General features: G+C 38.1%; 4 protein-coding genes across 4 annotated transcripts; 3 read left to right on the top strand and 1 right to left on the bottom strand.

Annotated features, from left to right (window-relative positions):
• The first annotated feature begins 12003 nt into the window (after window positions 1–12003).
• LOC146739202 (uncharacterized) lies at window positions 12004–13413 on the top strand. Its single transcript, XM_085504099.1, has one exon. The coding sequence runs from the start codon at window positions 12004–12006 to the stop codon at window positions 13411–13413; it is 1410 nt and encodes a 469-aa protein (XP_085360225.1).
• A 328-nt stretch (window positions 13414–13741) lies between these two features.
• Window positions 13742–72120, top strand: LOC102805200 (ATP-dependent RNA helicase DHX58-like). Its single transcript, XM_085504098.1, has 16 exons — window positions 13742–13854; window positions 14236–14384; window positions 15451–15591; window positions 15951–16286; window positions 19511–19714; window positions 20174–20386; window positions 24262–24536; window positions 25395–25472; window positions 39776–39938; window positions 40693–40788; window positions 57728–57885; window positions 60253–60394; window positions 62074–62313; window positions 69418–69585; window positions 70322–70906; window positions 71996–72120. The coding sequence occupies exons 1-16, from the start codon at window positions 13742–13744 to the stop codon at window positions 72118–72120; spliced, it is 3186 nt and encodes a 1061-aa protein (XP_085360224.1).
• Window positions 72121–121982: 49862 nt separating this feature from the next.
• LOC144357027 (uncharacterized) lies at window positions 121983–122744 on the top strand. The gene has a single exon (XM_078011588.2). It carries the CDS (start codon window positions 121983–121985, stop codon window positions 122742–122744), a length of 762 nt encoding a protein of 253 aa, XP_077867714.2.
• Window positions 122745–130782: 8038 nt separating this feature from the next.
• LOC146739201 (uncharacterized) lies at window positions 130783–131130 on the bottom strand. Its single transcript, XM_085504097.1, has one exon. The coding sequence runs from the start codon at window positions 131128–131130 to the stop codon at window positions 130783–130785; it is 348 nt and encodes a 115-aa protein (XP_085360223.1).
• Window positions 131131–131397: the final 267 nt, after the last annotated feature.

Here is a 131397-nt window from a genome sequence, read left to right as displayed (position 1 = left end):
AACCCTAACCCTAACCCTAACCCTAACCCTAACCCTAACCCTAACCCTAACCCTAACCCCTAACCCTAACCCTAACCCCTAACCCTAACCCTAACCCTAACCCTAACCCTAACCCTAACCCCTAACCCTAACCCTAACCCCTAACCCCTAACCCTAACCCCTAACCCTAACCCTAACCCCTAACCCTAACCCTAACCCCTAACCCTAACCCTAACCCTAACCCTAACCCTAACCCTAACCCTAACCCTAACCCTAACCCTAACCCTAACCCTAACCCTGTGTATTTTTCGGTGGGGTACCGTTTAATTTCATTACCCTGGCTACGTGTTAAAATGGTTATGAATTCACTCTGGATAAGTACGTACATAACCGACCAATCTTGGACTTTATTTCAATATGTTGGTCAGGGTTCTGACCCTGTGTATTTTTCGGTGGGTACCGTTTAATTTCATTACCCTGGCTACGTGTTAAAATGGTTATGAATTCACTCTGGATAAGTACGTACATAACCGACCAATCTTGGACTTTATTTCAATGTGTTGGTCAGGGTTCTGACCCTGTGTATTTTTCGGTGGGTACCGTTTAATTTCATTACCCTGGCTACGTGTTAAAATGGTTATGAATTCATTTTGGATAAGTACGTACATAACCGACCAATCTTGGACTTTATTTCAATATGTTGGTCAGGGTTCTGACCCTGTGTATTTTTCGGTGGGTACCGTTTAATTTCATTACCCTGGCTACGTGTTAAAATGGTTATGAATTCACTCTGGATAAGTACGTACATAACCGACCAATCTTGGACTTTATTTCAATATGTTGGTCAGGGTTCAGACCCTGTGTATTTTTCGGTGGGTACCGTTTAATTTCATTACCCTGGCTACGTGTTAAAATGGTTATGAATTCATTTTGGATAAGTACGTACATAACCGACCAATCTTGGACTTTATTTCAATATGTTGGTCAGGGTTCTGACCCTGTGTATTTTTCGGTGGGTACCATTTAATTTCATTACCCTGGCTACGTGTTAAAATGGTTATGAATTCATTTTGGATAAGTACGTGCATAACCGACCAATCTTGGACTTTATTTCAATATGTTGGTCAGGGTTCTGACCCTGTGTATTTTTCGGTGGGTACCGTTTAATTTCATTACCCTGGCTACGTGTTAAAATGGTTATGAATTCACTCTGGATAAGTACGTACATAACCGACCAATCTTGGACTTTATTTCAATATGTTGGTCAGGGTTCAGACCCTGTGTATTTTTCGGTGGGTACCGTTTAATTTCATTACCCTGGCTACGTGTTAAAATGGTTATGAATTCATTTTGGATAAGTACGTACATAACCGACCAATCTTGGACTTTATTTCAATATGTTGGTCAGGGTTCTGACCCTGTGTATTTTTCGGTGGGTACCGTTTAATTTCATTACCCTGGCTACGTGTTAAAATGGTTATGAATTCATTTTGGATAAGTACGTACATAACCGACCAATCTTGGACTTTATTTCAATATGTTGGTCAGGGTTCTGACCCTGTGTATTTTTCGGTGGGTACCGTTTAATTTCATTACCCTGGCTACGTGTTAAAATGGTTATGAATTCACTCTGGATAAGTACGTACATAACCGACCAATCTTGGACTTTATTTCAATATGTTGGTCAGGGTTCTGACCCTGTGTATTTTTCGGTGGGTACCGTTTAATTTCATTACCCTGGCTACGTGTTAAAATGGTTATGAATTCACTCTGGATAAGTACGTACATAACCGACCAATCTTGGACTTTATTTCAATATGTTGGTCAGGGTTCTGACCCTGTGTATTTTTCGGTGGGTACCGTTTAATTTCATTACCCTGGCTACGTGTTAAAATGGTTATGAATTCATTTTGGATAAGTACGTACTTAACCGACCAATCTTGGACTTTATTTCAATATGTTGGTCAGGGTTCTGACCCTGTGTATTTTTCGGTGGGTACCGTTTAATTTCATTACCCTGGCTACGTGTTAAAATGGTTATGAATTCACTCTGGATAAGTACGTACATAACCGACCAATCTTGGACTTTATTTCAATATGTTGGTCAGGGTTCAGACCCTGTGTATTTTTCGGTGGGTACCGTTTAATTTCATTACCCTGGCTACGTGTTAAAATGGTTATGAATTCATTTTGGATAAGTACGTACATAACCGACCAATCTTGGACTTTATTTCAATATGTTGGTCAGGGTTCTGACCCTGTGTATTTTTCGGTGGGTACCGTTTAATTTCATTACCCTGGCTACGTGTTAAAATGGTTATGAATTCATTTTGGATAAGTACGTACATAACCGACCAATCTTGGACTTTATTTCAATATGTTGGTCAGGGTTCTGACCCTGTGTATTTTTCGGTGGGTACCGTTTAATTTCATTACCCTGGCTACGTGTTAAAATGGTTATGAATTCACTCTGGATAAGTACGTACATAACCGACCAATCTTGGACTTTATTTCAATATGTTGGTCAGGGTTCAGACCCTGTGTATTTTTCGGTGGGTACCGTTTAATTTCATTACCCTGGCTACGTGTTAAAATGGTTATGAATTCATTTTGGATAAGTACGTACATAACCGACCAATCTTGGACTTTATTTCAATATGTTGGTTAGGGTTCTGACCCTGTGTATTATTCGGTGAGTACCGTTTAATTTCATTACCCTGGCTACGTGTTAAAATGGTTATGAATTCATTTTGGATAAGTACGTACATAACCGACCAATCTTGGACTTTATTTCAATATGTTGGTCAGGGTTCTGACCCTGTGTATTTTTCGGTGGGTACCGTTTAATTTCATTACCCTGGCTACGTGTTAAAATGGTTATGAATTCACTCTGGATAAGTACGTACATAACCGACCAATCTTGGACTTTATTTCAATATGTTGGTCAGGGTTCTGACCCTGTGTATTTTTCGGTGGGTACCGTTTAATTTCATTACCCTGGCTACGTGTTAAAATGGTTATGAATTCACTCTGGATAAGTACGTACATAACCGACCAATCTTGGACTTTATTTCAATGTGTTGGTCAGGGTTCTGACCCTGTGTATTTTTCGGTGGGTACCGTTTAATTTCATTACCCTGGCTACGTGTTAAAATGGTTATGAATTCATTTTGGATAAGTACGTACATAACCGACCAATCTTGGACTTTATTTCAATATGTTGGTCAGGGTTCTGACCCTGTGTATTTTTCGGTGGGTACCGTTTAATTTCATTACCCTGGCTACGTGTTAAAATGGTTATGAATTCACTCTGGATAAGTACGTACATAACCGACCAATCTTGGACTTTATTTCAATATGTTGGTCAGGGTTCAGACCCTGTGTATTTTTCGGTGGGTACCGTTTAATTTCATTACCCTGGCTACGTGTTAAAATGGTTATGAATTCATTTTGGATAAGTACGTACATAACCGACCAATCTTGGACTTTATTTCAATATGTTGGTCAGGGTTCTGACCCTGTGTATTTTTCGGTGGGTACCGTTTAATTTCATTACCCTGGCTACGTGTTAAAATGGTTATGAATTCATTTTGGATAAGTACGTACATAACCGACCAATCTTGGACTTTATTTCAATATGTTGGTCAGGGTTCTGACCCTGTGTATTTTTCGGTGGGTACCGTTTAATTTCATTACCCTGGCTACGTGTTAAAATGGTTATGAATTCACTCTGGATAAGTACGTACATAACCGACCAATCTTGGACTTTATTTCAATATGTTGGTCAGGGTTCAGACCCTGTGTATTTTTCGGTGGGTACCGTTTAATTTCATTACCCTGGCTACGTGTTAAAATGGTTATGAATTCATTTTGGATAAGTACGTACATAACCGACCAATCTTGGACTTTATTTCAATATGTTGGTCAGGGTTCTGACCCTGTGTATTTTTCGGTGGGTACCGTTTAATTTCATTACCCTGGCTACGTGTTAAAATGGTTATGAATTCATTTTGGATAAGTACGTACATAACCGACCAATCTTGGACTTTATTTCAATATGTTGGTCAGGGTTCTGACCCTGTGTATTTTTCGGTGGGTACCGTTTAATTTCATTACCCTGGCTACGTGTTAAAATGGTTATGAATTCACTCTGGATAAGTACGTACATAACCGACCAATCTTGGACTTTATTTCAATATGTTGGTCAGGGTTCTGACCCTGTGTATTTTTCGGTGGGTACCGTTTAATTTCATTACCCTGGCTACGTGTTAAAATGGTTATGAATTCACTCTGGATAAGTACGTACATAACCGACCAATCTTGGACTTTATTTCAATGTGTTGGTCAGGGTTCTGACCCTGTGTATTTTTCGGTGGGTACCGTTTAATTTCATTACCCTGGCTACGTGTTAAAATGGTTATGAATTCATTTTGGATAAGTACGTACATAACCGACCAATCTTGGACTTTATTTCAATATGTTGGTCAGGGTTCTGACCCTGTGTATTTTTCGGTGGGTACCGTTTAATTTCATTACCCTGGCTACGTGTTAAAATGGTTATGAATTCACTCTGGATAAGTACGTACATAACCGACCAATCTTGGACTTTATTTCAATATGTTGGTCAGGGTTCAGACCCTGTGTATTTTTCGGTGGGTACCGTTTAATTTCATTACCCTGGCTACGTGTTAAAATGGTTATGAATTCATTTTGGATAAGTACGTACATAACCGACCAATCTTGGACTTTATTTCAATATGTTGGTCAGGGTTCTGACCCTGTGTATTTTTCGGTGGGTACCGTTTAATTTCATTACCCTGGCTACGTGTTAAAATGGTTATGAATTCATTTTGGATAAGTACGTACATAACCGACCAATCTTGGACTTTATTTCAATATGTTGGTCAGGGTTCTGACCCTGTGTATTTTTCGGTGGGTACCGTTTAATTTCATTACCCTGGCTACGTGTTAAAATGGTTATGAATTCACTCTGGATAAGTACGTACATAACCGACCAATCTTGGACTTTATTTCAATATGTTGGTCAGGGTTCAGACCCTGTGTATTTTTCGGTGGGTACCGTTTAATTTCATTACCCTGGCTACGTGTTAAAATGGTTATGAATTCATTTTGGATAAGTACGTACATAACCGACCAATCTTGGACTTTATTTCAATATGTTGGTCAGGGTTCTGACCCTGTGTATTTTTCGGTGGGTACCGTTTAATTTCATTACCCTGGCTACGTGTTAAAATGGTTATGAATTCATTTTGGATAAGTACGTACATAACCGACCAATCTTGGACTTTATTTCAATATGTTGGTCAGGGTTCAGACCCTGTGTATTTTTCGGTGGGTACCGTTTAATTTCATTACCCTGGCTACGTGTTAAAATGGTTATGAATTCATTTTGGATAAGTACGTACATAACCGACCAATCTTGGACTTTATTTCAATATGTTGGTCAGGGTTCTGACCCTGTGTATTTTTCGGTGGGTACCGTTTAATTTCATTACCCTGGCTACGTGTTAAAATGGTTATGAATTCATTTTGGATAAGTACGTACATAACCGACCAATCTTGGACTTTATTTCAATATGTTGGTCAGGGTTCTGACCCTGTGTATTTTTCGGTGGGTACCGTTTAATTTCATTACCCTGGCTACGTGTTAAAATGGTTATGAATTCACTCTGGATAAGTACGTACATAACCGACCAATCTTGGACTTTATTTCAATATGTTGGTCAGGGTTCAGACCCTGTGTATTTTTCGGTGGGTACCGTTTAATTTCATTACCCTGGCTACGTGTTAAAATGGTTATGAATTCATTTTGGATAAGTACGTACATAACCGACCAATCTTGGACTTTATTTCAATATGTTGGTCAGGGTTCTGACCCTGTGTATTTTTCGGTGGGTACCGTTTAATTTCATTACCCTGGCTACGTGTTAAAATGGTTATGAATTCATTTTGGATAAGTACGTACATAACCGACCAATCTTGGACTTTATTTCAATATGTTGGTCAGGGTTCTGACCCTGTGTATTTTTCGGTGGGTACCGTTTAATTTCATTACCCTGGCTACGTGTTAAAATGGTTATGAATTCACTCTGGATAAGTACGTACATAACCGACCAATCTTGGACTTTATTTTGCATGCAGGTAAGGTACACCTACAGACATAACTGTGGACATTCAGTTCTTTTTATTTAGATCATGGCAATTTTTTGGTCAGAGCGCCCTCTAGTTTTGTGGAGAATCATGTTCATTTGGAATGCTCTGATTGGATGGAAGTTCAAGCCTAGCAAGGTGTGATAGAATTGGCCTGTTATGTTCAGATTCAAATAAGCATGAACCACTAATTTGACAGGGAAGTGATACTTATAATGCAGCAAGCTGTTCTAATTGCTGTTGTGGTAGAGTTTTTCTATTTTCCTGTCAAATGCATTTATTGGTCCACTGAAAAATGAAAATAATGTTCCCTGTAACTTAGACTCTTATTGATCAAGGCATTTTAAAAATCATGGGTGTTATCTCCCCTCAAGTTATGACCCGTTGTCCCCTACAGAATAATGGTTGCATCTAATATTAAAATAAAGATGGCGGAGTATAGCGTTGATTCATCTCGTTCTACTCTGGATTACTTGGAGTCAATAAAGATCCTAGAAAGTTAGTATTTATATGCCTGTGTGTTTTTTGTTTGTTTGTTTTTTCACTGTCTTTGACTTTCCCAGTATGTTTGTTGCTGTTGACAACAATTCAGTCCTCTGCCAGGCTTCAGTCAATGTTTTTCTTCACTACCTACCCAACTCCTCGTCGGGCACTATGTAGCTGGTGTGGTATATTTATCACAGACAGTAGGGCAATTGTCACATTTAGTGCTCCAAGAAAATATTCTCTGTCCATGTGTATTTATATAAATAGATGCAGTTTCTTTGGCTTGAATAACGATCACTGGCTTCGTACATACAGGTATACTGGTTTACCTGTTTCTAGTTGAAATATAGCCAATCTTATTAACCAAGACAGTTGGACATTTGCCACATGTCACAACACTCATTTCCAAGTGCCATAGCTTGAAACAAGTAGTCAAATCTGATATTGGCTGGAGCTTTAGTTTATATGGACATGGTAAATGGCAAACTAGATGGTCAGAAAGTAATAAAAATAATCACAGCTTTACTCCACCCACCCCACTATGAAGTAAAAGGCTGTTTATAAGGCCATGTATGATGGTTTCATTTTTCTTATGGAAAACAATTTTAATTAAAAACTTCTATGCTCCTGTACCCAACCGTGGGGGTTCATCACACTAAACAACAGGTGTCACTATTACTAAGATAAATGTACTTTTTTTTCATTAAAATTACTGATATATATATCTTTATTTCATTGTTGAGATTGAGTTATATATATTTTTTGCGTACTATAATTTATCTATATGTTATGGGGATTATTAATTTTAATAAACAATATTCAGCTATCCTTTGCAACACCAATGAGATCATAATGATAATGTTTCTTGGTCTTTGAAACTATGGGTATTATCAGAGCATGGGTCTTATTTTGAAACTCCTGCCAGAGCAACTGCACAAATCATAAGGGCAAATTAATAGCTTCTAAGGATGGTATTCCCAGAATAGCGCAAGTTGTTAAAGAAACATAAAACTTTAATTCTCAACAACGATGAAAAAAAACAGTTACTGTGACAAAGCCCTACTCCCCGCGAGACCCACCCAATACGAAAGCCACTTACCGCGAAGCTACTAGTACTACTGTAAAATACTTTTAGCTGGAATTAATTTTTGATGAGTTGAATATAAAATATGGGGAAAATGGTATATTCGCTGGATTTTATTTTCACCGAATCATTGCTTTAGTGAAAATTAATACTTGTCTCCATGATTATTCAATTCTGGTGCAACACCAACCGACAAGACAAAGTTGTTGATCCAAACCTGCCATCACTGCAAACAAAAGGGTCACATTAAAAGAAATTGCCATGCAGCTAAAGATCCATTTTGCAAAACCATTAATAGTTGTATCATGCATTCAATGTAGCCCACCTAATCCATCTAAAATCACTGAAGGCCCTGCCCTAAACACAGTCAATAGGTGAAACAAAAATTCTACATCCAAGAATATTGAAAAAATAATGGCGAATATTAACTCTGCACTAAGTACCTACATGCCAGTGGTAAAAGCTCTATGGTAAAAAATCGTATGGTAACAGTGTTGAGAGATTCTGGATGTAGTGAGGTTGAACTCAGGGACAATTTGGTTCTTTTCAAACCATGTACTACTAAGTAGCACAAGTATGTTGTATTGGATGGTACATGTTTACCCGGTATATCAAAATGAAGCCATATTAACAATACAAAAAATGTAGATAACCCGTGCATCTGAGTCTGGGGAGATATCCTCTTGATGGGGAAACAGTGTGGTTACATGCGTTGGAGGCCCAACCCCGAAATACACATATGTACCTACACATGTACTAGATGTAGCATGGACAGCAATTACAACTGATAGTCTGGTTAAAACGAGTGTAGCTCTGTTACAGTGGGAAGTATGATATATACCACTAAACTCACTGATGACACTCAGATTAAAACTCGGTAACTGGATGTTTATTTAGTAGCAGTCATTACAAATCTGCTTGTCCTATTGCATCATGGGTGTTGAGGTCAAGGTCATCATCTCTATAAACTCATTTTACTACATAAAGAATACACCTAGCATCTGCTGTACACCAAATCTTCCTGAAAAAGGAAATAAGATTTCTGCAATCATCCACTGCCAAACGTGGTAGAGAAATAATGCAGCAAGTGGTTCCAACAGCTTTTTGTTTGGACGTCTTGCATAAACTAAATTTAATAGGATTATTGCAATGCATAGAAGTGGGAATTAATTGAGTCGAAGTACTGAATAATGTAAAATAATTGGGGTAGGATGTCATCATATATTACCTTATTAAAAGAATATGCAATTGGGATATTATAAGACTGCCAGATACCTTATCGAATTATTGGATATGAACTGGGTAATATAGTATGTATTAATTAAATCATTATTTTAATGGATTCCATCTCAGCAGGGGGTGTTTTAGTATCTCTGACATAGACTTTACAATGTGCAGTCTTAATGCATTTGGATGGTGAGTCACTGTATAAATTGAAACTATACATTGGGATTGACATTGGACAGATGTACAAAACATATATCACATTCATTGTTGAACCTAGTTGACACCAGAACAATGTTACAGTAATAATACAAGGTATATGGAAGATGTATGGGTGACCACCCACTCAGATATTCCCATTTGGGTATTAGGGTTAAGGTTAGATTAAATTAAAATGTTTCTTCATATGTGGTAAACTACGTCACCACCATTAACGCGTTATTGACGTCACATTCAAACACTTTTCTTTCTTTACACAGGACACAGAAGTGCTACATGTACATGTTTAGTGCACATTAGTAATAAAATCCCATCATGCACACAAACATTTGCACACACAACAGGTTTTTCTTGTTCTGCCATTTCATTGTCGCCCTAGAACTTGAATACCGTTGCCAGTATAATATAATAATAACTTCTCGAGCACATTAGAGACTATGTGAACTAGTGCGCCTAACTTTTAGAATTTTGATTTGTCTACTGGCGTTGCATCTATCTTGAGGACAACACTTGATTCACTGAACACCATGATCCAAAATTTGTTTTTTTTTAGCATCTACCTTGTACATGTACGTATAAAACTCCATGAAGTTTGGGAAGCTCTTTGTGATTGGTCATGTAATTTGGTTTGCCACCTTTGATTTCTTTTAAACAGGAAGTTGTTTTTTCTAATGCCACATTTATCAGATTATTTTGAAATTTTCCATGCTGTATCTTTATACTGAACTCCATCGGACAGCAAACACATAATTTAGTACATTTTTTATCAGTATTGTGAAAAATTCGGTTAATTTAGGATAACTCAGTTTTCTGGGTAGGGAGAGCGCCCCCTATGTTAGTAGTTTGGGTAATGTATTTCCCATCGTCATTTGCGGCCCGCCATCTTTGAGTTGGCTACTTTTTCGTATGTATTCACAATCACAATCCGCCTAATCTTCATGGATCAACGTCCACATCGGCATTGTTCTACTTGTCAAGTATCCTTACGCAATCATCGAGGACCATCAGGGCGACTTTTGCAGGAATAACACCAGCAACTCGTTCGATTTTCATAAGATGGCTACTTCAACTCCTACACAGCAGGACGACGAAACATGCATCACATCGCCACCACTACAAGATAAGTTAACTGAAACTCGCAAACTGATCCATATTTGGAGTTTAACAACTTCTCAGGACAAAAAAGATATGCTGGAGGCTCTTCGTCAAGAAAACGAACAACTGCAAATTGAATTACAAATCGAGGGAGAAATGGCCAAAAACGAAGCTCTCAAAAGCAAAGCCAAGAAAACAAACAGTTCTAAATCCAAAGTGAACATTGTTGACATAAAAAAGACAGTAGTGTAAAGAAAAAAGTGCATAAAGCGAAGAAAAAGTTGCAAATAGTAGAAACCCATAGCTCAACCGATTCTGAATCTGAGCAGTCGACAACATCATCCTCAGATTCCAATGGTGATACCTTAGCTTAAGATGTATTTCACCCTAAAATAAAGAAAAAGAAGCCAAAATCAGGTGCTGCAAGAAAGTCTACTGACCAAGTGTTGTACATAGTTCCATGGCCCCATGAGTTTACAAGTAAACTGGCTACACATGGTTCAAATACAGATGAGTTGCCATACAACCAACTGACCCTCCCAGCATTGACAAGGGGCGAAGTTTACGTCATCTTTCACCAAGAGCCTGAACAATACAAGCAGCTAAGAGCCAGTCACCTTACTGACTTACTGCACTTGTGTGAGTTGTATACTTGGAGCGAAGTCCGCAGTTACCATGCCGAAGTACTGAAGGAAATAGAGAGAGGTTTACAAGGATGGAACGGCGACTTTTCGCATATTAAGGCAAGATGTCTCTTTACTAGGCAGCATAAGAGATCAGACACGCTACTGTGGCAACTTCCAAAAGGGGCAGTGCAGGCATGGGAGTGATCGTCAAAACCAGGCTGGTGAGACAGAGTTCCATATTTGCCGCCCGTGTTTGTTCATACGCAAAGTCAAGGCCACACATTCAGCCAAGGACTGCCTACACAAACCAAAGGAATGACAACAACATACCAATATACAAAATAGTAGTGACAGTTACATTAATCACGATCCCAGCAGTACCATCACCGATACCTCAATTGTATTACCCCCTCATAAACATTTTGTTCCGCGTTGGACTTGGTTTCCCAGGACCACACAAATACATCACTTCACAATCGTGTCCCCGCATTGGACTCGGTCCCCCAGGACCACACAAATACATCACTTCACAATCGTGTCCCCGCATTGGACAGCACCACCGAAGAGCAAACCATAGTTACCTGGTATGGAACATGTATCCCCTCGATGGATACCAACACCGTTGTCTAAAATAGCAGTAGAACACCAGACCAATCTATTGGGCACTACAACCAAAATACCCACAAGGACACAGGTGATGATATTGTAGGGTCTAACAAGGTTACGCCAAATCGTTTTAACTACCCATTATACACTGTACAAAACATTAAGAAAAAACACCTTTATTTAACCAACACCAGCATTATCGAACCACCAACTATCAGCTGGCCACCAACATCCACATTGAATTTTGACTTCTTGTGCAAAGCACACACAGTTATCGTGCAATCAGGCAAGCCAAACTACCAGGATCAGCGAATTACCGTGTCATCAACATTCAATGTAGAACTGTGGCGTACATCGCTACACGATTATTTTGATAACATTATCGTAGACTTTCTGCAATTTGGTTGGCCAATCAACTACACAGATAGCGTGTTACCCCACACAGTCAAGCACAATCACAATTCTGCAGTCAATTTTGCATCTCATACTGATTCATATATTGCCAAGGAAACCATGCTTGGAGCGCTCGCCGGTCCATTTTCAGGCAATCCACTATCACTACCATTGGCATTCTCTCCACTATCATCTGTACCAAAAAAAGGGTTAACTGAAAGGCGAACTGTTATGGATCTATCTTTTCCAGCAGGAACATCAGTCAACGATGGCATACCAAATGACAATTTTCTTGGTGATCCATATAAACTTCGGTACCCATCAATTGACAACCTGATTCAAATTATAAATCATTATGGTCAAGGTTGCTTATTGTTCAAAGCTGACATACGGTGTTGCTACAGATGGATTCCAGTCGATCCCCATGACTATCATCTGTTAGGTTTGGCATGGAGGGGATTACAGTTCTTCGACACCAAGCTTCCATTTGGTCTTCGGTCAGCCGCCATGGCATGTCAAAGAACAACAAACAGGCTCATGCACATTTATCGTAAATTGGGATACCAGGCCACTAACTACATTGATGACTTTGTGGGAGGAGAGGCTCCAGCGCATGCACAGAAAGCCTACGACTCACTCAAAGACACAATTACTAAGTACGGATTTGAGCTGTCAATTGAAAAATGCTGCCCACCAACCACCTGTCTAACATTTTTGGGAAAACAATTCAACACAATAAAGATGCAAGTTAGTATCCCAGAGCAAAAACTCAGTGAAGCAGAAGAGCTATTATCAAAGTTTTCACTTAGGAAAAAATGCACCAAACGAGAGCTGCAATCACTCATTGGCAAGCTGGCATTTATAGCAGACTGTATACATCCTGCTCGACTATTCCTGTGTCGCATGTTGGCACTCCTTCATAAGACCAACAATAAACATCATCACATTAAACTCAGTGCCTACTTCCGTAGGGATGTATCATGGTGGATCGCATTCATGCGCTGTTACAATGGTGTCAGCACAATTCCAGAAACTCTGTTCTCAGCACCAGATATGCGACTAGCTACGGATGCATGCCTTACTGGTTATGGTGGCTGGCTCCAAAACCACACAAGTGTTATTGAGTACTTTCATACTGAATTTTCTACCACAATGCTTAACATGCCAATAGCCGCACTGGAGCTGACAGCCATTCTGGTTGCACTACGCCTATGGGCAATGCAGTTATCAGGAAAATCACTCATTATATACTGTGATAACCTAGTCTCTGTTTACATCATTAACTCTGGGTCTGGCAGAGAGGAGCAGTTACTTCAAATCGTGAGAAATATCTGGTTGATAACGGCAACGAACAATATACAGCTAAGGGCAACTCATCTGTCTGGGGTGGACAACAGAGCAGCCGATCTACTTTCACCGTGGCACCAGCACCAATCCCATGCAGTCAATTTCATCAGCTCTATGTCACAATTTAAACTGGTAGAACAACATGTGCAAGAACAAGATTTTATAATTAACCATAACATTTGATTTGTTTCAGGTAATACAATAGAGGAAATAAAAGCTGAAGTTAAAACTATTTCAAAAATCAGCATTCCGCCCAGGAACTTACAAACACTTGCACTGCCAGCTACATTCATACCTTGCTTGCTCCACCAATCTAGGACTTGAACCATTCCCAGCTGCAGAATTAACATTATGTATATATGCATGCATGCTTTCGCATTCATTCAAAAGCACTAAATCAATCAGAAACTATTTATCTGGTATCAATACCTGGCACAAGCTTTTAGGTTTTTGTAATGACTGTTTTCACAGCATCGACGTCAAACTTACCCTACGGGGACTGGAGAAAACTATGTCATCTATGCCGCATCAGAAACTTCCAATTTTACCAGAACATTTATTAGCTATGAGACAGTATTTGGACCTTAACAACGAATTTGATATAGCTGTATGGGCTTGTATTTTGTGAGCCTTTTTTTCATTTCTTCGAAAGTCAAACATGGTACCTACGTCACGCCACAAATTTGTACCGCAAGAGCAACTCCGTCGCATGGACATCTCATTTGCAGTGCAAGGTCTAATGTTACACACCCAGTGGTCATAAACACGTCAGAAACACGACGTTTGGCATGTTATTCCTGTAGCTAAAATACCTAACTCGGTCATTTGCCCTGTCACTGCATATTGTAACATGTTAATTCACATCCCTGCCTCAGCGGCCTCACCTGCCTTTGTATATTCTCATTCAGGATCTCTCACTCCTCTTACTAGTCATACACTCACCCGAAAATTTAGGTCTTTGGTCATTGACATTGGGCTTGACCCTTTAAACTATACTGTCCATAGCCTGCGTAGGGGAGGAGCTACTTTAGCAGCAGCTGCAGGCGTCTCAGATCACCTCATAAAGGCACATGGTGACTGGAAGTCTTTGGCCTACAGAGGCTACATAGCTCTTCCTCCCTCATTTCGTTTTTCGATCACCCAGGCTATGGCCAGTACTTTCAACTATTAGACAGTTACCTTAAATCTATTTGAGCTTTGATTAGCAATTTTAAGCTTGTATTTTCAATCCCTTGTTGCCTAGCTTTTAAAATTGTATTTTTTTTGTTCTGTACAGCACACACATACATCACACACCAATAACACACACATTCATACAACACATTATTTTACATCTTTTTGGCAGTTGCTTCGCCTTGGCCTGGGTGCTTTTGTGCTATTTTTGCTGTTCACTAATAAAGCACCACCTTTTCTGCCAAGATGTTGTAGTGTATTTTGTTTCAGTAATTTAGTAAATTTTTTTATCAGTATTGTGAAAAATTTGGTTAATTTAGGATAACTCAGTTTTCTGGGTAGGGAGAGCGCCCCCTATGTTAGTAGTTTGGGTAATGTATTTCCCATCGTCATTTGCGGCCCGCCATCTTTGAGTTGGCTACTTTTTCACCCATCCCTACCACAGACCCAATTTTTTATATTTATTTTATTTTTCTTTAACCTTTACTGTTCATTCCTAGTTTTATTGTTTTTCTCTTGCACCTTTATACTTGTATTTAGTTAAGCCTGGGTGCTTTTGTGCTATTTTTGCTGTTCAATAATAAAGCACCACCTTTTTTGCCAAGATGTTGTAGTGTATTTGGTTTCAGTAATTCAGATCAGTCACTTATTATGCTGCCATCTTGAATTTTCGCCAAAAATGTGAAAATCAACTAAATACTTGTGTAGCATATTGACTATAGCTTACCAGTAATTCTTACAAAAAATACAATATTTGTGATCAGTCACATGTTTTGGCCACAATCTTGGATTTTTGATAAAAATGTCAATTTTGAGCACTTGTTTCTCATGAATTCTTCAACTGATGAACTTGCTATTTTGCATGCTGGTAGCATTTACATTTTACATGTATGACCTAGGCATCTTCTGAGAAAATAAATACATACATGTATAAGTGGGTACATATTAAGGCACATACATGTATAAATATATATTCAGCATTCAAACTTTGGACTTGACAAATCTACTGTTCAGCTGAAAATAAAAACTTGTTATATTGTATTTCAGAGGGAATTACTGATATTTATAATATACAAAAGAACCGTACCAATTCTGATGCAGTTGCAGCTCTTCTCGAGAAACTGTTCAATTGTTCAGAAAGAAACCCTGGATGGTTCCGTATATTTATGGATTGTGTTCGTGAAACAGGTATTGTTCCTAACAGTTTTTATGTAAAAAAGCGTTCATGCTTTCATGAAATTCACTGTTATTATTTCAGCTATAAACATAAAAAAAATTTTAATGCCTGGTTACACTAATTTGTGTCACCTATCTCCATTCCATCATAATATTCCATGTTAACAGAACCAGCTTATATTCACAACCTTTAAAAAGTCGTATTTTTGGATCACAACAAGAGATGCATGGGCACTAATTTCTTTTTACTCATACATGATACATCAAGTCAAGATGTGTTTCAAAATGGCTGACAGTTTTGTTCAATATATTGTATGAATGGGACTGTGTCATATGTCATGACTTGTTTTTCATTTGTTGTTTTTTTGTAGATGTACATTTAGCAAATTACATTGAAGATATAGGCAGCACTGATAATCTGGATGACCTTAATCATTTTAAGCAACTTGTGATGGTTTATTCACATCAATTACAAGACATCAATCCAATGGAGATTCTACCAGAACTCGCCTCAGTCTTCAGTGATACTGACAAAGAGAATATTGAGGCTGAACAGAGGACTTGTGGTGCCCGACAAGCATCCATGGTTATGTGCTGTAGATTGGTGCAGAAAGGTGGTGATTGGTTTCATAAGTTTATTGATGCCTTGGATAAAGTTGGTCATGCTGAAATTGCCGAAGATCTTAGAAAGTCAATTATTCATAAAGGTTGGTACATGTATCAAGTCTTATTTATTTTAGATAAACAAAGTCAATACTGACTTAGATGTATTACCACATTTTTCTATGCTTCTCCTTATTCATGAAGGGCTTGAAATTAAATTATAAATTTCTGAACCCTGTGTCCCAAATCTGTTCATTCTTAGCATGTGCCTGGTAAGCTTAGTACATAGATGATCTGGGATAATGCGCAGTACTGTTTAGTTTTGATTGAAATCTTGTGCATACTAATTACCTAATTTGCATATTAATTACTCAAATTTAAGCATTTTCACCTTTTCTCAAGAACTATTGAACACATTTCATTAAACCTTGATACATACACATGTAAATGCTTAAGAATAAGCCATATACTTGTTCAGTTTAGGATTAAATTTTATGCTTACTAATTACCTAATTTGATCCACAGATTCGATTACTTCATGGTTGAAATCCATGCATATTATTTACCTGTTATTAGTTTCATATGTGTTTCTTAATATGCATGACTGTAATGAAATAAGTACTATTGCAGATAGGGACATGCCACCAGTGCTATAATTGTGTCCGACAAGATATGACCAAAATATCAAGTCATCATATATGGTCATTATTTCATTGAATATTTATAATTGTTAAACCATAGCTATTTGGAGGAGTCATTTAATACATCTAATTTCTGTTGACTAGACCAGCCATTTATTCACTCTCATTTATTAACAATGCTTTTGAACCGTAACTTTATTTTTGGCATGAATAACATTTCCCCTAACTGCAACAGGAACTATGTCATTAATAATGACTTATTACTTTTGGGTTTATGTACATCCATAATAATTACCTAATTTACATAATTTATCATCACATTATTATGAATCATACATATGTGCCTAGAAATTATACACAAACTAATTAGTTTTGGATTGAATTATATGCAAAATAATTGCCTTATTTGTATAATAATTTTCTACCTATCTCAAAAAACAATTATTGCATTTCAATAAGACTTGGTACATAAGTGCCTAGGAACAATGCTAAAGACTTGTTTTAGCTTGAAATTTGAGCATACTAATTGCATATTATGCGTAATCATCACATATCATTGAAGTTTGGTTTATAGATGCTCTTGGGTAATCCACAGACGTGATTAGTTTAATGTTGAAAAACATGCATATTTAAATTGAACTTGTGGTAGAGGTGCATGTTCTGGAAAAAATTAATTAGACTGAAAACCACAGATGTAAAATTATTATAAACTTCAATAATGGTGATCACATTGTTTTTACACCGTGCATCTAAAATATCAGACAAATATCAGTTGCCAAGCTTCTTGTTTGAAAGGCTAATTAATTTTTAGTGTCTCCAATATAGCACACAGGAGATATTTCTAAGCTTTCTTTGATTTGTTTTTAGAAGTAGGAACCAAACATGAATAACACACAGTATGGATAAATCCTGCTGTCAACTGCAAAATATTGTTTTGGACATGTATTTCTACATGGTTTTTGATATGTATGTACAACGTAATTATTAAGCAGATTCTCATAATTTTAAAATTCTGATCACATGCACATGCTTACCTCATAGTCTACACATGTTTATTTAATGCTTAATATTATTTATATTCTAAATAGTCTTCAGGCATGCCAGTTTGATAATGAATATAACATATTTATTTGTTTCCATACATGTAACTGATAGTAAGTGGTCATGATGATATTGTGTCACTTGCTACAGCAGTACATGTTTATAATATAAGTAAAGAGTATGAAACTCCACTCAGTTACGATCACATACTTTACTAAAAAGTAGTTTAGTACAATTCAACAAAAAATATGGGCTTTACAGTGGAAATCAGTGGTGAAGATGACATCATAGCGAATTGAATCAAAGTGTCACCAAATCAAGTAAATATTTGAATGATGCAATTGATGGTTTACATGTACTTCAATATATCCCTAGCTGCCTCTGCCTTCTCTACTTCACTGCCGAAAAATAGTCTCCAGAACATTTGATATACAATTTCTGTTCCGCCCACTATGAATTTGCATACCTCTGGCCTTTTAAAAAAACTTCTAATCATGTAAGACATGTCAGTACAAAAGGTCACCCACTTCAATACATAATAAATTTACATGCCCATATTTGTCAACTGGCGATAGGTGATTCAAACGCCATAGAATCATGTAGGTGTTTGACACTGCATTTCAGATATTTGATACTACATTGACATTGTACTCATACTTGATCAGTGCACTGTAAACCATTTTTTTTCATGTTATTTGACATACTCGGTATGTGCACTGTTTTGTTATTTCACCCCCTTCCTTTGTAAATACATTTCTTGAATATTGTAAAGACCAAGTTTGCTACATGAAGATTAGTTTGAACGGAAACTGTGTCACTTTCAATGACTTTCGTTTAAATCTAGTATACAGCTTTACAGTACTCAAAGCATGTAACTATGGCATTATATGCTTTTAGAAACCTACCGTAATATATAGGAGAATGTGATCTTATACTTTTATTATTTGCTTAAAATTAGGTTGTGGAAGTTACAGTGAACCTCCAAAAAAATTGTTTTGCAGGATTGGCCATTTCTTGCTGATCATTCATTGTATGTTTTTTTATGTTGGAATTTGTATTCCCTTCGTACATGTATTCCTGGAGATATAGTCCAGGGATTGCGTTAACCCCGTATTTTGCTCCCCTGGCTCCAATTATTGAAGAGGGACCCAGTTTTTCAGGATAACATTTCTATTTCTTAAAATTTTGTAAGTGGGACTCGTCTTTCCGAGACACTAGCGCAAACCCTGATAGTCGATCAAATCTTTTGAGACTCATTATCATGGATGCGTCCATTATCTTGTAGCCATGAATAAAAATCAGAGACGTTATTTTTTAGCCCATTTTGCGGTGAACGGATGTTGATTTTTGTTTGTCAATGGTCAGTATTTAGTTAAAAATTAGTTTCCGTAAAAAAACAATTGTGCCAAATTGTGCATTGATAACTAGTGAATGCTTCAATTAGTATGAAAATTAAATTAAATTAAATTCAAGTCTATCAAGGTACTGTCGAGTGTTTACCAACAAAAAGGTTTTTTAAAATAAATAGAAATTAAGCACCAAATGCATCACACGCTAGATTTGGACCACTTGATAAAAAAAATGCAATATAATGATATGTAATCAGATATTTTTTTTTTCTCCCCCTTGTCGTTATGTTAAATCAGGTGAAGATGGTGATGGACATTTAAAAGACAAGAAAGCAGAATCAGACACTGCAACTCATACCGTCAGCTTTAGTTCAGAAGGAGAAAACAAAGACTTGGAAAGTGAATATGTGAATGATGATGTATTGGATGGTAATGGTGATATACACAATAATGATGATGGTGATAATAATGTTATTGAGAAGTATGATAAAGAGGGCACAGGTATAGATTTTCTATGTTATAGTCATGATACTGTTACAACACTGTGTACAACCTTTAACATGATTAATTATCAAAGGCAATAGTGCAATCAGTTGGTTCTTTCAAAACCTACTGTCAATCCCAGGGATTGCACCAGGGAATCATGTGACATGTTTGTTATTTACACCATTAATCTGTCACTTGTTTGCCATTTTAATCCACAGTAAACTGTCGTTGTATACCGCATAGCTATAAAATTAAATAATTTGACTATAGTTTAACTTCACATGTGATTGATTTGAAATGTTATCTTCACCATACAAATATTTATCTCATTTTCTCAAGTATTCTGTTCTACAGTTTTACTAGAAAATATAACTCAAATTAAAAAAAAACATTTGTCATTGATATTAAAATGTGTGATCAAAAAAGTTTAAGCTGTGTAATCATTTGAATGATTCAACATGTAATTTGTTACAGAAAAATGTGGAGCTACAAAAAAAACTGGTAAAGATGGATTCAATAATGAAACATCCGCTGATGCAATGACTGTAAAACTGCGCAAATATCAACACGAATTGGTACAACCGGCCCTGGAAGGCAGAAACACAATCATTTGTGCACCTACAGGTTGTGGAAAAACAATCACAGCATTATACATTATGAAGCGCCATCTAGAGAAAAAATTCACAGGTACTTTTATTTTTACTGTAACCACTTTTCTGCAGTCATTGAAAATCAAAAGGAATGTTATGCAAAAGAATGAGCATAACACAACAGTCCATATGTACCTTACTGTTCCCTGTCACCTATCACAAAACAGACGCATATTTTTCAAAATACCTTTAATCATTACCTGTGGAAATGTCCAAAATTAACAAAGAATAATTAATGGGAATAATTCATTGCATTCAAAGACTTGATTTGTATTATATTCTCATCAGCTGTTCTATCAGGACGAGTACCGCAAAAACTAGAAATATTCAACCATCTAATTATTTACCAAATTTGCCTAATTTATTGTTTTCTAAAACTTCAACCAATCACAAAATTGTGCTATTTTTAGTTCTCTGATAATTTGGTTCATTTCATCTTTTTGAACTAAAGGTTTGACTTTGACTTGGAACACAAAAACAGTTGCTCTGATGTATTTAGTGTTAGGGACACTTGAAAAATCACAACATCACACAAACAATCTTCTACTACAGTGGCAGACCGGTACACACAAAACAACATTTCCAAAGTTCTAAAAGCATTGCTCATTTTTCAGTCAAGTTTTGATACAAAACATGTTATTTCTTTTATTTTCTATAAAATATATGCAAACTTTAAGTTAGTTTATTTGTGAAAGAAGGTTTTAGAAAACTTGATCGATTCCAACAAATGCTGAAATCTACCATGTTTTCTTGAACCTGAATTGACCTAGTTTTTTGACCAAATAGGTCATTAATGCCATTAAACAATCAGAAAACCGCATGATACTGTCATCAATTTCTGGAATCTGAGCACGCCTTTGGAATTTCAGAAGTAAATTTCAATATTATCAAAATTATTTTGCTGCATCTTTTAAAAAGGTGCACGTGATTAGCACTTTTTAAAAAGTAAAACGAATTTGTATTGCTCACTAATTACAAGCAGTTATATCAATATTGTAATGAATTCAATAGAAAAGTTTTATGTTAAGTGCACATTTCATTTTTACCTTGTCCGTATCATCAAAGATTACAACCTAGAAAATATGCCATATACGAGTGGTAAAAACGGCATATGCGAGTGGTAAAATGTATGATTTGCGAGTGGCAAAAAGGCCTATGCGAGGGGTCAAATGTGTTGTTTACGAGTGGTAAAACAAAGGCCAGGAAAACGGGTGTATGCGAGGGGTGAAATGAGTCATTTGTGAGTGGTAAACATTATCCGTTGGAATGCGTACGGGACCTCGGTACTACAGAAATGTCAGTTTGGATTCGTTTCTGTATAATAACGTACGTTCAAATGCGTTTTATCATGATGGTAAAATCAAATATTTACCATGATTAGGAAATGGTGTGTACATGGTTGGTTAAGATTGGCATTATGCTGTTAAAGCTTTTACTTTAGATGCGATTCATATATAAAAATATTGGTTGCAAATAGGTGTCAACGCGATCTAGTAGCCTAGATGTCAACCGGCGCACGCCACCCGGTACTCAACATTACAGTCGGCCAGTGTACGCGGATAACATTGTGAAGGTCGCAAAAAAATGAAGCTTGAACTACTATTTCCATGTAGTGCTTTTTATTCATTTGAGTGTTTATATCAAAACATAGAATCGATGTTTGCTTTTCACACTGCACAGGAAACATGACAGCACAATCATTTGATAAACGTCCATGAAGGTGTCTTCATGCATGAAACAGCCATCACACTCCACATTAACATGCGAAATGTTTTCTTTGTTTCGGTAAAATTAGTATGAACCCGTGGTCTGCGTTAAAGAATCATAGAATTATAATTGTAGTCAGTAAGAACGGGTGGTCACTGCTACAAAATGTATTTCAACAGAAGTACGATATGGTTGTCTGGGTTTCTTTTCCTGATTGCGCTGAGTCTTTGCGATTTGTATAATTATTGTTGTTTTCCCCCAAGGAGAAGACAAGCCGAAGGACCATGAAGCTAAATAGAAGTCCCACGCATGGACTGAGTGAAAGAAAATATTTCTAAGGCTAAAATAAAACCCAATATTACACTTCTTTGTGTATTTGTCAACTGTGCATATATTTGATATGACAGTATGTTCGTAAATATCTAGAAAAATCTCGTTTGTCTTAATAATTTCATTTGTTTGGAATGTCTACCGATCGTGTCCCAATAATTTGTTTGGAATATAGATCCCCGTTGGTTTCTCCAAACGGTCCCGACGTCCGTCATTCAACACAAGCAGCATTAATTTATCATAATTATCAAAACTACAACAGAGCTAGAGTTGTCACAGTGAAACAGCCTCCTTAAAATCGGTGCAACTTCAACTATCCATTTCTCATCTTGGAATAAAAAAACAATCTTACCAATCGCAAGCTTTATTATTGACACCTATTTGCTACCATTATTTTTATAAATGAATCGCCCCTAAAGTAAAAGCTTAAACTGCATCATGCCAATCTTACAACCATGTACACATCATTTCCTAACCATGGTAAATATTTGATTTTTACTATGATAAAACGCATTTGAACGTACGTTATTATACACAAGCAAATCCAGCCGTTGATCAAACTGACATTCCTGTAGTACCGAGGTCCCGTACGCATTCTAATGGATAATGTTTACCACTCACAAATGACTCATTTCACCCCTTCGCATACACCCGTTTTCCTGGTCTTTGTTTGCTCACTCTTTTCGAAACACCTGACATCACTTGGTTTGTGCCTTGAGGTCCATGTATCTCTCTCACCGATTTGACAGTGTGTTGTTTGTTTTGTTTGTGTGTCCCCTGTGTGTTCGGATTTGTAAATATTGCCTTTTGACATTGATTGTTTGGATTATAGTTGGGTAATGTTGCTTGGATTTTTACCACTCGCAAACAACACATTTGATCCCTCGCATAGGCCTTTCTCCACTCGCGAATGATACATTTTACCACTCGCATATGCCGTTTTTACCACTCGCATATGGTCTATTTTGCTACTTGCGACTCGCAAATTGGTACTCCCATATGGCATATTTTCTAGGTCGTACATAGCTCAAAGGAAAGGAAAAGGTATATTAAAGGGAAAATATCTGTCGTTGCTGTTGTTGTTGTTAATAATTGTCAACGTGTACCCAATAACTTTATTAATACTATTCGAAACTGTATCAAACTTGGTCACCTAATTCATCAGTATAAAATCATGTTCTGTGTGAAAATATCATGCACAAATTTAGAAAGTGAATTTTGACTGTTTCTACTTGACTGATTACTGGTGATACACATTCAAAGATCACTGGTCCCAGTGGGGATATGCATTGCTGTACTGTAAAGTGAATCATTTATCTTGTAGTCAGTATCTCTTGAATCCCATGGAAACACTAGACTGGATTTCAATGTCAACTCATGGAGAGAATTGTTGCAAACATACCAATAAAATACATAAACTATCTTAATAGAAAACAAGTTGTCAAATAATCGATATAAGCACTTCTTTGAATAACCCTTTGGGTGCCAAATTTGTTATCAAGATCTGAAGCCGATAGAAAATTATGTCTGTTATCAAAACAAAAATGAGGTTGCATCCACGTTTTGAAATGAAAATTGTACTCAAAAACATGTATTCTAGGTTAGAGTTAAAATTAATTAATTAATGTAGATTAATTACCATGTTTGTATAAATTGACAAGTTTTGTGTTATCTCAATAGCTACTTACCAGATTTAAATTAAACTTGATGCAAATGTAGAGATTGGTTAATTTTCCCTATTTCTAATTCATATGCTTTCAATACCCTTAACACAAGAAAATTCTTGCTAAGCTTCCTTTGATTCAATTATAATATTGGTGAATGAATTATTTGAGTTTCAATTTTATTTTATTTAAATTTTCATTTTCAAAACAGGTCAGAGACCAAATAAGATTGTGTTTCTAGTGAATCAACGTCCCTTGGTGGAACAGCAAGGAGGTGTGTTTCGAGACTACTTGGAACCATTGAAATACAATGTGATGCAGCTGACTGGAGATACTTTTACCATTCCCCTAGAAGAGGTAGTCAGAATGGATTACCATATAATTGTGTTGACGGCTCAAGTATTGGAAAATGCATTGAGGGATAAAGTATTATCCTCATTGTCTGTGTTTACTATGTTAGTATTTGATGAGTGCCACCACACACAGGTGAGAAATACAGAATAAATTACCACCAAACTGTGATGTACATTACATCGCCCATTGCAATTGCATCGCCTATGTCATATTTATTATCATTTGTTCCTGAGAAATTGATAAGATATTGATAGAGCCTGAGCATTGGGTTGACCTTTAACAGAGTTATTCATTTAGTGACACAATCTTCAATTCCCTATTTTTGGTGAATATTTTTTACTGAATGTTTTAGTAATATTTGGTAAAAATTGCTATTTTTGACTTCTTCTTGAAAACTATCATCTTTATTGCTTTGATACTTGACATGAAGGTTGTTTGGGTAGACCTCTGTCAAATTTGTCAAATTTTCTGGCAATATCTTTTGGCAAAAACAGTTGATCAACAGGCCAATTGTTGTAGTTTCTGTTTGTGATAGATACGAATTTTACAAAAACCTCTCACTCGAATCTGAATCTCAAGGAGATTCTTATCGGATAACTATATCAGTTTTAATTTTCTCTAATTTGCATACAAATATCTGATTATTCAGGATTCTCACAGTTTTCTCTCTAATTTGCATACAGATCTGATCAGAATCACAATGAGATTCTTGATGGAATTTACACCCTCTGTCCCTCACAAATATACTGACTACAAATTCTTCCTGGAGCAGAATCAAAAGCCATTATTTTGTAATACTGATAAACAGTAAGATACACAGATTCTTGCAATATACTGATCAGAGTTTCTCATGAGCAACAATCTGAGCAAAAAATGTTATGCTAGAAGCTAGCAAGAGAAAATCATACTTATGCTTGCTTCAGTCGCAATTAAAAAAGTAAATAAACAACAAAATTGTCATCATTTTTTTTTTAAATTTCATTGAAAAAGAAAAAAGAACCGTACAACAACATCATGGCAAGGTACAGAGATATGAAGTTGGACAAGCCTGAAGCTCCAAGACCCCAGGTAAGCTAACGTTGTCTGGTACTATAGTGGTATATAACTAACGAAAAAAACATTCTCCAATGGTCTATTGATATATCTTTTAGGGGAAGTCTCATACTTTCGAGGGCATTCAGTTTGTTAACAATTATGCACAGAGTTTGGAATTGGATAGTGGGGTCCTTAGAAAACTCACATGCTTAATAACAATGTGATAGGAGCACATGTGAAAATATAACCATTTTATGACATGTATACTCCATTTCAAATTGAAGTTTTAAAACTGTCGTTGACCATTTATAATTTATTATTAAGATTTAGGCATGCATTGTTTCTATGATCTCTTTGAAAATCATTGTATGTCATGCACGTTAGCAATCATTGTATGTCATGCAGGTAAGCAATCATTGTATGTCATGCAAGTGAGCAATCATTGTATGTCATGCAGGTGAGCAATCATTGTATGTCATGCAGGTAAGCAATCATTGTATGTCATGCAGGTAAGCAATCATTGTATGTCATGCAGGTAAGCAATCATTGTATGTCATGCAGGTAAGCAATCATTGTATGTCATGCAGGTAAGCAATCATTGTATGTCATGCAGGTAAGCAATCATTGTATGTCATGCAGGTAAGCAATCATTGAATGTCATGCAGGTAAGCAATCATTGTATGTCATGCAGGTAAGCAAGCAATGTATGTCATGCAGGTAAGCAATCATTGTATGTCATGCAGGTAGGCAATCATTGTATGTCATGCAGGTGAGCAATCATTGTATGTCATGCAGGAAGCAATCATTGTATGTCATGCAAGTGAGCAATCATTGTATGTCATGCAGGTAAGCAATCATTGTATGTCATGCAGGTAAGCAAGCAATGTATGTCATGCAGGTAAGCAATCATTGTATGTCATGCAGGTAGGCAATCATTGTATGTCATGCAGGTGAGCAATCATTGTATGTCATGCAAGTAAGCAATCATTGTATGTCATGCAAGTGAGCAATCATTGTATGTCATGCAGGTAAGCAATCATTGTATGTCATGCAGGTAAGCAATCGTTGTATGTCATGCAGGTGAGCAATCATTGTATGTCATGCCAGTGCGCAATCATTGTATGTCATGCAGGTAAGCAAGCAATGTATGTCATGCAGGTGAGCAAGCAATGTATGTCATGCAGGTAAGCAATTATTGTATGTCATGCAGGTAAGCAATCATTGTATGTCATGCAGGTAAGCAATCATTGTATGTCATGCAGGTAAGCAATCATTGTATGTCATGCAGGTAAGCAATCATTGTATGTCATGCAGGTAAGCAATCATTGTATGTCATGCAGGTAAGCAATCATTGTATGTCATGCAGGTAAGCAATCATTGTATGTCATGCAGGTGAGCAATCATTGTATGTCATGCAGATAAGCAATCATTGTATGTCATGCAGGTAAGCAATCATTGTATGTCATGCAGGTAAGCCATCATTGTATGTCATGCAGGTGAGCAATCATTGTATGTCATGCAGGCGAGCAATCATTGTATGTCATGCAGGCGAGCAATCATTGTATGTCATGCAGGTGAGCAATCGTTGTATGTCATACAAGTAGGCAATCTTTGTATGTCATGCTGGTAGGCAATCTTTGTATGTCATACAGGTAAGCAATCTTTGTATGTCATGCAGTTGAGCAATCTTTGTATGTCATGCAGGTAAGCAATCATTGTATGTCATGCAGGTGAGCAATCGTTGTATGTCATACAAGTAGGCAATCATTGTATGTCATGCAGGTAAGCAATCATTGTATGTCATGCAGATAAGCAATCATTGTATGTCATGCAGGTAAGCAATCATTGTATGTCATGCAGGTAAGCAATCATTGTATGTCATGCAGGTAAGCAATCATTGTATGTCATGCAGGTAAGCAATCATTGTATGTCATGCAGGTAAGCAATCATTGTATGTCATGCAGGTAAGCAATCGTTGTATGTCATGCAGGTAAGCAATCATTGTATGTCATGCAGGTAAGCAAGCAATGTATGTCATGCAGGTAAGCAATCATTGTATGTCATGCAGGTAAGCAATCATTGTATGTCATGCAGGTAAGCAATCATTGTATGTCATGCAGGTAAGCAATCATTGTATGTCATGCAGGTGAGCAATCATTGTATGTCATGCAGGTAAGCAATCATTGTATGTCATGCAGGTAAGCAGTCATTGCATGTCATGCAGGTAGGCAATCATTGTATGTCATGCAGGTAAGCAATCATTGTATGTCATGCAGGTAAGCAGTCATTGTATGTCATGCAGGTAAGCAATCATTGTATGTCATGCAGGTAAGCAATCATTGTATGTCATGCAGGTGAGCAATCATTGTATGTCATGCAGGTAAGCAATCATTGTATGTCATGCAGGTAAGCAATCATTGTATGTCATGCAGGTAAGCAGTCATTGTATGTCATGCAGGTAGGCAATCATTGTATGTCATGCAGGTAAGCAATCATTGTATGTCATGCAGGTTGGCAATCATTGTATGTCATGCAGGTAAGCAATCATTGTATGTCATGCAGGTAAGCAGTCATTGTATGTCATGCAGGTGAGCAATCATTGTATGTCATGCAGGTGAGCAATCATTGTATGTCATGCAGGTAAGCAATCATTGTATGTCATGCAGGTAAGCAATTATTGTATGTCATGCAGGTAAGCAATCATTGTATGTCATGCAGGTGAGCAATCATTGTATGTCATGCAGGAAAGCAATCGTTGTATGTCATGCAGGTAAGCAATCATTGTATGTCATGCAGGTAAGCAGTCATTCTATGTCATGCAGGTAAGCAATCATTGTATGTCATACAGGTAAGCAGTCATTGTATGTCATGCAGGTTGGCAATCGTTGTATGTCATGCAGGTAAGCAGTCATTGTATGTCATGCAGGTAAGCAATCATTGTATGTCATACAGGTAAGCAGTCATTGTATGTCATGCAGGTTGGCAATCGTTGTATGTCATGCAGGTTGGCAATCATTGTATGTCATGCAGGTAAGCAATCGTTGTATGTCATGCAGGTAAGCAATCATTGTATGTCATGCAGGTGAGCAATCATTGTATGTCATGCAGGTAAGCAATCATTGTATGTCATGCCAGTGAGCAATCATTGTATGTCATGCAGGTAAGCAAGCAATGTATGTCATGCAGGTGAGCAAGCAATGTATGTCATGCAGGTAAGCAATCATTGTATGTCATGCAGGTAAGCAATCATTGTATGTCATGCAGGTAAGCAATCATTGTATGTCATGCAGGTAAGCAAGCAATGTATGTCATGCAGATAAGCAATCATTGTATGTCATGCAGGTAAGCAATCATTGTATGTCATGCAGGTAAGCAATCATTGTATGTCATGCAGGTAAGCAATCATTGTATGTCATGCAGGTAAGCAATCATTGTATGTCATGCAGGTAAGCAATCATTGTATGTCATGCAGGTGAGCAATCATTGTATGTCATGCAGATAAGCAATCATTGTATGTCATGCAGGTAAGCAATCATTGTATGTCATGCAGGTAAGCCATCATTGTATGTCATGCAGGTGAGCAATCATTGTATGTCATGCAGGTGAGCAATCATTGTATGTCATGCAGGTGAGCAATCATTGTATGTCTTGCAGGTGAGCAATCGTTGTATGTCATACAAGTAGGCAATCTTTGTATGTCATGCTGGTAGGCAATCTTTGTATGTCATACAGGTAAGCAATCTTTGTATGTCATGCAGTTGAGCAATCTTTGTATGTCATGCAGGTAAGCAATCATTGTATGTCATGCAGGTAAGCAATCATTGTATGTCATGCAGGTAAGCAATCTTTGTATGTCATGCAGGTGAGCAATCTTTGTATGTCATGCAGGTAAGCAATCATTGTATGTCATGCAGGTAAGCAATCATTGTATGTCATGCAGGTAAGCAATCATTGTATGTCATGCAGGTAAGCAATCATTGTATGTCATGCAGGTAAGCAATCATTGTATGTCATGCAGGTAAGCAGTCATTGTATGTCATGCAGGTAAGCAATCATTGTATGTCATGCAGGTAAGCAATCATTGTATGTCATGCAGGTGAGCAATCATTGTATGTCATGCAGGTAAGCAATCATTGTATGTCATGCAGGTAAGCAGTCATTGTATGTCATGCAGGTAGGCAATCATTGTATGTCATGCAGGTAAGCAATCATTGTATGTCATGCAGCTTGGCAATCATTGTATGTCATGCAGGTAAGCAATCATTGTATGTCATGCAGGTAAGCAGTCATTGTATGTCATGCAGGTAAGCAATCATTGTATGTCATGCAGGTGAGCAATCATTGTATGTCATGCAGGTGAGCATACATTGTATGTCATGCAGGTAAGCAATCATTGTATGTCATGCAGGTGAGCAATCATTGTATGTCATGCAGGTGAGCAATCATTGTATGTCATGCAGGTAAGCAATCATTGTATGTCATGCAGGTAAGCAATCATTGTATGTCATGCAGGTAAGCAATCATTGTATGTCATGCAGGTGAGCATACATTGTATGTCATGCAGGTAAGCAATCATTGTATGTCATGCAGGTGAGCAATCATTGTATGTCATGCAGGTGAGCAATCATTGTATGTCATGCAGGTAAGCAATCATTGTATGTCATGCAGGTAAGCAATCATTGTATGTCATGCAGGTAAGCAATCATTGTATGTCATGCAGGAAAGCAATCGTTGTATGTCATGCAGGTAAGCAATCATTGTATGTCATGCAGGTTGGCAATCATTGTATGTCATGCAGGAAAGCAATCGTTGTATGTCATGCAGGTAAGCAATCATTGTATGTCATGCAGGAAAGCAATCGTTGTATGTCATGCAGGTAAGCAATCATTGTATGTCATGCAGGTAAGCAATCATTGTATGTCATGCAGGTAAGCAATCGTTGTATGTCATGCAGGTAAGCAATCATTGTATGTCATGCAGGTAAGCAATCATTGTATGTCATGCAGGTAAGCAGTCATTGTATGTCATGCAGGTTGGCAATCGTATGTCATGCAGGTAAGCAATCATTGTATGTCATACAGGTGAGCAATCATTGTATGTCATGCAGGTAAGCAGTCATTGTATGTCATGCAGGTTGGCAATCGTATGTCATGCAGGTAAGCAGTCATTGTATGTCATGCAGGTTGGCAATCGTATGTCATGCAGGTAAGCAATCATTGTATGTCATACAGGTGAGCAATCATTGTATGTCATGCAGGTAAGCAATCATTGTATGTCATGCAGGTAAGCAGTCACTGTATGTCATGCAGGTAAGCAATCATTGTATGTCATACAGGTAAGCAGTCGTTGTATGTCATGCAGGTTGGCAATCGTTGTATGTCATGCAGGTAGGCAATCATTGTATGTCATGCAGGTTGGCAATCGTTGTATGTCATGCAGGTAAGCAATCATTGTATGTCATGCAGGTAAGCAGTCATTGTATGTCATGCAGGTAAGCAGTCATTGTATGTCATGCAGGTTGGCAATCATTGTATGTCATACAGGTAAGCAATCATTGTATGTCATGCAGGTAAGCAATCATTGTATGTCATGCAGGTAAGCAATCATTGTATGTCATGCAGGTGAGCAAGCAATGTATGTCATGCAGGTGAGCAATCATTGTATGTCATGCAGGTGAGCAATCTTTGTATGTCATGCATGTAAGCAATTATTGTATGTCATGCAGGTAAGCAATCTTTGTATGTCATGCATGTAAGCAATCGTTGTATGTCATGCAGGTTGGCAATCGTTGTATATCATGCAGGTAAGCAATCATTGTATGTCATGCATGTAAGCAATCATTGTATGTCATGCAGGTAAGCAATCATTGTATGTCATGCAGGTAAGCAATCATTGTATGTCATGCAGGTAAGCAGTCATTGTATGTCATGCAGGTTGGCAATCGTTGTATGTCACGCAGGTAAGCAATCATTGTATGTCATGCAGGTAAGCAATCATTGTATGTCATGCATGTAAGCAATCATTGTATGTCATGCAGGTGAGCAATCATTGTATGTCATGCAGGTGAGCAATCTTTGTATGTCATGCATGTAAGCAATTATTGTATGTCATACAGGTAAGCAATCTTTGTATGTCATGCATGTAAGCAATCATTGTATGTCATGCAGGTTGGCAATCGTTGTATATCATGCAGGTAAGCAATCATTGTATGTCATGCATGTAAGCAATCATTGTATGTCATGCAGGTAAGCAATCATTGTATGTCATGCAGGTAAGCAATCATTGTATGTCATGCAGGTAAGCAATCATTGTATGTCATGCAGGTAAGCAGTCATTGTAAGTCATGCAGGTAGGCAATCATTGTCTGTCATGCATGTAATCAATCATTGTATGTCATGCAGGTAAGCAATCTTTGTATGTCATGCAGATAAGCAATCATTGTATGTCATGCAGGTAAGCAATCTTTGTATGTCATGCAGGTAAGCAATTATTGTATGTCATGCAGGTTGGCAATCGTTGTATGTCATGCAGGTAAGCAATCATTGTATGTCATGCAGGTGAGCAATCATTGTATGTCATGCAGGTAAGCAGTCATTGTATGTCATGCAGGTAAGCAATTATTGTATGTCATGCAGGTGAGCAATCATTGTATGTCATGCAGGTAAGCAGTCATTGTATGTCATGCAGGTAAGCAGTCATTGTATGTCATGCAGGTTGGCAATCATTGTATGTCATACAGGTAAGCAATCATTGTATGTCATGCAGGTAAGCAATCATTGTATGTCATGCAGGTAAGCAATCATTGTATGTCATGCAGGTTGGCAATCGTTGTATGTCATGCAGGTAAGCAATCATTGTATGTCATGCAGGTAAGCAATCATTGTATGTCATGCAGGTAGGCAATCATTGTATGTCATGCAGGTTGGCAATCGTTGTATGTCATGCAGGTAAGCAATCATTGTATGTCATGCAGGTAAGCAGTCATTGTATGTCATGCAGGTAAGCAGTCATTGTATGTCATGCAGGTTGGCAATCATTGTATGTCATACAGGTAAGCAATCATTGTATGTCATGCAGGTAAGCAATCATTGTATGTCATGCAGGTAAGCAAGCAATGTATGTCATGCAGGTGAGCAATCATTGTATGTCATGCAGGTGAGCAATCTTTGTATGTCATGCATGTAAGCAATTATTGTATGTCATACAGGTAAGCAATCTTTGTATGTCATGCATGTAAGCAATCATTGTATGTCATGCAGGTTGGCAATCGTTGTATATCATGCAGGTAAGCAATCATTGTATGTCATGCATGTAAGCAATCATTGTATGTCATGCAGGTAAGCAATCATTGTATGTCATGCAGGTAAGCAATCATTGTATGTCATGCAGGTAAGCAGTCATTGTAAGTCATGCAGGTAGGCAATCATTGTCTGTCATGCATGTAATCAATCATTGTATGTCATGCAGGTAAGCAATCATTGTATGTCATGCAGGTAAGCAATCATTGTATGTCATGCAGGTAAGCAGTCATTGTATGTCATGCAGGTTGGCAATCGTTGTATGTCACGCAGGTAAGCAATCATTGTATGTCATGCAGGTAAGCAATCATTGTATGTCATGCATGTAAGCAATCATTGTATGTCATGCAGGTAAGCAATCATTGTATGTCATACAGGTAAGCAATCATTGTATGTCATGCAGGTAAGCAGTCATTGTATGTCATGCAGGTAAGCAGTCATTGTATGTCATGCAGGTGAGCAATCATTGTATGTCATGCTGGTAAGCAATCATTGTATGTCATGCAGGTTGGCAATCGTTGTATGTCATGCAGGTAAGCAATCTTTGTATGTCATGCAGGTGAGCAATCATTGTATGTCATGCAGATAAGCAATCATTGTATGTCATGCAGGTAAGCAATCTTTGTATGTCATGCAGGTGAGCAATCATTGTATGTCATGCAGATAAGCAATCATTGTATGTCATGCAGGTAAGCAATCTTTGTATGTCATGCAGGTAAGCAATCTTTGTATGTCATGCAGATAAGCAATCATTGTATGTCATGCAGGTAAGCAATCTTTGTATGTCATGCAGGTAAGCAATCATTGTATGTCATGCAGGTTGGCAATCGTTGTATGTCATGCAGGTAAGCAATCATCGTATGTCATGCAGGTGAGCAATCATTGTATGTCATGCAGGTAAGCAGTCATTGTATGTCATGCAGGTAAGCAATTATTGTATGTCATGCAGGTAAGCAATCATTGTATGTCATGCAGGTAAGCAGTCATTGTATGTCATGCAGGTAAGCAATCATTGTATGTCATGCAGGTAAGCAATCATTGTATGTCATGCAGGTAAGCAATCATTGTATGTCATGCATGTAAGCAATCATTGTATGTCATGCAGGTAAGCAATCATTGTATGTCATACAGGTAAGCAATCATTGTATGTCATGCAGGTAAGCAGTCATTGTATGTCATGCAGGTTGGCAATCGTTGTATGTCATGCAGGTAAGCAATCATTGTATGTCATGCAGGTGAGCAATCATTGTATGTCATGCAGGTAAGCAGTCATTGTATGTCATGCAGGTAAGCAATTATTGTATGTCATGCAGGTGAGCAATCATTGTATGTCATGCAGGTAAGCAGTCATTGTATGTCATGCAGGTAAGCAGTCATTGTATGTCATGCAGGTTGGCAATCATTGTATGTCATACAGGTAAGCAATCATTGTATGTCATGCAGGTAAGCAATCATTGTATGTCATGCAGGTAAGCAATCATTGTATGTCATGCAGGTTGGCAATCGTTGTATGTCATGCAGGTAAGCAATCATTGTATGTCATGCAGGTAAGCAATCATTGTATGTCATGCAGGTAGGCAATCATTGTATGTCATGCAGGTTGGCAATCGTTGTATGTCATGCAGGTAAGCAATCATTGTATGTCATGCAGGTAAGCAGTCATTGTATGTCATGCAGGTAAGCAGTCATTGTATGTCATGCAGGTTGGCAATCATTGTATGTCATACAGGTAAGCAATCATTGTATGTCATGCAGGTAAGCAATCATTGTATGTCATGCAGGTAAGCAAGCAATGTATGTCATGCAGGTGAGCAATCATTGTATGTCATGCAGGTGAGCAATCTTTGTATGTCATGCATGTAAGCAATTATTGTATGTCATACAGGTAAGCAATCTTTGTATGTCATGCATGTAAGCAATCATTGTATGTCATGCAGGTTGGCAATCGTTGTATATCATGCAGGTAAGCAATCATTGTATGTCATGCATGTAAGCAATCATTGTATGTCATGCAGGTAAGCAATCATTGTATGTCATGCAGGTAAGCAATCATTGTATGTCATGCAGGTAAGCAGTCATTGTAAGTCATGCAGGTAGGCAATCATTGTCTGTCATGCATGTAATCAATCATTGTATGTCATGCAGGTAAGCAATCATTGTATGTCATGCAGGTAAGCAATCATTGTATGTCATGCAGGTAAGCAGTCATTGTATGTCATGCAGGTTGGCAATCGTTGTATGTCACGCAGGTAAGCAATCATTGTATGTCATGCAGGTAAGCAATCATTGTATGTCATGCATGTAAGCAATCATTGTATGTCATGCAGGTAAGCAATCATTGTATGTCATACAGGTAAGCAATCATTGTATGTCATGCAGGTAAGCAGTCATTGTATGTCATGCAGGTAAGCAGTCATTGTATGTCATGCAGGTGAGCAATCATTGTATGTCATGCTGGTAAGCAATCATTGTATGTCATGCAGGTTGGCAATCGTTGTATGTCATGCAGGTAAGCAATCTTTGTATGTCATGCAGGTGAGCAATCATTGTATGTCATGCAGATAAGCAATCATTGTATGTCATGCAGGTAAGCAATCTTTGTATGTCATGCAGGTGAGCAATCATTGTATGTCATGCAGATAAGCAATCATTGTATGTCATGCAGGTAAGCAATCTTTGTATGTCATGCAGGTAAGCAATCTTTGTATGTCATGCAGATAAGCAATCATTGTATGTCATGCAGGTAAGCAATCTTTGTATGTCATGCAGGTAAGCAATCATTGTATGTCATGCAGGTTGGCAATCGTTGTATGTCATGCAGGTAAGCAATCATCGTATGTCATGCAGGTGAGCAATCATTGTATGTCATGCAGGTAAGCAGTCATTGTATGTCATGCAGGTAAGCAATTATTGTATGTCATGCAGGTAAGCAATCATTGTATGTCATGCAGGTAAGCAGTCATTGTATGTCATGCAGGTAAGCAATCATTGTATGTCATGCAGGTAAGCAATCATTGTATGTCATGCAGGTAAGCAATCATTGTATGTCATGCATGTAAGCAATCATTGTATGTCATGCAGGTAAGCAATCATTGTATGTCATACAGGTAAGCAATCATTGTATGTCATGCAGGTAAGCAGTCATTGTATGTCATGCAGGTTGGCAATCGTTGTATGTCATGCAGGTAAGCAATCATTGTATGTCATGCAGGTGAGCAATCATTGTATGTCATGCAGGTAAGCAGTCATTGTATGTCATGCAGGTAAGCAATTATTGTATGTCATGCAGGTGAGCAATCATTGTATGTCATGCAGGTAAGCAGTCATTGTATGTCATGCAGGTAAGCAGTCATTGTATGTCATGCAGGTTGGCAATCATTGTATGTCATACAGGTAAGCAATCATTGTATGTCATGCAGGTAAGCAATCATTGTATGTCATGCAGGTAAGCAATCATTGTATGTCATGCAGGTTGGCAATCGTTGTATGTCATGCAGGTAAGCAATCATTGTATGTCATGCAGGTAAGCAATCATTGTATGTCATGCAGGTAGGCAATCATTGTATGTCATGCAGGTTGGCAATCGTTGTATGTCATGCAGGTAAGCAATCATTGTATGTCATGCAGGTAAGCAGTCATTGTATGTCATGCAGGTAAGCAGTCATTGTATGTCATGCAGGTTGGCAATCATTGTATGTCATACAGGTAAGCAATCATTGTATGTCATGCAGGTAAGCAATCATTGTATGTCATGCAGGTAAGCAAGCAATGTATGTCATGCAGGTGAGCAATCATTGTATGTCATGCAGGTGAGCAATCTTTGTATGTCATGCATGTAAGCAATTATTGTATGTCATACAGGTAAGCAATCTTTGTATGTCATGCATGTAAGCAATCATTGTATGTCATGCAGGTTGGCAATCGTTGTATATCATGCAGGTAAGCAATCATTGTATGTCATGCATGTAAGCAATCATTGTATGTCATGCAGGTAAGCAATCATTGTATGTCATGCAGGTAAGCAATCATTGTATGTCATGCAGGTAAGCAGTCATTGTAAGTCATGCAGGTAGGCAATCATTGTCTGTCATGCATGTAATCAATCATTGTATGTCATGCAGGTAAGCAATCATTGTATGTCATGCAGGTAAGCAATCATTGTATGTCATGCAGGTAAGCAGTCATTGTATGTCATGCAGGTTGGCAATCGTTGTATGTCACGCAGGTAAGCAATCATTGTATGTCATGCAGGTAAGCAATCATTGTATGTCATGCATGTAAGCAATCATTGTATGTCATGCAGGTAAGCAATCATTGTATGTCATACAGGTAAGCAATCATTGTATGTCATGCAGGTAAGCAGTCATTGTATGTCATGCAGGTAAGCAGTCATTGTATGTCATGCAGGTGAGCAATCATTGTATGTCATGCTGGTAAGCAATCATTGTATGTCATGCAGGTTGGCAATCGTTGTATGTCATGCAGGTAAGCAATCTTTGTATGTCATGCAGGTGAGCAATCATTGTATGTCATGCAGATAAGCAATCATTGTATGTCATGCAGGTAAGCAATCTTTGTATGTCATGCAGGTGAGCAATCATTGTATGTCATGCAGATAAGCAATCATTGTATGTCATGCAGGTAAGCAATCTTTGTATGTCATGCAGGTAAGCAATCTTTGTATGTCATGCAGATAAGCAATCATTGTATGTCATGCAGGTAAGCAATCTTTGTATGTCATGCAGGTAAGCAATCATTGTATGTCATGCAGGTTGGCAATCGTTGTATGTCATGCAGGTAAGCAATCATTGTATGTCATGCAGGTGAGCAATCATTGTATGTCATGCAGGTAAGCAGTCATTGTATGTCATGCAGGTAAGCAATTATTGTATGTCATGCAGGTAAGCAATCATTGTATGTCATGCAGGTAAGCAGTCATTGTATGTCATGCAGGTAAGCAATCATTGTATGTCATGCAGGTAAGCAATCATTGTATGTCATGCAGGTAAGCAATCATTGTATGTCATGCATGTAAGCAATCATTGTATGTCATGCAGGTAAGCAATCATTGTATGTCATACAGGTAAGCAATCATTGTATGTCATGCAGGTAAGCAGTCATTGTATGTCATGCAGGTAAGCAGTCATTGTATGTCATGCAGGTGAGCAATCATTGTATGTCATGCTGGTGAGCAATCATTGTATGTCATGCAGGTTGGCAATCGTTGTATGTTATGCAGGTAAGCAGTCATTGTATGTCATGCAGGTAAGCAATCATTGTATGTCATGCTGGTGAGCAATCATTGTATGTCATGCAGGTTGGCAATCGTTGTATGTTATGCAGGTGAGCAATCATTGTATGTCATGCTGGTGAGCAATCATTGTATGTCATGCTGGTGAGCAATCATTGTATGTCATGCAGGTTGGCAATCGTATGTCATGCAGGTTGGCAATCGTTGTATGTCATGCAGGTAAGCAATCATTGTATGTCATGCAGGTGAGCAATCATTGTATGTCATGCAGGTAAGCAGTCATTGTATGTCATGCAGGTAAGCAATTATTGTATGTCATGCAGGTGAGCAATCATTGTATGTCATGCAGGTAAGCAGTCATTGTATGTCATGCAGGTAAGCAATCATTGTATGTCATGCAGGTAAGCAGTCATTGTATGTCATGCAGGTAAGCAATCATTGTATTTCATGCAGGTAAGCAATCATTGTATGTCATGCAGGTGAGCAATCATTGTATGTCATGCAGGTAAGCAGTCATTGTATGTCATGCAGGTAAGCAATCATTGTATGTCATGCAGGTAAGCAGTCATTGTATGTCATGCAGGTAAGCAGTCATTGTATGTCATGCAGGTTGGCAATCATTGTATGTCATGCAGGTAGGCAATCATTGTATGTCATGCAGGTAAGCAATCATTGTATGTCATGCAGGTAAGCAGTCATTGTATGTCATGTTTTGTTTTTACATTGTAAACAGATCCAGTCGCCATAGTTATTTGACTTTTATGACCAAGAATGAACATGAATAAATATACTGTTAATATGCTCTTAAAAATGAGAAAAAAATGTTTTAAATAAAATGATTTAAAAATTACAACTCATGATGGAACATTGAATTACATTTTTAGTCCCTGTTCGGACACGCATCCGTGTCTCTGTGTGTCTGTGCATCCGTGCGTCCGTGCGTCCCGATCTGTATATTGGACATACCTGGACCAATCATAATCAAACTTGACACATACATCATATATAATATTATTCATAGGTATGTACATCAATTAGTTTCACGATGAGATTCAAGCTGGCCGAATGGTGGCCATTTTTGTGCTAAAAAATCATCAAAATCAAGCATTTATGGATGGATTTTGTTCAAACTTTGTACATACATTAAAGATTATGGGTTCCTGATGAACGTCAATTTATTTGTCAGATCGGATTCAAAATGGCTGACTGGCGGCCATTTTGTTTTAATGAATGCACATCTAGTGCCATATCTCTGTCATGCTTTGACTGATTATATTCAAATTGTATATATTCGTTTTACATCATGTTATAGATATATAGATGTAGTCAAAATGGCGGACTTGTGACCATTTTGTTTTAATTAATGCTGTTCCAAAGCAATATTTCTCAATATGGACAAGTACTCATTTGACGATAAGATACAAGATGTCAATCATTTTAATGTTAAAAATCATCATAATGAAGCATCATTTTCTAGATCCATACTTCTGTCATGTTTATGTTCCAACTATATTACTATAAACAAAACTATATATCTTAAATTTGATAACTAACGGGGACTGTGCCATGCATGGCTCGTTCTTCAATGATCTTTTATGATCAAACTATAGCTATGACTTTTACAATACCTTTATATTAATAGTGATAATTACTTAAATTTGTTATTACTTATACATGTAACAGCATTGCTACATGGTTTAATATTAAGTTCTCCCATTTATACAAGAGAATTTAAGTACATCATTTATTGTATTAATGACGTGCTATGTTACTTTTAATTCCCACAGATCATTGGCTTGAGTGCATCTTTAGGTGTTGGAAAAGCAAGATTGCATAGTGGAGCTATAAAACACATCATAAAACTGTGTGCTAACTTAGATGCTGAAAAGATATCCACTGTTGTAAAAGAAAAAAATGAACTCATGAAATACGTGCCAATACCCCATGAAGGTATTTATTATAGCCTTGTTTTAAAATACATTTAACAAATGAACCTTTAAATTTGTTTTCAAGATTAATTGATATCATTCACACATCTTATGGAAATTTCATCATTTACTGTTCAGAAGAGCAGAACAGGTATGGCACTGCTGTGGCCTGAGGAGAGCATCTTCTAAGTGGCGGCCATTCATTTTCGCACCCAAAGTACTTTTTAAGCACAGATCACTAAGCTGATTAAGTGCACCCTCACAATATGTACGTTAACCTATAGCATGATCACCACACTGAACATTTCAAATGATATTTGAAGTAGATCAATTAAACATCTGAGCTATACAGATGTTTAGTCATTGGGACTGATGATTCCATCATCTTTGTCAGAATTCTGCCAGCACTATTTGTTAATATAGTTGTAAACCACTCCCCCACCCCAAGACATTGAAATATCTGCGATTCAGAAACCAGATCTTTGTCAAGCATTAACTGATTTTGTTCAAACACAATATACATACATATATGACATCTTGTAACATTTTGTACAGATCACATATTATGTATAAATTCCAAAGCCATTTCTCAGGAATTCCTGGACCGATTACATTTAAATTGTATGCATGTAGCATCCATACATTTTTTATTGCTTAACATTTCCTGACAGTCATTGCAATGCCTTACTATACTATTATTATGCTATGATATTATTATGATTGTGTAAAATGCAAATTTTAACAAAACAAAACATAAATGCTGGTTCTTTTGTTAGATCGGTTGAGTGTTAAAGGAAGAACTGAGGATCCATTTGTGAGACAAATAAATATTATCATGTCCCGTATTGAGGAGATCATGAAAACATCTCAAGGTAATTTATATGAAAGTTCATCACATAATGTACATACAAGAGGGGACAGAATGGCAATTACATGTACGATGCAAGTCTGGGGCTCTTTCTTATTTCATGGCATTGCTACCAATTACTAAATCTGATTTGGTTGAAATCCATGCATACTAATTATATAATTTGAATATTAATTAGCCAATATTGAGCTGTTGTTTGCAGATGATACAGTTTTAGATCAACTGATTGTAGATTCGATGTGCTATAACGATTTTTGGCGAATGTGTTTTTTATTTTTCTTCAACAATTTATTAATCCCCCCCCACTAATACTTTGTTGCAACAATTTTGTAAAGCTCATCTCTTATTTGCGTACTTGTACTTCTGTACAAGGAATAAATATTTCGTTTCATGTAATAATTGTTTGTGATCCGCTTCGCTAGAATTGCCTTTAAAATCACTTTTGTCTGTGTGTGTGATTTCCTGTGTCTTCACATATTAACTCTTCTATGATTTTTTTGGCTGGGCTGATTTCGCTCAAACTTGGCAGGCAGATCACACCTTCACTCTAGTTAGGTGGTAAAGTCTGAAAATTCTTGGCCCATCGTTTCCATGGCAACAATCAAAAAAATTATTTTTGAATAGCGCCAAATATATTTGCTCATACAAATTTAAAACTAAAAATATCAGACATACATGGAGCTCATTATACTAAGCTTGAGTGTGAACACAAAGTTACTATTCGTTTTTTTATGTCTTTTTTCGTTATTGAGAAATTTGACCTCAAAGTTTGGGTAACTTTTCACCAGTAACAGCTTTTTTTGGCTGGGCCGATTTTGTACATTCTTGGCAGGCATGTCATACCGTCACTCTAGTTAGGTGGTAAAATCGCAAAAAAAAAATACTGGCACACCGTTGCAACTGATTTTTGAATACTTTCGCCCCAAATGTATTACATGTACCTCCTACCACTTTTGTAATAGCAGTGTTCAAATGATCATGCTTTTTATTTTGGCTAGGTTGTGCACTGAGAAGGGATCACCAGTGCCGACATTGTTACACTGTATCAATGTAAATCCCAATGCAACTTTGAACTTTGAATGAACTGTAAATGCTGCGTTCAATCAAAGAATCTAGAAAATACAATAATAATAACAGCAAAATACATAATATAAGTGACTCCTGAAGACTGAATGCCCTTTGCGAACTTCGTATATGGGGCCCTGGTTTTAGTCATAAACCGACATTAGCTTCCAGTTCATGTCCTACCATAGTAACAGCCGGAAACATGTTGTTGTTTTCATGTTAACTACTCTACATAATTGTGTGTTATTCAGTTCTGTACAATTAAAGCGGTGAAATGCATAGTTTGCACTACAAATTTACATCATCCAACATCGTATTTTCTATAGTCTGTTCTGTAATTGTAACTCACCACACACCATACTAATCTGGAACATGTCAATGCAATATCCCATCCATTTCAACTGATCAATATATAATAATACTTTGAGATAATAAATTATATAAATTGCAAAAAAATCCAGTGATTAACATAAATGACAATTTATCAAATTGTTCCCTCCCCTCAAATATCAAATCCTATGTGCATGTTGCTTGAAAATGACGCCAATTTTGTTTATTCCCAGTACTGCTTATATTATGTCGTATTCCTGCTAAAATTACAATATGCTAGTTAATGGTATGTTATGCCATTTGACGCAACAACATGCCATTCTACGGTGCAAGATTTGAGTATTTATATTGCCATTCCACAATGTTTCATGTCATTTAACATTGCGTCTTCCATTCTGTTTTTACAACATAATAATGGTGAAGGAGCTTTCCAACTATAAGCACTTTCGACCAACAGGATCGGGTGGAATCAACATGCGTCATTAACTGTAACATAGCAGTCATGGTTAAAGTAGCGCACTCAGTCATGTCTTCTGCCCCTGTTCATATGACAGCATACTGTATACATCTTTAATATTCCATGCTCATTTCTGAATCTGGCATTTATGGAACCACCATACTAGATCTATGTTTTTTATTCTTATATGGGCCTTGTATATACAAATTTGATTACTGTGCCTGTTGATGCTTGAACACATTGTAATTCATAATGCGAAAATAAATTCTTGAATTTACGATAATTGTTCTAGATCTGAACTATGGTCGCGGTACAACTGAAAACTTCTCCAAGCATGTGATATTGTTTTAGGCGGTCTGGGTTTGGTCTATGTCAAAATATATTTCTACTCTCAACCAGAATGAAAACACTGATCCAGAAAAGCTTAAGAATAAATAAGTTATTTATTGCAGGATGTATTTCCTATTGCACAAAAATTAGGCCAATGGGCTTATGCAAGTATCCATTAGTGGTATATTATGTATGGTAGCTCATCCACTATCCCTGGTAATTGTACTTAGTAATTTGACTTTGCCAGTGCCATGATTCTAAATTTCATTTGCCAATCAGTCGCCATAATGGTGATCACGAAATGTCACAACATCGCTACGTCGATTATAGGGATGTATGTTATAGTTTTGGGATCTATGGGTGGATAATGGTCATACATGTACAACTGCATATTATTTTTCCTTCATCGAGTTCCAGCTATATTTTTATTTCCATGATGATTTTTTGACTCCCATGTGCGAAGCACAAAATGGGAGTCTTTGCAGTTAGTGTGTCTGTATGTGTGTATGTGTGTGTGTATGTGTGTATGTGTGTATGTGTGTATGTGTGTGTGTATGTGTGTCCGACTGTTCCACTGCTATCTCAAGAACCATACATCGGTTTTTGATGAAACTTGGTGCATAGATGCTCTGGGCCAATGCGCAGATTTGATTAGGTTTTGGTAAAAATCCATGCTCGTTAATTACCTAATTTGCATGATAATTAGCTAATTTTTAGCTGTTCTATGACTGTTCCACTGATATCTAAAGAACCACTCATTGGATTTTGATGAAACTTGGTACATAGATGCTCTAAACATATGCGCAGATTTGATTAATTTTTGGTAAAAATCTGTGCATATTAATTATCTAATTTGCATGATAATTAGCTATTCTTTAGTGGTTCCATGACTGTTCCACTGATATCTAAACAACCACTCATTGGATTTTGATGAAACTTGGTACATAGATGCTCTGAACTAATGCTAGGTTTTGATTAGTTTTTGGTAATAATCCGTGGATACTAATTACCTAATTTGCATAATGATTAGTCAATTTTCGGTTTTTCCACTGATATCTCAAGTACTAATCATCACATTTCAATGAAACTTGGTACATAGATGTCATACGACACTGCACAGACCTGATAGTTTTTATGGTAATATCAGTACATATTAATTACCTAATTTGCATAATTAATTAATTTTCAGCATTTGATATAAGTAGTTAGCATTACATTTCAATGAAACTTGGTACTTACATACTCAAGGACTATGCAGAGATTGATTGTTTTCGATAAATATTTGTGCATATTAATCACCTAATTTGCATAATTAGTTAATTTTCAGCTTTTCCACGGGTATCTCAAGTACTAATCATCGCATTTCAATGAAACTTGGTACATAGATCCTTTAGGACTATGCAGAGACCTGATTAGTTTTAGGGTAAATAATTGTGCATATTAATTACCTAATTTGCATAATTAATTTTCAGCTTTTCTACTGATATCTAAAGTACTAATCATCACATTTCAATGAATCTAGAATTATGCAGACCCAATTAGTTTCCGGTAAATATTTGTGCATATTAATCACCTAATTTGCATAATTAACCAACTTTCACACTGATATCTCAGGTACTATACATCACATATCAATGAATGTACATGGATGCTATAGAACAATAGACAGACCTGAATAATTGTGGGTTAAAATCTGTACATATTAATTACCTAATTTGCATAATTAACCAATTTTAAGCTTTCACACTGATATCTAAAGTACCGTAAAAACTCCAAAATTTCGACCGGTTTTAAATAATTGGTTTTAGAAATGTGACGTGTTTTTAGAGTCAAAATTAAGGTGCATTTTCGGACGGTCGAATTTTTCAGAATAGAAATCAGCAAAAAAAATGGGGATGATAGACAGTGTGCTTCATTAGTTTTTAAAAAATGCAATGTCCGTCAATTGACGTAAACTTCCTCATGTTTCACGGTAAAAGCAAAGGTCGTGGCCGAGTTGTAACTCAAAATCTAAACAAAGTCATCAATCAGTGAGTATTATGACAAGCAAAACAAAACATCAAGACGCGGAGAAGAGGTCAGCACAAAACTAATAGGTCAAAAGACAAAGCTGTCTCGCACTACCTAGGAAAACTTGCGAATGTTCGAAGTACAGGTACCCATTGGACAAAAGATACATGGAAGTTTAGCAAACGATCTCCCCGACCCAGTGCAATGTATCCGGTTAGAATCAAAGCTCACGTGTCCCTTATTTGAGGGACCAAATTCTGCCGTAAATTCGCCCTTGGATTAAAAAATAAAATGGGATTTAAGAAAATAAAATGGGACTTTTAAGGTGTATTTTGGCGTCATTTTTCGGACATTTCAATCAATCCTGCCGGCTAAAATAGAGTCTAAGTTTTACCGTAGTCATTGACGTCTGTCTATTCAAGAGTACACGTGTATGATTTTTATCGTGACTAGCGTGAGCGGGTAAGCTTCCTTTCGAGAATGAACTGTTATCACTGTGAACAATGTTAAATTATTCTTCAGATGACCAGTTTATTTTTTAAAAACAACTAATTTTTTTATTTAAAAAAAATCATGCCGTTTTCGCATCAAAATCCAAGCCAAAATATCGTACTACAACATCAATCTCTTCCGCATTGCGTTCAATAACATTAACATATTTAAATAAGCTATGGTAATTTGAACACGTTGGCATCATCCAGCTTTTTGATTGGTTAATTAGCGATTTGACCTATTTGACCTAAGAGAACATGGCGGATATCCTACAGCATCAAACGTTTATACGAGACCGGAATCATTCGCTTACGATGAAACTAAGTTGACTTTTATTTGTATTTCATAACCATTCAACAAATTTATTTTGTGTAGATTATTATAATCACTACTGAGTACAGTAATAATCAACAATTCAGAAACGCAGCATGCCGAGATTTTTGTGTTCGTTTATATTTGAAACTTCGTTTATTTAGAATATATTTTCGTTACCAATAAAATAAAAATCTCTCAGTCAATCAGAAACCCGGATTCATGCCTTTGAGGAAGGTCCCGTTTGAACGCTCACATCGTTTGTTTTTTTCGTTTGGGGGAAAACTAAAACTTGTCGCAATTTTCGAATAAGAATGAGTCGGCAATTTTTAGTGGAGTCGAAAATTTGGAGGTAAATAAAACACCGAAACCCGGCAAATAAATAGGCAGTCGAATTTTTAGAGGGGGCGAAATTTTGGAGTTTTCACAGTACTAATTATTCCATTTCAATGAAACTTAGTACAAAGATGCTCTAGGACAATGTACAAACCTAATTAGTTTGGGGTAAAAATCTGTTCATATTAATTCCCTAATAAGCATAATAATTCATAATTTTTTGGTTCTAATCACATTTCAATTAAACTTGGAGACATAGATTTTCTGTTACATTGCGCAGACCTCATTAGTTTTACACTCAAATCTGGTCATATTAATTTTCTGATTTGCATAATTAGTTTTCAGCTAAGTAATTTCGAATTATATTTAATGTGTCTCCAATACTCTCAGCACATGGGAGTTCTTTCTAAGCTTTCTTTGATTTAAGCTTTATTTCAGTGCATTTTTACATTGCCTGTACCATCAAAGATGGAATGGAAAGGTATACTAAGGGAAAAATTTCTGTCCGGCATTGTCGTTGTCGTCGTCGTTAATAATTGATATTGTGTGCACAATAACTTTACTAATTCTATTCCAAACTTTATCAAACTTATTCAACTTATTCATCAGTACAAAGTCTTCCCTGAGTATGAACGACAGATAAAAAAATATTTTCTGTTTCTACTTGATCACTGGTGATAACACATTCAAATGTCACTGATCTCAGTGGAAGTATGCATTGTTGTATGTGTTCAATCAAGCAAATCATTTATCTTGTAATAATATCGTTGGTAATGTATCTTCCAAATCCTATGAGAATACTAAACTGGGTTTCAAAACCAACTCATGGAGAGAGTTTTTGCACAGAGTTTTTAATCAAGATCTGAAGCCAATAGAAAATCTCTTTAGTCCAAAGTTATCAAATCAAACACAATATATAAAAATACATAAAAAGCAAAACGTTGTATCCACATTTTGAAAAGAAAAGTGTACTAAAAAATATGTATTCTGTATTTGACAAACAGTTTATTCGACACATGAAAATTCACTGGAATTTGTTTCAGCTATTAAAACAGAATGATAGAGCTTTATAATACTAATTTAAAAACGCACTTCAAAAACAAAGATTGCAGTGTTTGAAGATGTAGATTCTCAGTAGGCAACAGTACTGTTGACTTATCTGTCCACTTGACGCCAACTAACTATTTAAGTTGAATTGCATACAAAGCAGAGCTTGCAACATGATAGCTATTCATAGAGGCCGTTTTTGTAACTTTTCAAATATTACAGTAGTCACACAATGAATATAATAAGGCAGTTCATATTTGTCTCAGTGAATCATTCATTTTTAACACCTGTACAAAATACTTGGGCAAAAGCCAGCTAAGATTTTCTGTTATCTTGCATGTATTATGAATCTATTCACGTCTAAATGCAGCACTTTTTTTCTGAGATGAGGCATTCGTTTTTATACTAAAATATCTGAATTATTTTGAATAAAGCTGGAAATTATGTCCCTTAAAATAATTAAAAAAATTAGGCACCAATGTTTTTGTAATATGAAAATAACATAAAGATTGTCACAAAAATACACCTGGTCAGTTCTGTAATAATGACGTTTATTCCTTTCAACGTTTCGCCCTGGAATTAGGGCTTCTTCAGGAAAACTGTTGTAAAACAAATAGATACAGTGTGTAAAGGATTGTGATTGAAAATGGTACAGTGAAAATAACATGATTACAAGTACAATGTATTTGCAAAAATAATAATAATACAAAGACTTACCCCTGTTAGGATGCCGTGAGATGTAAATTGGCATAATCCATACAGAGGGTGGACAACCAATTTATAGGTGTAATAGGTGGCGCTGTTAGACAAATGCGCCCTCACTTGTGGATGTTAATGCCCAGTGGTGTGTGTGTCGTCAATTTGTCTATTCATGTGGACTCAAGTTTTCTTCTAAGGTGGTCGTATATTTTGTTAATTTTTATTATGCCAATAAATGAAATATCGTCATGGTTGGTTTTATTAAAGTGCTTGGCTACTGGTGTGTCCTGGTTGTGCCTCACTGTCGATAGGTGGTTATTAAATAATATTATATAACAAAGGTCAAGGTCACCAGAGTTCAACTATGTTTTCTCTTTATAATTCCCTTCCCCAGTTTATAATGGTCAATTCCTTACATCAATCAACTTCCAGGCCAGAGTAAAATCTTAGGTGTTAGGTGTAGACTGTATATTACCAATACTTTAATTTCGAGTGAGATGTGTGAAGTTAGTAAGCTATAGGATAAATTGGAGACATCAAGACTATTTCTACCATTATCTTGTTCACATGCTGAACTAGAAACTCTGTAATTTGCAAAATGCATTAAGAAGATTAAAATCCACAAGATAAAATAGACATTGAAAATTCCTTCCTTCTTTCAACAAGAAGCGGTACTTACAATCAAAGGGCTACAATAATGCAAAAACAACTACACTTACGCTCTAGGTCTTCTGAAGAAACAGTATGGCCAGGAACATGAAATCACCTCCGACTATATGAAGTCATTATGCAAACTTCAAAGTAACATTCGTGTTCTTGAAGCGCTTGGTGAAAATTCATACAGAGACTTACTTACGCCCATCACCATGGACAGACTACAGGGAATGTCACTTCCATTTCTGTGCAAAGTGCTATTCAAGGAAATTAAAGCGATAAAATCCGGCTGCACAGTCACTGGAAACGACAAGACGATTCACACCCAAAACGACGACTAATACCGCTGTCCTCTACAGGGTACCAGAAAATAGACAATCACCGTGCACCAAACACCACAATCAAGAACAAAACGAACATGTGGCTTTCGCACTGAGACATTACCACAACAACTGCATTGCTGTTGGTGGAAAAAAATGGTATGATATCCGATAATATATCATGAAACGCGACTGATTTTGCTAAAATTTCCCAGGTATACATCAAACGACTGAATGTAAGTCCAGAAACAACCAAACACTCCATACCTCCCTTTGTTCTATGGACTTAGATTTGAAAACATTTATGTCACCCAAAACAACTACTGGACATGACCCTAAGGAAAACCATCGAGAAACGTGCGTAAACTTTGCTAGAACAAAGCTTAAGGTTATCTTGCGAGTTCAACCAGTTCAAACAGTAGTATATTTGTCGCATCGCAAATGTCATCGTCTTCGTTAATTTTGTCGTCTTTATCGTGTTCAGTTGATTCCTGTTCCGGTTGCGATATGATAGTTCTATTAGGTAGAGCAATGTCAGTTGTGATATTGAAGTTCTGTTGTTGTTTACAGTTTGCCTTGCAAATTTTTATTACATCTTTTCAACTCACACTCGTGGGTAAAACAATTCCAATGTTCTGTAACTTCTGTCGAACTTCAGCGCTGGACCAGTTCTTGAGGTTAGTAGGATCCAAAACTCTGGTACGTGATGTGTTTCTTGGTGAACGAATAGATTGATCAACTGTAGCCGAGACTGTTACGTTAAATAATAATTTTAAAATGTAATGAGCACAACAGCCATTCAAGTAGCAAAATGTATACAAAAAGGCTTAAGACAACCACTTCACAATTTTCCCTTCTAATTTAATATTACCTTATGACTGTTTATTTAAAATTTTGCCTATTCATTTCCCTTTACCTTGCAATTAATGTTACTTTCATATTTTTTTATCTTTTTTGTGACCTTACTGCTGTTAAGTCAGCGTTGTGTTGAAAGATATTTTATTATAAAACTGTAAAATGTGTTGGCGTGACAAATTCACTTGCATCTTGACCAACGTTTAATCTGTGACGTTTTATTCATGTAAAAAAAAATATAATAAGAAACGAGTTAGATAAAAATAGTCGCAGTATACATACACGTTATGGTTGTACTGACGGTGGCTACTATGTTACAGTTAATGACGCATGTTGATTCAGGCATGCTGGTCGAAAGTGCTCTTACGAGATTCAAATCATGCCATGTTGATAGTTGGGAAGCTCCTTCAGCATTGTTATGTGTGAGATATCGCATGACTACCGAGGCTATATCCATAATATCGACCGACGCCGAAGGCGGAGGTCGAAATCATGGGTATTGTCGAGGTAGGAATGCGATATCAAACATACACAACGAGAGGATATCCCTCCCTAATGTGCAACAAACGTTTAACCTGTTTGTGTAATTTATTCGGAGGTAGGTCGTGATATCACCCCTCGGCTTCGCCACGGGATGATATCACGACCGTACCAACGGAGTGTCATTTCGAGACATATCGGAAATGACACGAGACGAAGTCGAGTGTTATTTCCGATATCATGCCGAGAGTATGGCAGGTCTATAATATCTCCCATTCCCTTCAAATATCGCCTGAGTTTGAGGTTGTTAGTCAAAAAAACAACCTCAAAGTTTAGTTTATTTAAATATATGAATGAGTTTCCTCTAAATGAGAAGGCGTCAAATGGGGTGGCTCCAAATGGCTTGACCCAGAATGCGATCGCGTCAAATGGGCTTGCTCCAAACGACTTCAAATGGCATGGCGCATTGTGGAATGACATGACGCACTGTGAAATTGCAATACAAATACTCAAATCTTGCATAATGGAATGGTATGACGCAATGTTAAATGACATGCCACATTGTGGAATTGCAATATAAATACTCAAATCTCCCATCGTAGAATGGCATATTGTTGCACCAAGTGGCATAACATACCATTAAATGGCATATTCTAATTTTGGCAGAAATACGATGCCATACTGCATATGATATGGACAATCATAATACTTAACAATGTTACTGATATTCCTTGTAATTGTTATGTATTTGATTCATGGGCTTGGAATAATGTGTAGACCATTATAGCAGGCTGACTTGGTTTGGTAAATGTGCTTAGAAATAATGCCTGTGACATTCTGGCAGGTTGCATGCTTGGAAGCGATTATTCTGGTAGGCTGTAGACAAAGTGGATCCCACTGTGGCACTAAGAGCATAAGAGATGTGGTTCGCTGTTTTGTGATAATTACACAACTTGTGTGATGTACAGTAAGCAGAAAAAAATCATTGGGGTACGAATTACTAATTAGCCAGGGCATGACTGTTTCACACAAAAATATTTACTCGTATAAAGGGTCAGCAGGAAATTGAGCGAATGTGAATAAATCATGAAATCAGAAATTTTGGGCATCAGAAATTGTGGTGTTGTGAAACAGATGCCTGAACAACTTTCTTTTCTCTACTTTTCACCATGTACAATTTCCCCCCTCCTTATTGTTGGGAGTCTTTGCATTTAGTCTGTATGTATGTGTGTTTGTGTGTCCGTCTGTTTTACAGATATCTCAAGAACCATATGTTGGTTTTTGATGAAACTTAATGCATAGATGCTCTGGGCAAATTTGATTAGGTTTTGGTTTAAATCCATGCATATTAATTACCTAATTTGGACGATAATTAGCTAATTTTTAGCTGCTCCATGAATGTGAACTGATATCTAAAGAACCACTAGTTGGATTTTGAAACTTGGTACATAGATGATCTAGAACTATGTACAGGCCTGATTAGTTTTGGGTAAAATTCATTGCATACTAATCACCCAATTTGCATAATAATTAGTAAATTGTTAGCTTTTCCACTTATATGGGTACATAGATGTCATAGGACAATGCACAGATCTGATAAGTTTTGGGTTAATACTAATTACCTAATTTGTCTCATAATTAGTAAATTTTTGGCTTTTCCGCTTATATTTCAAATACTAATCATTACATTTCAATGAAACTTGGTACATAGATGATCTAGGACTATGCACAGGCCTGATTACTTTTAGGTTAAAATATGTGCATATTAATTACCTAATTTGCATAATAATTAGCTCACTTTAAGCATTTTCACTTGTTTCTCATGTACTATTCAACAGATTTCAATGAAACTTGGTACATAGATGCCCTGGGATACTGCGCAGACCTGATTAGTCTTTGATTGAAATCCTGTGCAGGTTAATAATGCACAACCATGATCAGTTTTTAGTTGAACTCAATGTGATATGACTTATGGTTTCAGATGACTATACATGTATATGGCCATGTAACCTCAATAATATTATAATAATATACTTTATTTCGAGTACTAGCTCATATTAACCTAACCAAAATTACAGAAAGATAAGAACAAATACCAAGAAAATGTACATAATAAATATATTAAAAAACAAATACTCAAAAGTGTACTACATTTCATTACGTCTGGGCTATAAATATGTCCAAAATATCAAGTCATTATATATGGTCATTATTTCATTAAATATTTATAATTGTTAAACCATAGCTATTTGGAACCACCCTGATCATTGCTTGCAGTTATATTTTTAAATGCTGCACATGTGCTAACTTCATGCCTCCAATATCTTTAGCATTCGAACGCAGTCTAAAAATAGGGAATTATTGATTTGTGTCCGTGCGTCTGGACCTATATCTTAGACATGCCTACATCATACATAATATTATACATGTGCACATCAATTTGTTTCATGATCTGATTCAAGATGGTCGAATGGCGGCTATTTTTGTACTGCAATCAAGCATTTCTGGCATTCCGGAACCGGACCTCTGCTGTTTACAGATGGATTTTGTTCAAGCTTGGTACATACATTGGGCATTATGGGGCCTTGCACGTCATTTTGTTTTTCAGATTAGATTCAAAATGTTATGGCCATTTTGTTTTATTCAATGCGGTTCTAGTGCCATATCTCTGAAATTCTTTGACTGATTATGTTTATATATTCATTATACATCATTTCATAGATATACAGATGTGTTCGAAATGGCCGTCTAGTCAGAGCAATATCTCAATATGGACAAGTACTCGTTTGATGATCAGATACGAGATGACTGAATGCCAACCAATGTAAAACAATCATCATAATCAAGCATCAGCTTCTGGATCCATATCTCTGACATGTTTATGTACCAATTATATTACTATAAACAAAACAATATATCTTAAATTTGATAACTTACTTTTTATAGTAGCATTTTTAGCAGAGGAGTGAAATGAAATTGTTTCTAAAATGAGCCTTCCAAGTATGTTTATTTTGTATTCGTATGGTATGGCAGTATATGTACAGTAATCCGGAAAAGTATTCATGCTTGTCAACTGACCTTTTGATAACAATTTGATGGTTTGCAATGTTGAAACGCCGATCACTCTTTTCGGTATTTTTAAAGCCCATTGACATCCCAGAAATCGGAGTATTGGTTTCAAAATGTATGTGTTACGCAACAAAATCAACTGAGACACCTGAACTTAAAATTATGGAAGCATGAAAAGTCACTTGAGGCCCGAAAATCCAAATAATTATTACATATACTACGATGTAAACCCAGACGAAGTACATCGCTTTTAAACTTGTCACAGTGATGATCGTCATAATATCACCATGTATGATCAATTTTGACTATTCATTCATTCCTTAACCTTAACGAATGTGGGAGACGAATTAAAAACCCATTCTTACTATTTGCTAACTTTATTTCATTCAAAACCCTAAAACTTTTATTACCCAATGATGTCTATGTAACATCGGGATGCTAAAATTTGAAATGCAGACATTTTTTTTACCCAGGGGATGCAGTCCTTATTTGACCTCCGAATCCATTCTCCTTCCCATATTATCTCTGCCACAACACACTGCCATTTTGTGGTGTACATTTTACTATGCGTAATCTTGGCGTGTTTTTGTTATTAAAGGGATCTTTTGTTGATTTATTTCTACTGCTAAACAAGTTTTAAAATATTTTATCAAATGCTGATAATGATTTCTTTGAATCTACTAAAGATTGTACACTTTCATTGGGTTTGAAAATCAAACACCTGCAATGCTTGCAATAAACATGAGATCCATGGCAATATATATTTGTAGAAATCGAACTCTGATTAGGACATTGCTTCTGACTCAGAAGTCAGCTAGTGATAGTGCCCTTAATTGGACAACAAAACATTACTTTTCTTTTTAATAATAATAATTTTTCAGATAATAATCACCAAATAAGAGTTTTGAGACTGGCAAAGATACTCCAGTACATCATATGTAATGCTGCTTGTGTAATAATGTTTTTGCAAACCGAGAATCAAGTAGGTGCTGTTATTTGTAACAGTTAATATGAAAAGTCATAATGTTTGGGTCTGCAGCCCAGTCACGTTTATGACCAGCTTTGAACCTATTAATACTAATAGCAGATAGTTTTCTGACTCAAGTGATTCCAGTCATTAATAACTCTTACTGAGAAGAATTTAGCTTTTTTCTGCACCAGCATGGCAAAAAACATCTTTTTTCACTTTCCCGTGTCCTAAAAAAGGGTCTTGTATGGGAGGCAAACATTGGTACAGACTCCGTATTTGACTCGGCCTCGTTATTTCATTTTCAGTGAAATCTCTAATTTAGGCATCATATTTGAACATTTCAATCTTTCCCGGCGCTAAATTAGAGCATAATTTAAGTTGTCCGTGGTATTTGACACCTATTCAAGAGTATGGTAATCATTGTGGCTAGCGTGATGGGGTAAACTTTGTTTCCACAATGAGCTGTTATCACCGTGCAAACAGTGCAACATGAATATGATTGAGGATGAATTCCACTTTCTCATGATTTGTCCAAAATATGGAAACTTGCGCCAGCAACTTTTGTCTGAATTAGATTATCTACTGTATCACATGATTCACACAATACATTTATTCGATTGCTCAGTGCTGATGAATGTGAAACTATTACAAAGCTTTCACAGTTTATTTACAAAGCTTTTCAAGAAAGAATAGATAGTTGATAGTTTTGAAATTGTATTATTATTAATTGGTCTTTAACTAATATGTTTAACACATTACATCATTTTACTTTTATACTTAACATTATAATATTTTCTTTCTTTATTATTTCATTATTATTATTATTATACTTTGTAATACTTGTATTGCTACTGTACTAATAGAAATACTGTATTTCTATAGATGCAATAAATATTATTATTTCATAACAATTCAACACATTTATTTTTACCTTATCCGAATTATAAATGAGGAAGGTAAGGTATAGGAGGGGAAAAGTTTCCGTCTGCGGCGTCTGTCATTGGGCATGATTACTATGGCTTGTTAGCGCAATAAGTCGAAAAAAATATTTATTCAACTGTTTTCATTTTACTATATATTCTGGTTTAATATATACTTACTTGACCAAGTTCAAAGTTTTATTAATCCCCGTTCGGACGCAGTCCGAAAACGGGGACTTATGTTTTGACCTCTGACGTCCGTGCGTCCGTGCGTCCGTGCTTCCGTCCTTCCTGTATCTTAGAAATGCCTGGACCAATCACAATCAAACATCATACATGATATTATACATATGCACATCAATTTGTTTCACGATCTGATTCAAGATGGCCGAATGGCGGCCATTTTTGTTCTAAAAATCATCAAAATCAAGCATTTCTCAGCTGGATTTTGCTCAAACTTGGTATATACATTGGACATTATAGGACCTTGATCCACATAATTTTGTTTTCAGATAAGATTCAAAATGGATGACTGGCGGCCATTTTGTTTTAATGAATGTGGTTCTAGTGCCATATCTCTGACTTGCTGTGACTGATTATGTTCATTTTTTTTAATATTCATTATACATGTATTCAAAATGGCTGATTTTGTTTTAATTAATGCTGTTCCAGAGCAATATCTCTCAATACTCGTTTGACGATCAGATACAAATGTCAATCATTTAAATGTTAAACAATCATCATAATCATATTCCTGACATGTTTATATTCCAGCTATATTACTATAAACAAAACTATATATCTTAAATTCGATAACTAATCGGGACTGTGCCATACATGGCTTGTTTTTTCAAATATTGGTAAACAAACTCGACTGACATACCTGGGTTCAAGCCCGGGACCCGGCGTCATTTTTTTCCCTCTTTGTTACTGGTATTTAACTGTATTTAATCACTTTGTATAAGCAACTGATTCTTCCTATTTATTTTTTATTTGACATTTTCTGCTTTTTTTTTAAGAAATTGAAATCAGGGCTCTCTATTCAAAGTAGTGCTTGGCTGCTTGCTAACCTTGTTATTCAGTTTTCATTTGATTATATATTCGGATTTAATGTAAATACTTGACCAAGTGGAAAGTTTGTGTGTGTAGCTCAAATAGTTTATGAAATATTGATAAAAAAGTAGCTTAAATTCTGCATTGGTTATACAAGGGATCCGGCAGACCTGGGTTCAAGCCCAGGACTTGGCTTCATTTTCCCCCTATTGTTCCTGTTTTTCACTGTTTTTTTGCTTTTTATTGAAATAGAAAGCAGGTCTCTAATCAAAGCAGTGCATGGTAGCCTGCAAACCTGGGAAAATATTTTAAACTATTTTTTATTATACTATATGTAGATTCTTAAACAATGTTTGGCCAAGTTCAAAGTTGCTGTGCCTAGGTTCTAAATATTTGGAGCCATCTGTGGAAATGCCTAAATGTAGCTTAACATGTAAAATCAATTTCTGCATTTGACTTGCAACATGTCAAGGTCAAAAAGTCATTTGTGAATTGTAAAATTCAGTGGGTTAAGTCATGGTTTAAACTTATCTCTGGATCCTAAAAATAATCTATAAAACGCCTCTGTTTCTAGCAAAGTTTCAAAATAATGAGAAATGTTTTCCAGTTTTCTTTTTTCTGCTTGTATTCAATTCTGCTGTTCCTTAAAACAAATTTTAATATGAGTGCAAAACCGTGTTCAAAGCAGTGCTTTAATGAATAGGTATGTGATGGGGAAATATAAAGTTGGTTAAATGGTGGGGGCATTTATACACTGTCTCATCAGAAAGATAGATTCTGTTTAAATCATTACATCTCTCTGGGCTGTGAATATAAATTTTAGCATATATGGTTGACCTAATTATATATATATATATATATATATATATATATATATATATATATATATATATATATATATATATATATATATATATATATATATATATATATATATATATATATAACCATCTGCCACAACATACATATCTGTACAGTTGACAGAGTACAGTCTTTGAGAGTAAGTACTTGGGAATGAGTCTGAAGTGGGGATGAATATCCTTGGCTATAGAAAAAGTGATTACACTTTGTAATAGCATTTGAAATAATGCAGACTAAGATGAAGATTCGTGAAGCCTAAGTAAAGAACCTTACATTTTCCACGATGGAAACACATTTGCATTTTTGAGAAGACCAGTTCTGTAGTTCCTGTAGATCAAGCTTAAGCTAAACTGAAGCTGAGTTTGTAAGAGCAGAATATATATTTGTGTCATTGTGTCACTGTCTTGGAAGTTCAGCATTGTCCAAGCTTGACTAGAAGATTATAGTTAATGGTTTACAAAATAAGGGTGCCATCTTTTTCAGGATACTTGGGTAAACTTTGTTAAGTCCGAAAGATCCATCTATTTTCAAGCTATTGAGCAACTTGAGTACCTTTTGGTCTGAGATTAGTGGCTAACTGTCTGGTATATTGTCCATATTTTCAGACGTGAAAACTGAGTAGTACTGGTCACTGAGAACCTCAGCAACTTCATTTTCATTATATCTTGTTTCTATGCCAACAGATCCAGAAGATGAATCTGCTCTTCCAGTGAACCCTCCTACTATTCGTGGAACACAGTCATATGAGAAATGGGTTATAGATATAAAAAAAGACAGTGCTGAAGTGATACATGATCCACAAAAGTCAAGGATGTTTGCAACTTGTGCTGCACAACTTAGAGTATGTATATTACTATAAACATTACTATAAACATTATTTTTTTGAGAGAGTTTTTAGATGTTGTGTTGTGGGCAGTTGCAGTGAAACGTATAGTCATAGTGTAAGTATTCACACGTTTCTAATCGATCCGACATCAGTGCGACATCAGTGAACGAAAGCCACTTAACCTCAGCTTCTTTTTTTTGGAAAAACTGTCCTCGTCCATGAAAAAAAAACTAGGTTTAAAGAGAAACGCAGACAACATAAACCTGGCGCAACACTTTTGGAAGAAATAGATTATGGACCAGCCCATGATCACCGAGGCGGATTTCAGAAGAGAGAGAGAGACGGCAAGTGTTTCAAATGAGGACTTTTTTGCGATCCTAATTATCGTTTTATAGAGACCATTTAGTCCCTGTTAAGTAAAGAGTAGCAATAATTTTGACAATGACACGAAAAAGAAGCGTCGGACGAACAGGAAATTACACAGCCCTTACACACTGCTAATTGTTTTCATTTTCGAAGGCTAAAAGTTTCTGAATTGTTCAGTGATTGGTGTTGAATGTCGAATTCACACCTCTGTTCTTTTTTACCTCCTTGCTTGCAGCTTGATCTGCGTAATACTAGGAATTTATGAAATAAGAATCCGGGCTTGGTCAATGTGTTTCCACCAATAAAGTTTTAATACGATGTTATAATTATGACAATCACGCCATGGATCAAGCTAACTCGAATACACTCTGAATTTATCTGTATGTGTGTCGATCTCGATTATTTTTTGTTATCCAATTAAACGCCGCTTTTAACGCACTTGCCCTCGCCGTGACCCGATGCGTTCACCTATTTCAACAAAATGTAAATTTATTTTTACGCGGCTGTCATTTATTTAGTAACTTTGATTTGTCGTTTTTTTAATTATTTTATAGTGATCACTATAGTCTAATGTTTAGAATGTCAAAATATGTTCTCTTTTATTTTAATTTTGAAAGTTTTACTCAGACGATCGATGAAATAAAACAGTGTAGTGACGTGCCTAGTAACCTGCTAAATAACGAGATAATTCCGACGTCAAATTCTATTTTGTCCAGCAACAGTGTACAAACGTGCGCCAGTGTCGGTGACGATCACGCTGACCAGCTACACCAGAACGGACATATTTCGCATCTAACTCAACCCCATGCAACAAAATTTGATACTATGTGTTCATTATGGTCCATTCTTCCTGGACGAACAAGTACATAAGTGACAATATAGTCAAAGACGAGAAAACTGCACAGGAAATTTGCCTTATTTACACGTATCGGCAATGCAAGCTGTCATGCGACTTCCCCTTCTGACGTCACAAGGGGAATTTCTGTATGCAAACGAGAAGCTAATGAGGAGCCTCGTTTTAAAATACACAAAAATAAAGTTGCCGTAGACTGAGTTTAAAACACATTTTTTCACTTAAAAAAATAATTTATGCTTAGAAACATAAAAATTAATAATATTTATGTATCAATTGACAATTTTAGGCGTGAAAATAGCAGCCATTTCACATGTGTTTTAATATAGATAGCTTGAATGACGAGAAGTCAAATTGACTCAATTATTGCTTAAAAATTAAAGTGCTGAATAGTATGCATTTGAAGAAGTTTTGTATGTTGGGGGGGATCTAAATATTTATTTCAAAAAGCCATGTTCATAAACACAGTTTGGGGGTTAGTATCTGAGCTTTAGTGGTGTATGTTAAGTTATACCAACAATTTCTACTGTTGCTTTCTGGATAATCCCCAAATGATAACAGTTGGATGTATTCATAATTGGAACCATTTGATTTATGTATGATGCTAGGAATACTGGAATCTGATCTGCCTGTTGTTTTTTTTTGTTTTTTTTATAAATTGTATATTTCCTATTTAGTACATATCACTTGAACGGTTTTTCTCTCTTTGTTGGTCTTTTGGTGGTGCAGTTTTACTTCAGGATTGTGATTGTGTATGTTCTATATAATAAAGGTAAATATATTATATATGTACACACAGGATATATCCCCTCAATGACTCCAGGGACAGAATTTATTTCCTTCTTGACTTCTTGAATGCCCCCCCCCCCAGACAGGATATATCTTCTCCCTGACTGTTCCCCCTCCAAGGTCAGGATATATGTGTGATATGACTGCTTCCCCTCCTATTCCAAAATACCCCCATTCTAATACATTGTTTTGTCAATTATTTAACTATAAGGAAACTCATTACTTGTACAAACATTAGTATCTATGGGACCATCACACAAGTATGTCTACTCAATGTTGCGAAAAAAACAGTCAAATAAACCTCCCTCTCTGTCGTGAGCAAGCTTATTAATGTAACAAGAACAACATAAAAGTATAATTCATTCTGCATTCAGGAATACAACAATGCACTATTCATCAATGAAGATGTCAGAACTTTAGATGCTTTACGATATCTTGAGAAATATTTTAAGAGTCTTGAAGATCGACAGGAAGGGTTTGATCAGCTGGATAAAGACCTGGTACAACTTTTCCAAGGTAACTTATTTTTATGACTATTGTCAGAAGTTTATGAATACTATCTTCGGTTAGCTGTCCATGGACGTCAACTTGTATAAGATTTGTCTATCATAATCCACAGGAGAAAACAAATTGTTTCCGCTCAAAAAAACATCCTAGGGGTTGTAAATTACAAAGATCTATTTAATATGAAGTTAAAACAGCGATTTGTCTAACAGAATCTTGTTAACACATTACTTGATAATGCTTTTTGACTCCCGTGTGCGAAGCAACAATGGGAGTCTTCTTTGTGTGTGTGTGTCCGTCTGTTCCACTGATATCTCAAGAACCATACATCGGTTTTTGATGAAACCCAATGCGCAGATTTGATTAGGTTTTGGTAGAAATCCTTGCATATTAATTACCTAATTTGCATGATAATTAGTTCATTTTTAGCTGTTCCATGACTGTTCCACTGATATCTAAAGAACCACTCATTGAATTTTGATGAAACTTGGTACATAGATGCTCTCAACTAATGCCAGGTTTTGATTAGTTTTGGGTGAAAATCTTTGCATAATAATTACCTAATTTGCGTAATGATTAGTAAATTTTCGGCTTTTCCACTGATATCTCAACTACTAATAATCACATTTCAATGAAACTTGGTACCTAGATGTCATAGGACACTGCACAGACCTGGTAGTTTTTAGGGTAATATCAGTACATATTAATTACCTATTTTGCATAATAAATTAATTTCCAGCTTTTGATATTTCAAGTAGTAAGCATTACATTTAAATAAAACAGGGTACATAGATACTCAAGGACTATGCAGATGTTGATTGTTTTGGGATAAATATTTGTGCATATTAATCACCAAATTTGCATAATTAGTTAATTTTCGGATTTTACGGTATATCTCAAATACTAATCATCACATTTCAATGAAACTTTGTACATAGGTCCTCTAAGACTATGCAGAGAACTGATTAGTTTTGGGGTAAATAATTGTGCATATTAATTACCTAATTTGCACAATTATTTAATTTTCACCTTTTTTCACTGATATCTCAAGTACTAATCATCACCTTTAAATGAATCTAAACTGTGCAGAGAGCCAATTAGTTGTTGGTATATATTTATGCATATTAATCACCTAATTTGCATATTTAACCAATTTTCAACTTTCACACTGATATCTCAAGTACTAATCATCATATTTCATAGAAACTTTGTACATGGATGCTCCAGGACAATGTACAAATATGATCAGTTTTGGGTTAAAATCTGTTCATATTAATTCCCTAATTTATTTTTACTGTGTTTCTAATACTCTTAGCACACGGGAGTTCTTTCTAAGCTTTCTTTGATTTTGACTCCTATGTGCTGAGCACATAATAGGAATTGTTGCAGTTACCTCTAGGACAATGCACCAATATCTCAGGTACAAATCATCAAATTTCAATGATTCTTGGTAAATGAATGCTGTAAGGCAATGCGATAACCTAATAATTGGGTTGCAATATTTCCATAATAATGAAAATTGATATCTCAAAAGCTATTCATCACATAGCAATAAAATTTAATACATATGCAATGTGTTTAATATACCTACATGTAAAAAACAGCGACTTCAATTATTGCATCAATATGTTTTTGTTCTTGTGCACCTCTCTGTTTTAATTCAGAGTTATGTACAATTCTATATTTTATAGATAAGCAACCTCAGCTAGAAATTATTGCTGCTAACCCATCATTCAGTAATCCATTGCTGGAAAAACTAGGATCTTTAATCCAGTTGGCATACCAAGAAAATGATTCATCACAGGCAATTGTATTAACAAAAACCAGAGCTGCATGCTATGCACTTCAAAGCTGGATGGAAGAGACAGATGAATTGAAACACCTCAATCCTGGTGTGTTGATTGGTAGCGGTGGCAGTGGAGAAAACCCTGGTGAGTACACATCTCCTACCAAATCTGATTGTAGTTGTGACAGTGGAGATAACCCTGGTAAGTACATACCTACCAAATCTGATTGTAGTTGTGACAGTGGAGATAACCCTGGTAAGTACATACCTACCAAATCTGATTGTAGTTGTGACAGTGGAGATAACCCTGGTAGGTACACGCCTCCTACCTGTTTTGATACGTATTTGGGTATAAAAGTAGTCACGAAGAGGCCGTGGTCTGGATGTGTTGCAGACGCAACATTTACTAAGCCTACATCAACAAAACAGAGCATGTGCGTAAAAGTCATAAAGGTCATGCAAACAAAAGAACATCACAATAGTTACAAACAGTAAAAATACTCAACAGTGCAAACCAATAACTGCAAAACTAATAGTAAACAGTCTAAGTCATACTGTCAAGTCAGATGGTCAGTCAAGTGGTGTATTTGTCAAGATAGGCTCGTGGTTAGACATTACGTCCACTTCGTGTCTTGGTGGGTGATTTGTATGGTTCAGTCACTGTGAGTGTAGCTTGCAGTGCAGCGGCTGATGTCAAATCACATGTGGTATTCGACCGAGTATTTGCGGGTAATGGCCATCTGTGATGAGGTTTGTCTGTCAAGAATGAAGTGTGATTCAGCCGCTGAGATTTTCTCAGGTTCATTCTGTTGCATCGGTAGTTGCCTTCGGGTGTGTCTATGGTGTAAAATCTTTGGTCGAGACGTTGTGTCATGATGCCTTTACTCCATTTCTTCACGCCGAGGACAAATGGTTCCATTCTGATGACATCACCCTTCTCTAAAACAGGTAGATCATGGGCTTGTCTGTTGTATGAGTTGTTTGTGTCTCATTCTTTCTCGCTTTTGTTCTGAGTTGACATATCTTGGTTGTAGTAGTCTAGCTGTGGTTGGGAGTAGTGAGTGAGTGAGTGAGTGGTTGTACTGGACGGGATTCTACTCCTTGTGTAGGGGTGTTGCGCTGGTCGAGTATGGCAAGGTATCTATCACTTTTTGAGTCCTTGCACTTCCTTGGAATGCGTTTTGCTTTCTTGACTACAGATTCTACCTTTCCATTGACTTTGCTATTGTAGGGACTGGTTACCAGGTGTTCAAAGTCCCATGCTTGTGCAAATGTTCTAAACTCAGATGAAACATATTGGGGTGTATTGTCGGCTACTACTTTTCAGGGTTACCATGTCTCACAAAATGGCTCTTTGTTGCCTTTATCACAGTAGCTGATCGTATGTTTGGTTGTTTGTCTAGTTCGCTGTAATAGTCAACAGTCACAAGATAGTTAGTGTTGTCATGTGTAAAGAGATCAGTCGCAACTTTCTGCCATGGGCGTTGAGGTAAATCGTGACTCATCAGTGTTTCCTTTGCTTGAATAGTTCTGCAGCTTACGCATGATGAGATATGGTGTTTCACTTCTGCTGACATGCTGGGTCAATACAGGCTAATGCATGCTCTACGTAGGCATCTCTACACACCAATATGAGATGAGTGTATGCGAGTTAGCATGTCTTTTCTTATGCTATGCGGGATGACTACTCTTCTCGAAATATCAGGCCATCATCCTGTGATGATTGTTCTCAGTAGCGTCACAGATTTTGGCCAGTCGTTCTTCTCTGATGGGTAGGAAACTAAACAAATTAATTCTGTCAAAGACGGTTTCTTTAGTACTTGCAGTTGTGGGTGGGTGTGCCCTCGACAGTGTATCTGCAATAAACATTTCTTTAACTTACCTTTACATTAATGCCATGGTTCATAGCTTTGTGTAGTGGCTTCTTCACTATTGACTAGTGTTTTATGATCACTATAAACAATGGTGTGATGGCCGTATTGTAGTAGGCTAGAATAGGTGCTGAACCAATCTTAGACATAAGTTCAGTGAAAGCTGATTTGTAAACTGTGCGCCATTCCCACTGGATATCAGAATGTGTCAGCAGTCGAATTGGCTTCATTATATCAGATAGATGAGGTAGGAATCGGCTGAGGTAGTTTACCAAGCAATTGAGACGTTGGACATCTTCGGTATTTCTTGGAGTAGGCATGTCTTGTATTGCCCCCACTTTATCAGGGTCAACTTTGAGACCTTCTGACGTTAACAAATGTCCTTGGAAGCGAATCTCAGAACAACGAAGTTCAAGTTTTTCCTTCTTGAGCCTTATTCCTTTCTCACATCTGTTCAGCAGTTTCTTAAGATGAGTATCATGTTCGGTAACAGTCTCAGTGAACTATTACGTCATCAGCAATGCATATTACACCAGGCAAGTTCTCTAAGGCTTGATGTAATAGTTTTTGAGTTATCTCACTCGATACATTGAGACCGAATGGAAGTCTAATCCAATGGTATCTACCATACAGAGTAATGAATGTAGTTAACAGACTAGATTCTTCGTCAAGGACTAGACGCCAGTATGCAGAAGACAGATCAACATTTGTGAAGATTTTAAACTTCGCTAAATCAGGTAGGTGCTCATCATGCATTGGCAACTGGTACCTTTTTCGTTAGTGGGCTTCGTTGAGGGGCTTCGGGTCGATGCATATTCAGATTTCGCCTGATTTTTAGTTGTAGTAACAAACAAACTGACTAGACTATTCTGTGGTTTTGTATACTGGGGTTAGAGCTTCTAAATTCTCAAGTCGGTCAAGCTCAGCTTTCAGTTTCGAACTGAAACTGTGACTGGTCGACACATGGAGGTTCACTTCACCCTCAAACTTGCCTAGAGCAGTGTCATCGAACACATCAGGATAGTTATGTATTGACAATAAGTTCATTGGTTCAGTAGCATGAAGACCAAGTAGTGGAGTTAACTTATCTCCCACTATGATGTACTCTACGGGAAAACTTCCTGCCCGACCTAGGATTGCAAATATTTAATCGACAAACTCTAATTGGCTTTACTTTGGTACCGTTCCACATTACTAAGGTTGTGGGACAAGGCTTGATTTGTATCTCTCTAACATATATAGCAGGCAAAAGGTTGACACTAGCTCCAAAGTCCAAATACAATTTTACTGGTTGCCTATCAATGACCATTTCAGCATGGACTTGTTTCTCTTGAGAACCAACAGTGTATGTAGACTTTTACACATGATATCCACTCAGGGTCAGGGTTAGAGTCACTGTCAGGTCGGTTGTTAGTGTCATAGTCACAGTCAAGTACAGCATGTGCTCTACTAGATTTTCTACATTTCTTAGAAAAATGATTTCTACCCTTACATAATGAACAGGTTTTACCCCACGCTGAGCATTTAAATTTGCCAGAAACATGTTTATAACCACAACATTGTCCCTAGTTTTTGCTTCAGGCTTTGAATATTTCTTCTCAAATTTCTGTCTTGGCTCTCTGGATTGAGTTGACTTCACCATGTGTACTTCATGTTGACCTCCCATTTCCTCCAGTTGTGAGGCAGTTGCCTCAGCCCCATGGCAAATATCAATACAGACATTTAATTTCAGATCACGCTCTCGTAGTAGACGTTTGCGGACTGCATTGTCCTTTATACCAATCACTATCTGGTCGCGGATGACAAAAAGTTTTTGCTAGTGTTCTGAATGAAGTTACATATACATCAATACTCTCACCCGGCTCTTGGGCTCTCTTGTTGAATAGATATCTCCCGTAGGTTTCACTTGTTTCTCCAATAAAATGCTTGTCAAATTTCTGTATAAATTACAAATAACTGTATCAACTAGACTTTTATCTTCCCCAGCACCTTATACACTCACAGAGCTTCAGGCCCATTATAATGTAAAAACAGGGCTAGTACGCTGGAGCTTGGATCTGCAGGTTAGTAATAATGCTATAATTGCTCCAAATCTGTTTCCAGAGTTTACTACATCACCTACCAAAAATCCGTTGAAATAATAAATTACTCATAAGGCTTAATTACAGATAACAGCCCCAAACGGAAATTATTAAAGAATATACCTGGGTCCAAAGGGGAACACCCTATGGTAACATTCTCTAAGAAAAATGCCTCGCCTAAGGGGTTATCACCCAGGCGATCACTCTAAAAAGGGAAGTCCCCAGCCGAAGCTAACGGTGCGTTTCACAGAAAAAAATTTCTCCCTTTTCCCTTTGAGGTCGGACTCTCTGCTCAATGTAGCGAGTTTGACGACCTTCACAGCCGTCCATCTTTGAGGTGACAGATGGCGGGACATTCTCCCATTGTGAAGTTAGTTTCTCTGCGCGGTATTACCAAGGCGGGCACCGCTTTTGCCGGGGGGGACTGAGTTGCCAATCACCGCGAATACCACCATTGGTATACAGCGTGTCCCTACTTGACATCGAGTACCAAGATAGGATCAGTACAGCCCTTATGGGCTTCATCCCTTATGGGCTTCATCAACAGTTATGCAACCCGCATTGATTCCTCAAGTACAGGGACATCCCTTGTTGTCTTCCCCTACCGATGTTAGTCAGGGTGAAAGGGGCTCCTCCTATGGTAATGAGATGGCTTTCAAAGTGAATTCCCTCCTGCAGTCATGGGGTACGAGAGTCAGCTGGGAGAGGGACGGGTCGTGCTTCTGCCTGTCCCCCCTCCACCAGAACTCGGGTCAGATGTGTCACATCCTTCCTTCGAACTCTCCCTAAGAGGATCAGGGGTGGCAACCCACATCAGTGGGGCAGTGAGCATCCACCTCTCTTATGGAGGGGGATCGCCCTTCTGGACAGGGCACGCTATGTGCTTCCCGCCAAGTTTTCCACTCCTCCCTCAGGCACTGTCGGAGCAGGCTGCATTTCCCTTGTTTCACCAAGCTGCGCAGAGTGCCCCTACTTGTGCTCTGTGTTGGTACCCCTGTGCAGGGTGGTACGCAGCCCTTCTGTGGGGCGATTTGTTGTCTCTCTTCCTCTTCATTTCAGGACAGTCACAGGCTACCCAGTCAACCGGATCCCAGCTGACCCTTACTAATATGCAGTTAAGACGCAGCTTGTGAACCGGGCATTGCTTGGCATGAGACTTCTGTTCCGTGCGCAGCCGGTAGTAATCCTACCTCCCGGATGGTGGAGTCGCCGTCGTTTTTATTGGTGCTCTCCTCTCTCACTGCCGGCGAGACCACTCATGTTGGCTGACTCCCCCGGGCACCTTGTGTGGCCCAGGCTATGGTGGGGGCTCATAGGGCGATGGAGGGAGGGATGATTAGTACCCTTCGGGAGAAAAGGACAAAAAGACTGATCCTGTATTTGGGTTGGTGCTGTCCCATGCCTTCCGTTGGGGAACAGATACCCCACCGGGGCTATGCAAACCATCAATGGGTTCCTGGTGTGGGAAACCCATGCGGTACTGCAGCCTTCTCCATGGGTTCCCCGTCCCAATCCGAGTACTCATGCCTTTGTTAAGGCGGGTTGGGCAGATCGTGAAAGCCATGTTGCATGGTCATTTTACCAGAACCAGAGCCTGCAAGTGCATTGGGCTCTACAGGCAGAATTAAAACCCATAATTTTTTTTAGAATGGGCGCCTTTGGGGTTAGAGCGTCAGCTCACCCTTTTAAGTTCTGATCGCCTGAGTGCTCAGCAATGAACCATGATCTTTGGACAGTTGGGCCAGTTTCTGTCTGTGCAGAGAGTCGCTATGTGCGATATCATGCAAGTCCATACTGCCCTCTTGGCAGGACAGGTTTCGGTCGAGCAGGAGGCAGTTCTGAGTCAGTGCACCTACCCTACTCCATCGGGAGACGAGTTTGATCACCTGTGGTGAAAGTCTTGGGTGCACGACCGGGTCTTTGGTGGCCGGTTAACTGATGCGGAGTATGGTTTGGCGGTTGCTGAGGATCAACATATCCAATTGAAGCAATCGTCCTCATTGACCAAGATAGCTAGTCCTTCTGGCCAGCAGTTCAAACCAAAACCGCAGGCAATAATAATAAGTCCCCCACTCTGAACCAGAAACAGCATTGATCAAAGCGCTCATGGTCTCTTTCTATGGGCAGAAGAAGACTAGTAGCGGGAAGCGTCAGAAGAAACCCAAGAACGTGGCTCTGGTGGTGGGTGTTTCGCCGGCTGCCTGGTCTTGAATGGTGGACGACTCTGGATTCCCTTTCCGGAGACCTTGGGCTCAGTCTCCCCATCTTCGTCCTCCCAGACTGCAGGCTGGAGTTCGGGGAGCTCTTGTTGTGAATGACCGATTTTTTTTTACCATGAAATTATTTCCACGGATTTTCTGCTAGGTATGATTAGGTAAACAAACGGGTTTGTGCAACCCTAATAGTTTCCATTATTGTTGATCGATAACAGGGAGTTCTGCCATAATTAATTCAACAATGTCAAAAAAGCAACAACAAAACAGAGCATGCGCGTAAAAGTCAAAAAGGTCATGCAAACAAAAGAACTTCAGCATATTGTTACAATCTGATTGTAGTTGTGGCAGTGGAAATAACCATGGTAAGTACACACCTCCTACCAAATCAGATTGTAGTTGTGACAGTAGAGATAACCCTAGTAAGTACACACCTCCTACCCAATCTGATTGTAGTTGTGACAGTGGAGATAACCCTGATAAGTACACACCTCCTACCCAATCAGATTGTAGTTGTGACAGTAGAGATAACCCTGGTAAGTACACACCTCCTACCCAATCAGATTGTAGTTGTGACAGTAGAGATAACCCTAGTAAGTACACACCTCCTACCCAATCAGATTGTAGTTGTGACAGTAGAGATAACCCTGGTAAGTACACACCTCCTACCCAATCAGATTGTAGTTGTGACAGTAGAGATAACCCTAGTAAGTACACACCTCCTACTCAATCAGATTGTAGTTGTGACAGTAGAGATAACCCTGGTAAGTACACACATCCTACCCAATCGGATTGTAGTTGTGACAGTAGAGATAACCCTGGTAAGTACACATCTACTACCCAATCAGATTGTAGTTGTGACAGTAGAGATAACCCTGGTAGGTACAAACCTCCTAGCCAGTCTGATTGTAGCTGTGATAGTCAAGACCTCCTTACCAATCTGTGAAAATATATTGTTTGTACGTGTAATTGATCATATGAAGATGATGTACATCGTGGATATATATGATTCCAAACCTTTTTCTTAATGGGTAAAGATATCATATAACTAGATAAACAATTTGCTTTGATTTCACCATCTTAGGTCTGACACAATCAGAACAGACCAATATTCTAGAGATGTTCAAAGATGGCTGCCATCGTATTATCATTTGTACTAGTGTGGCGCAGGAAGGAATTGATATTGCAAGTTGTAATTTGGTATTCAGATATAATTATTCCAATAATGAAATTGGACGAATACAATCTAAAGGTATGCTATATTATATTTCAAAGTATTTACTGAAATAGCACTGAGGGCCATGTCAACTGGTACACAACAGTTTTACACATATTTTGTAAACTAATTCAATTGACTTCTCAAGATGTATTTTTTTCTCAATTATTGACATATAATCCATTGCTTGTCTCATTATTGATTTACTTTTGCCAAAATAAGGAACGTCATGTGCTAGTCAACTCTGTTTCTATCGTTGTACTAGGCATGTACTAAAATACCATTAATGAGCAATGTTTTGACCATCATACATCCTGTATCCTGTTTTCCCATGAAGTTTAATGATGTGAAAAGGTTCCTTCAATAGTATTATCTTTAAATGAGCAATTGACAAGGCATACAAAACACCTTTTGTATTTAATATGTAAGTTTAGTGTTGTGTACACCCTGGGCAAAGTAACTGCTTGTTGACCACAACTGTGGCATTTACAAGCATAAAAGTACACTATAACTATATAAAATGTCCTTTATTATTTTTGCACTAAAAATAATCAGTATACTGGCTTGTATTTAGTAGCTCATAATAGTCTTAATGTAGCCTTTTGAGATGTACCCAATCCAAAGTTATTGGGTGATTAATTAATTTGAACCAAAAACACAGTCAAGCTTCTGGAATTATTCCAAACATCCTGAATTTGTACTGAAATCTGATGAATTTTAGGCGTTCTTCAGATATTTTTTTTTCAATTTGGTGTTTGGTTTTTCTGTACAGGTAGAAGCAGAGCCAAGGATGGAAAAACGTTTCTGGTTGCAGGAGATAAAACCGGAATAGCAGCGAGGGAACAGCTGAATATGATCAGAGAGAATATGATGTATCGAGCAATATCAGAAGTTAAACAAATGCCTAACTCTGAATTTGATAACCGAATTATAGCAAACCAGAAGGATGACCAAACCGAACGTCGCTATTTAGCAGCAGCTGAAGCCAGTTCAAAGAGTAAGCTCGAAAGACAGACACCAGAGAATGCCATTAAATTTCTGTGTGGAAGATGCATGGAATTTGCATGTTTATCAAGTGACTTTCGTCAACTAAAGCAAAATCACCATGTGGTAGTTGATGAGGAATTCAAGACTAGAATCACAATCAAGCCTCATGCAAAACCAAAGCAGATTGATGATCTCTTCCTGAAAGATGGGAAAGTATACTGTAAAAAGTGCATGCATGACTGGGGTATTATGGCTAAGATTCGATTTACACACTACCCTATCTTGAAAATCAGTAGTTTTGTAATGGAGATGCCAAGTGGGGGTCGCAAGGTACGTGCTAAGTGGAAAGATGCGCCCTTCGCTATCGAACCCTTCATACCTGAATACTGTGATGGAGATCAATACTGAATTGTCACAATTATTGCACTTGAGATTTCGGTGTTGCAAAAATAGTGTAGTTGTTCATTTAGAACACTTTCAAATTTACAAGCTCTTAAAATACTTCCAAATGAGTCGATACCCAAGATTGTTTTTATAGAAACAATATATGACTAGATTTCCCCTACAGTGGTATGCCCAACTCTGGTGCCAATTTTGAATTGAAAATTTGTAAAGGCACATCTTAAGTAAAACAAATGTTAGGGTATCCTATTTAAAAAAAAACACTTGATCAATAATAATTTATTGCTTGGAAATAATTGTCATGGACATGTATCCTAACATGTATAATTGGAAGAGACAAAAAAACATGGCAACATTGATGGCTGCCAGTTGGTCATTCGAAAACAAAATAAATCATCATGGACATGTATCTCAATATGTACAATGTTTATATCAAATTTGAACAAAAACTGACAAATCCTATCCAAGATACCACATTTTCAAAAACACGAGATGGATGCCGGTCAGCCATCTTGGATTGGACCGGCAAAATAGTTCATGTGCATATGTCCCAGATAAAGTACTAGGCACACCAAAATAACCCTAAAGCTTAAGCTCTGAAAAATGTTCAGAGAGCATACGATTTAGTTGATCTCCGGAGAGTCATGCATTTTGATGAGTGGCAATTTACATGGCAGCAACACTAGCAGGCTAGACTATCTCTGACCGGACATTCAGAGCAAAGCATCTAAGACAATTATTAGCTTTGGATATAGAAGTGACCATTCTCTGTTGTCATTGGAATATGACTTTGTGCACTTTAATAGAGATAGGGTTTTTTTTGAAACTAAATATGTCTTTTCTTGAGGAGGGTAATTATGTAGACATAGTAAATAAATATACTGGTTTTCCCTGCATTGTAATGTAGTGTTAATGACATTTCAGACAGGGTTACAAACATTGAGGACTTAGATTCTGATGAAATATCAAATTGAGTATGATTTATTATGGGAAATGATTAAGATAAAGATCCTTTCTAAGTCTATTTCTCATGCAGCTTTTAGAAAAATGAACAGGGATTGCAGGGAGAGGGAACTGGAGAAGGAAATAAACACATTACCCATTCATATGAACACATTTACTAGTACTGAAATAAATGCAGAGAGAGAGAGATATTCTAGTGAGGGAGCTGAAAAATATTAGAGCATATAACATTAAAGGGACTATTAGTATTAATGGCCAGGAATTCGTAATAGGTCAATATGCGGATGATACTCTATTTTTAGCTCCACTGTCATCAAAGATGGGTTGACTCGTAGGTTGACTGGACCTGTCGTCGTCTGTCTGTTATCTGTCGTCCGTCAACTTTTATTCAAGCGACTTCTTCTCCCAAACCGGAAGCTAGATCACCGTACTATTTAAAGCACAGCTACCTAGGATGGTCCTCTGTTAGATTTGTTCATTTCATGACATCACATCCAAATCTTTATTTTTAGGGAATATTTTTGTCATTTTTGGTAAGAAAATATACCATATGTAAGTGACTATTTTGTTTCGACTTTTTTTCCAAAACCACCTGCCAGATTTGCTTTGAGATTCATAATGTAGACACATGGACGGGCCCTCTTTCAAATGTGTTCATTTAGTGAAGATATCGCTAATTCTGTGAAAGTTTTTTTTTATTTTTTCCCACTTTCCCATACATTATATATGGTCTGTAATAATAATAATAATATTATTATTATTATTATTATTATTATTATTATTATTATTATTATTATTATTATTATTATTATTATTATTAATAACGTTATTGCCTCCGTGTAAAAAGATTTACATAGGATAAGTAGAGCAAAAAGGAGTTTTAAAATAATAACAAGATATATGTAAAAATATTATAAAAAAACAAAAACAAAAAAGTATTTAAATGTTAAATAAATCGTTGTGCTGTGTAAATATAATTGGCAAGTTCTATAATTATGCCAGAATCTTTGCTTGAGAGTATATATGTGAACTGTATTTTTATTTTTGGGTGAAAGTAGTGTCATAATTGTTTAGATGAAGTTGCCCCTGTATGTGTTATATTTTGGGCAATTCAATAGAAAATGTTCTTCATTGTATTGTATAGTATTGTGTTGTTCAAGGTATGCGTGTTTTGTTCCTTTATATGCAACCAGTAATTAATAGCTTGAACTTTTGCACTGAGCAGTAGTGGATAATGACCCACCTCTGATCTTGATGCTAAGTTACAGGATTTTTACAGAATTTAATATTGATTTTTTTCAATTGATGTTTTGTCCCATTTAATATTGTCCTGAATATTCTGCAAGTCTAGGGCCCATAATTCTGAGCCATAAAGCAAAATTGGTTTTACGTAAATGGTAAATAGTTTCATTTTTAGTTTTAGTTTTATGTCTAGATTTCATAAAAGTACTTTCATAAAAGTTCATGATGTAAATTGATTTTCCAGCTTTACCTACTAAATTTGACATGGCATCAGCAAAACTCCCATTTGATTTTATTGTGATCCCTAGATAACTGTAACTGTTTGTTGTTTGAATGTTATAATTTCCAAAACTGAATTGGTATTTTTTTCTCAATGTTGATCAACCAAAGATAACAACTTCAGTTTTTGAAAGGTTCACACTCAATTTCCACTTATTGCAATACTCATTTAGTGTTTTTAATAATAATATAAAAGTGTATTGTTGAGTTCTGAACAACCAGGGCCAATGGTTTTCAAAAATGTTGAATTTCAGATCAAGGTCATTTCAATGTTTATATGTTTTGTTGCTATTAGACAACTGTACCATAAGACATTGTGTACTGAAATACCTGGGCCAATGTTTTCCATGGTATTTTTCAGTACACATTGTGCTAGGTTCTTAACTACATGGGCGAATGTTTTTTTAAAAATGTTGAATTTCAGGTCAAGGTCATTTTAATGTTTATATGTTTGCTGGTATTAGACAACTATGTGGAAGTTGAGTTCAAGCCCCCCCCCCTATCTTCAGGGTTGGATCAAGGTCACATACAACAATTGATACAAGATTGAGATTGTTTGGCTATATATATGGGGGTTTGTTGATACAGCACTATGTAACTGGTGCAGTTCGGATATTGATGGCACGGAACATTATTTCTTTTGTGAATATGCACAAAACCTGTGGGCAGAAATTAATATTTTAATACAAAGTCAGATTTGCCATGGATTTAGATTATCTATGAAAATGGCAATATTAGGAATTTTGGAAGACATTGTAAATGCCACATGTATTAATCAGATCTTATTATGTACATGCTACTATATATACCAATGTAAGCAAAAAAAACAAATTTCCGTTTTTCTCTGCTTTTTATTGGTATCTTATATTTTAATAAAAATGGGTAAATTGGCAGAGCTTATGGAGTAATAACTGGAAGGAGTAACTCTAGTAGCATATCTAAACTGCACACTATTGTATGTTTTTGTTCCACAAGTTTAATTGCAAGTCATTCTAAGCCATTGATATTGTATTTAAATGTAATACTTCTAAAAACAGTGTAGTGTATGTTTAATAAGAGTACATTATTGTATTATTAACATCTTTGGTACTTTCATTTTTTCTGTACAGTATTTTATTTTGTTGTGTTATATATGTATTTGTAATGGGAAATCAAACAGGTGAATTATAAAAAAAAAATTTGGTCCACAGAATAAATAGAACAGGATGCAAAAACTATAAAATAGACGGAGTATGCAAGTTTTGTAATGATGGAAAGGGAGATATTTATCACTTTCTAATTCTTCACAAATCAACATACCACTTGAGAAGTAAATTAATTAACCAACTATTGTAGATAGATTTTTCTCAGGTGGAATTCATTTTAAATTTGATTTTTTTTCTTCAGTAAGGCTTTATGCGCAGTAACTAAGGATTGGGATACAATACATCAAAAGAAATCTGTAACTTTTTTTCTTTGGAAATTCAGAAACTAGAAACTGAATGATTTACATACCTGAGTGCTTTAATAGTTATTCTGTTAACTTGAATGTTTTATTTTAAGCCGCTACAAAGGCTAATAAAATATTAATTGCCCTCCGAGGATCCTGTTTATAGCTATTTGGTGGACAAATTCTTCATACAGCCTTCAACGTTTTGAAAAATCCACATGAAGATTCTACATAATTAACACACCAAGCCGAATCTTGTTGATAATAACTTTGAATTGAAAGAAATAAAATGTTACCTGAAACACACCATTTTATATTTAATGTCTCTATATTTTTAACTACATACCATATTATTCTTTTACAACATATTTTTAAAAACCTATTCAAATAATACCATTGTATCTCAATGAACTTCTGTATTAGCTACTCGGACATCTGATGCACAATAAAATGCTAGAATAATACAAAATTACTTGGTGGTTTGGAGAGCCTATCATCAACACCAACTGCCTATAGTAGGTCAATTTCATTAAGTAAAATATACTCTTGGTGATAACTATACACAGGTAACTGTATAAACATATGGTTTAGTGGTTGTGTATAAAGATAAAATACAGTGTAATCGTTGAATATTTCGAATTCACATTCCCTAATAAGGTAGGATACAAATACTCCAGTACGATGCCACAAAAATATGGTATGCTGTAACTTAGGCAGATACAGTAACCGATTTATGATAATAGCAAGCATTTTATGTAAAGCAACATTCCAGAGTACGTCCAGGTATTCCCTTACAGCTAAACCTTGGGTAGAACTTCAGAACACACATAAAGCGTGACTTTCCAGAGTATGTTCAGGTATTCCCTTGCAGATAATCTTGGGTAGAACTTCAGGACACACATAAAAAGTTACTTCCCAGAGTACGTCCAGGTATTCCCTTGCAGATAACCTTGGGTAGTACTTCAGAACACACATAAAAAGTTACTTTCCAGAATACATCCAGGTATTCCCTTGCAGATAACCTTGGATAGAACTTCAGAACACACATAAAAAGTTACTTTCCAGAATACATCCAGGTATTCCCTTGCAGATAACCTTGGATAGAACTTCAGAACACACATAAAAAGTTACTTTCCAGAGTACGTCCAGGTATTCCCTTGTAGCTAAATCTTGGGTAGAACTTCAGAACACACATAAAAAGTTACTTTCCAGAATACATCCAGGTATTCCCTTGCAGATAACCTTGGATAGAACTTCAGAACACACATAAAAAGTTACTTTCCAGAGTACATCCAGGTATTCCCTTGCAGATAACCTTGGATAGAACTTCAGAACACACATAAAAAGTTACTTCCCAGAGTACGTCCAGGTATTCCCTTGCAGATAACCTTGGGTAGAACTTCAGAACACACATAAAAAGTTACTTTCCAGAATACATCCAGGTATTCCCTTGCAGATAACCTTGGACAGAACTTCAGAACACACATAAAAAGTTACTTTCCAGAGTACGTCCAGGTATTCCCTTGTAGCTAAATCTTGGGTAGAACTTCAGAACACACATAAAAATTTACTTTCCAGAGTACATCCAGGTATTCCCTTGCAGATAACCTTGGGTAGAACTTCAGAACACACATAAAAAGTTACTTCCCAGAGTACGTCCAGGTATTCCCTTGCAGATAACCTTGGGTAGAACTTCAGAACACACATAAAAAGTTACTTTCCAGAATACATCCAGGTATTCCCTTGCAGATAACCTTGGACAGAACTTCAGAACACACATAAAAAGTTACTTTCCAGAGTACGTCCAGGTATTCCCTTGTAGCTAAATCTTGGGTAGAACTTCAGAACACACATAAAAATTTACTTTCCAGAATACATCCAGGTATTCCCTTGCAGATAACCTTGGATAGAACTTCAGAACACACATAAAAAGTTACTTTCCAGAGTACGTCCAGGTATTCCCTTGCAGATAACCTTGGGTAGAACTTCAGAACACACATAAAAAGTTACTTCCCAGAGTACGTCCAGGTATTCCCTTGCAGCTAAACCTTGGGTAGAACTTCAGGACACACATAAAAAGTTACTTTCCAGAGTACGTCCAGGTATTCCCTTGCAGATAACCTTGGGTAGAACTTCAGAACACACATAAAAAGTTACTTTCCAGAGTACGTCCAGGTATTCCCTTGCAGATAACCTTGGATAGAACTTCAGAACACACATAAAAAGTTACTTTCCAGAGTACGTCCAGGTATTCCCTTGCAGATAACCTTGGGTAGAACTTCAGAACACACATAAAAAGTTACTTTCCAGAGTACGTCCAGGTATTCCCTTGCAGATAACCTTGGGTAGAACTTCAGAACACACATAAAAAGTTACTTCCCAGAGTACGTCCAGGTATTCCCTTGCAGATAACCTTGGGTAGAACTTCAGAACACACATAAAAAGTTACTTTCCAGAATACATCCAGGTATTCCCTTGCAGATAACCTTGGATAGAACTTCAGAACACACATAAAAAGTTACTTTCCAGAGTACGTCCAGGTATTCCCTTGTAGCTAAATCTTGGGTAGAACTTCAGAACACACATAAAAATTTACTTTCCAGAGTACATCCAGGTATTCCCTTGCAGATAACCTTGGGTAGAACTTCAGAACACACATAAAAAGTTACTTCCCAGAGTACGTCCAGGTATTCCCTTGCAGATAACCTTGGGTAGAACTTCAGAACACACATAAAAAGTTACTTTCCAGAATACATCCAGGTATTCCCTTGCAGATAACCTTGGACAGAACTTCAGAACACACATAAAAAGTTACTTTCCAGAGTACGTCCAGGTATTCCCTTGTAGCTAAATCTTGGGTAGAACTTCAGAACACACATAAAAATTTACTTTCCAGAATACATCCAGGTATTCCCTTGCAGATAACCTTGGATAGAACTTCAGAACACACATAAAAAGTTACTTTCCAGAGTACGTCCAGGTATTCCCTTGCAGATAACCTTGGGTAGAACTTCAGAACACACATAAAAAGTTACTTCCCAGAGTACGTCCAGGTATTCCCTTGCAGCTAAACCTTGGGTAGAACTTCAGGACACACATAAAAAGTTACTTTCCAGAGTACGTCCAGGTATTCCCTTGCAGATAACCTTGGGTAGAACTTCAGAACACACATAAAAAGTTACTTTCCAGAGTACGTCCAGGTATTCCCTTGCAGATAACCTTGGATAGAACTTCAGAACACACATAAAAAGTTACTTTCCAGAGTACGTCCAGGTATTCCCTTGCAGATAACCTTGGGTAGAACTTCAGAACACACATAAAAAGTTACTTTCCAGAGTACGTCCAGGTATTCCCTTGCAGATAACCTTGGGTAGAACTTCAGAACACACATAAAAAGTTACTTCCCAGAGTACGTCCAGGTATTCCCTTGCAGATAACCTTGGGTAGAACTTCAGAACACACATAAAAAGTTACTTTCCAGAATACATCCAGGTATTCCCTTGCAGATAACCTTGGATAGAACTTCAGAACACACATAAAAAGTTACTTTCCAGAGTACGTCCAGGTATTCCCTTGTAGCTAAATCTTGGGTAGAACTTCAGAACACACATAAAAAGTTACTTTCCAGAATACATCCAGGTATTCCCTTGCAGATAACCTTGGATAGAACTTCAGAACACACATAAAAAGTTACTTTCCAGAGTACGTCCAGGTATTCCCTTGCAGATAACCTTGGATAGAACTTCAGAACACACATAAAAAGTTACTTTCCAGAATACATCCAGGTATTCCCTTGCAGCTAAACCTTGGGTAGAACTTCAGAACACACATAAAAAGTTAATTTTCAGAGTACGTCCAGGTATTCCCTTACAGCTAAATCTTGGGTAGAACTTCAGAACACACATAAAAAGTTACTTTTCAAAGTACGTCCAGGTATTCCCTTGCAGATAACCTTGGGTAGAACTTCAGAACACACATAAAAAGTTACTTTCCAGAGTACGTCCAAGTATTCCCTTACAGCTAAACCTTGGGTAGAACTTCAGAACACACATAAAAAGTTAATTTTCAGAGTATGTCCAGGTATTCCCTTACAGCCAAACCTTGGGTAGAACTTCAGAACACGCATAAAAAGTTACTTTCCAGAGTACGTCCAGGTATTCCCTTGCAGCTAAACCTTGGGTAGAACTTCAGAACACACATAAAAAGTTACTTTCCAAAGTACGTCCAGGTATTCCCTTGCAGATAACCTTGGGTAGAACTTCAGAACACACATAAAAAGTTAATTTTCAGAGTATGTCCAGGTATTCCCTTACAGCCAAACCTTGGGTAGAACTTCAGAACACACATAAAAAGTTACTTTCCAGAGTACGTCCAGGTATTCCCTTACAGCCAAACCTTGGGTAGAACTTCAGAACACACATAAAAAGTTACTTTCCAGAGTACGTTCAGGTATTCCCTTGCAGCTAAACCTTGGGTAGAACTTCAGAACACACATAAAAAGTTAATTTCCAGAGTACGTCCAGGTATTCCCTTGCAGCTAAACCTTGGGTAGAATTTCAGAACACACATAAAAAGTTACTTTCCAGAGTACGTTCAGGTATTCCCTTACAGCTAAACCTTGGGTAGAATTTCAGAACACACATAAAAAGTGACTTTCCAGTGTACGTCCAGGTATTCCCTTGCAGATAACCTTGGGTAGAACTTCAGAACACACATAAAAAGTTAATTTCCAGAGTATGTCCAGGTATTCCCTTGCAGCTAAACCTTGGGTAGAATTTCAGAACACACATAAAAAGTTACTTTCCAGAGTACGTTCAGGTATTCCCTTACAGCTAAACCTTGGGTAGAATTTCAGAACACACATAAAAAGTGACTTTCCAGAGTACGTCCAGGTATTCCCTTGCAGATAACCTTGGGTAGAACTTCAGAACACACATAAAAAGTTAATTTCCAGAGTATGTCCAGGTATTCCCTTGCAGCTAAACCTTGGGTAGAACTTCAGAACACACATAAAAAGTTACTTTCCAAAGTACGTCCAGGTATTCCCTTGTAGCTAAATCTTGGGTAGAACTTCAGAACACACATAAAAAGTTACTTTCCAGAGTACGTCCAGGTATTCCCTTGCAGCTAAACCTTGGGTAGAACTTCAGAACACACGTTAAAAGTTACTTTCCAGAGTACGTCCAGGTATTCCCTTGCAGCTAAACCTTGGGTAGAACTTCAGAACACACATAAAAAGTTACTTTCCAGAGTACGTCCAGGTATTCCCTTGTAGCTAAATCTTGGGTAGAACTTCAGAACACACATAAAAAGTTACTTTCCAGAGTACGTTCAGGTATTCCCTTGCAGCTAAACCTTGGGTAGAACTTCAGAACACACATAAAAAGTTACTTTCCAGAGTACGTCCAGGTATTCCCTTGTAGCTAAATCTTGGGTAGAACTTCAGAACACACATAAAAAGTTACTTTCCAGAGTACGTCCAGGTATTCCCTTGCAGCTAAATCTTGGGTAGAACTTCAGAACACACATAAAAAGTTACTTTCCAGAGTACGTCCAGGTATTCCCTTGCAGCTAAACCTTGGGTAGAACTACAGAACACACATAAAAAGTTACTTTACAGAGTACGTCCAGGTATTCCCTTGCAGCTAAACCTTGGGTAGAACTTCAGAACACACATAAAAAGTTACTTCCCAGAGTACGTCCAGGTATTCCCTTGCAGCTAAACCTTGGGTAGAACTTCAGAACACACATAAAAAGTTACTTTCCAGAATACATCCAGGTATTCCCTTGCAGATAACCTTGGATAGAACTTCAGAACACACATAAAAAGTTACTTTCCAGAGTACGTCCAGGTATTCCCTTGTAGCTAAATCTTGGGTAGAACTTCAGAACACACATAAAAAGTTACTTTCCAGAATACATCCAGGTATTCCCTTGCAGATAACCTTGGATAGAACTTCAGAACACACATAAAAAGTTACTTTCCAGAGTACGTCCAGGTATTCCCTTGCAGATAACCTTGGATAGAACTTCAGAACACACATAAAAAGTTACTTTCCAGAATACATCCAGGTATTCCCTTGCAGATAACCTTGGACAGAACTTCAGAACACACATAAAAAGTTACTTTCCAGAGTACGTCCAGGTATTCCCTTGTAGCTAAATCTTGGGTAGAACTTCAGAACACACATAAAAATTTACTTTCCAGAATACATCCAGGTATTCCCTTGCAGATAACCTTGGATAGAACTTCAGAACACACATAAAAAGTTACTTTCCAGAGTACGTCCAGGTATTCCCTTGCAGATAACCTTGGGTAGAACTTCAGAACACACATAAAAAGTTACTTCCCAGAGTACGTCCAGGTATTCCCTTGCAGCTAAACCTTGGGTAGAACTTCAGGACACACATAAAAAGTTACTTTCCAGAGTACGTCCAGGTATTCCCTTGCAGATAACCTTGGGTAGAACTTCAGAACACACATAAAAAGTTACTTTCCAGAGTACGTCCAGGTATTCCCTTGCAGATAACCTTGGATAGAACTTCAGAACACACATAAAAAGTTACTTTCCAGAGTACGTCCAGGTATTCCCTTGCAGATAACCTTGGGTAGAACTTCAGAACACACATAAAAAGTTACTTTCCAGAGTACGTCCAGGTATTCCCTTGCAGATAACCTTGGGTAGAACTTCAGAACACACATAAAAAGTTACTTCCCAGAGTACGTCCAGGTATTCCCTTGCAGATAACCTTGGGTAGAACTTCAGAACACACATAAAAAGTTACTTTCCAGAATACATCCAGGTATTCCCTTGCAGATAACCTTGGATAGAACTTCAGAACACACATAAAAAGTTACTTTCCAGAGTACGTCCAGGTATTCCCTTGTAGCTAAATCTTGGGTAGAACTTCAGAACACACATAAAAAGTTACTTTCCAGAATACATCCAGGTATTCCCTTGCAGATAACCTTGGATAGAACTTCAGAACACACATAAAAAGTTACTTTCCAGAGTACGTCCAGGTATTCCCTTGCAGATAACCTTGGATAGAACTTCAGAACACACATAAAAAGTTACTTTCCAGAATACATCCAGGTATTCCCTTGCAGCTAAACCTTGGGTAGAACTTCAGAACACACATAAAAAGTTAATTTTCAGAGTACGTCCAGGTATTCCCTTACAGCTAAATCTTGGGTAGAACTTCAGAACACACATAAAAAGTTACTTTTCAAAGTACGTCCAGGTATTCCCTTGCAGATAACCTTGGGTAGAACTTCAGAACACACATAAAAAGTTACTTTCCAGAGTACGTCCAAGTATTCCCTTACAGCTAAACCTTGGGTAGAACTTCAGAACACACATAAAAAGTTAATTTTCAGAGTATGTCCAGGTATTCCCTTACAGCCAAACCTTGGGTAGAACTTCAGAACACGCATAAAAAGTTACTTTCCAGAGTACGTCCAGGTATTCCCTTGCAGCTAAACCTTGGGTAGAACTTCAGAACACACATAAAAAGTTACTTTCCAAAGTACGTCCAGGTATTCCCTTGCAGATAACCTTGGGTAGAACTTCAGAACACACATAAAAAGTTAATTTTCAGAGTATGTCCAGGTATTCCCTTACAGCCAAACCTTGGGTAGAACTTCAGAACACACATAAAAAGTTACTTTCCAGAGTACGTCCAGGTATTCCCTTACAGCCAAACCTTGGGTAGAACTTCAGAACACACATAAAAAGTTACTTTCCAGAGTACGTTCAGGTATTCCCTTGCAGCTAAACCTTGGGTAGAACTTCAGAACACACATAAAAAGTTAATTTCCAGAGTACGTCCAGGTATTCCCTTGCAGCTAAACCTTGGGTAGAATTTCAGAACACACATAAAAAGTTACTTTCCAGAGTACGTTCAGGTATTCCCTTACAGCTAAACCTTGGGTAGAATTTCAGAACACACATAAAAAGTGACTTTCCAGTGTACGTCCAGGTATTCCCTTGCAGATAACCTTGGGTAGAACTTCAGAACACACATAAAAAGTTAATTTCCAGAGTATGTCCAGGTATTCCCTTGCAGCTAAACCTTGGGTAGAATTTCAGAACACACATAAAAAGTTACTTTCCAGAGTACGTTCAGGTATTCCCTTACAGCTAAACCTTGGGTAGAATTTCAGAACACACATAAAAAGTGACTTTCCAGAGTACGTCCAGGTATTCCCTTGCAGATAACCTTGGGTAGAACTTCAGAACACACATAAAAAGTTAATTTCCAGAGTATGTCCAGGTATTCCCTTGCAGCTAAACCTTGGGTAGAACTTCAGAACACACATAAAAAGTTACTTTCCAAAGTACGTCCAGGTATTCCCTTGTAGCTAAATCTTGGGTAGAACTTCAGAACACACATAAAAAGTTACTTTCCAGAGTACGTCCAGGTATTCCCTTGCAGCTAAACCTTGGGTAGAACTTCAGAACACACGTTAAAAGTTACTTTCCAGAGTACGTCCAGGTATTCCCTTGCAGCTAAACCTTGGGTAGAACTTCAGAACACACATAAAAAGTTACTTTCCAGAGTACGTCCAGGTATTCCCTTGTAGCTAAATCTTGGGTAGAACTTCAGAACACACATAAAAAGTTACTTTCCAGAGTACGTTCAGGTATTCCCTTGCAGCTAAACCTTGGGTAGAACTTCAGAACACACATAAAAAGTTACTTTCCAGAGTACGTCCAGGTATTCCCTTGTAGCTAAATCTTGGGTAGAACTTCAGAACACACATAAAAAGTTACTTTCCAGAGTACGTCCAGGTATTCCCTTGCAGCTAAATCTTGGGTAGAACTTCAGAACACACATAAAAAGTTACTTTCCAGAGTACGTCCAGGTATTCCCTTGCAGCTAAACCTTGGGTAGAACTACAGAACACACATAAAAAGTTACTTTCCAGAGTACGTCCAGGTATTCCCTTGCAGCTAAACCTTGGGTAGAACTTCAGAACACACATAAAAAGTTACTTCCCAGAGTACGTCCAGGTATTCCCTTGCAGCTAAACCTTGGGTAGAACTTCAGAACACACATAAAAAGTTACTTTCCAGAATACATCCAGGTATTCCCTTGCAGATAACCTTGGATAGAACTTCAGAACACACATAAAAAGTTACTTTCCAGAGTACGTCCAGGTATTCCCTTGTAGCTAAATCTTGGGTAGAACTTCAGAACACACATAAAAAGTTACTTTCCAGAATACATCCAGGTATTCCCTTGCAGATAACCTTGGATAGAACTTCAGAACACACATAAAAAGTTACTTTCCAGAGTACGTCCAGGTATTCCCTTGCAGATAACCTTGGATAGAACTTCAGAACACACATAAAAAGTTACTTTCCAGAATACATCCAGGTATTCCCTTGCAGCTAAACCTTGGGTAGAACTTCAGAACACATATAAAAAGTTAATTTTCAGAGTACGTCCAGGTATTCCCTTACAGCTAAATCTTGGGTAGAACTTCAGAACACACATAAAAAGTTACTTTTCAAAGTACGTCCAGGTATTCCCTTGCAGATAACCTTGGGTAAAACTTCAGAACACACATAAAAAGTTACTTTCCAGAGTACGTCCAAGTATTCCCTTACAGCTAAACCTTGGGTAGAACTTCAGAACACACATAAAAAGTTAATTTTCAGAGTATGTCCAGGTATTCCCTTACAGCCAAACCTTGGGTAGAACTTCAGAACACGCATAAAAAGTTACTTTCCAGAGTACGTCCAGGTATTCCCTTGCAGCTAAACCTTGGGTAGAACTTCAGAACACACATAAAAAGTTACTTTCCAGAGTACGTCCAGGTATTCCTTTGCAGATAACCTTGGGTAGAACTTCAGAACACACATAAAAAGTTAATTTTCAGAGTATGTCCAGGTATTCCCTTACAGCCAAACCTTGGGTAGAACTTCAGAACACACATAAAAAGTTACTTTCCAGAGTACGTCCAGGTATTCCCTTACAGCCAAACCTTGGGTAGAACTTCAGAACACACATAAAAAGTTACTTTCCAGAGTACGTTCAGGTATTCCCTTGCAGCTAAACCTTGGGTAGAACTTCAGAACACACATAAAAAGTTAATTTCCAGAGTACGTCCAGGTATTCCCTTGCAGCTAAACCTTGGGTAGAACTTCAGAACACACATAAAAAGTTACATTCCAGAGTACGTTCAGGTATTCCCTTACAGCTAAACCTTGGGTAGAATTTCAGAACACACATAAAAAGTGACTTTCCAGTGTACGTCCAGGTATTCCCTTGCAGATAACCTTGGGTAGAACTTCAGAACACACATAAAAAGTTAATTTCCAGAGTATGTCCAGGTATTCCCTTGCAGCTAAACCTTGGGTAGAACTTCAGAACACACATAAAAAGTTAATTTCCAGAGTACGTCCAGGTATTCCCTTGCAGCTAAACCTTGGGTAGAACTTCAGAACACACATAAAAAGTTACTTTCCAGAGTACGTTCAGGTATTCCCTTACAGCTAAACCTTGGGTAGAACTTCAGAACACACATAAAAAGTTACTTTCCAGAGTACGTCCAGGTATTCCCTTACAGCCAAACCTTGGGTAGAACTTCAGAACACACATAAAAAGTTACTTTCCAGAGTACGTTCAGGTATTCCCTTGCAGCTAAACCTTGGGTAGAACTTCAGAACACACATAAAAAGTTAATTTCCAGAGTACGTCCAGGTATTCCCTTGCAGCTAAACCTTGGGTAGAACTTCAGAACACACATAAAAAGTTACTTTCCAGAGTACGTTCAGGTATTCCCTTACAGCTAAACCTTGGGTAGAATTTCAGAACACACATAAAAAGTGACTTTCCAGTGTACGTCCAGGTATTCCCTTGCAGATAACCTTGGGTAGAACTTCAGAACACACATAAAAAGTTAATTTCCAGAGTATGTCCAGGTATTCCCTTGCAGCTAAACCTTGGGTAGAATTTCAGAACACACATAAAAAGTTACTTTCCAGAGTACGTTCAGGTATTCCCTTACAGCTAAACCTTGGGTAGAATTTCAGAACACACATAAAAAGTGACTTTCCAGAGTACGTCCAGGTATTCCCTTGCAGATAACCTTGGGTAGAACTTCAGAACACACATAAAAAGTTAATTTCCAGAGTATGTCCAGGTATTCCCTTGCAGCTAAACCTTGGGTAGAACTTCAGAACACACATAAAAAGTTACTTTCCAAAGTACGTCCAGGTATTCCCTTGTAGCTAAATCTTGGGTAGAACTTCAGAACACACATAAAAAGTTACTTTCCAGAGTACGTCCAGGTATTCCCTTGCAGCTAAACCTTGGGTAGAACTTCAGAACACACGTTAAAAGTTACTTTCCAAAGTACGTCCAGGTATTCCCTTGCAGCTAAACCTTGGGTAGAACTTCAGAACACACATAAAAAGTTACTTTCCAGAGTACGTCCAGGTATTCCCTTGTAGCTAAATCTTGGGTAGAACTTCAGAACACACATAAAAAGTTACTTTCCAGAGTACGTCCAGGTATTCTCTTGCAGCTAAACCTTGGGTAGAACTTCAGAACACACATAAAAAGTTACTTTCCAGAGTACGTCCAGGTATTCCCTTGCAGCTAAATCTTGGGTAGAACTTCAGAACACACATAAAAAGTTACTTTCCAGAGTACGTCCAGGTATTCCCTTGCAGCTAAACCTTGGGTAGAACTTCAGAACACACATAAAAAGTTACTTTCCAGAGTACGTCCAGGTATTCCCTTGCAGCTAAACCTTGGGTAGAACTTCAGAACACACATAAAAAGTTACTGTCCAGAGTACGTTCAGGTATTCCCTTGCAGCTAAACCTTGGGTAGAACTTCAGAACACACATAAAAAGTTACTTTCCAGAGTACGTTCTGGTATTCCCTTGCAGCTAAACCTTGGGTAGAACTACAGAACACACATAAAAAGTTACATTCCAGAGTACGTCCAGGTATTCCCTTGCAGCTAAACCTTGGGTAGAACTTCAGAACACACATAAAAAGTTACTTTCCAGAGTACGTTCAGGTATTCCCTTGCAGCTAAACCTTGGGTAGAACTTCAGAACACACATAAAAAGTTACTTTCCAGAGTACGTCCAGGTATTCTCTTGTAGCTAAATCTTGGGTAGAACTACAGAACACACATGAAAAGTTACTTCCCAGAGTACGTCCAGGTATTCCCTTGCAGCTAAACCTTGGATAGAACTTCAGAACACACATAAAAAGTTACTTTCCAGAGTACGTCCAGGTATTCCCTTGCAGCTAAACCTTGGGTAGAACTTCAGAACACACATAAAAAGTTACTTTCCAGAGTACGTTCAGGTATTCCCTTGCAGCTAAACCTTGGGTAGAACTTCAGAACACACATAAAAAGTTACTTTCAAGAGTACGTCCAGGTATTCCCTTGCAGCTAAACCTTGGGTAGAACTTCAGAACACACATAAAAAGTTACTTTCCAGAGTACGTTTAGGTATTCCCTTGCAGCTAAACCTTGGGTAGAATTTCAGAACACACATAAAAAGTTACTTTCCAGAGTACGTCCAGGTATTCCCTTGCAGCTTAATCTTGGGTAGAACTTCAGAACACACATAAAAAGTTAATTTCCAGAGTATGTCCAGGTATTCCCTTGCAGCTAAACCTTGGGTAGAACTTCAGAAAATACATAAAAAGTTACTTTCCAGAGTACGTCCAGGTATTCCCTTGTAGCTAAATCTTGGGTAGAACTACAGAACACACATAAAAAGTTAATTTCCAGAGTATGTCCAGGTATTCTCTTGTAGCTAAACCTTGGGTAGAACTTCAGAACACGCATGAAAAGTTACTTTCCAGAGTACGTCCAGGTATTCCCTTGCAGCTAAACCTTGGGTAGAACTTCAGAACACACATAAAAAGTTACATTCCAGAGTACGTTCAGGTATTCCCTTGCAGCTAAACCTTGGGTAGAACTTCAGAACACACATAAAAAGTTACTTTCCAGAGTACGTTCAGGTATTCCCTTGCAGCTAAACCTTGGGTAGAACTTCAGAACACACATAAAAAGTTACTTTCCAGAGTACGTCCAGGTATTCCCTTGCAGATAACCTTGGGTAGAACTTCAGAACGCACATAAAAAGTTACTTTCCAGAGTACGTTCAGGTATTCCCTTGCAGCTAAACCTTGGGTAGAACTTCAGAACACACATAAAAAGTTACTTTCCAGAGTACGTCCAGGTATTCCCTTGCACCTAAACCTTGGGTAGAACTTCAGAACACACATAAAAAGTTACTTTCCAGAGTACGTCCAGGTATTCCCTTGCAGCTAAACCTTGGGTAGAACTTCAGAACACACATAAAAAGTTACTTTCCAGAGTACGTTCAGGTATTCCCTTGCAGCTAAACCTTGGGTAGAACTACAGAACACACATAAAAAGTTACTTTCCAGAGTACGTTTAGGTATTCCCTTGCAGCTAAACCTTGGGTAGAATTTCAGAACACACATAAAAAGTTACTTTCCAGAGTACGTCCAGGTATTCCCTTGCAGCTTAATCTTGGGTAGAACTTCAGAACACACATAAAAAGTTAATTTCCAGAGTATGTCCAGGTATTCCCTTGCAGCTAAACCTTGGGTAGAACTTCAGAAAATACATAAAAAGTTACTTTCCAGAGTACGTCCAGGTATTCCCTTGTAGCTAAATCTTGGGTAGAACTACAGAACACACATAAAAAGTTAATTTCCAGAGTATGTCCAGGTATTCTCTTGTAGCTAAACCTTGGGTAGAACTTCAGAACACGCATGAAAAGTTACTTTCCAGAGTACGTCCAGGTATTCCCTTGCAGCTAAACCTTGGGTAGAACTTCAGAACACACATAAAAAGTTACTTTCCAGAGTACGTTCAGGTATTCCCTTGCAGCTAAACCTTGGGTAGAACTTCAGAACACACATAAAAAGTTACTTTCCAGAGTACGTTCAGGTATTCCCTTGCAGCTAAACCTTGGGTAGAACTTCAGAACACACATAAAAAGTTACTTTCCAGAGTACGTCCAGGTATTCCCTTGCAGATAACCTTGGGTAGAACTTCAGAACGCACATAAAAAGTTACTTTCCAGAGTACGTTCAGGTATTCCCTTGCAGCTAAACCTTGGGTAGAACTTCAGAACACACATAAAAAGTTACTTTCCAGAGTACGTCCAGGTATTCCCTTGCACCTAAACCTTGGGTAGAACTTCAGAACACACATAAAAAGTTACTTTCCAGAGTACGTCCAGGTATTCCCTTGCAGCTAAACCTTGGGTAGAACTTCAGAACACACATAAAAAGTTACTTTCCAGAGCACGTTCAGGTATTCCCTTGCAGCTAAACCTTGGGTAGAATTTCAGAACACACATAAAAAGTTACTTTCCAGAGTATGTCCAGGTATTCCCTTGCAGCTAAACCTTGGGTAGAACTTCAGAAAATACATAAAAAGTTACTTTCCAGAGTACGTCCAGGTATTCCCTTGTAGCTAAATCTTGGGTAGAACTACAGAACACACATAAAAAGTTAATTTCCAGAGTATGTCCAGGTATTCCCTTGTAGCTAAACCATGGGTAGAACTTCAGAACACGCATGAAAAGTTACTTTCCAGAGTACGTCCAGGTATTCCCTTGCAGCTAAACCTTGGGTAGAACTTCAGAACACACATAAAAAGTTACTTTCCAGAGTACGTCCAGGTATTCCCTTGCAGCTAAATCTTGGGTAGAACTTCAGAACACACATAAAAAGTAACTTTCCAGAGTACGTTCAGGTATTCCCTTGCAGCTAAACCTTGGGTAGAACTTCAGAACACACATAAAAAGTTACTTTCCAGAGTACGTTCAGGTATTCCCTTGCAGCTAAACCTTGGGTAGAACTTCAGAACACACATAAAAAGTTACTTTCCAGAGTACGTCCAGGTATTCCCTTGCAGATAACCTTGGGTAGAACTTCAGAACACACATAAAAAGTTACTTTCCAGAGTACGTTCAGGTATTCCCTTGCAGCTAAACCTTGGGTAGAACTTCAGAACACACATAAAAAGTTACTTTCCAGAGTACGTCCAGGTATTCCCTTGCACCTAAACCTTGGGTAGAACTTCAGAACACACATAAAAAGTTACTTTCCAGAGTACGTCCAGGTATTCCCTTGCAGCTAAACCTTGGGTAGAACTTCAGAACACACATAAAAAGTTACTTTCCAGAGTACGTTCAGGTATTCCCTTGCAGCTAAACATTGGGTAGAACTTCAGAACACACATAAAAAGTTACTTTCCAGAGTACGTTCAGGTATTCCCTTGCAGCTAAACCTTGGGTAGAACTTCAGAACACACATAAAAAGTTACTTTCCAGAGTACGTCCAGGTATTCCCTTGCAGCTAAATCTTGGGTAGAACTTCAGAACACACATAAAAAGTTACTTTCCAGAGTACGTTCAGGTATTCCCTTGCAGCTAAACCTTGGGTAGAACTACAGAACACACATAAAAAGTTACTTTCCAGAGTACGTTCAGGTATTCCCTTTCAGCTAAACCTTGGGTAGAACTTCAGAACACACATAAAAAGTTACATTCCAGAGTACGTCCAGGTATTCCCTTGCAGCTAAACCTTGGGTAGAACTTCAGAACACACATAAAAAGTTACTTTCCAGAGTACGTTCAGGTATTCCCTTGCAGCTAAACCTTGGGTAGAACTTCAGAACACACATAAAAAGTTACTTTCCAGAGTACGTTCAGGTATTCCCTTGCAGCTAAACCTTGGGTAGAACTACAGAACACACATAAAAAGTTACTTTCCAGAGTACGTTCAGGTATTCCCTTGCAGCTAAACCTTGGGTAGAACTACAGAACACACATAAAAAGTTACTTTCCAGAGTACGTTCAGGTATTCCCTTTCAGCTAAACATTGGGTAGAACTTCAGAACACACATAAAAAGTTACTTTCCAGAGTACGTCCAGGTATTCCCTTGCAGCTAAATCTTGGGTAGAACTTCAGAACACACATAAAAAGTTACTTTCCAGAGTACGTTCAGGTATTCCCTTGCAGCTAAACCTTGGGTAGAACTACAGAACACACATAAAAAGTTACTTTCCAGAGTACGTTCAGGTATTCCCTTTCAGCTAAACCTTGGGTAGAAATTCAGAACACACATAAAAAGTTACATTCCAGAGTACGTCCAGGTATTCCCTTGCAGCTAAACCTTGGGTAGAACTTCAGAACACACATAAAAAGTTACTTTCCAGAGTACGTTCAGGTATTCCCTTGCAGCTAAACCTTGGGTAGAACTTCAGAACACACATAAAAAGTTACTTTCCAGAGTATGTCCAGGTATTCCCTTGTAGCTAAATCTTGGGTAGAACTACAGAACACACATGAAAAGTTACTTCCCAGAGTACGTCCAGGTATTTCCTTGCAGCTAAACCTTGGGTAGAACTTCAGAACACACATAAAAAGTTACTTTCCAGAGTACGTTCAGGTATTCCCTTGCAGCTAAACCTTGGGTAGAACTTCAGAACACACATAAAATGTTACTTTCAAGAGTACGTCCAGGTATTCCCTTGCAGCTAAACCTTGGGTAGAACTACAGAACACACATAAAAAGTTACATTCCAGAGTACGTTCAGGTATTCCCTTTCAGCTAAACCTTGGGTAGAACTTCAGAACACACATAAAAAGTTACATTCCAGAGTACGTCCAGGTATTCCCTTGCAGCTAAACCTTGGGTAGAACTTCAGAACACACATAAAAAGTTACTTTCCAGAGTACGTTCAGGTATTCCCTTGCAGCTAAACCTTGGGTAGAACTTCAGAACACACATAAAAAGTTACTTTCCAGAGTACGTCCAGGTATTCCCTTGCAGATAACCTTGGGTAGAACTTCAGAACACACATAAAAAGTTAATTTCCAGAGTATGTCCAGGTACTCCCTTGCAGCTAAACCTTGGGTAGAACTTCAGAACACACATAAAAAGTTACTTTCCAGAGTACGTCCAGGTATTCCCTTGTAGCTAAATCTTGGGTAGAACTACAGAACACACATAAAAAGTTAATTTCCAGAGTATGTCCAGGTATTTCCTTACAGCTAAACCTTGGGTAAAACTTCAGAACACGCATGAAAAGTTGCTTTCCAAAGTACGTCCAGGTATTCCCTTGCAGCTAAATCTTGGGTAGAACTTCAGAACACACATAAAAAGTTACTTCCCAGAGTACGTCCAGGTATTCCCTTGCAGCTAAACCTTGGGTAGAACTTCAGAAAACACATAAAAAGTTACTTTCCAGAGTACGTCCAGGTATTCCCTTGCAGCTAAATCTTGGGTAGAACTTCAGAACACACATAAAAAGTTACTTTCCAGAGTACGTCCAGGTATTCCCTTGCAGCTAAAGCTTGGGTAGAACTTCAGAACACACATAAAAAGTTACTTTCCAGAGTACGTCCAGGTATTCCCTTGCAGCTAAACCTTGGGTAGAACTTCAGAACACACATAAAAAGTTACTTTCCAGAGTACGTTCAGGTATTCCCTTGCAGCTAAACCTTGGGTAGAACTTCAGAACACACATAAAAAGTTACTTTCCAGAGTACATCCTGGTATTCCCTTGCAGATAACCTTGGGTAGAACTTCAGAACACACATAAAAAGTTACTTTCCAGAGTACGTTCAGGTATTCCCTTGCAGCTAAACCTTGGGTAGAACTTCAGAACACACATAAAAAGTTACTTTCCAGAGTACGTCCAGGTATTCCCTTGCAGCTAAACCTTGGGTAGAACTTCAGAACACACATAAAAAGTTACTTTCCAGAGTACGTCCAGGTATTCCCTTGCAGCTAAACCTTGGGTAGAACTTCAGAACACACATAAAAAGTTACTTTCCAGAGTACGTCCAGGTATTCCCTTGCAGCTAAACCTTGGGTAGAACTTCAGAACACACATAAAAAGTTACTTTCCAGAGTACGTCCAGGTATTCCCTTGCAGCTAAACCTTTGGTAGAACTTCAGAACACACATAAAAAGTTGCTTTCCAGAGTACGTCCAGGTATTCCCTTGTAGCTAAATCTTGGGTAGAACTACAGAACACACATAAAAAGTTAATTTCCAGAGTATGTCCAGGTATTCCCTTGCAGCTAAACCTTGGGTAGAACTTCAGAACACGCATGAAAAGTTACTTTCCAGAGTACGTCCAGGTATTCCCTTGCAGCTAAACCTTGGGTAGAACTTCAGAACACACATAAAAAGTTACTTTCCAGAGTACGTCCAGGTATTCCCTTGCAGCTAAATCTTGGGTAGAACTTCACAACACACATAAAAAGTTACTTTCCAGAGTACGTTCAGGTATTCCCTTGCAGCTAAACTTTGGGTAGAACTTCAGAACACACATAAGAAGTTACTTTCCAGAGTACGTTCAGGTATTCCCTTGCAGCTAAACCTTGGGTAGAACTTCAGAACACACATAAAAAGTTACTTTCCAGAGTACGTCCAGGTATTCCCTTGCAGATAACCTTGGGTAGAACTTCAGAACACACAAAAAAAGTTACTTTCCAGAGTACGTTCAGGTATTCCCTTGCAGCTAAACCTTGGGTAGAACTTCAGAACACACATAAAAAGTTACTTTCCAGAGTACGTCCAGGTATTCCCTTGCAGCTAAACCATGGGTAGAACTTCAGAACACACATAAAAAGTTACTTTCCAGAGTACGTCCAGGTATTCCCTTGCAGCTAAACCTTGGGTAGAACTTCAGAACACACATAAAAAGTTACTTCCCAGAGTACGTTCAGGTATTCCCTTGCAGCTAAACCTTGGGTAGAACTTCAGAACACACATAAAAAGTTACTTTCCAGAGTACGTCCAGGTATTCCCTTGTAGCTAAATCTTGGGTAGAACTACAGAACACACATGAAAAGTTACTTCCCAGAGTACGTCCAGGTATTCCCTTGCAGCTAAACCTTGGGTAGAACTTCAGAACACACATAAAAAGTTACTTTCCAGAGTACGTTCAGGTATTCCCTTGCAGCTAAACCTTGGGTAGAACTTCAGAACACACATAAAAAGTTACTTTCCAGAGTACGTCCAGGTATTCCCTTGCAGATAACCTTGGGTAGAACTTCAGAACACACATAAAAATTTAATTTCCAGAGTATGTCCAGGTATTCCCTTGTAGCTAAATCTTGGGTAGAACTACAGAACACACACACAAAGTTACATTCCAGAGTACGTCCAGTTATTCCCTTGCAGCTAAACCTTGGGTAGAACTTCAGAACACACATAAAAAGTTACTTTCCAGAGTACGTCCAGGTATTCCCTTGCAGCTAAATCTTGGGTAGAACTTCAGAACACACATAAAAAGTTACTTTCCAGAGTACGTTCAGGTATTCCCTTGCAGCTAAACTTTGGGTAGAACTACAGAACACACATTAAAAGTTACTTTCCAGAGTACGTCCAGGTATTCCCTTGCAGCTAAATCTTGGGTAGAACTTCAGAACACACATAAAAAGTTCCTTTCCAGAGTACGTCCAGGTATTCCCTTGCAGATAACCTTGGGTAGAACTTCAGAACACACATAAAAAGTTACTTTCCAGAGTACGTACAGGTATTCCCTTGCAGCTAAACCTTGGGTAGAACTTCAGAACACACATAAAAAGTTACTTTCCAGAGTACGTCCAGGTATTCCCTTGCAGCTAAACCTTGGGTAGAACTTCAGAACACACATAAAAAGTTACTTTCCAGAGTACGTCCAGGTATTCCCTTGCAGCTAAATCTTGGGTAGAACTTCAGAACACACATAAAAAGTTACTTTCCAGAGTACGTCCAGGTATTCCCTTGCAGCTAAACCTTGGGTAGAACTTCAGAACACTCATAAAAAGTTACTTTCCAGTGTACGTCCAGGTATTCCCTTACAGCTAAACCTTGGGTAGAACTTCAGAACACACATAAAAAGTTACTTTCCAGAGTACGTCCAGGTATTCCCTTGCAGCTAAATCTTGGGTAGAACTTCAGAACACACATAAAAAGTTACTTTCCAGAGTACGTCCAGGTATTCCCTTGTAGCTAAATCTTGGGTAGAACTTCAAAACACACATAAAAAGTTACTTTCCAGAGTACGTCCAGGTATTCCCTTGCAGATAACCTTGGGTAGAACTTCAGAACACACGTAAAAAGTTACTTTCCAGAGTACGTCCAGGTATTCCCTTGCAGATAACCTTGGGTAGAACTTCAGAACACACATAAAAAGTTATTTTCCAGAGTACGTTCAGGTATTCCCTTGCAGCTAAACCTTGGGTAGAACTTCAGAACACACATAAAAAGTTACTTTCCAGAGTACGTCCAGGTATTCCCTTGCAGCTAAACCTTGGGTAGAACTTCAGAACACACATAAAAAGTTACTTTCCAGAGTACGTCCAGGTATTCCCCTTGCAGCTAAACCTTGGGTAGAACTTCAGAACACACATAAAAAGTTACTTTCCAGAGTACGTCCAGGTATTCCCTTGCAGCTAAACCTTGGGTAGAACTTCAGAACACACATAAAAAGTTACTTTCCAATGTACGTCCAGGTATTCCCTTGCAGCTAAACCTTGGGTAGAACTACAGAACACACACAAAAAGTCACTTTCCAGAGTATGTCCAGGTATTCCCTTGCAGCTACACCTTGGGTAGAACTTCAGAACACACATAAAAAGTTACTTTCCAGAGTACGTCCAGGTATTCCCTTGTAGCTAAATCTTGGGTAGAACTACAGAACACACATACAAAGTTACTTTCCAGAGTACGTCCAGGTATTCCCTTGCAGCTAAATCTTGGGTAGAACTTCAGAACACGCATGAAAAGTTACATTCCAGAGTACGTCCAGGTATTCCCTTGCAGATAACCTTGGGTAGAACTTCAGAACACACATAAAAAGTTACTTTCCTGAGTACGTTCAGGTATTCCCTTGCAGCTAAATCTTGGGTAGAACTTCAGAACACACATAAAAAGTTACTTTCCAGAGTACGTCCAGGTATTCCCTTGCAGCTAAACCTTGGGTAGAACTTCAGAACACACACAAAAAGTCACTTTCCAGAGTATATCCAGGTATTCCCTTGCAGCTACACCTTGGGTAGAACTTCAGAACACACATAAAAAGTTACTTTCCAGAGTACGTCCAGGTATTCCCTTGTAGCTAAATCTTGGGTAGAACTACAGAACACACATACAAAGTTACTTTCCAGAGTACGTCCAGGTATTCCCTTGCAGCTAAATCTTGGGTAGAACTTCAGAACACGCATGAAAAGTTACATTCCAGAGTACGTCCAGGTATTCCCTTGCAGATAACCTTGGGTAGAACTTCAGAACACACATAAAAAGTTACTTTCCTGAGTACGTTCAGGTATTCCCTTGCAGCTAAATCTTGGGTAGAACTTCAGAACACACATAAAAAGTTACTTTCCAGAGTACGTCCAGGTATTCCCTTGCAGCTAAACCTTGGGTAGAACTTCAGAACACACATAAAAAGTTACATTCCAGAGTACGTCCAGGTATTCCCTTGCAGCTAAGCCTTGGGTAAAACTTCAGAACACACATAAAAAGTTACTTTCCAGAGTACGTCCAGGTATTCCCTTGCAGCTAAACCTTGGGTAGAACTTCAGAACACACATAAAAAGTTACTTTCCAAAGTACGTCCAGGCATTCCCTTGCAGCTAAACCTTGGGTAGAACTTCAGAACACACATAAAAAGTTACTTTCCAGAGTACGTCCAGGTATTCCCTTGCAGCTAAACCTTGGGTAGAATTTCAGAACACACATAAAAAGTTACTTTCCAAAGTACGTCCAGGTATTCCCTTGCAGCTAAACCTTGGGTAGAACTACAGAACACACATAAAAGTTACTTGCCAGAGTACGTCCAGGTATTCCCTTGTAGCTAAATCTTGGGTAGAACTACAGAACACACATACAAAGTTACTTTCCAGAGTACGTCCAGGTATTCCCTTGTAGCTAAATCTTGGGTAGAACTACAGAACACACGTAAAAAGTTACTTTCCAGAGTACGTCCAGGTATTCCCTTGCAGCTAAACCTTGGGTAGAACTTCAGAACACACATAAAAAGTTACTTTCCAATGTACGTCCAGGTATTCCCTTGCAGCTAAACCTTGGGTAGAACTACAGAACACACACAAAAAGTCACTTTCCAGAGTATGTCCAGGTATTCCCTTGTAGCTAAATCTTGGGTAGAACTACAGAACACACATAAAAAGTTACTTTCCAGAGTACGTCCAGGTATTCCCTTGCAGCTAAATCTTGGGTAGAACTTCAGAACACGCATGAAAAGTTACATTCCAGAGTACGTCCAGGTATTCCCTTGCAGATAACCTTGGGTAGAACTTCAGAACACACATAAAAAGTTACTTTCCAGAGTACGTTCAGGTATTCCCTTGCAGCTAAATCTTGGGTAGAACTTCAGAACACACATAAAAAGTTACTTTCCAGAGTACGTCCAGGTATTCCCTTGCAGCTAAACCTTGGGTAGAACTTCAGAACACACATAAAAAGTTACATTCCAGAGTACGTCCAGGTATTCCCTTGCAGCTAAACCTTGGGTAGAACTTCAGAACACACATAAAAAGTTACTTTCCAGAGTACGTCCAGGTATTCCCTTGCAGCTAAGCCTTGGGTAAAACTTCAGAACACACATAAAAAGTTACTTTCCAGAGTACGTCCAGGTATTCCCTTGTAGCTAAATCTTGGGTAGAACTTCAGAACACACATAAAAAGTTACTTTCCAGAGTACGTCCAGGTATTCCCTTGCAGCTAAACCTTGGGTAGAACTTCAGAACACACATAAAAAGTTACTTTCCAGAGTACGTCCAGGTATTCCCTTGCAGCTAAACCTTGGGTAGAATTTCAGAACACACATAAAAAGTTACTTTCCAAAGTACGTCCAGGTATTCCCTTGCAGCTAAACCTTGGGTAGAACTACAGAACACACATAAAAGTTACTTTCCAGAGTACGTCCAGGTATTCCCTTGTAGCTAAATCTTGGGTAGAACTACAGAACACACATACAAAGTTACTTTCCAGAGTACGTCCAGGTATTCCCTTGTAGCTAAATCTTGGGTAGAACTACAGAACACACATAAAAAGTTACTTTCCAGAGTACGTCCAGGTATTCCCTTGCAGCTAAACCTTGGGTAGAACTTCAGAACACACATAAAAAGTTACTTTCCAATGTACGTCCAGGTATTCCCTTGCAGCTAAACCTTGGGTAGAACTACAGAACACACACAAAAAGTCACTTTCCAGAGTATGTCCAGGTATTCCCTTGTAGCTAAATCTTGGGTAGAACTACAGAACACACATAAAAAGTTACTTTCCAGAGTACGTCCAGGTATTCCCTTGCAGCTAAATCTTGGGTAGAACTTCAGAACACGCATGAAAAGTTACATTCCAGAGTACGTCCAGGTATTCCCTTGCAGATAACCTTGGGTAGAACTTCAGAACACACATAAAAAGTTACTTTCCTGAGTACGTTCAGGTATTCCCTTGCAGCTAAATCTTGGGTAGAACTTCAGAACACACATAAAAAGTTACTTTCTAGAGTACGTCCAGGTATTCCCTTGCAGCTAAACCTTGGGTAGAACTTCAGAACACACATAAAAAGTTACATTCCAGAGTACGTCCAGGTATTCCCTTGCAGCTAAGCCTTGGGTAAAACTTCAGAACACACATAAAAAGTTACTTTCCAGAGTACGTCCAGGTATTCCCTTGTAGCTAAATCTTGGGTAGAACTACAGAACACACATACAAAGTTACTTTCCAGAGTACGTCCAGGTATTCCCTTGTAGCTAAATCTTGGGTAGAACTACAGAACACACATAAAAAGTTACTTTCCAGAGTACGTCCAGGTATTCCCTTGCAGCTAAACCTTGGGTAGAACTTCAGAACACACATAAAAAGTTACTTTCCAATGTACGTCCAGGTATTCCCTTGCAGCTAAACCTTGGGTAGAACTACAGAACACACACAAAAAGTCACTTTCCAGAGTATATCCAGGTATTCCCTTGTAGCTAAATCTTGGGTAGAACTACAGAACACACATAAAAAGTTACTTTCCAGAGTACGTCCAGGTATTCCCTTGCAGCTAAATCTTGGGTAGAACTTCAGAACATGCATGAAAAGTTACATTCCAGAGTACGTCCAGGTATTCCCTTGCAGATAACCTTGGGTAGAACTTCAGAACACACATAAAAAGTTACTTTCCTGAGTACGTTCAGGTATTCCCTTGCAGCTAAATCTTGGGTAGAACTTCAGAACACACATAAAAAGTTACTTTCCAGAGTACGTCCAGGTATTCCCTTGCAGCTAAACCTTGGGTAGAACTTCAGAACACACATAAAAAGTTACATTCCAGAGTACGTCCAGGTATTCCCTTGCAGCTAAGCCTTGGGTAAAACTTCAGAACACACATAAAAAGTTACTTTCCAGAGTACGTCCAGGTATTCCCTTGCAGCTAAACCTTGGGTAGAACTTCAGAACACACATAAAAAGTTACTTTCCAGAGTACGTCCAGGTATTCCCTTGCAGCTAAACCTTGGGTAGAACTTCAGAACACACATAAAAAGTTACTTTCCAGAGTACGTCCAGGTATTCCCTTGCAGCTAAACCTTGGGTAAAATTTCAGAACACACATAAAAAGTTACTTTCCAAAGTACGTCCAGGTATTCCCTTGCAGCTAAACCTTGGGTAGAACTACAGAACACACATAAAAAGTTACTTTCCAGAGTACGTCCAGGTATTCCCTTGTAGCTAAATCTTGGGTAGAACTACAGAACACACATACAAAGTTACTTTCCAGAGTACGTCCAGGTATTCCCTTGTAGCTAAATCTTGGGTAGAACTACAGAACACACATAAAAAGTTACTTTCCAGAGTACGTCCAGGTATTCCCTTGCAGCTAAATCTTGGATAGAACTTCAGAACACGCATGAAAAGTTACATTCCAGAGTACGTCCAGGTATTCCCTTGCAGGTAACCTTGGGTAGAACTTCAGAACACACATAAACAGTTACTTTCCAGAATACGTTCAGGTATTCCCTTGCAGCTAAATCTTGGGTAGAACTTCAGAACACACATAAAAAGTTACTTTCCAGAGTACGTTCAGGTATTCCCTTGCAGCTAAACCTTGGGTAGAACTTCAGAACACACATAAAAAGTTACTTTCCAGAGTACGTCCAGGTATTCCCTTGAAGCTAAATCTTGGGTAGAACTTCAGAACACGCATGAAAAGTTACATTCCAGAGTACGTCCAGGTATTCCCTTGCAGATAACCTTGGGTAGAACTTCAGAACACACATAAATAGTACTTTCCAGAGTACGTTCAGGTATTCCCTTGCAGCTAAATCTTGGGTAGAACTTCAGAACACACATAAAAAGTTACTTTCCAGAGTACGTCCAGGTATTCCCTTGTAGCTAAATCTTGGGTAGAACTACAGAACACACATAAAAAGTTACTTTCCAAAGTACGTCCAGGTATTCCCTTGCAGCTAAACCTTGGGTAGAACTTCAGAACACGCATGAAAAGTTGCATTCCAGAGTACGTCCAGGTATTCCCTTGCAGATAACCTTGGGTAGAACTTCAGAACACACATAAAAAGTTACTTTCCAAAGTACGTCCAGGTATTCCCTTGCAGCTAAACCTTGGGTAGAACTTCAGAACACACATAAAAAGTTACTTTCCAGAGTACGTCCAGGTATTCCCTTGCAGCTAAACCTTGGGTAGAACTTCAGAACACACATAAAAAGTTACTTTCCAGAGTACGTCCAGGTATTCCCTTGCAGCTAAATCTTGGGTAGAACTTCAGAACACGCATGAAAAGTTACATTCCATAGTACGTCCAGGTATTCCCTTGCAGATAACCTTGGGTAGAACTTCAGAACACACATAAAAAGTTACTTTCCTGAGTACGTTCAGGTATTCCCTTGCAGCTAAATCTTGGGTAGAACTTCAGAACACACATAAAAAGTTACTTTCCAGAGTACGTCCAGGTATTCCCTTGCAGCTAAACCTTCGGTAGAACTTCAGAACACACATAAAAAGTTACTTTCCAGAGTACGTCCAGGTATTCCCTTGCAGCTAAATCTTGGGTAGAACTTCAGAACACGCATGAAAAGTTACATTCCAGAGTACGTTCAGGTATTCCCTTGCAGCTAAATCTTGGGTAGAACTTCAGAACACACATAAAAAGTTACTTTCCAGAGTACGTCCAGGTATTCCCTTGCAGCTAAACCTTGGGTAGAACTTCAGAACACACATAAAAAGTTACTTTCCAGAGTACGTCCAGGTATTCCCTTGCAGCTAAACCTTGGGTAGAACTTCAGAACACACATAAAAAGTTACTTTCCAGAGTACGTCCAGGTATTCCCTTGCAGCTAAACCTTGGGTAGAACTTCAGAACACACATAAAAAGTTACTTTCCAAAGTACGTCCTGGTATTCCCTTGCAGCTAAACCTTGGGTAGAACTACAGAACACACATAAATAGTTACTTTCCAGAGTACGTCCAGGTATTCCCTTGTAGCTAAATCTTGGGTAGAACTACAGAACACACATACAAAGTTACTTTCCAGAGTACGTCCAGGTATTCCCTTGCAGCTAAATCTTGGATAGAACTTCAGAACACGCATGAAAAGTTACATTCCAGAGTACGTCCAGGTATTCCCTTGCAGATAACCTTGGGTAGAACTTCAGAACACACATAAAAAGTTACTTTCCAGAATACGTTCAGGTATTCCTTTGCAGCTAAATCTTGGGTAGAACTTCAGAACACACATAAAAAGTTACTTTCCAGAGTACGTCCAGGTATTCCCTTGCAGCTAAACCTTGGGTAGAACTTCAGAACACACATAAAAAGTTACTTTCCAGAGTACGTCCAGGTATTCCCTTGTAGCTAAATCTTGGGTAGAACTTCAGAACACGCATGAAAAGTTACATTCCAGAGTACGTCCAGGTATTCCCTTGCAGATAACCTTGGGTAGAACTTCAGAACACACATAAATAGTACTTTCCAGAGTACGTTCAGGTATTCCCTTGCAGCTAAATCTTGGGTAGAACTTCAGAACACACATAAAAAGTTACTTTCCAGAGTACGTCCAGGTATTCCTTTGTAGCTAAATCTTGGGTAGAACTACAGAACACACATAAAAAGTTACTTTCCAGAGTACGTCCAGGTATTCCCTTGCAGCTTAATCTTGGGTAGAACTTCAGATCACGCATGAAAAGTTACTTTCCAGAGTACGTTCAGGTATTCCCTTGCAGCTAAACCTTGGGTAGAACTACAGAACACACATAAAAAGTTACTTTCCAGAGTACGTCCAGGTATTCCCTTGCAGCTTAATCTTGGGTAGAACTTCAGATCACGCATGAAAAGTTACTTTCCAGAGTACGTTCAGGTATTCCCTTGCAGCTAAACCTTGGGTAGAACTTCAGAACACACAGAAAAAGTTACTTTCCAGAGTACGTCCAGGTATTCCCTTGCAGCTAAATCTTGGGTAGAACTTCAGAACACGCATTAAAAGTTACATTCCAGAGTACGTCCAGGTATTCCCTTGCAGATAACCTTGGGTAGAACTTCAGAACATACATAAAAAGTTACTTTCCAAAGTACGTCCAGGTATTCCCTTGCAGCTAAACCTTGGGTAGAACTTCAGAACACACATAAAAAGTTACTTTCCAGAGTACGTCCAGGTATTCCCTTCCAGCTAAACCTTGGGTAGAACTTCAGAACACACATAAAAAGTTATTTTCCAGAGTACGTCCAGGTATTCCCTTGCAGCTAAACCTTGGGTAGAACTTCAGAACACACATAAAAAGTTACTTTCCAGAGTACGTCCAGGTATTCCCTTGCAGCTAAACCTTGGGTAGAACTTCAGAACACACATAAAAAGTTATTTTCCAGAGTATGTCCAGGTATTCCCTTGCAGCTAAACCTTGGGTAGAACTTCAGAACACACATAAAAAGTTACTTTCCAGAGTACGTCCAGGTATTCCCTTGCAGCTAAACCTTGGGTAGAACTTCAGAACACACATAAAAAGTTACTTTCAGAGTACGTCCAGGTATTCCCTTGCAGCTAAACCTTGGGTAGAACTTCAGAACACACATAAAAAGTTACTTTCCAGAGTACGTCCAGGTATTCCCTTGCAGCTAAACCTTGGGTAGAACTTCAGAACACGCATGAAAAGTTACATTCCAGAGTACGTCCAGGTATTCCCTTGCAGATAACCTTGGGTAGAACTTCAGAACACACATAAATAGTTCTTTCCAGAGTACGTCCAGGTATTCCTTTGTAGCTAAATCTTGGGTAGAACTACAGAACACACATAAAAAGTTACTTTCCAGAGTACGTCCAGGTATTCCCTTGCAGCTTAATCTTGGGTAGAACTTCAGATCACGCATGAAAAGTTACTTTCCAGAGTACGTTCAGGTATTCCCTTGCAGCTAAACCTTGGGTAGAACTACAGAACACACATAAAATGTTACTTTCCAGAGTACGTCCAGGTATTCCCTTGCAGCTTAATCTTGGGTAGAACTTCAGATCACGCATGAAAAGTTACTTTCCAGAGTACGTTCAGGTATTCCCTTGCAGCTAAACCTTGGGTAGAACTTCAGAACACACAGAAAAAGTTACTTTCCAGAGTACGTCCAGGTATTCCCTTGCAGCTAAATCTTGGGTAGAACTTCAGAACACGCATTAAAAGTTACATTCCAGAGTACGTCCAGGTATTCCCTTGCAGATAACCTTGGGTAGAACTTCAGAACATACATAAAAAGTTACTTTCCAAAGTACGTCCAGGTATTCCCTTGCAGCTAAACCTTGGGTAGAACTTCAGAACACACATAAAAAGTTACTTTCCAGAGTACGTCCAGGTATTCCCTTCCAGCTAAACCTTGGGTAGAACTTCAGAACACACATAAAAAGTTATTTTCCAGAGTACGTCCAGGTATTCCCTTGCAGCTAAACCTTGGGTAGAACTTCAGAACACACATAAAAAGTTACTTTCCAGAGTACGTCCAGGTATTCCCTTGCAGCTAAACCTTGGGTAGAACTTCAGAACACACATAAAAAGTTACTTTCCAGAGTACGTCCAGGTATTCCCTTGCAGCTAAACCTTGGGTAGAACTTCAGAACACACATAAAAAGTTACTTTCCAGAGTACGTCCAGGTATTCCCTTGCAGCTAAACCTTGGGTAGAACTTCAGAACACACATAAAAAGTTACTTTCCAGAGTACGTCCAGGTATTCCCTTGCAGCTAAACCTTGGGTAGAACTTCAGAACACACATACAAAGTTACTTTCCAAAGTACGTCCAGGTATTCCCTTGCAGCTAAACCTTGGGTAGAACTACAGAACACACATAAAAAGTTACTTTCCAGAGTACGTCCAGGTATTCCCTTGCAGCTAAACCTTGGGTAGAACTTCAGAACATACATAAAAAGTTACTTTCCAAAGTACGTCCAGGTATTCCCTTGCAGCTAAACCTTGGGTAGAACTTCAGAACACACATAAAAAGTTATTTTCCAGAGTACGTCCAGGTATTCCCTTGCAGCTAAACCTTGGGTAGAACTTCAGAACACACATAAAAAGTTACTTTCCAGAGTACGTCCAGGTATTCCCTTGCAGCTAAACCTTGGGTAGAACTTCAGAACACACATAAAAAGTTACTTTCCAGAGTACGTCCAGGTATTCCCTTGCAGCTAAACCTTGGGTAGAACTTCAGAACACACATAAAAAGTTACTTTCCAGAGTACGTCCAGGTATTCCCTTGCAGCTAAACCTTGGGTAGAACTTCAGAACACACATACAAATTTACTTTCCAAAGTACGTCCAGGTATTCCCTTGCAGCTAAACCTTGGGTAGAACTATAGAACACACATAAAAAGTTACTTTCCAGAGTACGTCCAGGTATTCCCTTGCAGCTAAACCTTGGGTAGAACTTCAGAACATACATAAAAAGTTACTTTCCAAAGTACGTCCAGGTATTCCCTTGCAGCTAAACCTTGGGTAGAACTACAGAACACACATAAAAAGTTACTTTCCAGAGTACGTCCAGGTATTCCCTTGCAGCTAAACCTTGGGTAGAACTTCAGAACATACATAAAAAGTTACTTTCCAGAGTACGTCCAGGTATTCCCTTGCAGCTAAACCTTGGGTAGAACTTCAGAACACACATAAAAAGTTACTTTCCAGAGTACGTCCAGGTATTCCCTTGCAGATAACCTTGGGTAGAACTTCAGAACACACATAAAAAGTTACTTTCCAGAGTACGTCCAGGTATTCCCTTGCAGCTAAACCTTGGGTAGAACTTCAGAACACACATAAAAAGTTACTTTCCAAAGTATGTCCAGGTATTCCCTTGCAGCTAAACCTTGGGTAGAACTACAGAACTCACATAAAAAGTTACTTTCCAGAGTACGTCCAGGTATTCCCTTGTAGCTAAATCTTGGGTAGAACTACAGAACACACATACAAAGTTACTTTCCAGAGTAAGTCCAGGTATTCCCTTGCAGCTAAATCTTGGGTAGAACTTCAGAACACGCATGAAAAGTTACATTCCAGAGTACGTCCAGGTATTCCCTTGCAGATAACCTTGGGTAGAACTTCAGAACACACATAAAAAAGTTACTTTCCAGAGTACGTTCAGGTATTCCCTTGCAGCTAAATCTTGGGTAGAACTTCAGAACACACATAAAAAGTTACTTTCCAGAGTTCGTCCAGGTATTCCCTTGCAGCTAAATCTTGGGTAGAACTTCAGAACACGCATGAAAAGTTACATTCCAGAGTACGTCCAGGTATTCCCTTGCAGATAACCTTGGGTAGAACTTCAGAACACACATAAAAAGTTACTTTCCAGAGTACGTTCAGGTATTCCCTTGCAGCTAAATCTTGGGTAGAACTTCAGAACACACATAAAAAGTTACTTTCCAGAGTACGTCCAGGTATTCCCTTGCAGCTAAACCTTGGGTAGAACTTCAGAACACACATAAAAAGTTACTTTCCAGAGTACGTCCAGGTATTCCGTTGTAGCTAAATCTTGGGTAGAACTTCAGAACACGCATGAAAAATTACTTTCCAGAGTACGTTCAGGTATTCCCTTGCAGCTAAACCTTGGGTAGAACTACAGAACACACATAAAAAGTTACTTTCCAGAGTACGTCCAGGTATTCCCTTGTAGCTAAATCTTGGGTAGAACTACAGAACACACATACAAAGTTACTTTCCTGAGTACGTCCAGGTATTCCCTTGCAGCTAAATCTTGGGTAGATCTTCAGAACACGCATGAAAAGTTACATTTCAGAGTACGTCCAGGTATTCCCTTGCAGATAACCTTGGGTAGAACTTCAGAACACACACAAAAAGTTACTTTCCAGAGTACGTTCAGGTATTCCCTGCAGCTAAATCTTGGGTAGAACTTCAGAACACACATAAAAAGTTACTTTCCAGAGTACGTCCAGGTATTCCCTTGCAGCTAAACCTTGGGTAGAACTTCAGAACACACATAAAAAGTTACTTTCCAGAGTACGTTCAGGTATTCCCTGCAGCTAAATCTTGGGTAGAACTTCAGAACACACATAAAAAGTTACTTTCCAGAGTACGTCCAGGTATTCCCTTGCAGCTAAACCTTGGGTAGAACTTCAGAACACACATAAAAAGTTACTTTCCAGAGTACATCCAGGTATTCCCTTGTAGATAAATCTTGGGTAGAACTACAGAACACACATAAAAAGTTACTTTCCAGAGTACGTCCAGGTATTCCCTTGCAGCTAAATCTTGGGTAGAACTTCAGAACACGCATGAAAAGTTACTTTCCAGAGTACGTTCAGGTATTCCCTTGCAGCTAAACCTTGGGTAGAACTACAGAACACACATAAAAAGTTACTTTCCAGAGTACGTCCAGGTATTCCCTTGCAGATAAATCTTGGGTAGAACTTCAGAACACGCATGAAAAGTTACATTCCAGAGTACGTCGAGGTATTCCCTTGCAGCTAAATCTTGGGTAGAACTTCAGAACACACATGAAAAGTTACTTTCCAGAGTACGTCCAGGTATTCCCTTGTAGATAAATCTTGGGTAGAACTACAGAACACACATAAAAAGTTACTTTCCAGAGTACGTCCAGGTATTCCCTTGTAGATAAATCTTGGGTAGAACTACAGAACACACATAAAAAGTTACTTTCCAGAGTACGTCCAGGTATTCCCTTGCAGCTAAATCTTGGGTAGAACTTCAGAACACACATGAAAAGTTACTTTCCAGAGTACGTCCAGGTATTCCCTTGCAGATAACCTTGGGTAGAACTTCAGAACACACATAAAAAGTTACTTTCCAGAGTACGTCCAGGTATTCCCTTGCAGCTAAATCTTGGGTAGAACTTCAGAACACACATGAAAAGTTACTTTCCAGAGTACGTCCAGGTATTCCCTTGTAGATAAATCTTGGGTAGAACTACAGAACACACATAAAAAGTTACTTTCCAGAGTACGTCCAGGTATTCCCTTGTAGATAAACCTTGGGTAGAACTTCAGAACACACATAAAAAGTTACTTTCCAGAGTACATCCAGGTATTCCCTTGTAGATAAATCTTGGGTAGAACTACAGAACACACATAAAAAGTTACTTTCCAGAGTACGTCCAGGTATTCCCTTGCAGCTAAATCTTGGGTAGAACTTCAGAACACGCATGAAAAGTTACTTTCCAGAGTACGTTCAGGTATTCCCTTGCAGCTAAACCTTGGGTAGAACTACAGAACACACATAAAAAGTTAATTTCCAGAGTACGTCCAGGTATTCCCTTGTAGATAAACCTTGGGTAGAACTTCAGAACACACATAAAAATTTACTTTCCAGAGTACATCCAGGTATTCCCTTGTAGATAAATCTTGGGTAGAACTACAGAACACACATAAAAAGTTACTTTCCAGAGTACGTCCAGGTATTCCCTTGCAGCTAAATCTTGGGTAGAACTTCAGAACACGCATGAAAAGTTACTTTCCAGAGTACGTCCAGGTATTCCCTTGCAGCTAAATCTTGGGTAGAACTACAGAACACACATAAAAAGTTACTTTCCAGAGTACGTCCAGGTTTTCCCTTGTAGATAAACCTTGGGTAGAACTTCAGAACACACATAAAAAGTTACTTTCCAGAGTACATCCAGGTATTCCCTTGTAGATAAATCTTGGGTAGAACTACAGAACACACATAAAAAGTTACTTTCCAGAGTACGTCCAGGTATTCCCTTGCAGCTAAATCTTGGGTAGAACTTCAGAACACGCATGAAAAGTTACTTTCCAGAGTACGTTCAGGTATTCCCTTGCAGCTAAACCTTGGGTAGAACTTCAGAACACACATAAAAAGTTACTTTCCAGAGTACGTCCAGGTATTCCCTTGCAGCTAAATCTTGGGTAGAACTTCAGAACACACATGAAAAGTTACTTTCCAGAGTACGTCCAGGTATTCCCTTGCAGATAACCTTGGGTAGAACTTCAGAACACACATAAAAAGTTACTTTCCAGAGTACGTCCAGGTATTCCCTTGCAGCTAAACCTTGGGTAGAACTTCAGAACACACATAAAAAGTTACTTTCCAGAGTACGTCCAGGTATTCCCTTGCAGCTAAACCTTGGGTAGAACTTCAGAACACACATAAAAAGTTACTTTCCAGAGTACGTCCAGGTAATCCCTTGCAGCTAAACCTTGGGTAGAACTTCAGAACACACATAAAAAGTTACTTTCCAGAGTACGTCCAGGTATTCCCTTGCAGCTAAACCTTGGGTAGAACTTCAGAACACACATAAAAAGTTACTTTCCAGAGTACGTCCAGGTATTCCCTTGCAGCTAAACCTTGGGTAGAACTACAGAACACACATAAAAAGTTACTTTCCAGAGTACATCCAGGTATTCCCTTGCAGCTAAATCTTGGGTAGAACTTCAGAACACACATAAAAAGTTACTTTCCAAAGTACGTCCAGGTATTCCCTTGTAGCTAAATCTTGGGTAGAACTACAGAACACACATACAAAGTTACTTTCCAGAGTACGTCCAGGTATTCCCTTGCAGCTAAATCTTGGGTAGAACTTCAGAACACGCATGAAAAGTTACATTCCAGAGTACGTCCAGGTATTCCCTTGCAGATAACCTTGGGTAGAACTTCAGAACACACATAAAAAGTTACTTTCCAGAGTACGTTCAGGTATTCCCTTGCAGCTAAATCTTGGGTAGAACTTCAGAACACACATAAAAAGTTACTTTCCAGAGTACGTCCAGGTATTCCCTTGCAGCTAAACCTTGGGTAGAACTTCAGAACACACATAAAAAGTTACTTTCCAGAGTACGTCCAGGTATTCCCTTGCAGCTAAACCTTGGGTAGAACTTCAGAACACACATAAAAAGTTACTTTCCAGAGTACGTCCAGGTAATCCCTTGCAGCTAAACCTTGGGTAGAACTTCAGAACACACATAAAAAGTTACTTTCCAGAGTACGTCCAGGTATTCCCTTGCAGCTAAACCTTGGGTAGAACTTCAGAACACACATAAAAAGTTACTTTCCAGAGTACGTCCAGGTATTCCCTTGCAGCTAAACCTTGGGTAGAACTACAGAACACACATAAAAAGTTACTTTCCAGAGTACATCCAGGTATTCCCTTGCAGCTAAATCTTGGGTAGAACTTCAGAACACACATAAAAAGTTACTTTCCAAAGTACGTCCAGGTATTCCCTTGTAGCTAAATCTTGGGTAGAACTACAGAACACACATACAAAGTTACTTTCCAGAGTACGTCCAGGTATTCCCTTGCAGCTAAATCTTGGGTAGAACTTCAGAACACGCATGAAAAGTTACATTCCAGAGTACGTCCAGGTATTCCCTTGCAGATAACCTTGGGTAGAACTTCAGAACACACATAAAAAGTTACTTTCCAGAGTACGTTCAGGTATTCCCTTGCAGCTAAATCTTGGGTAGAACTTCAGAACACACATAAAAAGTTACTTTCCAGAGTACGTCCAGGTATTCCCTTGCAGCTAAACCTTGGGTAGAACTTCAGAACACACATAAAAAGTTACTTTCCAGAGTACGTCCAGGTATTCCCTTGTAGCTAAATCTTGGGTAGAACTTCAGAACACGCATGAAAAGTTACATTCCAGAGTACGTCCAGGTATTCCCTTGCAGATAACCTTGGGTAGAACTTCAGAACACACATAAATAGTTACTTTCCAGAGTACGTTCAGGTATTCCCTTGCAGCTAAATCTTGGGTAGAACTTCAGAACACACATAAAAAGTTACTTTCCAGAGTACGTCCAGGTATTCCCTTGTAGCTAAATCTTGGGTAGAACTACAGAACACACATAAAAAGTTACTTTCCAGAGTACGTCCAGGTATTCCCTTGCAGCTAAATCTTGGGTAGAACTTCAGAACACGCATGAAAAGTTACTTTCCAGAGTACGTTCAGGTATTCCCTTGCAGCTAAGCCTTGGGTAGAACTACAGAACACACATAAAAAGTTACTTTCCAGAGTACGTCCAGGTATTCCCTTGCAGCTAAACCTTGGGTAGAACTTCAGAACACACATAAAAAGTTACTTTCCAGAGTACGTCCAGGTATTCCCTTGCAGCTAAACCTTGGGTAGAACTTCAGAACACACATAAAATGTTACTTTCCAGAGTACGTCCAGGTATTCCCTTGCAGCTAAACCTTGGGTAGAACTTCAGAACACACACAAAAAGTTGCTTTCCAGAGTACGTCCAGGTATTCCCTTGCAGCTAAATCTTGGGTAGAACTTCAGAACACACATAAAAAGTTACTTTCCAGAGTACGTCCAGGTATTCCCTTGCAGCTAAACCTTGGGTAGAACTTCAGAACACACATAAAAAGTTACATTCCAGAGTACGTCCAGGTATTCCCTTGCAGCTAAACCTTGGGTAGAACTTCAGAACACACATAAAAAGTTACATTCCAGAGTACGTCCAGGTATTCCCTTGCAGCTAAATCTTGGGTAGAACTTCAGAACACACATAAATAGTTCTTTCCAGAGTACGTCCAGGTATTCCCTTGCAGCTAAATCTTGGGTAGAACTTCAGAACACACATAAAAAGTTACATTCCAGAGTACGTCCAGGTATTCCCTTGCAGCTAAACCTTGGGTAGAACTTCAGAACACACATAAAAAGTTACTTTCCAGTGTACGTCCAGGTATTCCCTTACAGCTAAACCTTGGGTAGAACTTCAGAACACACATAAAAAGTTACTTTCCAGAGTACGTCCAGGTATTCCCTTGCAGCTAAATCTTGGGTAGAACTTCAGAACACACATAAAATGTTACTTTCCAGAGTACGTCCAGGTATTCCCTTGTAGCTAAATCTTGGGTAGAACTACAGAACACACATAAAAAGTTACTTTCCAGAGTACGTCCAGGTATTCCCTTGCAGCTTAATCTTGGGTAGAACTTCAGATCACGCATGAAAAGTTACTTTCCAGAATACGTTCAGGTATTCCCTTGCAGCTAAATCTTGGGTAGAACTTCAGAACACACATAAAAAGTTACTTTCCAGAGTACGTTCAGGTATTCCCTTGCAGCTAAACCTTGGGTAGAACTTCAGAACACACATAAAAAGTTACTTTCCAGAGTACGTTCAGGTATTCCCTTGCAGCTAAACCTTGGGTAGAACTTCAGAACACACATAAAAAGTTACTTTCCAGAGTACGTCCAGGTATTCCCTTGCAGATAACCTTGGGTAGAACTTCAGAACACACATAAAAAGTTACTTTCCAGAGTACGTTCAGGTATTCCCTTGCAGCTAAACCTTGGGTAGAACTTCAGAACACACATAAAAAGTTACTTTCCAGAGTACGTCCAGGTATTCCCTTGCACCTAAACCTTGGGTAGAACTTCAGAACACACATAAAAAGTTACTTTCCAGAGTACGTCCAGGTATTCCCTTGCAGCTTAATCTTGGGTAGAACTTCAGATCACGCATGAAAAGTTACTTTCCAGAGTACGTTCAGGTATTCCCTTGCAGCTAAACATTGGAAGACATTGTAAATGCCACATGTATTAATCAGATCTTATTATGTACATGCTACTATATATACCAATGTAAGCAAAAAAAAACAAATTTCCGTTCTTCTCTGCTTTTTATTGGTATCTTATATTTTAATAAAAATGGGGTAAATTGGCAGAGCTTATGGAGTAATAACTGGAAAGAGTAACTCTAGTAGCATATCTGAACTGCACACTATTGTATGTTTTTGTTCCACAAGTTTAATTGCAAGTCATTCTAAGCCATTGATATTGTATTTAAATGTAATACTTCTAAAAACAGTGTAGTGTATGTTTAATAAGAGTACATTATTGTATTATTATCATCTTTGGTACTTTCCTTTTTTCTGTACAGTATTTTATTTTGTTGTGTTATATATGTATTTGTAATGGGAAATCAAACAGGTGAATTATAAAAAAAAAATTTGGTCCACAGAATAAATAAAACAGGATGCAAAAACTATAAAATAGACGGAGTATGCAAGTTTTGTAATGATGGAAAGGGAGATATTTATCACTTTCTAAGTCTTCACAAATCAACATACCACTTGAGAAGTAAATTAATTAACCAACTATTGTAGATAGATTTTTCTCAGGTGGAATTCATTTTAAATTTGATTTTTTTTCTTCAGTAAGGCTTTATGCGCAGTAACTAAGGATTGGGATACAATACATCAAAAGAAATCTGTAACTTTTTTTCTTTGGAAATTCAGAAACTAGAAACTGAATGATTTACATACCTGAGTGCTTTAATAGTTATTCTGTTAACTTGAATGTTTTATTTTAAGCCGCTACAAAGGCTAATAAAATATTAATTGCCCTCCGAGGATCCTGTTTATAGCTATTTGGTGGACAAATTCTTCATACAGCCTTCAACGTTTTGAAAAATCAACATGAAGATTCTGCATAATTAACACACCAAGCCGAATCTTGTTGATAATAACTTTGAATTGAAAGAAATAAAATGTTACCTGAAACACACCATTTTATATTTAATGTCTCTATATTTTTAACTACATACCATATTATTCTTTTACAATATATTTTTAAAAACCTATTCAAATAATACCATTGTATCTCAATGAACTTCTGTATTAGCTACTCGGACATCTGATGCACAATAAAATGCTAGAATAATACAAAATTACTTGGTGGTTTGGAGAGCCTATCATCAACACCAACTGCCTATAGCAGGCCAGTTTCATTAAGTAAAATATACTCTTGGTGATAACTATACACAGGTAACTGTATAAACATATGGTTTAGTGGTTGTGTATGAAGATAAAATACAGTGTAATCGTTGAATATTTCGAATTCACATTCCCTAATAAGGTAGGATACAAATACCCCAGTACGATGCCACAAAAATATGGTATGCTGTAACTTAGGCAGATACAGTAACCGATGTATGATAATAGCAAGCATTTTATGTAAAGCAACATTCCAGAGTACGTCCAGGTATTCCCTTACAGCTAAACCTTGGGTAGAACTTCAGAACACACATAAAAAGTTACATTCTAGAGTACGTCCAGGTATTCCCTTGCAGCTACACCTTGGGTAGAACTTCAGAACACACATAAAAAGTTACTTTCCAGAGTACGTCCAGGTATTCCCTTGCAGCTACACCTTGGGTAGAACTTCAGAACACACATAAAAAGTTACTTTCCAGAGTATGTCCAGGTATTCCCTTGCAGCTAAACCTTGGGTAGAACTTCAGAACACACATAAAAAGTTACTTTCCAGAGTACGTCCAGGTATTCCCTTGCAGCTAAACCTTGGGTAGAACTTCAGAACACACATAAAAAGTTACTTTCCAGAGTACGTTCAGGTATTCCCTTGCAGCTAAATCTTGGGTAGAACTTCAGAACACACATAAAAAGTTACTTTCCAGAGTACGTCCAGGTATTCCCTTGCAGCTACACCTTGGGTAGAACTTCAGAACACACATAAAAAGTTACTTTCCAGAGTACGTCCAGGTATTCCCTTGCAGCTACACCTTGGGTAGAACTTCAGAACACACATAAAAAGTTACTTTCCAGAGTATGTCCAGGTATTCCCTTGCAGCTAAACCTTGGGTAGAACTTCAGAACACACATAAAAAGTTACTTTCCAGAGTACGTCCAGGTATTCCCTTGCAGCTAAACCTTGGGTAGAACTTCAGAACACACATAAAAAGTTACATTCTAGAGTACGTCCAGGTATTCCCTTGCAGCTACACCTTGGGTAGAACTTCAGAACACACATAAAAAGTTACTTTCCAGAGTACGTCCAGGTATTCCCTTGCAGCTACACCTTGGGTAGAACTTCAGAACACACATAAAAAGTTACTTTCCAGAGTATGTCCAGGTATTCCCTTGCAGCTAAACCTTGGGTAGAACTTCAGAACACACATAAAAAGTTACTTTCCAGAGTACGTCCAGGTATTCCCTTGCAGCTAAACCTTGGGTAGAACTTCAGAACACACATAAAAAGTTACTTTCCAGAGTACGTTCAGGTATTCCCTTGCAGCTAAATCTTGGGTAGAACTTCAGAACACACATAAAAAGTTACTTTCCAGAGTACGTTCAGGTATTCCCTTACAGCTAAACCTTGGGTAGAACTTCAGAACACACATAAAAAGTGACTTTCCAGAGTATGTCCAGGTATTCCCTTGCAGCTACACCTTGGGTAGAACTTCAGAACACACATAAAAAGTTATTTTCCAGAGTATGTCCAGGTATTCCCTTGCAGCTACACCTTGGGTAGAACTTCAGAACACACATAAAAAGTTAATTTCCAGAGTATGTCCAGGTATTCCCTTGCAGCTAAACCTTGGGTAGAACTTCAGGACACACATAAAAAGTTCCTTTCCAAAGTACGTCAAGGTATTCCCTTACAGCCAAACCTTGGGTAGAACTTCAGAACACACATAAAAAGTGACTTTCCAGAGTATGTTCAGGTATTCTCTTGCAGCTAAATCTTGGGTAGAACTTCAGAACACACATAAAAAAATGCTTTCCAGAGTACGTCCAGGTATTCCCTTGCAGCTAAACCTTGGGTAGAACTTCAGGACACACATAAAAAGTTAATTTCCAGAGTATGTCCAGGTATTCCCTTGCAGCTAAACCTTGGGTAGAACTTCAGAACACACAATAAAAGTGACTTTCCAGAGTACGTTCAGGAATTTCCTTGCAGCTAAACCTTGGGTAGAACTTCAGAACACACATGAAAAGTGACTTTCCAGAGTATGTTCAGGTATTCCCTTGCAGCTAAACCTTGGGTAGAACTTCAGAACACACATAAAAAGTTACTTTCCAGAGTACGTTCAGGTATTCCCTTGCAGCTAAACCTTGGGTAGAACTTCAGAACACACATAAAAAGTTACTTTCCAGAGTACGTCCAGGTATTCCCTTGCAGCTAAACCTTGGATAGAACTTCAGAACACACATAAAAAGTTACATTCCAGAGTACGTCCAGGTATTCCCTTGCAGCTAAACCTTGGGTAGAACTTCAGAACACACATAAAAAGTTACTTTCCAGAGTACGTTCAGGTATTCCCTTGCAGCTAAACCTTGGGTAGAACTTCAGAACACACATAAAAAGTTACTTTCCAGAGTACGTCCAGGTATTCCCTTGCAGCTAAACCTTGGATAGAACTTCAGAACACACATAAAAAGTTACTTTCCAGAGTACGTCCAGGTATTCCCTTGCAGCTAAATCTTGGGTAGAACTTCAGAACACACATAAAAAGTTACTTTCCAGAGTACGTCCAGGTATTCCCTTGCAGCTAAATCTTGGGTAGAACTACAGAACACACATAAAAAGTTACATTCCAGAGTACGTTCAGGTATTCGCTTGCAGCTAAATCTTGGGTAGAACTACAGAACACACATAAAAAGTGACTTTCCAGAGTACGTCCAGGTATTCCCTTGCAGCTAAATCTTGGGTAGAACTTCAGAACACGCATGAAAAGTTACATTCCAGAGTACGTCCAGGTATTCCCTTGCAGCTAAACATTGGGTAGAACTTCAGAACACACATAAAAAGTTACATTCCAGAGTACGTTCAGGTATTCCCTTGCAGCTAAACCTTGGGTAGAACTTCAGAACACACATAAAAAGTTACTTTCCAGAGTACGTCCAGGTAATCCCTTGCAGCTAAACCTTGGGTAGAACTTCAGAACACACATAAAAAGTTACTTTCCAGAGTACGTCCAGGTATTCCCTTGCAGCTAAATCTTGGGTAGAACTACAGAACACACATACAAAGTTACTTTCCAGAGTACGTCCAGGTATTCCCTTACAGCTAAATCTTGGGTAGAACTACAGAACACACATACAAAGTTACTTTCCAGAGTACGTCCAGGTATTCCCTTGCAGCTAAATCTTGGGTAGAACTACAGAACACACATACAAAGTTACTTTCCAGAGTACGTTCAGGTATTCCCTTGCAGCTTAGCCTTGGAAAAAACTTTAGAACACACATGAAAAGTTTTATAATGCATGCTTTCTAACTGGTGAACAGATATTTTCCAATTATCTGTTGCTATGGAGATGCCAATTGTCTCAAAGGATGGTTTCATCTTCAGCAGTAGATGGGAAGATCTTGGAATGAATATTTCTACTTCAAAGATACAGGAAATGTTCAAGGAAAATATGAAGACATCAAATTTTGCTGTTGTATTGCAACACATTAGTCATATATACATGTATATATACATACAGATTTATTTATTTCAATGCTGAGAAGTAATTATACACATGTTTCAAACTATAATTTCCAATCTGTATTTGAATTATATATATATATTGTTCTGGGGATTATTTACGACTTCTAACGCCCGAGCTAAAGATTTTGAAAACGGGTAGCAGAGGAAGGGGAAAAAATGTGAATACTTTGAACAGCGTATCAGAGACTATGTCTTCCAAGCGATATTGGTGGCCACTGAACCAAAGGGAGACACTTCTGATGATACAAGTTATAGATTACCACCCATTGACATAACCATCGGTTTCTGAATAGGGCACTTTTGTCATTGAATCTGTTAAGGTAGCGAGAAGGGTTTGGTGACCTTTTTGATTAAAGCATTCTCTGTCTATTTTCTCATTCAGAACCGTAATTTAGCGTATATATTTCAAAAGCCTAAGTATAGAGGGACAAGTTCGCACAAACTGGAGAGTCAATGTTTACGTAATTACCACGTGACCACAAAAATGGCGAGAGCACAATGCGGAATTTCCGGGTAAAATTTGCGCAAGGCATTGTCTGTAATCAAGTCCATTGAAATGTGTCTCCGATAATCAAAAGAACTATTCTTCCGATTTCTACGCAGGTTTGCTTTTTTGTCCCCTAATTATTCCATACTTGGCACCTTTAGCAGACTATTATTCTGTGACAAAGCATTTTCTTAAAAAAAAACCAGACATATTTCGCACCATCATTATCTTTTGAACGATAACTGCGAGTTTGAATGTCCTAGTCCTAACGCACTTGATTTGGCGGCGGTCCCAATGAGTCGTACTCAATCAAAACTTCAATTCGAGAAAAACGCGAAAAACAGTTTTGGATAATAAAACACTGTAGATTTGCTGCATTATTATAAATATACACTAAAAATGGCCAAAAATATTAACCACTGATATCATAGAACTCATAAAGAGTGTCAGATAATGAATAATTTTAAGCTCGAGCGTGAAAAATGAAGAAAACTGCTGGCATTTGAGTCCGTACTCCAGGAACGTTCGAGTTTCCATTGTTATGCAAACGAACAACAAGGGATAATCCTCTGACAAACATTACTGTCCAACTGTACACGCTGACAGTTTACAAACAAGCTAATCCTTCAAGTGTCTCTGATAAGAGATCTAATAAAACGGTATTCATGGTGAAAAAAATGACCGATGTTTGAAAAAAAAATTGCTGTGTCAGAGTGCGACACTGAGTGGCAGATTTTTCTTTGCCTCGTCTGTCAACGCTTTCTTTCTTTTCCTTGCCATTGCGTTAGAAAAAACGGTATTAGTAAAATAGAATATTGACTTGGAAAATAAAACGATTTAAAAGAAAGTTGCGCAAAGTTACAGTACTCATTTCGCGCAACCTCCCACCCGCTTCCGCTTTCCAATCACCTTTTTCTTTCGCTTTTGCGACCGCTTGTTGAATTCGACCGGTCAATTTCCGCTTTATTGTCGACCGCGCAAAGCCCAAAATATCACCGCTCGCTCGCTCGCATTTAAAATTCGGACTAACAGAAAAAGTTCCGAGGTTCACATTGTCTTATAATTGTCTTTCTGGTTTTTATAGATGTTGAACAGCTGACAAAAGTTCAAATACTTTTTGTTTTAACTACTGTATCTATAATTATATGCACGCAATCTGACCCTTTGACCTCGATTTGGCTTGGACTGAATATTTTATTTTAAACAATATTCTGACGCGAAATACAAAATGTCTTTCAAAACAAGTACGACATGGTTGTCTGGGTTTTTTTCCTGATTGTTGAGTCTTCGCAATGTGTTTTTTATAATTATTGTTGTTTTTTCCGAGGCGCAGACAAGCTGAAGGACCATGAAGCTAAATGGCAGTTCCATGCATTGGCTGAGTGAAAGAAAATATTTCTAAGCCTAAAATAAAACCAAATATTACACCTCTTTGTGTATTTATTAATTTTACATATGTTTGTCATGACAGTATGTTTGTAAATATCTAGAAAAATCTTGTCTTTCGTTGATAATTTCGATTGTTTGGAATATCGATCCCCGTTGGTTTCTCCATACTGAGTTTAGAACGGGCGTCGATCAACACAATCAGCTGAGACAAGACAAACATTTACCGTAATTCATGGGGGATCATGTCCCGTAATTTGTGGGCTGAAACCCCAAATAATTAAACAAGTATTATTATTATAATAAATATTTTATTTTACATCGCAAAACTACAACAGAGCTAGAGTTGTACGCGGTGAAACAGCCGCCTTGTCGATGCAACTTCAACTAGCCATTTCTTACCTTGAAATAAAAAAAATAAAAGTTCGAAGAGCATCGGGGAAAATATTAATAACCATTCTTAGCAATCGCTTGCTTTATTTTATTCGAATCCATGAAATTCACGAGTTTTTCGACATTTGTTGGCAACTTCCGCGCTAAAAAAGATGTGGGTGTGGTTCTCTTACAAAGTCTTGTTGATAATACGGACAAATATGGTTCTGTGACCCAGGTCGTGCTCCGATCAGGTGACTCTCAGCCAATCAATGATGTTGTAACAAAGCATATTTGACGCTAATTGAAGGGTCGTCGTAACATCCAATCTCCAGCGTCGATTCACATAGTTTTTTTGTGCTGTGACAGGCTTCAAAATTATTCGCTGAAAAACATCGGTATATTCTGACAAACGGATGGGATTTGACCTCAGTTCAAAAAGAATATACTAGGCTGAGATACATTAGAGTCCACGGCGGATCAGTTTTCGTTGCAAGTTGTGAAATAAAGTAAACCAGAGTAGGGTCGATGATTTTCAGCTCTGAAGGACTTCCGTGTGAATCCTGAGTTTCGAATTGTTCATCGACTAGCCACCAAATATTTATGGCTATTACTAAATTTGACGCGTTTTTTTGAAGCCCAATAAATTATTCATACATGTCAAGCTCTGTTAGATTATTTCAGGGCATGTGGCCGTTTTTAGTCGAAAATATTTTTTGTGGGAACACTTTTACGGTATGTATAGATCGAATTCATTCACTGAGCGTGACTTAATTTTGAAAATTTCATGTCAAATTTTACCAGACTGTGGACCGACGTGGATTTGGTATCGTTATTTTTGGAATTAATCATTAACATTTCCTCGTTTCTCTGCTCTGTCAAAAGGAGTTATCTATGTTTTTTTTCACGTAACTGTCTCATTCAAATAAAATAAAATATTACATCTAGAACAAGCACTCAAAACACGTAACAAGAGGTCCCAGTTCAGTTGCTTTCACGATACAAGTGTCATACAACTATTATATTTGTCGTTCAGAATTTAATAATAGTTAATACTAGTTGTATGTTCACACTTTACTATCAAAACCACCATTTCGACCACTCATATGCCAGTGATCAGTGTTTGGGCGAGCGGTCGCTGTTTTCAATGAGCGAGCGAGCAAAAAAAAACGCGATTAAAATGCGGTCGGTTTCCGATCGGACAAGACCGCGTGGTCGGAAATTAAGCGATAAGCGGTCGATGTAAAAGCGGAAGGTTGGGCGAAATGGGTACTGTATGACCATGTTTCCCCAACGATGTCTCGACTGACACTAATGCTGACAATGGACGTTAGATAAACACGCATTGTTTGCGACAGGAAGATTATCACCCGTTATATCAGAATCGTCAACAACAGAGTATACAGATAAGATGTTATCATTTAAACCGTTTCAAAGATGAACATTATGCAAATATCCACGAAACGGCAGTTGTAGTCTTTTTTGTTAGCGTTTTAAAACACTAATTTGAGCAACGTTATTTCGCAACTTTTGAAAAATCAAGAAAAAAGTGAAAATTTCCCTTCTCGCTACCTTAAGACGTTTTTCTAAATTAAACACTTTTTTTTTTAATTTACAAATAAATAGTCTGAATGAGGATACTTTTCTGTCTTGTCTACAATCATATATAAATTGTTTTGTAATGATTATAATGTAATTCAAAATATTCTGAAGATTAGAGGATCCAGTAATGATAATATCATTTGTCAACTGTAAATGCATGTTACTAGTTTTGTTCCACCATTCGACAAAGTCTGCCCAAAACAATTTTACAGGGGTACAATCACAGAATATATGAAAAACAGTTTCACTATGCACATTGCAAAAACTACACTTATCACTATCTTTAATTTTCCATTTGTGTAACCAATAATTGGTAGCAAGAAAATTGTTCAGAATTTTATACTGAAAACCCTTCGTGTATGAATCTATTGCTACTACATGTGGAAGCTGAAATATTTCATCCCAGTTAATATTTTTATTTTCAAGATGGCTACAGATTCTACCACCAGAATTGAAATATCTTTGTTTCAGAAGTTTCCAGTAAATTTGATTCGAATGCATAGATGTTAGTTGAATACTTTGTCGATCATTAACCTGCAGAATTTTTGCTCGTTTTGCTATATTAATCAATGCAACCCAAAGACACAAATTATTAAATTTAACTCCTCTTTGTACCAATATTTCAAAAGGAACTACAACACCATTAATGTCAAAAAGATCTTGAAAATACCATATTCCAGCTTGTATCTTGTTTCTGTTGAAGATTGGCCTATTATTAATAATTTCATTTCTATTGTCCCATACAAAGCAAGACTCGCTACCGGAATTTGCTTGTGACCAGGAAAATAACATTTCTGTATAATAAATTGGTAGGTCCTTATAATATTTAACATCATAATTACATAATAAAAATAGTTGTAAACCACCATATTTATGCATATAATTGTGGAGATATGAACAATCCTGGTAAGACACTATGTCGTTTCAGCCACACGATTTGTGATGATGCAATCATAGTTGGCAAGTGCGGAGCTCTTAAACCACCCCATCAAGATCCAGATTTAATATATCTCTACGCACCTTTTCGTTTTTGTTAGCCCAAATAAAACGGAAAATAATGCTTTCCATTTGTTTGACATAATTGTTTGGGACATGTAATAAATTTGCGGGAAACAAGAATTTAGAGACAATATAAATTTTGGCAATTTGTATTCTTCCTAGAAGCGTGAGGTTTCTGGATCCCCAAATCTTAAAACAACTGGCAGCTTCAACGATTCTTTTTTGAAAATTCATTTCATCTCCAACAGGAACTCTAAAACCTCGCTGTACTTCGCACTCAAGTTGTGCATCAAGGGAAGCTAGGTGGAAACTTGCTATAGCACAGTTAATAGTTAGAAGATGAATTGAAACAATCACAGCTAAAATTACTTCAAGCAAAGAGGAGGGTGAGAGAAGCCGAGATTGAGGCAGGGTTTATAGATGATTGAGGTTTTAAGAGGCACTCTGATGGACTAACAGGTATACAGCAACAGACTACTAACATGGGAAATAGTGGATAAATATTTGCGGTCAGAAGTCACATCCGGCTATGACAGAACGACAGAGACAGAGACACTCATTAATTTCGACTCCTTCATATTTGCCTGGACAAGATCATGTTGTAGATCAGTCTTCATGTTCAAATGACAGGAATGGTACTTCAGTCAGTAATTATTCATCGATTATATCACAACAGATAAAGCATCGTTTTTATAATCAGCAGACATCAATGGAACGTATGATGCAGCATCAAAGTGAAACAACAAAATCAGTTGCACTTAAACTAGGTATGCCAAAGCGTGAATTTCTTTTCTTTGATGGTGATCCAGTTGTTTATCCAGTGTTCATAAAGAATTTTGAAGTAAATGTGGAACAGCAGATTCAAGATGATTGTCTTGGACTTTCGTACCTGGTTCAACATTGTACTGGAGTAGCAAAGCAGGCAATTAAGAACTGTACAATTTTACCTCTAAACCAAAGTTTAAAAGAAGCGAGACAGATATTGCTGAAAAACTTTGGTCAGAAACATAACCTGGTGCATGCTGCGAAGAATAAAGTAGGGAAAGAACCTCAGATCAAACCATCGGAAGTTGAGAAGCTGCTGCAGCTGGCACTAGATATGAAGAATTGTCACTTGATTTCTAGTGAGATGAATTCCAAGGCTGACATAGATTCTATAGATACTCTTGAGAAGGTGGTTAGGAGGCTTCCCTCCTATCTGCAAGCTGAATGGACAAAGACTGCAGGAAAACTAATCTGTAGCGGAGTTGAACCAGAATTGATGAAGTTTCTGGAAGACAGAACCAGATGACGAAAGGGATTGGAAAAGTAAAAAGAAAGACAGACCAATTCCTCAAACCCCAAAGGTTACTACATTAGCAACACAGCATGTTGATTGTAAGAATATGTACGAATCCAAAGCAGATGCAGTGACCTATAGTGTTCCTGAATGGAATAACACAGCTTGTTTATACTGCAAAGGTGGGCAACAATGTAGAAAGTTTACATACCGTACCTTTCATGAGAAGAAAGACTTTGTGAGAGAAAGGAAACTATGTGATTGTTGCCTTGAAGCCACGCCTCCTTATTTTGCTAGATCACGTAGAAGTGGAAATATATGCCATGAAACTGGTTGTGATAGACGCCACCATGCATTACTACACCCAGTGTCGCCTGCATGTAAAGTCATGAGAAAATTTCCACCAGACCAGAAGTCAGTGGGATGGATAGACAGAGTGCTTGTGGAAGTACAGAAGAAACAAATAAAGTGACCAGTGAAACAAAGCCTAACACTTGTGGTAATGCACGATGTGGTGCTGTGAGAAGTAATCAAATGCGAGTGAGTCTGCAGGTAGTTCCAGTGGGAGTTAGTGGACCAGACAGTGGACCAGAAATAGAGACATATGCATTTCTAGACAGCGGATCAGACTCCACTATTTGTCTGAACAGTCTTGTCGACAGATTGGGACTAGCTGTTAAGCCTATAAATTATACATTATCCACACTGAACAGTGAAGTGGAGAAAATGAGAGTGAAGTTCAACTATGTGTCAAGGCCTTGAAGTCTAACCATGGGGTACTGTTGGATAGAGTGTGGACTACAGATAGATTGCCAATTGTGAAAAGAAGTATAGTCACTACCAAAGACCTAACAAATTGACCTTATCTTGGTGATGTAAAATTACCACAACTTGATGATAAGCAAGTCACAATTTTGATTGGGAATGATGTACCTGAAGCACATTGGGCCATTGCGGAGAAAGCAACTTTATGCAGTACGTACATTACTTGGTTGGACAGTTATTGGTCCACTAGTAGAGTTGAAGAACGATATTCCAAATCTAAGCCAATCATCTTGTATTAACTTTCTTACGTTTAGTGAATCTATTGATACCAATTCGGAAAGTAATTTTCCCTGAGCCAATAACTTAATTCAGATTTTGGTGAATTATTGATAGATACTAAGAAGTGTGTGTCCCTTGAAGATATACGAGCTAAGGCAATAATGGATAACTCAGTCTGCATTCAACATGGTCACTATCAAATAGCATTGCCATGGAGATATGAGGCCAGTGGCAGAGAAGAGGTTAAGTATGTTAAAGCGTCGTTTGCAAAAAGAGCTACCCCTTCTTGACAAATATAAACATGCAGTAGAAGATTACATAGCCCAAGGTCATGCTAGAATGGTAATGGCGACTGAATTGGTAGTGAAGGAAGGCCTGTATGGTACTTGCCTCACCATTCAGTTTTCCATCCACAAAAGCCGGGCAAAGTAAGAGTGGTACAATGGTACATCATTGAATGAACAGCTTCTACAAGGACCTGATTTAAAGAACTCTTTGGTGGGTGTGCTTATCAGATTTCGTAAAGAGCCTAGCAGACATTAAACAGATGTTCCAACAAATCAGAGTTGACACCAAAGATTGGGATGCATTAAGATTTCTTTGGTGGATCTTTCTGATTTATCAGAAGACCCTGACACATACCAAATGCTAATACATACATTTGGTGCAACCTCATCGCCCAGCTGTGCTGCTTATTCACTTAGACAAACAGCAGATGGTAATCGAGCTGCATTCAGCCCACAAATTGTAGAAACTGTGCATCATAACTTCTATGTGGATGACTGTCTAAAGTCTGTAGCTACTATGGAAGATGCAAGAAATTTGGTTTATCAATTACCCAAACTATTGGAGAAACGAGGTTTCAACCAAAAGGATTTCAAAATCTTGTGACGTACTGGCTATGATTCCTGCTAAAGAGCATGCACCATCTTTAGTAGATATGGATCTGGAAGATCTACCTATTGATAGAGCTCTTGGGGGTAAGATGGAATGTGGAGAATGATGCATTGTGCTTCAAAGTGGGCGACAGAGTTAAAGCAGAAACAAGAAGAGATGTATTGTCTTTTGTTGCATCAAAATACGATCCTCTTGGACTTGTGGCTCCTATTGTCTTGCCAGCGAAAAATGGTCTACAACAGTTATGTAGATCAGAGTGCGGATTGGGTGACACATTACCAGATGAACAGCTTGAAGAGTGGAGAAATGAACTTCAATATTTGAACACTCTGTCAATTCCAAGGTGTTAAAAGCCACCAGGTCTTAGTACATTGGAAAGACTTGAACTCCATCACTTCTTTGATGCATCCATGGAAGGTTATGGCGTTGCTTCATATCTGCGCCTCATAAATGATAATGGTCGGATACACTGTGCTCTTGTGATGGGGAAGTCTCGAGTTTCAACTTTGAAGCGATAACAGTACCAAGACTAGAGTTGACTGCAGCCACAGTATCAGTTAAGATGAACCAACAAGTGTGGGAGGAGTTGCAGCTTCCAATATACAGAACAGTATTCTGGACAGATTCTACTATAGTTATTCAGTATATACGCAATAAAGCAAAGAGGTTTCAGATGCATCATTGATTATGCATCAACTCCAGAACAGTGGTATTATGTCCAGTCCGAAATGAACCCAGCAGATCTTGCTTCTCGTGGGATCCATATGAGTGATGAGGAGAACAAGTGTTTGAAGCAGTGGTTTGAAGGTCCACAGTTTCTATGGCAGTCTGAGTCTGAGTGGCCAAAACAACCATCTGATCTGTTAGACATCCCCGAAGATGACAAAGCATTGAAGGGTAGAAAAGCACAAATTACATCCACACAGTTAAACATACCAATTAAGAAGGATGCACTGGAATGTTTATTACACCACTTTGCTTTACTGTACAAGCTTAAGAAAGCCATGGCATATCAGTGAGCTCTGGACTGGGTGGTGTGATGATCTTATTTTGTGTTCCTTTGTTGTCCACACACTTGAGGCTGGAAAGTGTCAGTTTGTGTTTGCATTTATTTCGTCCCGGAAGGCGTCACTAATCAAGAACCGCACTTTCGCCCTTTCGTAATATCGAATTACATCGTGTTTTATATGAAATAAATGTTTATTATTGGTGCGCGTTTTTTGTCATGACATCTCCTGTAGGAACCATGTGTTCATATACCAGTTGTTAATGACACAATAATTATTAATTCTCAACTCTGATAAAAGGACAAATTTTTGTGACAAAGCTCTGCAAAAGCAACCCATCGCGAAAACCACTCATCGCGAAGCTACTAGTAGCATTGTATTAAAGATATGACAAATATAACAGATGATCATATAAGGTCATGTGACCTCAATATGCATATCTGCAATATCTCAATCTATGTTTGCAGATATGAGCATACAACTAGAGACAATATGGTAGCACTGGCCTAGAGATATGAATAAAATGTCAGATGACCATGTATGGTCATGTGACCTTATTAATATATATGACTAATATCTCAAGCACTTTTGTAGATATGAACATGGAACCAGTACCATATAGCGCCATCACCATGAAGAGTGGCTGCAGTTCTAATGTCTGACCAGCATAAAGATGACCATATAAAGTCATGTGGCCATATTAATATGTATAACTTACCCAGCTCAAACACTGTTGCAGTAAGAACATGCAAACTAACGCCATATTGATCAAATGATGTATAACCATCATGTAACCTGCATGTAGAATTGCACAAATCAAATTGCTCAACCTTTTTTGACTCCCATGTGTGAAGAACTTAGATTGCTATATGTTGCGAGAACAAAAATTACAGATATATACTTCCGAGGACATATACACTTTTCGAGGACCATTTTGATAGTCCTCGGAAAACATAATTTATATTAATAGTTAATTAGATTAGAACCAACAAAACGTATTAATAATCACATTTCAATGACACTTTGTACATAGATGGTCTGTAACAGTACTTAACTTAATTCAATGAATCTTGGTACATATATACTCCAACACAATGTGATAATCTAATTAGTTTTAGGTTTATATAAATCTATAATAATTACCTAATTTGCATAATAATTTACTTTTCTTTCTACTAATTTAGTTAGGATTACTCATCACATTATAATGACACTTTGTACATATGTGTTCTGAAACAATATACAGACCCAAATCTATGCAAAATAATTATGTTTATGCTTAAATTGTATAATAAATCATTTGGTTCATTGAGTTAATCCACCGTTAATCCAGTTTAATGTTGATAAACATACATATTGATTAACTATTTTATTAGCACATTTCTGATATCTAAAAAATCAGATTTAAATTGAATTCATCACTATGGGATTAATTAAACTAAAAACCATGGATGAAAAATCAAATGTATTTTCTGTATGTATAATAAATTTTGATAATGTGAATCGCATTGTTTTCATGTTGTGCATCTCAAATAGTAGACAAATATTAGTTGCCAAGCTTCTCATTTGAAAAGCAAATCTTAAATTTTGAATTAATTTTAATGTGTCTCCAATACTCTCTGCACACATGAGTTCTTTCTAAGCTATTATGGCCCTTTATTTGAAAGCCGTTAATAGCCTACATTTCATAGGCGATCTAGTAATTAATGGTTGCCATCTTGATAGGATGTTGATACTTAAGTTGAACAGTTTTGTTTTAATGTTCGCACCTAACATTGTCGTTATATCATACCAGTTTCCTTGTGAATATACCATGGTTATATATATGGTTATATATAACTTTTCAACACTGAACGCTTTGTGCATGTTCACAGGGGACAAGGTCAAGGCAGAGACAATCTGGCAGGAAGTAGCCAGCCAGGGTTCTATTCCCACATCTTCCTCGTTCCCAAGAGTTTGGGGTGGCGTTCTGTCCCAGACGTCAGTCGGCTGAATGGGTTTGTGGAGCTCAATCACTTCTGAATGGAAACACTGGTTTTAGTGCTTCTGTCAGTGTACGGATGCGTCGCTCCAAGGGTGGGGCGGCCATCTGATAGACCTTCAAGTCCAAGGGACGTGGCCGGCCATGTATACGGGCTGCCATATCAATTGGCTGGTGTTGCAGACCGTCCTACTGTCTCTGAAACATTTACACGAGGTCGCACACCACCACAGAGTCCTGCTTCGGACAGACAACACCTCAGTAGTGTTGTACATCACATTGTCATTGTCAAAGCTGGCAGAGGAGATCCTCCTTTGGTGCCTGGAGAACCAAGTGGAGATAATGGCTCACCACCTTCCGGGGATACGCAACAGTGCCGCGGACACCCTCTTGAGACGAGTGGCATATTCCATAGTGGGTGGCGGATCGCCTTTTTTCATCTCTGGGACGGTCCCCAGATAGATCTGTTTGCCAATCACCGCAATGTCATCCTCCCAACTTATGTGTCGCTTCTCCTAGAGACAAGCACCTCTGCCACGAACGCTCTATCGATCTCTTTGGATCACATGGACGCTTACGTCTTTCCACCCTTACAACTAGTGCGACTCTAGCCCACCCGTTTCCAATGTTGAGTGACCATCTAGTCGAGTCCACAGTAGAGTTGCCGCATCTTCCGGATCTGTTGTCCCAGCCAGACGGCACTCTCCGGGTGAGTCCCGCATTACTCCATCTTCACGCATAGAGGCTGTCAATAAACTTGTGCCAGCGCAAGGCTTTTCTGCAGAGTTGTCCAAATTCCTCGATTCGACACAGTCGGATGGCACCAGACGTTTGTATGAGTCCAGATGGAGACTCTACATTGATTGGTGTAATCAGAGGAAGATTGATCATATCCATCTTTCTATTAGCGAGGTAGCCGATTTTTCTTGTATTTATTTGATCAGGAAAATCTGTATCAACGCTTCTTGGATATCGGTCAGTTTTGTTCCCAGTTCCCAGCGCAATCTGCTGGACTGAAACTGGCCTCGAATTTGGTTATGCAACAACTGTTTAAGTCTTTCCCTAATTCGAATACTTGGCCCAAATGGGCAAGTCAAAGGAGTCGTTGACTCGCTGGGTGCATCTTAATGTGCCAGTAAGCATCACTTAAATCTAGTGCGGCTAATCAATTGAACGGGACACAGAAGGTAAAACATTTAGATCCAGAACTGGACGCTGGCCACTTGTAGCATTTTTGGAACTACAAACATGTGCGAGTAGAAGCCCGGACTTCCACCCTGTGCCCTTTGTAAGCAAACTGTCTACCTCCCGTCGGATTGCCTCCGCTTGAGGGGGTCCCCAGGTCGCAACTCCAATGGAGGAATATCGACAGGGGAAGCGGACATAGCAGCAGAGTAACCGTGCATCGCCTGGAGTGTCCAGGGGTTGGTTACCCGCTACTTTCAAGCCAGAATACACCGGGCAATCTGTGCGTGACAGGGACATAGGCCACTGGTTCAGGAGTTCTACATTGGGGGCAAACTCTCCTCCGTCAAGGCGAGTCCTCTCGCGGTTCATAACACTTGCCCATTCCCCTTGTCTGGGGGGCAACCACCTGAGGAAGGGGAGGATCCACCACCTGGTCCCTTTTTCCTGGGAGGCACGCCACCACTCTTCTCTCGCCAAGGAGAGTAGGGGTGCTTGCCTCCTGGCTGCTTCTGGACAGTGGGTGCCAACTTTTGCTGTCATGTTTTATCTGCTTGGGGTCCATTTGTACCATCTGGTCAGTGGCTTCCCAAAGCTCCGAGACTGCCCCTTCATCTCCCGATCAAAGAGATGGAGGAGGTCCAGTCTGTGTAACTGAGGTGGTGACGCATCCTGTGACTTAGTTCGCCAGCAAAAACAGAAGCTGCCAAAACGGCATCCCGCTGCACAGAGGTAGCCCCTGCCAAGAGAGCCAGATGACACTGCAGGATATCACACATAGCCATTGGATATCCCACAAATGTGTCTACTGGTCTAGTAGGCTGGTCCTGGAAACGCACCCTGCTTTTCACTTATAAGGAAGTGAGCAATGGTATTCAAGTCAATCCCCTGCGGGAACGCCTGCGGATCATCGAAGGGGGAAAGACTCGTAGCCGAGGCATTGTTAGGAGGAATCCCAGGAGGAAGCACTCTCTGAATGTGAACGCTTCCTGTGGTGCTTTGTCCTGCTCGTCGACCGGAAGGCGTTTGCAGTGGAGACAACACGCTCCTGCTGCAGCTTGTCCGCCTGACCTGAAAGGGACGAATTTGTTTTTTCAGGCCCTCGAACATCGCCCAATAGCCCAAGCCCGGGGAATGCGATCAGTCTCAGCAACATGATTTTCAGGAAATGAATCTAGACGAGGAGGAGTTGCTGGTACAAAAACAAATTCAAGAAGTTTATTATTGCTAACAAAAAAAACGATCTATACGTCGGGTGCATCTATAATAATAATAATTCAACCTCTGTATCGGCACCATGAAAACAGTAATACATATCATAAATTACATATTTCCTAATTAAAGCTGATGAGGTATTTCCCACATTCTCATTTATATTCCATAGTGTATCACCAAAAAGAAAACTGAACATATAATTAACCCCCCCTGAAAGAAAGATATTCATTAGTAATGAAGATTCAACATTGTTTCTCAGTGAGGTTTCTAATGTTAAATAAAACTCTGAAAGTGGTAAATGTCTTCTGTGCCCTGATTGCAGACTCTGCAAGTTCCATTACCCCTGTAATTTGTCCATCCCATTTTGTTACCTATCTAAAGAGTTTGACCTAATTTTAAAGGGATATTCCGTGATGGTCATAAGGATTCATTATGTAATTTTCTTTTTTAATATTTTTTTTAACAGTAGTGTTTTCAAAGATTTCATCTTCTCTGAATTTTGTGTAAACATGTTTATTTCATTTTCTTCAGTTGATATGCTTATGCCTAAATAATTGTATGTTTTACTTTCCTAGTTTCCAAATTGTGTCATTTATGCGGAGTTTTTTGCCAAAATACATTTTCTGTGACTTGGATTAGTTATAACTAAGTTTCCATTTACTGGCAAACTGAGCTGCTATATTAAGCATACCTTTAAGTGTAAACATATGATCCTCGCATCTCATATCTTCCCTAAAACCTCCTTGAATTTCTCCCAGGATGTTTTTTCTTCAACAAATTTTCTTAACTTTGTTTCAATGACCTTACTGTACATTTTTGAAACACAGGAATTTAGAATGATACCTCTGTAGTTGTTCAGGTCCTTTGTATCACCCTTTTTGTGGATTGGTTTTACAACACCCTCCTTCCAGCCATCATTTTCTTTTAGAAAATATTTAAAAAGTAGCGTTGATGTATGGGTTATTGCATTGCCATCATTCCTAATAAATTCATTGACGATTTCATCAGGACCGCAAGCTTTTCCAGATTTGGTCGATTCCATTGCTTTTAGAACATCGTCCTTTGTCATATCTATTGTGTTAATTACTGGAGAGTTTGTATCAATTTCCTTTTTAAAATATTATTCCAAAATCAATATAGTTCCTCACATATTTGATGAAAATTTGTTACATTATTAATTTCCCTATTCATCTTCCCCATTCCAGTAATGTTTCAAGTTGTTCTTAATGACTTAATGGGTTTTTACTTTTGGTTAAAATGTCATAAATGCATGTTTGGTTAGCATGATTTTTAAAACCTTTCAAATTTTGCTGAAACAGTGTTGTCGTTTTTGAAT

This window comes from Saccoglossus kowalevskii, chromosome 9 (genome assembly GCF_978046115.1).
Source record: "Saccoglossus kowalevskii chromosome 9, keSacKowa6.1, whole genome shotgun sequence".
NCBI lineage: Eukaryota > Metazoa > Hemichordata > Enteropneusta > Harrimaniidae > Saccoglossus > Saccoglossus kowalevskii.
Note: the sequence above shows the minus strand (reverse complement) of the source record. Positions and strands in the feature narration are given on the sequence as shown.

Bases quoted from the DNA above. Each gene is read 5' to 3' on its own strand.
- LOC144357027 (XM_078011588.2), top strand. From the start codon at position 121,983: ATGACAGAACGACAGAGACAGAGACACTCATTAATTTCGACTCCTTCA.
- LOC146739201 (XM_085504097.1), bottom strand. From the start codon at position 131,130: ATGACAAAGGACGATGTTCTAAAAGCAATGGAATCGACCAAATCTGGA.
- LOC102805200 (XM_085504098.1), top strand. From the start codon at position 13,742: ATGTCATCTATGCCGCATCAGAAACTTCCAATTTTACCAGAACATTTA. The intron at 13,855-14,235 runs GTGAGCCTTTTT...TACTGTCCATAG, and splicing joins GCTGTATGGGCTTGTATTTT to CCTGCGTAGGGGAGGAGCTA. The intron at 14,385-15,450 runs GTACTTTCAACT...ATTGTATTTCAG, and splicing joins GATCACCCAGGCTATGGCCA to AGGGAATTACTGATATTTAT.
- LOC146739202 (XM_085504099.1), top strand. From the start codon at position 12,004: ATGCTTGGAGCGCTCGCCGGTCCATTTTCAGGCAATCCACTATCACTA.